This window comes from Brienomyrus brachyistius, unplaced genomic scaffold, assembly GCF_023856365.1.
Source record: "Brienomyrus brachyistius isolate T26 unplaced genomic scaffold, BBRACH_0.4 scaffold35, whole genome shotgun sequence".
NCBI lineage: Eukaryota > Metazoa > Chordata > Actinopteri > Osteoglossiformes > Mormyridae > Brienomyrus > Brienomyrus brachyistius.
The window spans coordinates 1187251-1306194 of NW_026042310.1; the positions used below are offsets into that span (position 1 = coordinate 1187251).

General features: G+C 48.0%; 7 protein-coding genes, 2 long non-coding RNA genes and 1 other non-coding gene across 13 annotated transcripts; 6 read left to right on the forward strand and 4 right to left on the reverse strand.

Moving 5' to 3' along the window:
* The first annotated feature begins 4767 nt into the window (after window positions 1–4767).
* Window positions 4768–9622, forward strand: LOC125721811 (solute carrier family 25 member 45). The gene is made up of 7 exons (XM_048997914.1): window positions 4768–5179; window positions 5945–6011; window positions 6444–6487; window positions 6834–6905; window positions 7256–7444; window positions 8081–8318; window positions 9153–9622. The coding sequence occupies exons 2-7, from the start codon at window positions 5975–5977 to the stop codon at window positions 9434–9436; spliced, it is 864 nt and encodes a 287-aa protein (XP_048853871.1). The 5' UTR covers window positions 4768–5179; window positions 5945–5974; the 3' UTR covers window positions 9437–9622.
* Window positions 9623–25579, reverse strand: ganaba (glucosidase II alpha subunit a). 2 transcript variants are annotated; one of them, XM_048997912.1, is made up of 25 exons: window positions 25422–25579; window positions 23750–23860; window positions 23423–23531; window positions 23115–23242; window positions 22416–22595; window positions 21282–21344; window positions 18797–18863; window positions 18364–18427; window positions 18151–18247; window positions 17445–17625; window positions 17051–17204; window positions 16437–16672; window positions 16211–16337; window positions 15553–15632; window positions 14990–15130; window positions 14510–14606; window positions 14123–14224; window positions 13419–13662; window positions 12904–12968; window positions 12646–12722; window positions 12421–12495; window positions 12104–12217; window positions 11713–11825; window positions 11527–11627; window positions 9623–11369 (listed from the first exon to the last, which is right to left on the reverse strand). In XM_048997912.1, the coding sequence occupies exons 1-25, from the start codon at window positions 25439–25441 to the stop codon at window positions 11263–11265; spliced, it is 2853 nt and encodes a 950-aa protein (XP_048853869.1). In that variant the 5' UTR covers window positions 25442–25579; the 3' UTR covers window positions 9623–11262. The 2 variants fall into 2 exon arrangements, with proteins under 2 accessions (XP_048853869.1, XP_048853870.1); XM_048997913.1 differs by lacking the exon at window positions 21282–21344.
* An 894-nt stretch (window positions 25580–26473) lies between these two features.
* Window positions 26474–27808, forward strand: LOC125721904 (uncharacterized). Its single transcript, XR_007385998.1, has 2 exons — window positions 26474–26593; window positions 27031–27808. It is a non-coding gene; the product is annotated as an uncharacterized LOC125721904 (long non-coding RNA).
* Window positions 26787–26922, forward strand: LOC125721917 (small nucleolar RNA SNORA57). The gene has a single exon (XR_007386001.1). It is a non-coding gene; the product is annotated as a small nucleolar RNA SNORA57 (small nucleolar RNA).
* Window positions 27809–29666: 1858 nt separating the features above from the next.
* On the reverse strand, window positions 29667–30574 carry cdkn2aipnl (CDKN2A interacting protein N-terminal like). The gene is made up of 3 exons (XM_048998084.1): window positions 30229–30574; window positions 29983–30088; window positions 29667–29859 (listed from the first exon to the last, which is right to left on the reverse strand). The coding sequence occupies exons 1-3, from the start codon at window positions 30438–30440 to the stop codon at window positions 29851–29853; spliced, it is 327 nt and encodes a 108-aa protein (XP_048854041.1). The 5' UTR covers window positions 30441–30574; the 3' UTR covers window positions 29667–29850.
* An 889-nt stretch (window positions 30575–31463) lies between these two features.
* Window positions 31464–34587, reverse strand: LOC125721885 (uncharacterized). Its single transcript, XR_007385994.1, has 3 exons — window positions 34113–34587; window positions 32697–32891; window positions 31464–31937 (listed from the first exon to the last, which is right to left on the reverse strand). It is a non-coding gene; the product is annotated as an uncharacterized LOC125721885 (long non-coding RNA).
* Window positions 34588–35184: 597 nt separating this feature from the next.
* On the forward strand, window positions 35185–73895 carry LOC125721813 (protein Jade-1-like). The gene is given in 14 exon segments (XM_048997915.1): window positions 35185–35628; window positions 36000–36074; window positions 40369–40432; window positions 41538–41623; window positions 45918–46075; window positions 53910–54058; window positions 55247–55339; window positions 55342–55457; window positions 55564–55731; window positions 56329–56445; window positions 59160–59603; window positions 65488–65605; window positions 66864–66977; window positions 69752–73895. Coding segments are annotated over 12 exon segments (2421 nt in total). The 5' UTR covers window positions 35185–35628; window positions 36000–36074; the 3' UTR covers window positions 70546–73895.
* Window positions 73896–80970: 7075 nt separating this feature from the next.
* sar1b (secretion associated, Ras related GTPase 1B) lies at window positions 80971–87754 on the reverse strand. Its single transcript, XM_048997827.1, has 7 exons — window positions 87585–87754; window positions 85078–85153; window positions 84500–84619; window positions 83653–83718; window positions 83370–83473; window positions 83146–83277; window positions 80971–82191 (listed from the first exon to the last, which is right to left on the reverse strand). Exons 2-7 carry the CDS (start codon window positions 85133–85135, stop codon window positions 82075–82077), a joined length of 597 nt encoding a protein of 198 aa, XP_048853784.1. The 5' UTR covers window positions 85136–85153; window positions 87585–87754; the 3' UTR covers window positions 80971–82074.
* A 374-nt stretch (window positions 87755–88128) lies between these two features.
* Window positions 88129–103916, forward strand: sec24a (SEC24 homolog A, COPII coat complex component). 3 transcript variants are annotated; one of them, XM_048997824.1, is made up of 23 exons: window positions 88129–88464; window positions 91578–92105; window positions 94084–94284; window positions 94964–95047; window positions 95161–95315; window positions 95432–95613; window positions 95896–95998; window positions 96123–96249; window positions 96364–96473; window positions 96739–96851; window positions 96963–97081; window positions 97449–97504; window positions 97948–98154; window positions 98469–98592; window positions 98705–98863; window positions 99055–99228; window positions 99318–99428; window positions 99519–99694; window positions 99781–99918; window positions 101111–101215; window positions 101315–101407; window positions 101515–101618; window positions 101790–103916. In XM_048997824.1, the coding sequence occupies exons 1-23, from the start codon at window positions 88407–88409 to the stop codon at window positions 101902–101904; spliced, it is 3342 nt and encodes a 1113-aa protein (XP_048853781.1). In that variant the 5' UTR covers window positions 88129–88406; the 3' UTR covers window positions 101905–103916. The 3 variants fall into 3 exon arrangements, with proteins under 3 accessions (XP_048853781.1, XP_048853782.1, XP_048853783.1); XM_048997825.1 differs by having other exon boundaries at window positions 96126–96249; XM_048997826.1 differs by lacking the exon at window positions 94084–94284 and having other exon boundaries at window positions 88130–88464.
* Window positions 103917–105496: 1580 nt separating this feature from the next.
* ddx46 (DEAD (Asp-Glu-Ala-Asp) box polypeptide 46) lies at window positions 105497–118651 on the forward strand. The gene is made up of 23 exons (XM_048997849.1): window positions 105497–105654; window positions 106303–106491; window positions 106652–106774; window positions 107184–107274; window positions 107897–108065; window positions 109075–109259; window positions 109342–109452; window positions 109564–109729; window positions 110120–110240; window positions 110554–110729; window positions 111320–111441; window positions 111689–111767; window positions 113512–113594; window positions 114650–114814; window positions 114950–115112; window positions 115442–115635; window positions 115961–116098; window positions 116393–116542; window positions 116675–116905; window positions 117013–117231; window positions 117532–117676; window positions 117805–117878; window positions 117995–118651. Exons 1-23 carry the CDS (start codon window positions 105638–105640, stop codon window positions 118040–118042), a joined length of 3159 nt encoding a protein of 1052 aa, XP_048853806.1. The 5' UTR covers window positions 105497–105637; the 3' UTR covers window positions 118043–118651.
* The last annotated feature ends 293 nt before the right edge of the window (window positions 118652–118944 follow it).

Genomic DNA, 118944 nt, shown 5'->3' on the forward strand with positions numbered 1-118944 from the left:
GTGTGAGTCTCATAGAGGGGGCGTGTCTGTAGCACCGGACTTTGCATCTCCCATCCCGCTGTTATATAATGGGCAGTCACAGTTACGTAGCTTTCGGTAGCCCTTGATGTCCACCCGTCTGTGGTGATCGAAATAGAGGATGCATCTGATAAGTCTGCGACGATTTTGCTTTTTTCCTGTTCGTAAAGTTCAGGCATGACCTTCATGCTGAAATGTGTGCGCGAGGGTATTTCGTACCGTGGCTCAAGCACTTTTAGGAGGTTTTTAAAACCCTTGTTTTCAACAACAGAGTATGGCCTCATGTCTACCGCGATAAACATCCCGATAGATTTGGTAATAGCTTTAGCCCGCTCTGATTCTGGTGCAAAGTGCTGCTTAAATGCAGCGGTGAGCAGCTGTTGCTGTGGTTGCTTCGGTTTGCATCCTGTCTGCACACCGGGGTGATGTCGCTTCAGATGCGTGGCCATACTCGATGTATTGCCACTTTCATACGGCTTTCTCGTGCCACAGTGTCTACACACTGTAACTGTTTTGTCCACCACCCTTCTTCCGTCATCATTATATATTTACAGGAAAGCCAAAATGCTCCCATACAAAAGATTTGAATGACGCGGGAGGCTTCTCGAGTTCCTCTGTTCCGCCGCTAGCCATCGTTGTTGACTGAGTCACATGTTCCGCTGACGTAAACACGACTTCTGTGTAATTAATTATTTATTATTTAAGCAATATCAGCAGAAAACACTGTTTTATCTGCGGTTATTTTTTTAAAATTTTTGCGACATTTTTAAAAGTTTAAAAAACGAGTTAATCCGCGGATCACGTGCGTTCCGAACCGTGGGTCGTAATCCGTACGGATCACGGATCAACCGCGATCCGTTGCACCCCTAATTACATGTGTGCGGAGTTTGCATGTTCTCCCCATGTCGTCGTGGGGGATACTCCGGTTTCCCCCCCCCCCCCCCCCCACAGTCCAAAAACATGCTGAGGCTAATTGGACTTGCTAAATTGCCAAAAGTGCATGTGTGAGTGATTGGTGTGTGAGTGTGCCCTGCGATGGGCTGGCCCCCCATCCTGGGTTGTCCCCTGCCTCGTGCCCATTGCTTCCGGGACAGGCTCCGAACCCCCCACGACCCAGTAGGATAAGCGGTTTGGAAAATGGATGGATAACTCGGCACACACACCTGCTAAAAAATGCAAACACCAAACTCTGCCTATGCACCTAATCACTGTGCTTAACCACTTCTACTCCAAGGATGAGTCAAATGCTTGAATAAAGTCTGACACTTCAATCCCAAGAGGCGGAGGGCAGGTCTCTAAGCAACGGGGGGGGGGGGGGGGGGGTGGGGGGGGGGTGAACGACAATCCCCCTCAGTAAATTTTGCTGACCTGCTGACATTTTGCTTGATGGTCTGTTATCCAATGGGGGGAACTTGGTAAAAGGGGAGAGGCTTCGTAAATTTTGCAGTAACCCCTCCCCCCTCCACGGTGTGATGGGTACAGGAGCAGATGCCCCTTCCCCACTAACCCCCCCCCCCCCCCCCCCACACACACACACACACACACACACACACACACTTTGTGTGTACATAAAGTTCACATTTCTGTTACTACAGCAAATTTGGGGATTAAAGCATACAGAATGAAGCATTTAACTGTCACATTTCAGAGGTCTTCACGGCATTTTTGCATTGAAATGGAAGTATCACATGCTACATAAACACCATATTTTTCATCAACAAATGTTGAAAAACTTTGTGAAATATAACATTCGACTCTACTGTCACCTTCTGGTGTTAAAAGGTACTGCAATGAATTAACAAATCGACAGAAAGGCACAGGAGCGCGGTGGTTAGTACCGCCATGGCTCCATGTTAGAGTTGTGACGTTCGCGAACGAACCGATTCTTTTGAACGGCTCATAAACATGAACGATGGGAGCCGAGTCGCGGCTGGGGGGAGCCGTTCTTTCTGTCGTTCTTTTTTTCCTATGCGTGTTTCACACAGATGCACACAAATTAGCTCCTCGGCGAGACAGAACAGTTATAGGGGGAGGGGCGCACCCAGCGCAGGGGTGCTCCTGCCTAACAGCATGATGATAGTTGTGCACGCATCCTTCACGTGAGTGCTCCAGTGGAAATACACCCTGCATGCCTCTGTCATTGGGTAGGAGCGGAGCCATTACTTGTGCACGCTGCCGTGATAACAATGTTCTTGTGTGGAAGTGTTTGTAGTAAAAGCTGTTTTACACAGAAATTCATTGCAGCCGGCTTTGTTTTTGATGTTTATTTGTGAGTAGGTATTGTATGAATAACATAAGTCAACTTAGCTTTACGCATACACACACTTAAGGTAAATCCAAAATAGTGATGTCACTGTCTAAGCAGAGGGATGTTGTGCAACCCTATGGAATATAGTCCACACGTGACAAATGAGGTAATAATCAATATTTCAGAATAATTCAAACTCAGATATTGGTGTGTGATATCTGAGTTTTAATTATTTGACTACAAATCTCACCTCATCATTCCTCCCAGTGATTATTTCCAGGATAAACTGAGATGCCCCCAAGCTGGCTTCTTAAAACTGACTAAATATTTTAAAAGAGCCAAAAGAGCCGTTCTATTGAACGGCTCTTTGAAAGGAACGGATCGCCAAGATCCGGATCCCCTCAAAGAGCCATAAATCCCATCACTACTCCATGTGTGTGGAGTTTGCATGATCTCCCCGTGATATCCCGGGGTTTCGTCACGGTACTACCCCCCCCCCACTTCAAAAACCCGCTGAGTTTCATTGGAGTTACTTTCAGTGCTGACTTCCCCTCCATCATCTTTCAATCTCTGTCTGAGGTGCTCTTTCCCTAATAGACAAGCATAAATAGACACGTGCATATTAGGTTCTCATCTTTGTATTACACTCTAATATTTAACTTGCAGGGTTATTTAATTTACATATATTTACTCTGATTTTCACCTTAACTGCCCAGTAAATGGTTGTTTGGAAGCTGAAACACCTATGGATAACTTCGCTTGGTTATGATTTAAAACAATGTCTGTTATATTAACTATTAATAAAATGCTTATTAGCTACATTGAACCAGATCCTGCTTATTTATCAGGTTGTGCTTGTTATGAATGACTGCAAACTAACTATTCTCTTGTTTGCAAGCTAATTAACGATATTGCGACGTATTTATTGTTCGGCACTTCTCGCCATAACACCCCTCTCCTTTAACTCTCTCTCTCTCTCTCTCTCTCTCTGATCTCATTTTAGTTTCATTTTGGATTCAGGATTACGAAAGACACTGGTTGTATATGTTACTCACACGCATTTTTTTTATTTGCTCACCGGAGGATCAAACCGGTCTTCCCTCTGAGGCGGGGGAAAAGGAGGGCGGAGGGCGTGGGGGCAGCGAGTAGGCAGGCAAGCAGAGAAAGAGGACAACAGGCAGATAAGCAGAACTTATCATTAATAATTGTTTATTTCTATAATTAATAACAGAAAGCATTAAATTTAGAAACAAATATAAAATTACTTCCAAGATTTTTGGAGGGCCCGCCATCCAGGCAGGACCCTGGTTAGTTATGTCCTTCATTACCCGTAGTCCCCCCGTGTGTGAGGTGAGTGTGCCCTGCGCTGCGTTGGCAACCCATCCTGGTTTATTCCCTACCTTGCGCCCGTAGCCTCCTAGATAAGCCCCGCACCCCCCAAGGTCTGCAAATATCAATTAATATCAATGAAAATCGTACCAAACTGAACCGTGATGTAACGATCAATTACAGCGTTACTACAGATCTCATCTAGACGGTATCTCTTTACCTTCCGCAGTAACTCCTTTCCCACCGGAGAGGTTACGATCCACCCAACCGAGGATCGCTCCACCAAGGCCCCTGCCTACACCTGCCCTCCGATCCGTATTGCACCGAACCCTTATGGCTCCTGCTGCAGGATATGTAATGACCCGACCACCAGGCACTGGTTGAAGAGGAAGGGTATCCCTGTTCCGGCCAAGGTATCTTGGTCCTTGATTTTGTCCATCATAAGGGTCGTTGGAGTCACTTGTGCTGTAATTCTTATGTCGGAAAAGTACATATTTTAGTTTGTTCTAAGATTTTCCAGTGTCTCACACAATTTGGGGTGAAAGTATCAATAAAGCACGTATTTCAGTCAATGGTATATCTTTCATAAGTACTTTAAATAATATAGTATTTAGGTAGTATGCATTATATTGTTAATCTACAGTGTTTCCATTCAGAATAAGCAATACATACACGTATTAATGACATGTTGCTACACTGATGCAGCTTTACTAGACTGTAAAGATTTTATTTGTGTATTTTTCAAATACAAATTCATATGATTTGGTGTGGCGAATTGGTTAAATTTAGCCAAAGTAGCATTCGAAATACGTATTTGTAAGATATATCGGCGCTGTAATCTGCTAGTGGCTCCATTTGCACAAAAACTGACAGGTTAAGCAAGTTGATCTTGAGCCAAGACGGATCGAGGATATACCACTTGGTGTGTGTGCCAATCTGATTATGCTGCTGCTCACGTGAGCATTTTCTGTCTTCCAGATGCTTTTACCCAAAGCGCCATACAAATAAGGCAAAATGTACATTGCAAAGATAAAATAAGCATAATTCTACAGAAGTTTACCAGAATACACATTTACGTGCGCAAAAGTATATATATACCTACACGGCCGTGCAGCCCATCGAAATGGAAACGGCGTATAATCCTGCAGGAGGGTCTCATTCGCGACGGAGAGCGTCCTTCTTCGCAGTAATTTATTTGCAAATTTAAATATTGGAGTTATTTGGGCATATAGACCTATATTAAAAGGTCAAACGTGGCATAATATTATTTTCTAAGCAGTTGCGGTCCTTACTACCTTTCTTCTAATAATTGGCTCCACCTATATGGGAAGGTTTTAACTATAAAACAAAAAAATGCGGCAGACGGATCGAATTATCGCCCAGTAGTAGCTTTTCGCGGCCGCACTTCTGTGCCTTCAAGGAACAACACAATTCTGATTATCGTTATGCTTTTAATAATATTGCCGCGCTTTGGATTTTTATGCAGAGCACCATGAGCCGCGGAAGACCTGATACTGTACTTCATGGAAAGTGAAATAGTGTGAAAGTCTTCTTGTTTAAGCAAATGCAGCGGGGGAAATAAAGGTAGGCCAGCTGTTGGTATTAACTTTTACTGATTTCTATTACGTCTCCAGCAAGATGAGGCATTTATTAATAAATGGACGTAGCTACTTAATATTGTAATATCTCCGCGTGTTTAAGAACATAAGAACATAAGAACTATACAAACGAGAGGAGGCCATTCGGCCCATCAAGCTCGCTTGGGGAGAACTAAACTAATAGCTCAGAGTCGTTAAAATCTTATCTAGCTCTGATTTAAAGGAACCCAAGGATTCAGCTTGCACTACATTATCAGGAAGGCTATTCCATACTCTGACTACACGCTGCGTAAAGAAGTGCTTCCTTAAATCCAGCTTGAAATGTTCTCCCGCTAATTTCCACATCGGAAAGTGGAAGTCGCTTTCACACCACCTGTTAAAAAAAAAAAAAAAAAACAGAAGAGAATACTGTGCACCTTTTTATTGTAATGCTTCATGTTGCATATGCATCTTTATTTTCACTCATTTTTCATTTATAGTATTAACGTCCGTTCTGTTGGGCTTCTGGGTATAATCACAGTCATCGTCATGAAATTCATGTCTTTGTTTACATAGATGTATTATAAATATTACAACTGTCTATGTAATCGCGGTATTAATACCTACTAATCCGTGTGACTATACCTTGTGGCACAGAAGTAAATAATGAGCCGAGTTTTGATTTAAAGTCACATTACCATCTGGTTTGAGTTACTTTCTATCAAAACTGTATGGGATTTTTGATATTTATTTTACGTTTTTTTTTTCATAGGGTTTCTTGGTTGGTTGTGTTCCAACGAAAATGCCTTTCGTCGAATTTATAGCAGGGTGGATTTCAGGTAAGACATTCCTGCCGCTTCAATAAAAAAATGCCCGGACAAGTACGAAACCACGGGGCTGTGCAATTCTCCAATCTGATTGGTCAGAAGGGTGTCTATTAATTTTATGTACTTGTACACGTAATGTCAGATAGGCGAATTACAATGGTAAATCAATGCGCTATAATAATCTTTAATTCTGACTAATGCCACTTAAAATTCTAGACGTAGAACGCAATGTTTTACTAATAAATGCGTTTTCGTCTCGTGTTGACTCCGCAGACCTGCATAATGCATAACATAATACATCGCTTGTCGTACATTAACGTGCATTATTCGCCACAGAGGGAAACCTGCTTAAAACTGTATCCGATTGCAAATTATGCAAAACACAAGTAGTAATAAAAACAGCAAACAAGTCACGCGCAGTGATGACGCAGAAATGAATTGCAGGTGCCGTAGGGCTGGTAGTGGGACACCCGATGGACACAATGAAGGTAAGATATGGACGCGCTTCAGTCAACACGCAGCGGCGTCCTTTTAAATTACAAACTGCAGTTATCTCTGCGATTGCTGTTGCGTTACACGCATCTTTATATTGACGTTCTTTTATTCACTGTGGTCGGTATGTACGATAGTCCTTCCCCTCATAAAAAACACTACATGCTTGAAAAGCTAGATCACAACTTTTTCAGTTAAAGTGAATAACAGAGTTAGAAATGTCCAGCTCACTTGGAAAAAAGTGGCTGAAATATAACTTACTATATGAAAGTGGATTTTTGTGAATCGGCACGAGACGAAAGAAGCGTTTGTGACGCCAGTGTGGATCTGATGTGTCGGCAGGTGCGTCTGCAGACCCAGTCCACATACAGGGGAATACTGGACTGCGTGTCCAAAACCTACAAACATGAAGGGGTACGTGAGCGCGCTGGAGGGCTATACCAAGGCAAACAGACACGCGGGAAGAAGCCTGTAAAATAGCCCCATTTGTGGCTTTTCCCCTTTAGAACCAAAGATGTCTCATTTACACTCTGGGTTCTTCCTTCTTTTCTTCCTAATGAATCCCATCCTTCAAACAACTGGCCATTTAAATCCAGAGTTTAAAAAAATAAAATTGCATCTTCAAGCCTTTTCACTGAGCTATTGTAATAATTTATTAAAATGGAACGGAAATGAAACCTTTAATATATATATATTAACGTTATGCTTAATAAGGCATACTTTCTTAATGTTTACAAACTTTGTTTTCTGTGTTACACGATCAGATCAATGGATTTTTCAAAGGAATGTCATTTCCTGTCCTAAGTATCGCCATTAGCAACTCTGTGGCCTTTGGTTCCTATAGCAACGCCTTGGACTACCTCACCCAATCGGAATACACGGATCGGAGCCAAGGCAACCCCATTTCTCTGACAGCAGTATATATGGCAGGGAGTTTTTCAGGTGCCACACAGGTAACGTCTGTGGATGGATGTCACACACATGTAACGATAATGTACAAAAAAACAAAGGAGTGCGGAAGGAACAGTGATTGTTTCAGAGAGGTGACCAATCAGATTGTAGAGGAGATGGGACCAAGACACCTGATTGCTTGGACCCACCTATTCTACAATCTGATTGGTTATCTCCCTCAACCAATCATTTTTCGTTCTGCCCTTAGAACATTTTTTTGTGTAAAACTCCCCTGAACTTACAATCTTTGTGCTCCCTGGGATTTGAACCAACAAACTTTGTTTGCACAATACTCCACTTATTGAGCTACAGCAGTTTGTGAAACATAGAGCAGCAGTTTGTTTTAGTGCCTCCGAGGACTTGGCACCCTGTTCATTCAGCAGGGTAACCCTAGTGCCTGGGAGGGAGCATGATCATAAACAGCTGATCCCATTTTGTAATGATGCCAATTGCTCCGTGATTGAAGAATTGAGGAGTTCACCCTTAATGCTTTTGTTTGATTTAATGTTTTCTTATCTAACCTTGAGAGTCTCAGGAATCCCTCCTATATTAGTTACTAGGTCAGCAAATAGGTTAACAATTAACACAAAAAAACCCGCTCGTGTTTCAGCTAATTGCAAGATCTCTGTTGTCCTCAGGTTGTGGTTTCTGCCCCTATTGACTTGGTCAAAGTACGGTTGCAGACCCAGATACGCACTGGGGAGAAGTACAGGGGCCCAATGCACTGCTTGGCAGTGATCCTGAAGGAGGAGGGGCCCCGAGGATTGTTTCGAGGCATGGGGGCCTTGGCCTTGAGGGACGTGCCCTGCTTTGGACTCTACTTCCTGCCTTACGAGTTTTTCTGCAGGCTTCTGACTGAAGCTGGGAAGCCGCCAGGCAAGTTGATGTCGCCCCATCAGACTTTCAAGCGTTGCGGTTTATTGAAGTCGGCAGTAAAAATGATTTTACGCCATTAGCACAGACCTTCCCTGGGAAGACGCCATTTTACGTACAACGGGGTGTTCTACATGGCAGGATTTGCTGGATTGAAGGTAGTCTGTACTAAAAGGGAATCATCTTTGCTCACTTACAATTAGCTGAGACCACCTTAAATCCGACAAGTTATCCAGCTGAGCAAGAAATCCTGCTTCGTGGAACACCCCCCCAGGTATCTGTCAACTCATGCCCGGGTTACATTCTAGAAGAGGACGCAAGTCATTCTGGACGCATTGTGATTATTATATGGGAGAGGCCAAATATACTGCGCAACATAAGATATTACATACATTTAACTCAGTGGTTCTCAAAGTCGGCCCTTGGGCCTCACTGCCCTGCTCGTCTTCCTGCTATCCCTGCCCCACACACAAGTCCCAGCTGTCTTGCAGCTTCTGATTGACTGAACGCACCTGATCCAGGTAAATCAGCAGTGTGTGGGGCAGGGAGAGCTGGAGAACAAGCAGGGCAGAGGGGCCTGAGAACCGCTGCATTTAACTAAACCTTTATAGTGGGAGTGCAGTGAGTTAGTTTTGGTTCCTGCTGCATGATACACAGATATTCAGCAATTACCACTACATCTGCTTTGACTTCTGTAGGACTTCAGAAGCAAGTAAGACAGGGTATTACTTCATAGGATCTAAGTTGATGGATCACTGTGCATTAGTAGTACTTAGAGGAAGGCAGTTCTTCTTTGGGGAGAACTGGAGCCTGATCACATCTCTGCATGCTCTTCAGGGACGTTTGCGGTGCTGGTGGCCGGTGGCATTGCAGGCGTGGTGACATGGGCTTGCGCCACACCTATGGATGTGGTGAAGGCCAGACTGCAGCTGTCAGGAACCGGGGGTCTGGCTTACAGGAGCGTCTTGGACTGCGTGAGGGTCAGCATGCGAGAAGAAGGCCTGCGTTTCTTCTTCAAGGGCCTCCTGCTCAACAGCATCAGGGCCTTCCCTGTCAACGCTGTGACCTTCTTGAGCTACGAGAGCCTCATGAGGACCATGACCAGCAGGGCCCTGGACTGAGCCTATTAGACCTCTGTCATCTATGATACAGTCCCAGACGTTTCTTGGGACCACATGCTGACCGGAGGCTGCCCACCTACCCAGTAGGCAGGAATTAGCCGAGATGCAAGAGATACACCCCCCCATTAAAAATGTTAGTACACCATACATGCGTATTCATTTTAATAAATGGAAGTCCACACGAAATACGGGAATGTAGTGTTATTTTAATAGGTCCATCATTATACCCCAGTTTCTGCAAGGAATTTTGCCTGTAAAAACATCTAACTTCTTGAAGAACCTTCTGGAGTCTTTTCATTGGACCTCGACAGTCTTCCTGGTCGCTAAAAGTAACTGTACGATGTTTCCAATATGACCCACTTTCTCTCTCCTCCCCTCCGCCAAACGGCATGATTTAACATCATTTAACCTGTGATACAAAGTTCGGAATATCCAGCTAACGGGTGAAGGTCCGCATGCGGCTGACGTGAGGTCGTGACGGCTTCTGCGTTCCCCCTGGGTTTCCTCATTAACCGAGGTCAAATCAGGAAGACGCGAGAGCTCTGGTGCTGTGACAAACTGGTCCAAAGCAGCAACCAGCAGGTACCCAATCCCCAAAGTACTGGTAGATACACTTCAGGACATTTACCATGTCTTAAGGTAATTAAAAATGCCTTGAGGTAATTAAAACACAAACCAATGACACCGACACCCAATACCCAATCCCTAATTACTTTTGTTCAAAAATCCCATAGGTAAAACAAAAAATGGCCTACTGTGTTAGGGACCTAATTTTAAGTGCACATGGAAAAACAGGGACGAAAATATCATTTAAGGGGACAGAAAACATGTAATTAACTTATTTTCTCCATCTGTATACCCTGTTCAGCTTGACCACCCCCCCCTTACTGGCAGAGTAAACATCAGTAACATGGAACAAACCCCAGGGTGCAAGATGAAGATACTACTGATGACAGTGATCCACAACCGAACACGGACGTTTAAACCGTCTTAAAGGTCAAAATATCACGTTTCAGAAACTGGAAGGTTTAGGGCATTTTACACTTTTCACAAACACGCTTGTAAACCGAGGAGTCGTGCGTGAGACCATCTCTTCCTGTCGTTTGCAAAATGTTCTCCGGGGGTCAACGTTATCGTGAGCGGATCGTTTTTTTTTTCGCTTTCTTGGAAAGACACGAGAGGGACTCGATGAAAATATTACCTCCTCCGGTTACTTTCTGGAATTTGCATCGTTCCCACAAGCGCACAAGTACCGACACGTTTGTTCATGCCCGTAAACCTCGCCGCAGTGAACCGATGACTGATAATATTCATACTGAAGATCTGTCCATTTAGTTATTCATTTGGTAGAACAGGCTGGCAGAGCATGAAAACGAATCAATGATTGTATGGAAAAAAAAAATCAAACTTCAGTCTCAGAGAAAATGTTGCAAAAAAAAACATCTCAGCTCACTGATTGGTGGACAGCAGTTTTCCCATATAACAGCAGTTTTTTTTTTTTTTTTTTCTTAAGTCCCTTGAATGCACACATTCCTCTGATTGACTCTCTGCAGTTCGTGTGAATGTGTGTGGGAAGATTTAGTGATTTATGTAAGTATGCCTAGTTGTGTGCAAGTTTGTTTATGTGTGTGTGTGTGTGTGTGTGTGTGTGTGTGTGTGTGTGTGTGTGTGAGGGAGACTGTTGCATTTCAGGCCAATCTTTCTTGTTTAGACCTACTGTTACCCAATAGCTGTGTGTGGACATGTACGTGTGCATATTTCCCGACTCTCTGACACTGTCACAAGCCGCACAGCTCAGCTCTTTGTGCACCTGGACCTGCAGGGAGTCACTGCAGCAGCACGTTCCAGTCAGACCCGGCATTCACTCCCGGCTTGTGAATGGTTAAAACCGACGCGGCAGCGTCAAACTCAAACTCCAGAGACCTGCTGCCATCTAGGGGTGGGGAGGAATAAGTACAGGAAATAATTTTGTTAATAGTGCACTGGGGTTAGCTGGAGTTATTTGATTGGAAACTGAGGAGCAGAACTTCTTTAATTGATATTCCAAAAAATAATTAAAATTATTAAAAAAGTTAAAATAAAAATATTACCTGCTATTCTCAGGGTCACTGCACTGGGCTCTTGTACGCCCAGAATCAGCACCCTCTCGATCCAGGACGCCGTGGTGAACTGGGAGTCAGTGGACAGGTTGCTATGGGGACAGACAGAAACGTTACGGCTCATGCATCTGGAATGAGCGGGGGTGCGGTACGAGTAGGGCATAGATACCAGCGCACCTGGAGGAGAGGCTGCTGTTGGCGAAAGTCAGTCGTCGATGGATGAACTGCTTCTGCCGATCGTAGTTGAAGGTGTGGCCGTCGTCAATGTATAGCTCGCCGTCGGCCAAGCCCTGTAACCATGGCGACGGGGTCACAGCTGTATGGAGCGGCTTTACGAAGTGTCCGTTTGCCAATTTCCCTGTTAGGACTTCAACGCCATACAGCCACATCCTTAACCACTGCTCCACCTGCTGTCCGACTAGTGTAAATATCAAATGTTTAAACGCATGACATCGTGAGGACACCCTGATAACCCACAGGATGGACCACTTGTGATGATCGCTACAGAATATGGTACTTTAGGTGCATTTGCCGACGTTCCTCTGATCTGTTGGGGGCCGGGACATACCTGGGGGCTCAGGGCCACATACAGCGTGTAGGGGTCGTTCTCCATGCAGGAGGAGGACCTCCGAATCCGGGCCTTTCTCGGGATGATGGAACCGCCTCTCTGGAACACTGGGATCTGGATGTAGCGATGGAGTTGGGGATCGGATGAGAATAAACGAGTGTTAAGCATGAACCAATGCAACACAAGAAGATTCCACAGATGAATTAAACAAGGCACAGTGACTGCATACATACGAGTTTGAAGTTCAACCGGGTTTCACACTGCTGTAAAAATGTCATACGAGAGCGGCATCATTTTAATAAACCACGAACACTCACTGAGCTCAAGGTGACCGGCACGAAGAGGTTCTGGTCCCCATCATGTCTTCGGAACGTGTGGGCATCGTACCAGACCTGAAAAGGAGCAGAGGGGCATTGTGGGAAATCAGCAGGCAGATCATTCGGCTGATTAAAACACACGAAAGAGAAAACTCTACCTAACATTGGAGGATGTAGAGTAAAAAACACACACACGAGGAGCAAATAAAAGATAGAGGTGCTCACCTCACCAACCCCGGGCAGGTAGACCGACACCCCTTGTGACCCTTGCTCCGTGACGGGGTGCACCAACAGATGCTTCCCTGGGAAAGAGTCATTTCACCAGTCACTTATATACATCTATGACTGGGGGGTGTTCACTATGTCACATCTTATGACACGCAAGCTGACAGATCTGGATGAGTCAATGCAGTTGTCCTCTATCACTCAGACCTCCCTGACACCCCCCCCCCCCCCCCCCGTGCCCCCTTGTTGCTTACATACCCAACAGGAACTGGTTGTCGATAGCGAAGGTTGCCACATCTTGCGGGTACTCTACCCACAGGGGTCTGAGGGGGACACAAATGGGAGGAGGGGTGAGACCAGCACGGGGCCATGTGACTACGCCCGTCCACAACACACACAACAAGCCAGTGGGCAGGGAGAGAAGCGACGAGTGTTTGCGTCCATCCATCCATCCATCCATCCATCCATCCATTCGCTAACTCATTCGCTCATTAATTTGTCGGCGACTAGCAAGACTAAAAGGGTTTACAAACCCAGACGAAGAACAAAATCAGGGCCCGTATCAGGAGGAGAAAATGCAGAACAGCCAACAACACCCCGATTAAAAAGGGCAAAAAAAATCCTCGGGCAGGATGGAGGTGAGGAAGAATAAAAAAAGAATGAGCCAACAGAGAGCAGGGCGCAGAGCGGAGGGAAATGACTAAACGGACAGAGCGGAAGACAGAAGCAGCATGCCAGGGTGTGCCAGGGTGTGCCAGGGCGCCGTGGCGAACCTCATGACGGGCTCCCCGGTGCGGTGGGCGTGGTAGAACAGCTGGTACCAGTAGGGCAGCAGGGCATATCGCTGACGGATAGCTTCGCGGATCAGCGCCGTGTTCTCGGGCCCGAAGAGCCAGGGCTCCCTGCGCGGCGTGTCCAGGTGGGCGTGTGCCCGGAAAAAGGGCTGGTACGCCCCCGTCTGGTACCAGCGCACCAGCAGCTCAGGACCGGGGTTCTTGAAGAAGCCGCCCACGTCAGCTGATGGCGGCGGGGGTGCCGGAGAGGAGGAAAGGATGGAGGAGAGAGAGAAAAGTGAAGGGGGTTGGCATTAAGATTAGTTTCTGCTCCAGTGCCTCTCAGTGTCAGCATAGATGGTCCAGCCTGACTGGTCCGGGTTCTCAGTACGCCATCATGTGGGTGGTAAGCGGGTGCCCCACCCACCAGCACAGTGTTTCCCAATTGGGTTCTCAGGGACCCACAGCCGGTCCATGTTTTTGCTCCCTCCGAGCTCCGGGAGCAAAAACATGGACCGTCTGTAGGTCCCCGAGGACCGGATTAGGAAACACAGCCCCGGAGTGCCGAGAGAGAGAGATTCTCCTTCAAAGCAGGCATGCTACTTAGTAATCTCCGCAGCGCATTGTTACAAACGGGCCGAGGAGGGACTGGATGGTGCGTGACTGATGATGGAGGACCTAGGGTTTAGGAGAGTGAGTCTCACCCCCGCAGAAGGAGATGCCCACCAGGCCCAGGCTGAGGCACATGGGGATGGAGATCTTCAGGTGGCCCCACTCGGCAGCATTGTCGCCGGTCCACACTGCGCCTGGGCCACAACGAACACGCACGCGCTATTCGGTCATTTGCAGGGAAAAATGCCCACGCAGCACTAGCTGCAGAGAGACCCTCATGACACAAACACAAGTACAAAGAAACCACAAAATCTAAAACTATATCAATCGCAATGGTTTCATACAGGGACTGATGAGAACGGGACCAGCCCCAGAAACGAAGTCCAAAAGGCCATTAAATACTGAGAACAGGATACGAGTTACCTGAACACTCTTCAACGTCGATAGGGTTCGTAATACGGTATAGATAACGAATTTACCGTAGCGCTGCGATCCGGCGAAAAAGGCCCTGGTCAGGACGAAGGGCCGCTCCACGCCCCCCGAGCGCTGGATCAGGCCCTCCGCTGTCGCCATTTGCTGAGAGGGCGGAGTCAGAGTGGGTTCTGCTTAGTGAATTTCACAACATCTAGTAACTGGTACAGCGAATCAGAAAAGGATCGTAGCGTTAAAGACAGACGCCATCTAGCCCTTAACACCAGTGGTGAAAGATGATTGTTGTGTCATTTAATTCCCAAGTTTAGTCCAATGTAAACGGGAAAACAAAGTGACAGGAAGTGGATTAAATGAGGTGTTAACTGACAGGAGATGGTAATTCCACCCGCTGGATGCCAGAGCCCCGATTCCCATTCCCTGCACAGCACATTCGCGGGACGCGTTTCCCGCGCCGTTCGCTACATAAGGGACGCCAGCACTGACACGTCCTCGGGGCAGAGAGCCGCGCCCCAGGTCCCTCCGCTCACCACGTATAAGCCGTAGAGGTTGTGCACGTCCCGGTGCTCCCAGCTACCATGGAGGGCGTCCTTGTGCATGGTGACTTCCGGCCCGTTGAACACGGAGGGCTCATTCATGTCGTTCCAGGTGTAGAGGTTCTCCATGGAGCCCTGGGGCGTAAGGATGGTGGCGGGAGGGATGCAACAGGCCCCCCGTTATAATTACATCTTTGCATTAGTCAGGGATGCGTGGCTCAGTGGTTTAGGTCCCCATGCTGCTATTGAGAAGGTTCAAACCCCAGGGCCGGCAGTGTGATTTCACCATTGGGTCCTTGAGCTAAGCCCTTAAACCCCCCCCTCCACCAATTGCTCTAGGGACTGGCTGACCCAGCTTTCCTCAAAATGTGTCGCTAATTAATTGAACATAAATATATTCTAGTCAGCAGATGCCTTTCATACAGGATCTGAATGCTTATATAACACAAATATACGCTAACTGGGATGGAAATCATCCACACTAAGACTAAAGCAGAAAATAAACACATGCCAAGGAACAGTAAGGAACGACGTGAAAAGCAGGGTTAGCTTCCCACCTCGTACTTGTCATAGGCAAACATGCTGGCCCACCAGGCTCTCATCTCCGGGTTGGTGAAGTCCGGGTAACCGGCTGTACCTGAGGAACAGCACGGAATTACTCTGCCTTCCCAGACGTTTTCCATGGATTTATTTCAATTCATTATCCACCCCAATGACATTAATACAATGTTTCCCAATCTGGTTGTTGGGGACCCACAGACAGTCCATGAGTTGGCAGGGAGCAAAAATGTGGACTGTGTGGCAGGTAGCAAAAACGTGGACTGTCTGGCAGGGAGCAAAAACGTGGACTGTCTGGCAGGTAGCAAAAACATGAACCGACTACGGGTCCCAGAGGACAGTTTTGGGAAACACTGTATTAATAGATTCACTGGGGCAAACATTTTTCATTAAGCAAGGGCAGTGTTACTCATCCCAGTCCTTGGGAACCCCCAGACAGTCCACATTTTTGCTCTCTCCCAGCTCTTAGCTAATCAGGGACACTGAATACCTTGGTACGGGTTTGCTGGAAGCTGGGTAGGAGCAAAAAATGTGGACTGTCTAGGGGTCTGCAAGGAATGGGATGGAATCACTGAGGTAAAGAACCGTCTAATATCATCACAGAAAGGCCAAATTATGAGAATGCAGGTCACTGCGCCCCGAGCTGCAGTCACCCACCTGGCCAGCACCAGCCCTCGTAATCTCCCCCATCTTTATTCTTCACGTAAAGGTTTCTGGAGAGGATCTCATTGTGGATCCGGTAGCCGCTGTCAACCTTGATGTGAGGGTCGACTATAGCGACCATCTGGTGGGACAGAGATGGGCCAGAAGAAGACGGCTCACTGTGAAGCTGCACATCGACTTGGATGCCAACATGGCACGATGCGTTCGGTCAAAGCGGCACCTTGCGCCTCTTGTCGTGGAGGCCCTGCAGCATGTCGCGGGGCTGGGGAAAGCTGGCGGCGTCCCACGTGAAGTAGCGCTTGCCGTCTGTGTGCTCGATGTCCAGCCAGATGAAGTCGTAGGGGATGTTGTGCTCGTCGAAGCCGGCGTCCACCGCCCGCACGTCCTCCTGGTCGTTGTAGTTCCAGCGGCACTGGTGGTAGCCCAAGGCGGAGAGCGGGGGGAAGGACTGTGTGCCTGGAGATGGAGGATGGTCAGTTCACTGGAGGAACGTCACACTCCCAATGAGGTTCTCCATAGACCAGCGTTTCTCAAACCGATCCTCGAGTATCCCTAAACAATTCGTGTTTTTGGAAAAATGTGGATCGGGTTGGGAAACCTCGTTACCACAGGCAAGTCAAAAGCGTAAAGTTCAGAGCTATCTGGTTAGCAACAGGATTAACTTACCGGTTAACGCAGAAAACTGAATCAAACCATCTATTAGCAATCAGTACTGCTCCCATCTACCAGCTAGTCAGAGTACAGTGGATAGTTACTAGTTCTAACCAAAGTGCAGTATTTTCGTACTGGTTAATAATGAATTATACGATGAGAAAAAGCACTGGTTCCAGTTACCTGTTAGAGAGGCATACTGGGTGAAAACGTCCGACGGTTTGGGTCCCAGCATGATGAACACGTCGATGATGCCACTTTCGGAGAACCAGCGGACGTCCGTCTGGGGGGCGTCGCTGGGAACTTCAGCGTGGTCCAGAACCTTCCCAGACAGAGTCTAATGGGGAGGGTTTGGAGAAGATCAGCTGACCGAACACCGTTAGCAGAGATCCTCAGGTACTGCTGAAGCTCTTCACGTACAGAACAGAGACCCGCAAACCAATAGTGGAGAACTCGGTTCTGAACTGATGTTACGGTCAGTCAGCGCCTGACTTCTCATGCTCCTCAGTGCAGAAGAAACCTGGTCATTAAGCAGCTCCAGCAGATGACTGCCGTCTTGCGGGAATTCGGCATTCACCTTTCCGGCAGTGTTGGCGCTGATGTCCACCCAGGTCTCAGCTGCGTTCAGCCAGAAAATACCCATGGTCCGCTGTGCATTGTGGGACAGGAGCACGGGCACGGCCCCATACAGGGCCATGGGATTGTACAGCTCGTACTGAAACACGTCCAGGTTATACAGCCTGTATGGGTCTCCTTTACTGTGGAGTAATAAGAACAATGTTAATATATAACAACATTTACCAGGGTTTCCCAATTTGATCCTCAGGGACCCACAGACAGTCCATGTTTTTGCTCCCTCCCGGCTCCCGGTGGGAGGAAGCAAAAAGTGGACTGTGGCAGGGAGCTCGGAAGGAGCAAAAACATGGACCGACCGTGGGTCCCCAAGGACCGGATTGAGAAGTACTGACAAATACTTCAGGAATCACTTACAATAACCTCCAACAACTCAATTCAACGACAAAAATTGGTTCCTAAGGACTGCGTTTGAATTAGGCGCGCTGGCACTATGATATATGTAATAGGGACGGTGTGTGCCTCAGCGAGTTACGATGCTGTGGCGGATATCGGAAGGTTGCTGGTTCAAATCCCAGGGTTGACGGAGCGACTGGCTTATCCTGCTTTCTCCAATACGTACGTCACTTCGGATAACAGAGTCCGGCTGAAAAAGTACATTTTATACGCGCTGGGAGAGCAGGTCTGCTGGGAGCAGAAGTGGGACTCACTCTGTGGGTCTCAGCCGGAGGTTTTCCGCATGTTCTGGAATTCCATAGACGTGCTCCACTCCGGGCAGGGAGAAGTCCAGACTGATGGAGGACGGTCCTGGGGACGAGGATTTCAAACAAGCTGAAGCCGAGACCATTCATCTGACATGGACATCGAACGACTGCAGGTAGCGGACCAGCAGATCAGGGGGCTCTTCTGCAGCACGTCCATACCGTTGGGTTTGCTGTCCACGTCAGACTTGAACGTCTCCTCCCACATTCCTGGCTCCTCCTCCTCCTTTCCGCCGGGAAAGAGACGGGAATGTCAACGAGGGATGACGAAACGAAAGGCAGTGACGGGAGGGAAAAGAAGATTGGGAAGATGCCCGTTTAATCCCGCTGCCTTAATTCGCCTCCACCTCAGCCAGCCTATCAGAGCCATTCCTTAAGAGAACTAAACACCTTCTGGTGCCTCAGCTCAAAAGCTCTCGAGCCCTTATTAAACTTCAAAAGCAAATCATGAAACTGCATCAGTCCTGCCGCTGCATAGGAACAGCGATGGGGAGGCTGGGGGGGCGTCAAGGAGAATATTAGGCCGTGGGGGGGGTAACAGGACACCATGTTCCCAGGGAAGGCCGCGTGTCCGGGAAGGAGAAGAGAAACACACCGGCTCCTCTCCTTGCTCCTGGGCTCCTTCTGTGGTCTCCTCTCCCTCCGAGTCCTTCTGAGTGTTACTGGAAAGCATGCACACACAGACAGACAGACAGAGACAGACAGACAGAGATTCAAAGCAAGACAGGGAAGACGAAAATGTCAGGGAAAGATCGCTTTCAGGAGCAAACATGACGAAAACAGAATGGTCGTGTAACGTTCGAACACTGGGCAACAGCACAGAGGTCACAAATGCTTTCCTTGCAACTGAAACATTTTATTAAAAATTGAAAATGCCAGTTTTACTTTGGCCGAGCTTCACCCCAGTGGTAGAAACAACCAAAGACCCCCCACAAAAAAACATCACTCCACAGCGTCTCTGATGCCATAAACACCAAGCTGGGGTGACTAAGCATGGACCGCCATCTACACAGAGAGCGAAAGGATCTCTCATGTTTTATTAAGCAGCCTTCACCCTGTGTTTAGTTTGGAACTATATTCAGACAGAATCAGTTACTGCACTATAATCTGTGGCATACAGGCCCTAAGTCGATATCTGCTTATGAGAACAGAAGCTGGTTGCGATCCAGGAAGTGATGCCAGTTAAAAACCTAAAACAAATCCCCCCCCCCCAGTGTGTACACAGGGTCTATTCCACAAACCTGTCAAATTACGGCATCTTAAAAGGAGAATTCCACCCAATACTAATCAGCTTATCTTGCTCAAAACAATATCCATGGTATTCTTGATTATTATATTACTGAACACTAAGCTGTCATTAAAAACAAGTAAAGAAAGTGCGTCGGCAATGTGTCAGTCAAACAGTTCACTGTCGGACGATCAACCTTTTACATCAATGAACTGTGAACTGACTCATGAGGCTCAAGGGACAGTAGGTTATGTCCTCTGCAAGTCCTTTCCTAACTAGTATGACTACTTAACGCATGCACTCTGCCAGTGACCCTAATTTTTTAACAAAACCAATGACTCAATAAGGGTCAATCTACCTAAAGCCTGCTTGCAAAACTTGGCTTCCCATGAGTCTTTGCTGCTGAAAAGTAGAACTATTATTATTATTATTATTATAATTAGGCACTAGCAAGCACCAATTCCCTGTGAAGGCAAGACAGGCAGTTACAAAATCATTAAATTCTGGTGGAATTCCCCCTGTATTTTCTACCGGAAAGAAACAAAATAAATCAACATGACTCCCCTGTAGCCAAAGGGTACAAGGAATCCCTCAAAACCTGGAAACCCTGGAGTCACAGATTTTAAGCATAATTTACACGTAAAAGTACAGAGGTGCGACTCCCTGCTATTTGATGACAGGGTTGACTGAGGTAATCTGAGGGTCACGTCAGACGAGTTTAGGACGAGGACAGAATCCAACACGTCTTCACCGACAATCTGCTCAACAGAGTGATGTCATGAACAGTATTAATTCGAATACTATCTCTGGCCAATCTGAATTATGCTCCAATTTGAGGTTTAGCTAAGAGCTCCGCCTCCCTTGGCTAAAACCACACCCACATACAGGGGCGGGCTGGGTCCAGGCTTAGAGGACGCGGGCGGTTGGATGTGGGGTTGGCAGTGAGGGAAGAAGAGTGCAGTGCATCTAAGAGAGTACTGCTTCAACGGCTAGCTGTGAGAACCCTTGGCAGTCGCTAAAGCAGGCAGTGAGGTTAGTTCTGCAGAAGAACAGCGCCAGAGAACCTCTCACTGCAGCAGAGGTAGGAGACTCGATCCCAGTGGTTTGGATTCCAGCCCCCGAATACGGTGCTTAAAGCCCGTTAGGAGGCTATTGTTAGTTAGGGCTGGGTATTCCATAACAAGCACAGCAAACAAAACAGCTCTGGGGAGCTGAGGAAGACCTCAAAACGACTGGGGGCTTGTGAAGAACATGCCTGAGCAGTTGAGAGTTGCGAGGAAAGCACTCTTGACGCCACGTCTGAAACATTGACCACTTGTGGCGGGGCATGGTATTGACACTAGGTGACCGGCTGAAGTATAATCATGACAAGCCTGCCCTGAGGGCTACTGCGTAATACCTGCCAGATTCGAGGCTAACTGTATGACATGAAACCAGAGAAACACTTCAAATCGTGTATTTTTAATGGTGTATCAGTCATTTTCTTCCAGCAACCATAAATAGACACTGTTACAGTCCCAATGAGACAGTAAAAATCCTTTTTATGGTTAAATATATAAAAAATCACTACATATATATTTGTTATGAGCTTTGTGGTTTTGCATATTTCACTTTATGGTAAAATATGCCCTCATGATTATACTTGCAGAACAAAATGAGCAGCTTTGTATCAGGAGAGAGGAAAACGTCTTCCTCTATGAGCAGCAAGCGCGTGAAGTCGTGCTGGCGGTCGGTTCGCCACCGGCGAACCTACCAGAAGACACGCCGACGCAAAATGGCGAAATGGAGGCGACACCGGACAGGGGGGGGGCCGGACGCACAGACACAGAGCCGGGGACAGAAGTGAAATTACCTAGAGAACATGTTCTTGATCGAATCCCACATGCTACCGACCGTGCTACTTATTTTAGAGAGACTGACGGTCGTGGAGGAGAAGCGAAGATGGGGGAAAATACAGAATGGAGAGAAGGACAAAAAATGAAGAAAACAATGAGATTTCCGTTATCGTTACACCACAAAGAACTCAAAAACAAAATCACTCAAAAGCAGACTATGTACAGGGAAGACATTTTTTTCCAATACAAAGCAAATTAGTTCATTACAAAAGTTATTTTATCCGAGTCAAAAATAACAATAATAAGCCACAATCTGTGATTTGAAATGTCCTTCGGTCACATTAGTCCCACCTAGCATGAGCAAGACTAGCTAAAGGCAGATCTCATTAAGTTGAAAGCAGACTTCAAATTCTGATCCCAAACCCATACAGGTTTACTAGAAATCTTACTCTTGCTTACGTCCAGATTTAAGCAAAAAAAAATATATCAGAGACGCGGAGTGTATATGGAAACGTACACCTGAAAATAAACGTACACTTTCACTTTTCATTTATTAAACGTGTTCTTTAGTATGCATTACTAGATTACTTTTGCCTTGCGTGCATTTCCTATAAGGTGCCCAGAAGGGTTCAAAAATTTGACTTACGCAAGGCTTTGCGTAACAGATTATTTACTTCAGTCGACAACTAGTCTAGCGGAACGTATGAGGCAAACCGACCTAAGAAAAGCACCAGCAGAAATTACAAGAGATTGTTTTATGTTTTTTTAGTTAATTTATGAAATAGCTTTTAACTAAAAATTAATTAAATGTATCGTTGCTATGTTGGATTCACGCCTGAAAGCTTTTATCGTGATTATTCGACTGTTAGCAGAAGCTGGAAGGTTTACGATTGGGTCACGGGACAGAGTCAGCCTGCTAGTAATCAGGCGGACAGCTAATCCATGAAGATTAACGAGGCTGGCCCTGTAAATTAGCTAAGGTGCCGTGGGACCTGGTCTCCTCTGGGTGTGTAATTAACTTCATAATCGGAAAACGGACTTAATGGTGCAATGAACAGGGCTAATGGCCCAGTCTCTAAAGGTGGGGAAGTCAGCGGCAGGCAGGCTTAAGGCACCGGGTGCGTGTGGGGGCGCGCTTGTGCCAGACTCACGTGTCCTTGCGCGGCCGCAGGTGCTCGAACGCCAACAGGCCGCGCCCGTTCACCGACAGCAGCACCCGCGCACCCTCCACGATGTCCAGGCGGAAGGGCCGGGCGCTGAGCACCAGCTGGCGGGCGTCTGTGCCCAGGGAGAGAACCACACCGGCCTCATCCCGTGACACCATCGACAGCCTGTGGATGGGATGGTAAACGGTACATTTGTGTAGCAGATGCTTTCATCCAAAGCGATATATATTGTTCAAGGGCCCGATAGTACAATCGCTCTGCCGACAATGAGATTCAAACCAACAACCTACCGATCAAAGCCACAGTGTCCAAATCCACCGAGCCACATGCCACACTACCTGACCCCCCCTGTAACCTTCACATCTGTGTCATCTGATCAAGCTCGATCCGGTTCGCAAATCCCTGACTACTGTTTCCTATCAGCTTACTCAGCATTTGTCCTTCCCCCTTAAACCACAAGGTCGCCCCCTGGAGACTCACAGGGGAAACACGTAACGCTGATTTAAATAGCATTTCCAATCCCTCTGCCAAAAGAAAACTTCTGCGACCGTTCAAATGCATTTAAAATCACAACGATTACATAACAAAACTGAAAAACATTTATATGTGGTATAGCTGGGTGAGCAGCCAGAGGAGGGCCTCTGAAATGCACCTCTCCCCTCCCCCCTCGGCCCCGACACTCACGGCTCGGTGGGCGGCTCGCCGATGAGGACGTCGGGCACCTCGAAGCGAGGCCTGAGGGGCTTCAGCTCGTTGATCTTCAGCCGGGTCATGTTGCCCTGCAGCCGGTACAACTCCAGAAGCAGCCTCACCTTGGGATGGGGAAGGGGGGGGGGGGGGGGGACCGTGACCACGAGGGCTGGCTGTTACGCCGCAGGCAGAGAGCACAGCCTGAAGCCTGCTGGGATCGGAACCTGCCGATCACCTTGCAACTTGTCATTATAACAAACTTCGCCGCATGCAGGTTCGAGGACACAGACACACACACACACCTTGTTGTTGTCATTGATGAGCTGCAGAGTGAGTCGGGAGTCACTGAGCTCCAGCGTTTCCAGAAGGGCCCTGTACGGGGACGGGCCGAGCCCCATTGTCCTCATCCGCCTATGGGACAAAGGATATGGGAGAGGAATGGAAGAAAATGACAAAACAAAGGCCTTCACCCACTACACAGATGCCATAGCAACCATGCAACAACTAAATGCATGCAGTGTCCATCCAAGTTGGCTGGTCATGTGGGCTTCGTGGGTCCTTCTAGAGCTAAATATCTATGCTGGGTCTGTCTCAGTCACATACGTGTGGTGGAGCGGACGGTCACTCACTTGCAAAAGGAGCTATGTCCGCACGTTTTGAAGTTGCTGCGGTCCACAGCACGGACGCCGTTGAGCACCAGAAGGACCCCGGCCACGAGGAACCAGACCATCTCCAGTCGGCTGGGAAAGGGAAGGAGTCAATGAGAAGGTCCTGCTTTTTCATAGCAGACTGGGAAGCTCCCAGGGCCCGGGGTTCAACGCTGCATTTTCACACAGGCAGTGCCATGGACAACCGTAGCTGGCAATAGTGCATCTTTAATCAGTTAAATCTTGAATGTGGTTCCCCTGAATGCTCGTCATGATCTCACACTATCTGACGACATACACACACACACATGTATGAGCCAACTGCCTTATTTTCAGATACAAGCACATATTTCATAAAGTTAAATGACGAGAATATTTCCAGACACTAAAACGTTCAGATTAATCCCGGTTCCAACGAACAGTTTACAGTTTAAACATCCATAATCACAGGAACAAACTCTGACGCGATGGTGCAGACCTGAACCCCCCCACCCCTGTAAACATACACACAGTACTCTCAGTGTTAATAAGGACATGTCTCTATCGTCCACCCCCAAATAACACCCTTTCTCTGATACCACATTTATTTAATAAGTGTGTGAACAGGGCCATTCGCTGCTGTCCACATAAATCTGCGGCACTTCACTCGCTATCCTGCAGTACAACCTACTGCTTAAGCAGATTATCACTGCTTTCCAAAGCATTCGTACTCTCTAAATATACACACATAGTGACCTACATAGTAAATAACCAACGCAACGTTTTTCTTTTGTAAAACGTAATTGCCATTTATTTGGCTCACGTTTGTCATGAATTACGTAAGAAACGCCTCAGCGATTCACATTACTTCGCCCTTGATTACGACACCGAGGACTATTTTCTCTTCAGCTTTTTACAAGGCTTTAAAGCAGATATAAATACTTTTAACAGTCTATAAACGTTAAGATTGGTGTGCATGAACAAAACACCGCCATCCGGCTGGTGCAAAACATTTTAAAGGTAGCTCGAGTCTAGTTATTTGCGTCCATAATTATTAGCAGTATGCAATATTTGCATCTTAAAAACACCAAATAGCGACATTACAAATTTTTAAGGATGCAGTTTTTAAATTTAAGTCGCACAAACGATACACCCGAGTCAGCTAGTAATTTCTCCAAGTCATTCAAGAGTTGATCCTTCAGCGCAAACTATTCATTAAACCACACGGACCTCAGCGTACCAACCTCAGGATTAATAATGTAACGTTTATCTACCTATATGAATAATTAACCTTGCGATGAGAAGGACTGGTTTCAGGAGCACGTAAACCTAGAATGACATGCACTTGCTAGCCTCTAAATCGCTGTTAAGATACTGCCTAAAATTATAGATCTATCAGTACAACATTCATTTAATTTAGCTTTACGAGTAAAATGTTTATTTTATTTTCCATATAACGCTGTCAAAGTACAAATCCCCAACGATGTTCGTGCCAAGGGGAACCCACGATAGCTATCTGACTACGCTAACCGCTAGCTAACTCCCTCTTAACCCAACCGAAAAAATGTTACCCCTTCATAATTACAGGAAAACATTACAAACTTGCTGCGAAGTAAAATCAGACGCATGGGTAGGGAAACCTTTTCGTTAGTGATAATCGCCGACAGAACGTTACCTTAGAATGAACGCCGCCATGTTGGATGAAACTTGACTTTTGACCCGATCCCAGAGCCCCTGAGGGCGCGTGTAAAACTGACATACAGAAGAACGTCAGCTGGATCATTATGCATTATAACAGGGTGTAAGGTGACAACCTCGACGGAACCAGTCTGCATCATACTGGCACATAAGGGACCATCTCTGAAGTCATAATGCGCATCCTTTAAAAATATTATGCCGGCATTGTGCGTGATGCAGGGTTGCCAATTCTCACGCATCTGGCGTGACACTCACGCTTTCGGACTCTCAGGCAAGAAATCTTACGGCAAATTTATATTATTCCATTATAAACCTAAAATTAGCAGCATCAAAAGCATTGGGGTAGTTTGCAAACCCTAAAGATTATTCATAATGTAATACAAGCCTTACATACATGTAAATGCGTATGCATGAGTGTGCAGACTGGTCTCGAATTGAAAATCTCATTCCAGATAGCTGACCAGAGTTGGTGACAGTGTAGAATTTTGGTGTATGTGTCCTGGAAATTGTACCATCACACCTAATCGGTTTTTTTACGGGATAATCGGAAAGCTTAATAGGTTTATTGCACTGAACAACAGCATTACGTGTACAGTTACTGGGTCACTGCAGGTAATATATAGAACCATTTGATTATCAGCTTTTCTGTTCTAAATACAAGAATTTCTTGCTGAAAAAATAGCAGAGACCTGCATGATTTCCGTGCTGGTTTGGTGCTGGTGTAGCCGGTGAACCAGCATAGCTGTGCCGGTCTATCCTGCACATGAAGCTGGTCCACCCTCAATGTTTTATTAATAATGATGATGGTCCACCAGCATCAAAACACATCATATAGTGGTACAACCAGTATGCATTATGTTAGGCATGCTGGTAACCAGCTATGCTGGTCTATGCTTTTTTTCAGCAAGGTTGTATATAAACATTGATTTTCTTTCATATTTTTGTGAATTATTTTGTTTGAGACATATGTGGTAACGCAAGATGATTTCTAACACAAGGTGTCGCTGTCGTAAAATGTAAATCCTTTTTGTGTAATATCTATGGTTACTTGACCCCAACTCTGTATAAAACCGTCCGCCACTAAGCGTGAGGCCTCTTTCTCCTCACAGCTCCATTACCTGCTTAGTCGAAAGGAAGCCTTAATTTAGGGTAAGTCTAGTTGATTTTGTTGGATGGATTCCAAAACCTTTTCAGATCTGCATTTACTGTTTCTATTTCCTATCCCTTAATCAGATCTGTGTTAGACTAAGATATGTGAAGTTTCATATTTTTGCACAGAAGTGTATTATTTCTGTAGAGTGCTTACGCCAAGTTACGGGCTGTAATATGATTTTTAAATACCCCTCCATTCTTGGCATGCACGGTGTTTTTCCGTACTCGTGTGTGTATGTTCGGAGGAACATAAGATCCAGTGAAATGTCTTCGGTACTAGTATGTTTCCCCATCATCTAGTCCTATCCTCAGTCACTGGAACAAGGCGTTTAACATGCTTTCTAACTCTTGAGAAAGCGCGGAGTCTTTGCATTGTTGCACCACAATTGAATTTGACCAATAGTAATTATTAATTTCGCTAATAATCGTTCCAGGTCACTGACGCAATAAAACGTCGATGTTACACCAGCGGCCGGACTATTGGAGGTACGTCTCGTGCGGCTGCCCCTCTCTGCGTGCACGTGGCCGCGGCCCTCCTCATATTGGCACATGCGGCAATACCTGCCTACGTGTGTAATCTAAGGAGGGACATTACGCTGTCGGTGGTGGGCAGGCATTGGCAAGATTAGTAGTCTTGCCCAGCGCTCACCCTGACACAGACTGGAAATGTTTGCTTTATATTCATGATGTAAAACCTAAACTTGTGGCATGAAACTGTACAATTGTATGATGTGTACCATATATTAGTCAATTGTTCTTATCCATTGTGTGGGTTAACCCAGTGATTAAGGGCTTTAATACTTGCTGCCTGAAAATAAAGGCTTTTTAAATGGGACCTGACCTTTTATGTTGCTCCGAAGTGGGATTCCCAGTCTGACTGGAGATCTTATGTTTGCAGCAGAACCTGTTTAGTGTGAGATCAACAAACCAAATGACCGGCTTTTTAAGGTGAAAGGTAAGTTTACAGAACGACATCTAGTTAAAATTGTGCTTGACAGTAGTCGTATGGTTTTCTTTTAATAACCAAAGTTAAAATACAAAATGTCAGCATAGCCATGCAGTTCTGCTGAATATTTTGTGCAGTCTACACGTTTTACTCGAGTGATGTGTGGAATATTACACTGTTAGCAATGATGGAGTTAAACTGAAATTGTCACGTCTGTACTATGCAATTTGATTTTTTTAAATCCTATAATAAAGAGTTTAAAAGATTGAGTGTGTGTTCCTTTTCACCAGTATTGCATAAACGACCGCATTCAAGGATGACATTGTGATATCCCATCCACTGCACCTGTAACCAGTGTAACTAGAAGTTTTTACATTGTTACAGAAATCATTATAGAACTTTCCTGGTCCAGAGATTCTATAACACAAGTCAAACCTCACAGGTTATCCATGAACAAAGTCTGTGACAGAAGCTTCTCAGGAGAAGACAAATTGCTTAAGCTTTCGAAGTATTTTTATGGTAGTTCAGGTGCCATTGGTGTTCATAAGTTCTGAAATAAATGCTTTAAAGCAGGGGTCACTAGCATAGTTCCCATGGGCACCCGGACGCCCCCAAGGCCCACGTGAGTCGCCCATGCACCTGTTCTAAAAATAGCACAACTCGCCAGTGACCAGCGTCTAAAATGCAATTTTTATCCTGTCATTCTTCAATCACGTTTGCATTATTATAGATTTGAAAATGACTCATTTAAAAAAAAAAAAAGCATTTAAAACATGTTTTGTTATAAATGAGGTTTAGATAAGTTTAGGAGGGTGTTTCGAACTGGTAGCCCTTCGTATGGCTCGGTAGGCGTGAAGTAGCTCTCGGATTCAAAAAGGTTGGTGACCCCTGATTTAAAGACAGACTGACTGCTGATATTAATGTTGATTCCATAGTGCACGCATGCAGTGTAGTTGGTGTAAGAGGCTGTTATGTCAGCCAGGGCTGGGCTGTGTTGTATGGCTGGGCTTGCTGCGGTGGTCACGCTGTCCCACTAAGGACCTGGATTTCGCCAGCAGGAACCAGTATGCACTGGTATTTCCCTCACATTCACTTTGAGGGCTACGGTCTACAAATTTAATGGATTATCCACACTTCTAGAAGGTCCTCCTGAACTGTATCCGAATCATTGTTTTTTACAATAAGCATCTTTCCATCCATGGTCATATTAAATCCAGTTTAGCATGGATACAATATCCCGAATGAAATGACAAACTTAAAATATTCAACCTGCTACTTTTACTTGTTTGCTTGTCTGCATTGATGTGGCTGAACCCAGCTGGATACAAATTTAATAGAAAAGACCCTTACAGCAAATATGAAATGAGTGTTATGATTTGCTAGTTTGACAGTAACATCAAATCTTTCTTCTCACACTCCCTACCTTTGAACTGTCTACTGATTTCTCCATGCTAGCGTGAGTTTCCGATCATCAGCTACAGAAGGCATGAATTCTGGGAAGTCGCAGACCAAAGGAACAGGAGCCAAACATTTTCTTTTAATAAAAGGTGACATAAATCCCTTTATGATCATAAGGTTTTACAGGATCATGACACGATGTTTTACAAATTCAGCATTTATGACAAAAGAAATTGAAACCAAATTAAAAGGAAAAACACACTCGAACCTAGAATGGCAACAGCAAGGAAGTATCTTTCACCTTAATTTCACTTATTTTAAACTCCCACAGCTGCAATGGTCTTTATATCTCTATATTGGTGTTGTTAACCAGGAGGTTGAATTCTGACAGCACCAATTCCAGCACAATCTCTTTGGCTTGCTGCAGCCCCTGGGTTAAGCTCTTTATACAGTATGGTCTCAGTTAACATTTCACTCGGCAAAAAGACAAGTGACCAATGAAAGGATGAAAGATTTACTTTGCCCATTGTTCTGGTCATATTAGTATAAAATAAACAGTGAACTGTTGGTTTCCAGTGGGTTTTAATCATTAAATACCCAGCTATACAGAGTTACTTGCATTTCATCTTAAATAGAGTCCCCTGTTAAATTTAGGTTCTCAAGATGAAAAAAAAACACTAGCAGATAAGCACATACAATAATGTAATGGGGAAATATACTCTGAGATTGAACACTTCAAATGTGTTTATTAAAATATTTAGCGGACCTAACAGATATTAAAAAAATACTGTAGCCACGTGATTATTACGTCTTACGGCCAGTATCGTTAAAATAGAAACAAAGGCATTTAAAAGGTTTCGATATCAAAAGGTCTTCATGTCCAAATCGGGGGCGGTTTCCTCTGTCCTGGTCATCGGCGCTATAATCGATAAGATAGGCAGAAAAAAAATTCAGTTTTGACCTGCCGCACTAAAACATTCAACATTAAGTGATAAGTCTAAGCAATAAATGGAACCAACACACAGTCAGAATAGCACCTCACCTGTTGCTGCTTTATGATTTCGTCTCTAGTTTTAAATACAGGAGCATCTTCTACAACAATGCCGTCAGCCATATCCTTGACTTTATCCAGCAGTTCTTGACTATACCTGTTAAATGAAAAAATAAATAAATACAAACAGAACAGGCAGAGATGGTGTATTGTTTTAACATGCAAGTGACGGGCACACCCGGACAGCTACAAGTTAAGTATCCTGGCAGGAGGACAAGATAAACTCCGCATACACACCGGCAACCGAGGAAGACGTTGTTTGCCCAAACCATGGACAAAGCCAGCAGGGAGTCTAGCTGGGGATCCTGGTAATCGCTGAGGTTTCGCAAGATAAACTCTCTCCTACACTTCCAATGTTTTTCAGTCTCCGAAAGTGACCTATATGCGTCTATCCGCTCCGCCAGCTGCCGGTTCTGCTGGATAAACTCCTCAATATCCCCAGCCGCCATGCTGAAAACGAAAGCACGAAATCAATGGCAGAATAACACACGCTATCCCCGTAAATCATACAGCGCATGCGCAAGTGGTTTTTATGTAGCTTAATGCCTTTTATTACAGCGCCGCCTGGCGGTGGCGACCTAAAAGTGCGTCTTAAATATATTCAATAAAGTTTTGCGTTAGATAAGCACCTTGTTGCACAATCGAAGTGCGCGCATTGTGGTAGAGTTTAAATGTGAACTAATAAAAAGTTTAAGTTATAAATGTGTATAAATAACTGAGATTAATAAAGAAATCAATTGGAAAACAACCGTCCATTATCATGACTAACTGGAAAATGCGTACAAATACATTTATCTATAAATATTTTAAACCATGCCGGCATTAAGCTCACACTTACTTTTTTTAAAAAAAGGAATATGGGATTGTTTCCTGGACATGTTTTGACACGAGGCTGAGCACAAACTAAGATTCCTGCGGCTTCAAGACAATGAATTCATAACAGGCAACCATTATTTCAAGCGGGAGCTTGAGGGAAAGAATGACAAAATTACTAAATATAGCGACGCAATGTTCTGCGCCCGGAAAGGAATAACGACATAGTTAGAGCAATCACAATGACTTGCATTTATTCAGTGCCCTTTACAGCAAAGTGGGCGACGGATTCCCTAAAATTTTGCGCGGCATCTCACTCACCTCAAGTTTTGTATTGTTTAATTTCACAACAAAAAAACTGTCAGCATGGTAGTTGTGTGTGTGTGTGTGTGTGTGTGTGTGTGCGTGTGTGTGTGCGTATCAACATTGATACTGCAGCAAAAAGTGTGAAATAAACGGGAACAGCAACAATTTCAAGTACTGAATCTGGGAATATTAAATGTACAGCATGGAGTTCGGACAGGTACGTACATGTTTGCGTGAGCGTAATCGTGAGGTACTTGGATTTTGTGCCTCGTCTTGTATGTTAATTAATGAAGTTTATCTAAGGTAATCCTTATTTCTGTCCCACACAGTGAAACATGTCAATTTGGTAACATTCACTATACGTTTTTAATACGAAAATATTATAAACGATAAAAAATTATTTATTTATTTATTTATTTATTTATTTTGTTGGCATACTCCGTTATCGAAATTTATTCGGTATGTTTTTGAAGATCCCACGACATCACAGCAAATTGTCCAATAGATCACAACACTACATTAAACACATTTCATATACCCAAATAGGCGGGAGGCAAAGGCGTGGAATAATTTTGATCAAACCATCACAGCCCAGGAAATACTCGCAATGCAACCTCGGACTTGCGGGACTGGGGGGGGGGGAGTAGAGGAGGGGGCAAACTGAGCTGTTTAATTTTCACGTCCGCCCAGTGAAGACCTGGAGAGAGTCCAAGGAAGACATGGAGATCACTCAATGGAACTGGGGAGGGAAGAAAAGAAGAAGCCACACTCTGGATCTCAGCAGGCTTCACAAAGGAGACACCCGGGGCGATTGCCGGTGCCAGGGGCTGTTTGGGAAGAGTAGAAAAATGGCACTGAAATAATGTAACAGTCAAGTAACAAAGGCCCGAGCTAATTCAAAGCGACACTGAATCCCAAGCTAATGTAACTGAAGATGTAGCAGTAATCTGTGAACACGGTGCCAAAATGTAACATCAATCAGAATCAAAAAATAAAACAAAAACACCATAAGCACTATGGGACACACTGTATGCATGCAGTGAAAGCGTCTGGCATTTCAGCGTCTTATTTACACTGCGGTGACAGTGACAATGCTGTCCCGGTACGGTGGCTCTTGTCTGGTGGTCTGCTAGACATGCCCCCTCTTTTTCACCGAGCCAACAATGTGCCGTCTCCCCGAGACAATTCCGCCCCCGCGACGGCCAGGAACCTTTGGTTTTAGCCCAAGATTCCTGGGTACATTTTGAACCAGAGATTATTCAGTTTGGCAGACGCTGTGTACAAACCTGTCAAAAAGCCACAGAACATTTGGCTCGGGGAGGAAGATTCCAGAATCCGAGAGTAAATTATGCTAAATTAATTCCCGATTTCTTTTTTGCACATATTCATGGAGGGCATGCATATTACATGGTGCAAAAGACGCATATGGAAAAAAAACAGGAATGTTCCGGGGTGTTTTCATTTTAAGGTGTCATGATCTGTAATATGGCGGTCATTATAAGAGAACTGCTTAAACAAAACATGTCTGCATTTAATGTATTTTGCCAAAAAGGTTGGCGGCATAGGGTTATAAGTTCTAATCCCACCTCTGCACTGCGTGTGTGAGAAATTCCTCCCAGCGTCGTGCAGGTCACCCCCTGCAGTCCAGACACATGCACGTCTCAAAATTGGCTGTCGTGTGTGAGCGCATGTGTGCCCTGCAACGGACTGGCATCCCATCTTTGGAGTACCCCAGGCTTGTGCCCTCTGTTGTCTGGGACGGACTCCAGACCCCCTGTGACCTTGCACAGAATCAGCAGTTAAAAGATGGTCGGATATTCTGCCAAAGAAGTCTAGTGTTCCATTACCGCAAAAAGAAACAAAATGTAACAGAATAAATAAATCAATCTAATAATTAATAGCTACTAATTAACCAATGCGGTTGGTATTGTGCTGATTTATTGGTGGATTATGATTTATTTTCCCTTTCTTGTAGTTACTTGTTAGCGACTTCAAAATATTATGAATGCATACTTCAGTCCAATATAGAAGAGACAGCTCAAGTACTTATATCAAGGGAAGAGCTGGACAGGCAATTCGGTAGTTATGTACTCTATACTCATAATTCAAGACCCGCTTTGATTAACAGCTCAGCCCAATAACTCAAAGGGTTCATTTATTCCTTTGGGTTATTTTTAGTCTTAAGTTCACAGCATTCTAAGTCTTGTACAATTAGCTGTATGTCCAAAGTAACTTACTTTTTTTTTCCTTTCATTTTAACAGATCTTTTATTGGAACCTTTAGGTGCAGCGGGTCACCTTGTCTTGGGATTTGAAGCACCAGCCATCCTGTATTCTCATCCATAGCAATTAAATTACTTAACAAGAGTAATGCTGATGATTACATAGTGTGATTTGTGTTTGAGCTATAATATCATAATGTAGCTGGATGCTTGTACTGTCATGCAGATAGGGCTTGTCACCACATGGCCAGTTCGCTCTTTCCCAAATAGAAATTTCCTTGTTTACAGAAAATTCTTGTAAACATGTTGACAAAGACCAGGGGTCTTCATATCAGCTTTAAAACAAGGGTTACAATGTAAGAACGCCCTCTCAAATCTGTCCACGGGACTTCTATATCTGTGTCAATAATTGCCTCGTCTCCCTACTCGCCCTGTGAAACAAATGATGAGTAAAGAGCATTATAATGGTGGGTTGTGACTGGAAGATGGTTGGATCGAATGTGCAAGCACTTGTGTCAGTTCTCCTGTTGTCCACCAGGAGGCAGTATGGTAGTAGCCTAAGCATAGCACATCTGTATAGCAACTGTCGATTAGCCAGAGTTTGCCAAACCATCAACTCTCGGTTAGGTATCTGTTCGTCTCGCTTACAGCCTAACACGGGTTGTTAATCTAAAATTGTACAAACCCCGTAAACCGCACAATAGATTTATAGTACAAAACATTTTGGTGCTTGGAAAAATACCCCTCATTAAAATCAAATCAATGAATACTGAACACTTACATGCTTAGCCGACATATATCCAGATCAATTCACTATTTTCCCATCTATAAAGCAGTATATTTTACTGAGGACATTCAGGTTAAGTACCTTTCTTAACTATACTGCTTCGTTGCCCTTCCGGTGAGTCGAGTCGGTAAATCTATGTCCTAAATCAATATACTTCCGCTCTCACATCATTACTGGATTCTGTGCAAATTATAATTAATCACGTACCTGAACTGAGCTGAACTTTCCGTGCAAATATTGGCACAATCTTATTTTATAAAAAAAAAAACAATCTGACGAAGCATTTTACGTCACTAGTTTCCTAATCTAATCTGCCTGTCTGCCAAACCCGCAAGCCATCATATATGTCACAATAAACGAAGAGTCGCATGCATTTAGTAAGCTAATTTAAGGCCTTGATGGACAACTTTATGTTGTTAAACTCGAAAAAAAACTGGCGTTTTGTTAAATTCTTTATTATCGATTTAACGGCTGCAGTCACATCATTATTAACGATTAACAGCTTTAGACGTTTACATGGGTTCGCGTTATACATCAAACTGTCACTTCCCGAGATATACAATCTCACACGTCGATAGCATATAGAGACACTGGTTTGTGAAATCGGTGGGGTTTAAAAGTAAAGTGCAAATGAAACTAAATAGATCCGCTTCCATTAGTTTGGAGCAGGCAACACGTATGTTAATGTATGAACAAGCCTACAGCCACGCAAGAATACGATGAACAAATAAGTGAAAATATTTTCTTGACCAATAGTTTGTACAGCTTCGAAGTGTTTTTATTATTTGATATTTCTTTCTGTGTAATTTTTACGGGGTCTGACAACATTTTTTTGCAACATGTAAAAGTTTAATTTCCAGAAACACTGTAATTAAGCATAATATTTGCTGTATTAAGTAATGTTTTATGTATATGCTCTAAATAAGATGGACGGTAATACAATGAACCGCCCCATTTACTGATTCGACAAGCCGCTGACGTTATCTTAACGTTAATGGTCGCTATCACTTTCTCAAGAAACTTGACAGGTGAGGAAAACACATCTCGTCATTTTCTGATCTCGTTGCATGCGTGTCGTGCGCTTTTTGCAAAAAAAAAAAGGTAAATGATAATTCGGATGCCTTTCGGGGAGGGGGGGGATGGCTATTTTAAAGTACGCCATTAACATGGCGCCAAAAGATTTTTTTTTTTTAAGTGTGAGATTATTTTTGCTCTAAGGTTGCACATAGGGGATCGCAACGCGATTTGGCCGGGGAGCGGTGCAAATGGGGGGGAAGAAATGTGCGCGGCGGAGCCTCAAGCAAACTATCTCCCGGCGACTAGCTAAACCCCGAGTGCGCTGAAATTTAAAATACCATTTCTGCGTAAAAAAATTGGGGGAATCCCAGACAGGGGACGAGAGAGGGGGTAAAATAATAATGATCTTAAAAAATCCCCGTGTTAAAGTGGGACCGTCGGATACCACGCTGGAGCTGGACCGCAGCCGAAAATGCGACACGACTGAGCAGATGTAACTATTGGGCTAGCGGCGGCTAAGCGCTAGCTGGGCCAGCCTGCAGTTTTAATCCGGCTCTCGGATGACATCACTTCAAAGTCTTGAAAAGACTTAAATACAAATAAGATCGGCGTACGCATCCGGCGCTATTTTGTTGCATAATGTTGCGCCGCGGACTGGCTTTTAACCTGGAGTAGCGCTGCTGCTTAGCTTGCTGAATACTTTTTTTTTTATAAAAAAAAAAAATCCGGACTCTTTAGGCAGCATATACCGCTGTCACTTTTCTGCCAGCCTTTAACGCAGCCCGCCGATGCTACAGCTAACCAGCCGCCTACTAGAATAATCGCGGCGCTTGTCAGCCGCTTACCAGTTATCTAATTTCACAGCATCGTCCATCCGTCTGAACTGAGGACGCTTTTTTTCTTTCATCCAAAAAGCAGCCTGCAACCAAGGCGAAAAAGGTACTTTTACTGCCTTTTAATCTTATTTTGTTTCCTTTTTTTGCTCCAGTTAGAATTGGGCAAATACTTAAGGAATGAGTCGTGAGGTATCCAGCCAGTGCATGTAGGTCATATCCTTATGTTAGATAACGTAGAAAGTCGCTGCACCTCTAAATAACTTTTTTTAAATAAATGGTTGTGTATATATATTTTTTTTAAAGTGTTGCAGCTGTAGCTTGGTGAAAAATATTGACGCCACTATTGACGGGTGTTTTTTTTGCGGAAATTGTCGGAGGCAAAGGCTGCGATCGTGCAAAGCAGATGTCGGAGGGGGGGGTTTGGACCGATCGCGGCATGTGGACCGACCTCGGAGCCACATCCCGGATTGCCGAAGTTACCCCGGAGGGGGGGGGAACGTGTGTCCGACTCGCAGTGAACGCAGCGACCCCCCCCCCCCCCCGATCGGCTACTTCCTCCTTTAAAAATAATCGGCATTGCGCAGCGGCGGCGGCGGCCGAGCTCATAACGTGCGTTTATTTTTGCCATGTGAGCGAAAGTGAAATCCAGCCTAACCGCTCGCAGCCCTGGGGGTGGGTGGATGGCAAGGCAGGGTGTGGGATGGAGGATGATGCGGCGGGTAGCTGAAGGGCAGGCGGCCGGGCTGCCGGCGTTTGGCGAGCCTCCGCTGGGACGGACGCACGCAGGTCACGCCGGGAGCGAAAGGGGATCGCGGCGCCGAGACCTGCGGCGTAATACCAGGCTGGCGCACATGAGCTGCTGGAGGCCGCCGCCTGCCTTCAGCTCGTGTGCTTTGCGGGACTGACTGTAGGGGGAGTGGCTCCTGTTTACCTTCCGAAAGTCTGCGCCCACAGCGCTGGAGGGGGGCGGAGGAGGAACACCCAGGCTCTGCTGCGCAGGAGGACATGAACGCGGCTGCCTGGGGAGCTTCGGCCGGGGCTCGTCTTTTTAAACAGCGACACGCTTCTCCGTCCTCCTTTCGCTTATTTACAGCGATCGAAAGAATCAAGTTCGTTTTAAATGCCTTTCATCCCAGTTCTGTACTTTACCATTTTTATAGGCTCATTCTGAGGTCTAAATCTAAAAGATCTTATACATATAATAAAAAAATACATATCATTAAAGAACCATGCAAGTTAGTTACACATAGCAGCAACACCGTGGACGATTCTAATAAAGAACGCATTTGTTCAAATTATTATGCTGAAATAAGTCGCTAAGAAATAACGTTGTTAGAAGTTAGAGGCATGAAAGTAAACTGTAAAATCGTCGATCTACGGGGTCCTTTCGAAATCAGACACCCGAGCTGTCTGACAAAAGCTATCCTGCAGGCTGTTTTGTACAAAGAGCAGATCTAATTGAACAGCCTTTGCCTTGAATCAATTAAAATAAGGTCTGAATCATCCTGGGACTCGTTAGATGTTCTCAGTGGTGACTGATGGCCCCCATATCTCTGAGGGCACTGAACGGGAGATGACTCAGAAGATGGGGGGGCAAAAGCATGCTGCTAAACCCCTCTATGGAGGATAGGGCTCCTCCGTTTGATTAAGGGATAAGTTTGTCCAGGGCTGATCTTAAGAGTGGGGCAGGCGCACTATTGAGTGTTTATACCTTCGCCCGGGATCCGTGTTCCTGCGGGAAGTTGTCTGCAAGCTGTCAGTGGTTCGGATGCCTTTAGCGCCGATTGGCTGCGGAGCGGGGGGGCGTATGGCTTGTAAGTGCTTTCATTGGGCTGTTTGCAGGGGGTTCGGTCACCTTACGTCAGAAGTCCTGGATTTTTTTTCCCATTCTTTTTTTTTCATTCTTTTAGCTCCCAAAGGAGCACAGCGTGTAGATATATTCTTCCAGCCCTGGCGCTTAAACGATTTGCCGCCCTGGGCTGACTGCGATGACGCTGGTGGTCCGGCTTGTTGGTTGTGAGAAGTGTTTCGGCAGGGGGAGGTGGGACCTCGCGTGTGGCCGCGTGGGCCGTCATCCAGGATGATGATTTTATTTTTTTCTCACCTCCGCGGGCAAATTACGAACCCCTGCAGAAATATAATATTCTAATGAGGGTATGCGTGCGTCCTCCCCCCGCAGCACCAAGGAGAAAATTCCCCTCCGCAGGTGAAATGTTATTACCGTCGTGAATTGGATGCTTTCTTATAATGTCTCTGGTTGCCTTCACTCTGTTTTGATGTGATTGTTTATTTTGGCACGTTTTATTGTCCCTGCAATATGGACGCTTCTTCTGTCTTGGCATGCGTTTGTTCTATTAAATATAGCCATCGCGATAATCGGCCGTTGTTAAGCGTATCAGACTTTGAAGCTTGTTAGTGCTGTTCGGAGCCAACGTTCCCGTGCTCCCCGTCCCTCTCAGCCCCACCACAAGGGGGCGCCCTACCTTTTCCTCATGCTCGCCCTCTCTACCTCCCTGCTCATCTAACTCTGCTCGCTGTCTCTCTGACACCCCCCCCCCCCCCCTCCAATCGGTTCAGTTCACTCCAGCTTTCTCTGTTCGTCAATAGGCTAATGGACTCCTGATGGCAGGGGAGGTGAGAGGGGGGGGGGCATTAATCCTCTGTGGCCGGCCCGCCTCTCCGCTTGGTGGTTTGGCAGGCTTTCAGGCCCCCTCCGGATGCCTCCCGGGCCTGTCTTGTCAGCACTTTTCTGACAAGTTGCCTGAATAGGTTTTGATTATTATTATATATATGAAGAACAAACGATGGCTCTTGGGAGAGGGACCATAATGCTTCCTCAATAAATAACAGAAACTGGTTGTTAGTGGAATGCGGCGATATCGCAGTTTTTTTTTTTTTTTTTTTTTCTTTTCCAATTTATTTTTTTTTTCGACTCTGCGGTGCCAGAATGACATGCTCAGTCGTGAGGTCATCCGCTGAGGTTCTGGCTTCCCTGTTTGTACTCCCTGCCCCCTGACCCCCACCCGCCGCGGCCCGAGCAGATGCCGTGTCACGCGCGCAGGTGTGCCATGCTGATGTCCGGCGATGCTAACCCTTCACGGGGCCCCGCGGGGGGAGGCAGTGCAGGCCGCGGGCTGGGACTCGCGCTTGCGTCGGAGCGCCGTGTTACCCCCCCCCCCCCGCCTGCCGCTGACGTCACGTGGATTTGCTTACCCCGTCCCGCAGCCGGCGGATTGACAGAAATCACACAGCAGATCTGTTAAAGGGACCGATGGGAGTTTGTTCCTGACATCAGCTGACCGCTGATTTCGGCCGGATCACTCCAGTTATCTGGATGAGGTATATCAGGCATTAATTGTGGACTTTTCCTGGTTTAAAACATGTCTTGGGGACGATAAGTAGCATCGGTTTTCATTTTTATTAGAGTGATATATTATTTCATGTAGTTATACGATACTTAAGCGCTTTCAATTTTAATCCTCGCTACGTTGGCCCAGAGTCAGTGATGATGATGATGATTGTTTTGCCTGCACTTTCTCTCGCACCCTGGTGTGTTTCACACGGGGCTGATCCTTACTGTTAATTAGTGATCCGATCTGTCTCTCCCTACTCAAACGGGAGTAGGGGAAATCGACTTCCCTACGGGGATTCCCTCTGAGGACTGGCGTTCGTACAGCGGTGACGGTTTGGGGGCTGTATGTGGGTCACTGGGTTAAGACACTGTACCTATGATCAGGTTCATTCCTGTGGTTGAAAGTGTGATGTCATTAGTGGGGGCCTTGAGCAAAGGCCCTTAAGTTAACACGCTCGGGATTCTCTGATGCTGTTTTCTCAATTGTACATCACTTTGGGGGGGGGGGGGAAGTTCTGCTAAATAAAGAAATGTAAATGGTGGACGTGCACGTCTGCCAGGTGTGTGGCCGTGGAGGTCAACGACCGGGCCGCGGAACCGGAACTGCATTTGCATGTTTTTGTGTGCCTGGAGGCCCTGTGTTGACCTGTCGACTGCTGGTGCACGGTCTGAGGTTTTCTGAAGTGGATGTTAGGCGGAGGGGGCTGTGTGTTGGCGGGAGAGCCCCGAATCCACCCAGGGGGAGTCCCCTGCTGGGCTGCATGCATCTGCACTGAGACACCGGAGAGATGTAGGCCGCTTCTCCCTCGTGGTTGTTTTTCCCGGGGGGGGACTTGGGTTTTGGTTATTAGTTTGCAGAAATGGAATCCCCCTACTGGGCTCTTCACCGCTAAACTACGGTGAAATAGGACGACTGCGGATCGCTGAGGTTTCCGCCGGCAGCTGGCCTCACGGATAAAGTCAAGAGTAAGAAGCGCGTTACCTGCGTTCATTTTGTCACCTGCCCTCCCCCACCCCCCCTCCCCCCCCCCCCCCCCCGACACAGATGGAGAGTGAAAAGAAGAGGAGGAAATACTCCACCAGCAGCAACGAGTCTGAAGCCAATGACGGTAAGTCTGGAATTGGCTGACTCTAATTACGGTGGGAGGGATGGCGCCCCCCTCTGACAGCTGGCGGTAGCGCAGTCGGCCGGGACGCCAGGATTGGTGCGGGTGATGTCGGCGTCACCGATCTGACCCCTTATTCCTCCCGTAACCGTGGTGCTCGGTGACGTCCTGCTACTCTGGGATGTTCACAGTGCCCCTGGGGTTGTGATTAGGGTGTGAAATATCCTGGTGTTGAGTTTCAAATCCGTCATCTTTTTTTTTTTTGTCCTTGTGCCCAGTGCTGCTGGATTGAGGCAGGTTACAGTGGCCGTGTTCGGCAGATTCGGTGCAGTTGGCAGGAAGATAAACTGCTTTGGTTAGCTGTTTCCTCATCCTCGGGGTGATGGATGTCTCGCTCACAGCCAGCTGTTGTCCTTCTTAATATTGCTGGGCTCTCGATCTTTTGCCATGTAAATATGGAAGCAGACAGTGACATGACAGGGGAGTGTCCCTGTCATTTTCCATGTGACCTCTTGCTTCTCTAGCCCAGATTGCTGTTAATCCAGCCAGCGCCCCCTGCTGTTTGAAGGAGTAATTGTCCTTGGTGATAGACTGTGATCCCACCAGCTCCTGCATCTGACTCGCACCCGATTCGCCGAATGGGGTGTCAATCATGCGACAGGTGGATTTGACTAATGGGGATTGTCACGCTGCCCACCACACAGGGGTGGGGGGGCTGACCCACATCTCATAAGGACTGTGGCTTGAGGTGTCACCATGGAGCTGGGGAGGGCGGGCGAAGCAGGAGGAGCGAGAAATGGCTACCAGAGTCAGGCTTTATTATACAAATATCACACCACATTAATATAAAAATGGAGGAGTAGGACCAGGATGTTGGGGGGAAAAAACAAGAATGCACTTAGTTGTGTTGAGGATGTTATAAAACAGTAGATTAGAATCTGCTATTATTCTGTCTTGTATTGTATTTTAAGTTATTTATTATTAAAGTCAGTGGCTGCTACCGCATGCTAACTGTAAACAAAATACATCACATGCTGCCATGAAATAGATCCCCGTGGTTCGCATTGCCGCTAATGGCCACGCCCTTTGTCGATTGGTCGTTGCGCAGGTCATGTGACCTCTTGGTCGAAGTGCCCCAAAAGCATGGGAAGCAGCAGCGGCTGGTGCCGACCGGAGCAGAAGAAGCCGTCGGAGGTGAGTCCCGTGTTCCGCGTGACCACTGGTCTCGGTCAGCTGTGGGGTGCGGTGACCAGGAAGCCCTCGGATGCCGCGGGCCCCGGCGAGCCGTCGTTCTGCATGCCACACGGGCCCCGGTGCTGTCTCCCGCGAACAAGACACCTTTTGTACTGGGTCACGTGGCTCGTGTGTCAGATTTCTGCCACGATCCACCTGGCTTGCAGGTGTGGATTCCTCCTGGAGTCCTGTGTGTGTGTGTGTGTATATGTGTGTGTGTGTGTGTGTGTGTGTGCGTGCGTGTGTACACGTGCATGCACGCTGGTTTGAGCAGGTAGTGTCACCCCGAGGTAGCCCGCAAATCCCCCCCCCACAAGAATCCCACAATGTTTATTGCGTGACCTGGATGTCAAGAACCATTCTTTCGTCACCATCGGCTTCACTGGGATGCTTTGCCCCGTTCGGAATTCGATTAACAATGTAAAAGCGCGTGCGTGTGCAGTTTACACGCCGCGCTCACTAATGCCAACGAGAGAGGCAGCAGCGCAGAAACGCGCAGCACAGCTGTTCCATGCAATGCAGCCAGCCTGGAAGCGCATTACATCCCCTACATTATTAATGCTGGGGTTAAAAATGAACTATTAACATTTTTTTGCGTGGTAGCTACTTATCACCAAAGCTGCCTTGGATTAGATTTTTTTTAAGGGTTATATATTGCATTTTTTTGTGCACTCAGCTAGATATATTGGGCATAATTTCTCATATTGGATTCAGAACTCATCTTAGGCAGTCACCTGAAAGGACGCCACCTGTCTGCCAGGAGGACAAATTACAGGCGTGAAATGCGGCAGGGATGTGGACAGGGAGCAGCATCCTGGTCCAGCTGTGATCTTGAGGATGAAAACGGGAGCTACAGGAAGCCAGAACACCCGGAGGCCACGGTCCCAGGGGGACAGTGGAGGAAAACAGAAGCCGACAGTTGCGAGGACTGCAGCAGCTGTGCAGGTCCACGGCAACTGGATGCAAAAAACGGCTGTGGGGGGTGCGGTGGACACGGGAGGGGGGGGGTCGGCATTGTGCCAAATGCAGCCAAGATGGTTTTGTATGTCCCCAGGTTGGAAGTGATTCAGTTGGGCGTCTTAAAGCTGGCTTTAGCATTTCGGTCTAGATTTCTGTTTTGGGGAGGGGGGGGCGGGGGGGGGGCAGAAAATGAGGCACCTACCCAAGGAATGAATTGACCTGCTGTGTGGCAAGTTAGGCAGTGCCCCCCGATGGTCAGTTTGAGAACAGCTGTGGTCTTATGGGGTGAGGAAGGACATTACAGCAGAGCCTATTAATAGATTATCTGCGCCCCCCCCCCCCATTATAAACAAAAGTTTGGTCCCCCACCACATACCTGAACAAGAACAGCTCCAACCCACGGCTCCATGCTCGCCCTCTCTCTATCGCCGCCCTACAGGCAGAGAGCAGCTGTAAGAGATGGCGATCTCAGTTTTGAGAGATGGGGTATTTGTACGCCATCACCCCTCCAAGGCGAAGCAGGTGGGAGCTGGGGGATTATGGGAAAAAAAAACTACGTGAAGATGGCAGCCTTTTAATATTGCGCGGCAGAGACGTTTGCACCGCTTTGCATCATATGATCCGTGACCTTCCCATCCTGTGGTAGTTAATTAGTTGTTCCCTTTTGCTGATGCCCTTGTTGGCCCTAGGCCTGTGATAATGGAAATCGCTGCCATGCAGGAGATTCACTTCATCCCAAGGTTACCTGGAGCCCTGCCCCCCCTCTTTTCTCCATGAGCGTTTCGGCACCATCTCTCCCGTACGCTGTGGTAGCACCTCAGCCAGCGCGCTTTTCTCTGAGCTCATTTTGGAGGCCTCTGGGGGGGTTTGTGTGCGGTTTTATTTATTAATTTATTATTGCTGTCGGAGAGTCTGCCTGCTTGCGGTGACCTCCTTTTTTAAGAAGCGGCACATGGGTGTGATTCTCGGAGGACCGGATGGAGGAGGGAGGCTGGGTATCAGGGAAGACTGGAATTGAGGGGGACGGAACCGCTGACAGAGGGAGGAGCCAGCTGTCGGAGGGAGGAGCTTAGTGCTGGAGGGAGGAGCTGGGTGTCGGGGAAGACTGCTGTCAGTGGGAGGAGCCGGCTGTCAGAAGGAGGGGCTTAGTGTTGGAGGGAGGAGATTAGTGTTGGAGGGAGGAGCTGGGTGTCAGGTTAGACATGTTAGTGGGAGGAGCTGGCTGTCAGAAGGAGGGGCTTAGTGTTGGAGGGAGGAGCTGGGTGGCAGGTTAGACTGTCAGTGGGAGGAGCCAGCTGTTAGTGGGAGGAGCCATGGGAGGGGCTAAATGTCAAAGGTAGAAGCTGTGTTCTAGGGGAGTTGGCTCAGTATACTGTGATGGTAAAGGCGCCCTCCAACCAGACAGGTTAACATGACACTCAAGTGACACTTAATCCGTCGCGACTAAGAGGCACTCCCTGTACAAACAGTCAGAGCAGGCGGGTCCCGCCTCGCGCCATCTCCTGTCACAGGAGCCTCTTGGGCCCCGGCTATGAGTCACAGGCTTTGACGTTAAAGTCTGTCAGTGTGAAGCCCGGCTCGCCTCGACTTTGTGTCAAGAGGCCGTTTTATGGTGAATACAGCAGCATTTTCACACGGAATAGTGGTTTTGGGGGTAGGCTGAGCATCAAGGGATTGAATCCAGCATTACGGAGGAAGGTTTAACGGCGAGGAGTGCATCTCCACGTCGCTCGGCGTGGTAAAGAAAATCTCGGCGTGTTCCCGGGGAGCTCGTGTTCAAATAGCTGTCTGACTAACCGGCCGTTCCTGTTCTTCTGTCTTCATCCTTGAGGCTGAGTTGAAATCCTCTCGGATCAGGCAGCGGGAACAGCAACGGTGGGGGGGGGGGGGGGGTCTCGCTCGCTCTGAATCTCCGGCTTTCTCAGGATCTGAAGCGATGGGTCCTGTTCTGAGCTTAGCGGACCCACCTGGCTGAAAACCTCAGTCTTGGTGGAATCGAGTTGGGATGTGATGGTTTGTTTTTCCTGGACCAGGCTGGCAGCTGATACAGTGCACCACACCACGGTGCCCCTTATAAGCACGGGCAAAAAACAGGTAATTTGGGGTTAAGGGCCTTCCTCAGGGGCCCAATGGTGACATCACTCTACTGACTCTGGGACTTGAACCGACGACCTTCTGGTCAAAGGCAAAACGTCCTAACCCACTGAGCCACACATCAGTCAGGTCTGTTGGACCAAGGCCCCAGCTGAGCAGCCAGATGTAAAACATAGCTGCAGGGTTAGTGTGGAGCAGCGCTGCTGTTTCACAAGCGCCGGTGTCGGGATGCTTCGGCTTGAGATAGTCCTCTCAGGAAGCGGCTGGGCCGGCATTCAGCTGCCCTCGAGTGCAGGGTCAAAGGTCACGTGCATCTTCTTGGGTGAAAGCACAAGTGAGGTGGAATCTGACCTCTCTCCTGTCAGCAGGCTTGTTGACAGAAATAAATTTCTTAGGGAAGGTATTGCGGCCCTACCTTTTGGTCCCTCTTGGTAGATTTTGCCCCGGGGTAGGGGGGGGGGATTCGAACCTGTAGTTTTACTACTTGGCTATGTGCTGGCCACCACAGAGATGGTTTTGCATGTTGCATCTTTCTCCCAGAACGGAGGCTACTCAGATTTTAGACGTGTCCTGGTTTTGGTTTTGGCCACAGCAGTGTTTAGTTCCGGCCATGACGGTATATGGGAGCGAGGCCCTGCCCCCCCCCCAGGACGGTCCAGGCGCTCAACGGGCGGCTGGGCCGTCTGGAATCGGCACCTGTAGACCCGGTAGTGTCACTTTCCCCGGCATGTAAAGACAAGGATGTACCTGTAGGGGGGGCTGTCCCCCTGAAGAGACACTTAGAGAGAGAGAGAGAGAGAAAAAAAAAGCATGGGGGGTGTTTTTGGCTCCGTCGGCACGGGGGGCTGGGGGGGGGTTGCAGCTATTCCCGTGGAGTCCATCTGTGGAGCAGAGGGCAGCTAATTAAGCCTAGATAAAGGGGGCTTTCAAGCCGATAACGTCTAATGCGGCTCCATGGCTTGACCCTGGAGTCCCCGCGTGGAGATGGGTGTGTCGTGACTCTGGCCCTTGATAGATCAGCCCCACCTGGGGGCTGGTGTTTATCCTGGCCACCGCTCAGGGTGTCCCCGCCCACAGAAAAGAAATTGAACTGAAGATGAAATCGGCCCGCGAGTGTAATTTTCCTAAATGTGTGTGACAATCAGAGCCACCTGTGTCATGTGACCTGCCAGCCACACCCACTACATGTCCCCGTTCGCAGGTGTTCCGGACTGACTTCATCACCGCCATGAAGCTGCCCGATTCGGCCCAGCTGAGCCCCGATGAGTTCTACGTGCTGTCGGACCACTGGAGGCAGGAATGGGAGAAAGGGGTACAGGTGCCAGCCAATGTGGAGGCCATTCCCTGTGCTGTGGTCAGGTATCGCCCCCCTCCGCCTCCTTACCCATTTGGCCCGATAATGTATCGTTAGGTCTGGGTGTAGTAGCGCTTAATCCACTCTGAATAACTGCTTAATGCCAGACTCGCGCCCGGCCTGTCCGCTGAGCCGCCCCGTCAGGAATCTGAGCCTCGGGGGGGTTAACGGTTTCCCGGCGACCGTGGCGTCACTTTGGGAAGCGCCCTGGGGATCGCTCGCCGCAGAGAGGATGTCTCACATAAATACCCTGCCGGACTGGTAGCAGCTGGGCGGGGTCGGGCCCTTGGGGCCGTGACTCAGACTGACGTGGTGGAACGGTGCCGCCTTCGCACTTGTGGCTTCTGTCCACAGCGAGGAGCCCAGCAAGCCGGCATTTTGCCTCCGACCGGGCCTTTTATATCAGCTGAACCGTGATTGGCTCAGTCTTTCAATTGGCCCGGTTCAGCCGCGGTTAGGTCCGGCGTGATTGGCTAATTCTTTTCCACTCCTACCCGGCTTGCTTATGAAGGTTGGGGAAGGGGGCGTGGCTAAACAGATGACTTGCATGCTTCTTGATCACAGGCGGGGACTAGTTTTAATGAAGCGGGATCGTAAACTTACGGACGTTTTTATGTTCCGTAAGAACTTTGACATATTTATAGAGTTGGCCGTCTTCTTCGTTAGTGGTGGTTTTGCGGATTTTTGATTTTTAATTTTTTTTTTTAATATGTCACAATGACATATCGATTCCACACCCCCCCCCCACCCCCAGATAACCGCGCAGGCTTCCAGAAGAACGCAAGCCGCTCTGCTCTCCAGGCCAAGTGGAAGCAATTAGGGATTGCGTAACAGCCCCATTCAGCAGACGGAGAATGAGGAATTGGCAGGGCGCCCCCATCCCGAGTCCGCTCAACATCTCTGGGAAGAAAAAAAATAATTACATGTATGAGACCATTTGGGGGGGGGGAGAGAGAGGGGGGAGATGAAAGAAGCCCAGCGTCGCTTAATTTTCCACAGCTGAAAATTAGAAAGGCCACATTTGGACCTCCTTGCCAGACTAACACGGATGATTCCTGGAGCATGAGAAGAGCTTTTATCTGTGGGGGGGGGGCGGGGGTAGCTCTGTGTTCACAGGCTGGCTGGGGTTCAAAGATGGGCGGAGCCAGCAGAGGGTGGGGCCTGTAGGATGGTGGAGGTTACTGGCAGGAGTCACCGGGGACTGGAGGTGCTACACTGGGGGTCCTGTACTTGTAGGCTTATGGTTTGGCCAGCAAATGTCCCGGAAGGTTCCTGACAGGAAGTGGGAGGTGGTTTGGCTGGCTGTGCGGGATGCAAATTTTTGCGTGCGGGGTGATTTGGGAAAACTCATTAATATTCATGATAGAACCGGTCCCTGATTGGCTGGTGAGTGCGCTCCCATCGACATGCGCTACCTTTTTCCACGGCCAGCACACCTTTCATAAGCTTAGTCTGCATTAAACTTGGTGCATTTCTTATGCAAACCTTATCCATGAACTGAAGTGCTGAGGCATCATTATCCAGAAAGAAATCCATCTGCTGTAAGATGCTCATCCAAAGAATGACTGTAAATTTTATTGCCCAGCCGTAGTACCATCTGTTTTTCTGATCATAGGGTAATAGTACTCTGACTTATGGGTTCTGGTGGTTAGCGGTTAGCATGGTGTCCTAGGTGGTTAGCGATTAGCATGGTGTCCTAGGTGGTTAGCGATTAGCATGGTTTCCCAGGTAGTTAGCGAGTAGCATGGTTTCCCAGGTAGTTAGCGAGTAGCATGGCTTCCCAGGTAGTTAGCGATTAGCGTGGTTTCTCAGACATTCTGTCTAAGGCATTCACCAGCCAATCAGGTAGTGCTTCTCTCGTGAATATCAATGCGTTTTCCCGACCCACCCTGTAAAACGAAAATTTGCGTGCAGGATGGGTGTTTGGGAACCTCCTGCTGAACACGGCTGCTTCCTGCCTTTAAAAGGTGCCGGCCCGCATGTGGTCTCATGGGGGGCTGTGGGATAATAATATGAATGTGGGAAGGAGGGGAGGGGGTGTTTCCCTCTGTTGTGCGACTGTGAAATTGCATACATATGGTGTTGGGGGGGGGGGGGGGGGGTCTCACTTAGATTTTTTTTGCAGCTGAACTGACGTGGGGTTTAAGCATCTTTGTAGGCCTCCCTGCTTCGGGAACGTGCTGGGCGATAGGGGGCCTCTTGTGACGTCACCGTCGGGCCCCTGACCGAGGCGCTCGGCCCCCCAGTTCCTCCAGGGACCGTCTGACCCTGCTTTCGCAAAAAATGTACTTCGGATGAAAGCATCTGCTAAATAAATCGGCTGTAACGTGCGGCTTCTGGGCCTCCGCCGCCGTCCTTCCCCTTGTTTGCTTAACTTCGCGGTTCTCTGCAGCTGTGATTCGGCCGGGCGCCGCGGCCGCTTCCATCTGCCCGCTCGCTGCCCGTGGCCGGTTGCCCGGAACACGCCAAATATTGTCAGGATGCCCCGCGCTCTGTTTGGCCACTACTTTTTTTTTTTTTTTTTTTTTTCTTTTCTCTCGCTCCTCCATTTGGCACGGCAGCCTTTCCTGGCCGCTGCGGACATAACTCCCCCTTCACGCTCCTTTCCTCTTTATACTGTTTGTTTGCGTGCTTGTTTGTTTGATTTTGGCCTCTCTGGACGGTCGCTTCCCTCTTACTCACGGTGACACTGCGTGGCTGGGGGTTATGGGTCCAGGGAACGGCCCAGTCTGCCAGTAGAACCGGGGTGTTTGGACTCCACCCCCACCCCCCTCCCGACTAGGGCTGGAAAGAGTAGTTTCTCCTTCGCTCAGGGGAGCTGATCTGTGACTCAGTAAAAGCACCCTGCAGTCCCAGCGTCTGGACACTGACAGTGACCCTCCTTCCCATAATGCTTTGGGGCCATCCCTTCCTTCCTTTGCCGGATGCTTGTCTTTTAGGGTGAGGTCACACTCTGCAGGCTTCAGCCATTTTTTTTTTTTTTTTTTGCCTTCCCGGTCGTCCCTTTGTTTGTTTACTTAGCCATTGGTTTTGTCTTTCATTCGGACTCTATTGAACTCTTAACCTCCTAGTCAGCTGCTTATGGAAACTATCACTAGTTAAGTGGTACTTCTGGTTACCATGGTAACCCCCCCCACGGCTGGGTGTGTTGCCGGGAAACCCCACTGATTATAGGAACACAGGAGGCGGAATTGAGCTGGGCCCATGGGGGCGAGCTGCTGTGTGCAGGTGTCAGGTGGATGGGGGGGGGGAATGCAGCCTCACCTCTGGGGGACGCTTCGAACAAACACGTGTTTTTCAGCTGATATCTGGGGTATTTGTTTCCATGCTCTGGTTTTGACACGATGGATTGTTGTCTAGAAAACCGCAATGTTCCACTTGCCAGGAGTAATCATTGTTCCATAAAAGTCTTTTTTTTTTTTTAAGTGAGAGATCTTAAACAGAGACAGACAGTGACAGGGAGACTCCAGCTGGAAGCCAGAATAAGCACACGGGGATGAGGAAATGAGCCGTGCACCTGATAGTCTGATTGGCTGCCACACAACCTGAGAATATGATTGGCTGCCGTGTACCTGTGAGAGTCATTGGCTGCCACACACCTGAAAATATGACTGGCTACCATGCACCTGAGAATAGAATTGGCTGCCATGCACCCGAGAACATGATTTGCTGCCACACACCTGAGAATGTGGCTTGGCTGCCACGCAACCTGTGAATGTGATTGGCTGCCTACACCAGACCCAGTGCTACCTGCTCCTGTAAGTTTACACTCGTCTTATGAGGCCCAGAACGCAGACTGTTTTTTTTTTTTTTTTTTTTGTTACCCCTCAACTAGTTCAGGCCCCCTCACTGGGCCCCCTCTTTTTCATATTGCACTGAGAGAAGCCCCCCCTGGGTTTTTCTGTCAATCTTTCCCCCCTGAGTGTCTTGCCTGAGAGTGAGTGGCGCTCCAGTCATCCCGCTTCCCGTAAACGATCCGCCAGCGGACACCTGACACGCCATCGGAGCAGCTCCAGGCCGCGTAAATCAGCAGCGCAGAATGAATCGATCGCCGGCGACTGAGTGACAAGTGCATTAGCTGCCCGTTAGATTAGATGCCCTCACCTGGAAATGAGTTACGACTGGTGCTATGTGAATGGACTCTTCCGGAATGTCGCGCAGCCCCCCCGGGATCAGGCACGGGAAGTCACGGCGCGAGTGAATTTGAGGCCGTTCGCCAGCTCAGACAGGGATGGGGAGGGGTTCTCAGGGGAACGCCGGCCCCGAGCGCTTGACTCATGCTTAATGATGTCATTTCCTCCCAGCGCAAGTTCGCAACACTAACGCAGATCATTATAGGCCTGGGGGCTAGGTGTTGGTACGAGGGCTCTGCAAGAGGACCCCCAGTGGAAAGCGGATGAAACTGACACCACAGGCCCCACATCTTGGCCCCCCCCGGGTGTGTTCAGCAACATGTGGGCCAACGAAACATGGCGTGACCGTTCCTTGCGTGCCGTCAATCCCCGGACGGCTCAGAAAACGGTTTCTCTGGTAACCAGAAGCATCTCCGGCATGAACCGGTGAAAAGGATGCTGGGGAACAGTGGCTAGTACCTTCTTGGGGAGGAGGGGGGGGGAAGCTCGTTGGCGTGTGCCAGGAGAGATTTCTGTTTATTCACACCGCCTTGTTTTAACAACACTGTATGGGGTGGGTTGGGTGGAGGCGAAGAGGACCCCCTGGCATCCAGCCAATGCATGTTTGGGGCCGTTTAGTGGGGGGACATGAACTAAAACAGCCCCCCCCCACCCCTCGGGTTTATGGCATGTTTTTATACATGTTTCACTGGTGCTAGAATTACGGGAAGTGTGGAAGTGGAGAGGGGGGGTTCTGGATGCAGCTGCAGTGCGTGTGTGTGTGTGTGTGCGTGCGTGTGTGTGTGTGTGTGTGTGTGTGTGTGTGTGTGTGCCGTAGCTCCATGCCCCTCTGCTGGACGTTTGTCCTGATCTGAAGATATCTGTGACCTCACAGCATGGACCATGTCGTTCATTTAAGCTCATTTTCCCCGACGTGTGAAGATGTAAAATCAATCCACGTAGGTACACAGTGGCTGGCACACTTACCTCACAGCACAGGTTTGGGGTTCAAATCCCGTCTTCTGTGTGTGTGTGTGTGTGTGTGTTGTGTGTGTGTGTGTGTGTAGGCTGTACCTGTCTTGTCCTTGATACTGAGACCAACTTCAGCCCCCCTCCCCCCCAGGAAACCTTAAATGTTTGGATGATAAAGATAAACAGATGAGCTTCATTTCTTGCTTCACGTTTTCTCTGATGCGGTCAGTCTTTATATTCATGTCCCACTCTTTCCCTCCCCAGCCGACACCCCCCAGCCTGTCCGAACCTTCCGGGTTTGTGTATCGGAGCGGCTGATTTATTTTCCTGGAAGGTGTGAAGTTTTGCTCCTCAGGCATGAGATTGTGGCTTCACACCCTGATTGGACCAGATCCCCCCCCCCCCCCCCGCACCCCCGCCCTCTTCACATGTGATGAATACCGGGTGTTTCTTAGGTGGGGGGTTGTTTTGAATTTCACAACACGCACATCCTGTCAGGCTGTTTTACATGCCCTATCGGTTTAGGTGGAGTCTTTGCACACCAGTGGTTTTTATTCACATTTTCATTTTATTTAGCATCCAGAAGCGACGTAAGTTTTTTTTTTTTTTTTTTTTTTTTTTTTTTAAAAGGCAGGGTCATACCCTAACCCTAACCCTGTACCAGTTAGGGGTCTTGCTCAAGGGCCCAACGGCAAAATCATTCTTCCAACTGTGGGATTCGTACCAGCAACCTTCCACTCAGACCAGCCTCCTAACCGACACATCGCCCCACCCCCCCCATTTAAAATGGGTGCTTGCTTTCATGGTTTAGCTGGGGGATGTGAGTTGTCCGGGTCGTGGAACCCAGGCCTCCGCCCTTGGCAGGACGTGGCACTTTTGCGCCCGGCTTCCTATCTGCCGGGAGCTTGGAAGAGCCGGAATGGGTCGCAGCAGGCCAGCGGACGGGAAAATTCTCCGGTGGAATTCCCCTGGCCTTCCATGTTTGCTGTTTGTCGGCTGACGGAATGGGTGGAATCTGCTGACTTGGATAATTTCGGAGGAGACTTGTGAGGTCACGTCGCCATGGAGACGCTTAAGGCGGTCTCTGCCACATTGGCGGGTGAGTTGAAAGGTTGCGGTTGGAAAGGTTGTCATAAATGCCAAAAAGCATGGACTCAACATGCTGTGCATTTCAGTTGCAGTAAGGGATGTTTTATTTTTCAAAATACATATGTACCCCCCCCCCCCCCACGACGACAGCATGCGAGTCAAACTTCAGGTGACCTGTTTTCTCTCCTGCTTACTGCAGGGGGTGGTATGAGAGTCTGGTGTGACTGAAAATTGCTGGACAGGAATGGGTGTGGCTGTGTGTTAGTGGGTGTGGCCAGAGGTGAATGGGTGTGGCTGTGTGTTAGTGGGTGTGGCCAGAGGCGAATGGGTGTGGCTGTGTGTTAGTGGGTGTGGCCAGAGGCGAATGGGTGTGGCTGTGTTAGTAGGTGTGGCCAGATGTGAATGGGTGTGGCTGTGTGTTAGTGGGTGTGGCCAGAGGCGAATGGGTGTGGCTGTGTGTTAGTGGGTGTGGCCAGAGGCGAATGGGTGTGGCTGTGTGTTAGTGGGTGTGGTCAGGTGTGATTGGGGTATGACTGTTAGTGGGCGTGGCCAGCGGTGAGGGGGCGTGGTCCGTGTGAGTGGATGTATTTGGGGAGTTTTCACTGAGTGGCCTAAAGACTCGCATATATCCTCGATGGCCCAGTGTGTCAGAATGCTCTGGCTGAATGAACTGTATGTGACGCCAGACACACACACACACACACACACACACACACCCACTCTAGGCATAAAAAGCAGCCCCGTCGCTCCCATTAGGCCTAGACAGTGCCGATTAAGCACCGCTGCCCTAATTTCAGCCCCCCCCCCCGCCACCCCCTCACACCGTCTTGAGCACTATTTGTCCATAATTTGCTATTCTGAGATTCAGTATCTAGCCAGAATTCGCTTTTCCCGGCTATAAATGTGTAGGATCCTGACCTAACGAACGGCGGGGCGACTCTGTGGGGGGGGAGCGGAACCAAACGCTCATTTAGCACCGTGTCGCCTAAACGCCGCCGGATCTTTCCGCCGTGTCCCAACAGGCTGCATTATCCTGGTTTTCTCTTGTAAGCCCCTCGTGGTTCTGCTTTGTGCTGGCGGTCCGCTTGTAACACCCAGGGGATCCCGAGTCATCGGCCTCCCCGGAGAACTGGAGCATCCTGTGGCGTGAAGAGCCCCTGTTAGCTGCCCAGCAGACGCCCGTCGCGGTTCGGTTACCGTCTCCCAGGATTCCCTGCATGCAGGTGCTGGCCGATTATGTCGGCTGGATGCCAATTTTGTACGGCTATTTTGCATCGGACGCCGGCGCAAACGGAGGACGTGCGGAAAATTCAAAGGGGTGGGAGGGGCGGAGTTAGCCTTCGCTTCCCAAAGGTCGTGTCTGAGCACCGAGCGACAGGCTTCCCTCGGCTTCAGTCGAACTCGCGGAGAACTGGGCCACTGCTGTTCAGTGAAATCGGGCCTGGGTGCCATGATTTCTGATGATCTCCTGTCTGGCCAAGAGTGACGACACGCGGCGTGTGGTTTAACATGTCGCCATGGTTACAGCCTCCCCCACCTTGGCCTGTCGGACGGGGAGGAGTGTGCATGAGGGGTGGAGGGGGTCGCTGTGACCACGGGGCATAGACGCCTCGTTTACCCGCGTGATGCTGACTGCCGCCTTCTCGCCTGTGTCCCATAAATGCAGGCTGGTGCCAGAGCTCAATCGGGGCACAGTGCCCACTGAGGGGGAGCAGGGGTGCGCTGGGACCCCGGCCAAGCCCCTGAGTCCGTACGACCTGGACGACCTGGATGTGTTCTGGTTGGAAATGGTCAACTCTGAGTTCAGGGAAATGGGTAAGATATTTTTCATTTTCGTGTGACATGATGGATGGCCCAGTTTAAAAGCCTAGCCCTTTCCTACAATCCCTCACCACTATTGAGCACCCCTCCAGTTATATACTTTTGTTACCTTCCGTTTTGTTGAACTGGGCTCTTTCAAACACTTGTATCAGTATACACTGGAACATACCATTGACTTGGGGGCGGGGAGGGGGAATATTTCCTCCATATTGACTCTAGATCCCCCTCAACTCCATATGCTAATAGGAAATATTCTCCTTTCCGCCTTTTGATTCAATAGTTAAAAATTCATTAATCTGTGTTCCCTAGACAACTGTTGATTTCCCTGCCATTAAAAGATCAGTGAGTACTGCCTCAAATATTGACTTAGGAATTTTGCCATTGAATTGGAAAATAATCTCTTTTGTGTTAATAGTCGTAATCTACTGAATAAATACTGACGGGGGGGACTTACGCCTTGCCTACTGATCATTGGTGTTTTCCCCTACAAACACACACTTATACAAACACAGCGGATCACAGTTAGCAGGTTACGTGGACCTGTCTGACCCAGTAAATCGCATGGGTGTCAGGGCTCCAGGTTCTGCTTGATGGGTAGGTCAGTCTTCAGCTTCGTTTGCAGTTTAGCTGACGCCTGTGTTGTCTGTGCGGCTTGGTGGGTTCCTACGGGTCATGTGGCAGACGTTAAGCGATACTAAAATAAGGAAATAAAATGAGGAAAAGTCAGCTAATTGGACGAAACTGGAAGCAATTCAAGGTTTTTTTTTTTAAGGTGGGGGTGCATAAGAGGGGCAATAAGACCTACAGAGGGGCCAACCTTATCATTAGTCAATAATGTGTTTTGAATCCCTGAGTGACAGCTCTGGGGGCCAATCAGCTTTCAGCTGGTGCCACTGTAGCTCCGCCCCTGTATACGCTCCTAAGTAAAACTTGGTCATATGACAATTTCCAGAAGAACACTGACACTTTGTAGGCCCCACCATTGCTAGAAAAATATCTAAATGAACCTTTATGACCTTATGGTTTAAAAATGTTGGGTGATTGGTAACTGACTTTAGCTCCATGGCTTTTGAGCGAATGAATCCCTCCATGAATGAGGAGCATTTTAGGTGCAATGGAATGTAGTGGGCGGGGCCTGTCACACAAGTGAGCCGGCCTAATTGGCCCCGCCTCCTTTGGCAGCCCTGCCGGAGCTGGATGAGCCGACGATGGAGCGAGTGATAGTGGAGCTGGAGCGGAGGTGTGAAGAGAACATGCGTTTAGCCATCGCGGCGGAGGAGGCCTAGGCATCGAGTATGACGAGGACGTGGTGTGTGACGTGTGCCGCTCACCCGAGGGCGAGGACGGCAACGAGATGGTCTTCTGTGACAAGTGTAACGTCTGCGTGCACCAGGCAAGTTGGTCACGGGGGTGACTGGGGGGGGGGGGGATTTAGGGGTTGGCGTTTTCTCAGTGCTGGGCTCAGGGGATTCGAACCTGGCTCTTCTTCCCTCCCCCAGGCCTGTTACGGCATCCTGAAGGTTCCCCGAGGGAGCTGGCTGTGCCGAACCTGCGCCCTGGGGGTCCAGCCCAAATGCCTGTTGTGCCCCAAGAGGGGGGGGGCACTGAAGCCCACCCGCAGCGGTACCAAGTGGGTGCACGTCAGCTGTGCCTTATGGATCCCAGAGGTGAGGCTCCCCCTGGTGGCGCCTTGCTGGGAACACGCCAGGCTGCCCCATTAGCACAAACAAGCATCATGGCACAGCAGAGCAGGCTAGCAAGAGTTAATCAATAACCTTATGATGTCACAGGCATTTTGATTGGCCGTGTACGGCTGCTGGCTCATGTGTCATGGCTAGTAGTAGGACATGAGTTCCGTTTCGGGTTTTGGATCAGGTCCAGTGTAGGGCGACCGCAGATGTTCTCATCAAGTGCCTGGGTTGGTTTTCTTTTGAAGGACGATGTGAAGGTTTGCTCTAGCAAACATGCCTGTCTGTACGAAACGGTAAATCTGTCTCCTGGGTCGAGGTGTCAGCGGCATTGCCCGTGACCTTAAACCCAAAGCTCTGTTCCTGTGAGAACAAACTGGATCTGAAAGAGTAATGAGTGAGATGCGGGCATGGGTTTTGGGGGTGGGTGTTGCTTACTCGCGTCACTGTGGGGGTGAACAGAAAAAGCGGAAGTGGAATGTCCTTCGGTGTTTTTGAGTTCTGAGTCTTCCTACGAGGGTTAGGTCTGGCCCCGTGGCACGAACGCCTCAGTCACGTGTCCTGTGCTCCGTGCAGGTAAGCATCGGCTGCCCCGAAAAGATGGAGCCCATCACCAAGGTGTCCCACATCCCCCAGAGCCGCTGGGCGCTGTCCTGCAGCCTGTGTCGAGAGCACACCGGCACCTGCATACAGGTAGGCCCGCCCCCTCAATTCTCCCAGCTGGTCTGGTTTGACTTAAAATTGCCAGTTGGGAGTCATTATATGTTGGTCACATGACTGCACTCACACCCTCATCACAGTTACTGGACAGCAGTAACCAATAAACACATTGATTTGGCAATCCAAACGTTAACCACATTAAACCCCGTACATATTCGACAAAACCAAAAAGCCACTGGGTGTTTGTCACCAGTGCTTGTTCATCCCAGCCATTGGGAGAGTCGGCCTCCGCTGTCTGTAGCCAAGGCTGAGGCTGAGTCAGAGCGGTGTGCTGAAATATCCATGGCGACATTTCCTCCTACCGCGGTGTGGCAGGATTTGGTGGGCGTCGCTTCTCCCCTGTGTGGCTGCTGGCGTCGGCCAATCCGGAGCCTGCCACTTATCCAGCCGTCTCCCTTGCTGTCTTTCTATCCTCTGTTTCTCTGTTCGGTCCCGAAACGCTCCCGTAGCAGACAGGCCAGCAGCCTAGAAACCTTGTGCAGGCAGAAGCGCGGGGGTTTTAACGAGCGGTCGGGACTGTCTCCGACGCTCGCCGGAGTTCAAGCCTCCGTCCAGCGTGGTGATTCGTAGATCCACGGGGTAATGAGGGAAACCGCCGCTGTAGTTAAACCGGCGATATCCGATCTGCCCCGAAGCCCCAGTGACATCCTCGACACGGAAGGAAGAGGCTTCTGATTGGCTGAGAGAGAGCGTCAACAGCAGAACAGATCTTGTTTGTTTCAGAGGGTCTTTAAGACACCCTGTGGATGGATATATTAGTCACTGGGGAAATCAGGGCAATGTGTCACTCTGAGTGGGGGTGTGAATCCTTCAGGGCAGGGAGCCGGGGGGGGAGGGGTCATGGATTTCATGGAAGGGCAAAGATTGGGCCCCCTGTAAACGCGATAGGTCCCTGACAGCTAACCCTGCGGTTAGCGATGACACTTCCTATAAATATTTGTTTTTTCACTTACTCACCTCGTTTTGTTTCCTTCCCCATGCCCGCCACTTCTGTTAATCTGCCCCCCACTCCCTCTTCTCACCCCCATCCATCCTCACGGATCCGTTTGCCATCCCACCCGGAGCAAAGCCGACAGTCACCAATTACAGCTTAAGGGAGTTTAAATTAACAAAAAAAAAAAAAAAACAACATAGCCATGAATCACCCTATGGGAGGAGGAGGATGTGCGTGGGCCGTGAGCCGTTTGCCGTACCGCCTCTCGGAACGGTCAGATGGCCAGCGGGGAGGACGTGTCTGACAGATAAATTTAGCCCGATCGTTAAATGGTCAGTCCCAGCTGCCGATAAAAGCGTCTCTTTCTGTCTCGGTGTCTAATCAGATGTGATCCTCTGAATGCTCACACTTAAGAGTCATTTTATCCCTGTTCTTCTGGTCTTGCAGGCCTGCTTCTGGCTGTCAGTGTAGTACATCCACCGGTGGAGCGATAGGGAATGCAGAATTGGGGGTGAGGGGGCCACAGAGGGGTCAACGGGCCCCTTCGCAAATTTTATTTTTCTTTATTCGTGGCATGCCTGTTACTGAATCGAATACGGCACTGTTAAAAAAAAAAAGTCTTAGGCAGCCACAAGACATGTTTAAAGTCGTTTGTCTGGGTAGTAAGTGCATTTTGCTCAGAATAAAAACACAATTAGTGCATATGTAGATTGAGTGACACAATAAAAACTAGTAAAAATTTCTTCTGTTTTCGAAAAAGTTACTGGTGTCTTGTTGGATGGCTAGATAATCAGGGGCACCCCAGCCATTCTATGTATGTATTTTAAATTTCAGCACCAGCTCACTTAAATTAATTAGTTATCCCCCGCTATATCGCAGTTCAGCTATCGTGCCTCTGTGATTTTGTTCTGTGTATCACGTACCTTGCTTATGATCCATTTCGTTTTCGTTTCGTTTTCGTTTCGTTTTAAGCCCTACGGTGGCTCCCAAGCGTCCTGCATCTTCTGCTAGTAGTGAGCACTTTGAGACACTTTGACAGACACGATGTACTGCTTTTACACTTGACCATGAAGATCATTTAAACATCATCCTTTGGCTGCCCAGGTCTTCTGCACAGCGCTGCATGTGGGAGAATCGCAGTTCGGAAGGGAATCTCAAATATGGAGTGGGGTCCGCGCACTTGCGGAGCGGAATGGTGGGAAGATGCCGGCGGTTGAGGAGTCGCGGCGTTTTATCCGCGTAACGGAGCACCTTGTCAGCTGCGTGCTCATTCTGTTTTGTCTTGTTTCGTTTTATGTCGCTTTGGACAGAAGCGTCTGCCAGATAGATAAATATATGCCAGTGTAATATGCTGACACGTACACTGTGCGTATGTTTTTTTTATATATATATATAGATGCACACACACTTTTATACATACGTTTTTTGACTGGGTATGTATCCAGGATTGTTTCTGGGGACAAGAAGTCACATCAAGGCCCCCTAAACCCATTAGTGTAATGAATGTTTTTGGTCTCAATGGGGGGGGGGTGCCAAACTGCTGGGGTTTTTGTGGTTTGAGTGGCGGTAAACACTGCCACTGTCTGAATTGTGACATGTGATTCATTGGCATCTCGTCCAGGGTGTACGTAGGATAGGCTACAGCGCCCCCTACTGACCCTGGGAAGGATAAGCAGTTTGCCATTGGATTGATGGTTATCGATCACTGACTGCATTGCAACCAATTAATGAATTACCGCTATGTCTGCCGCAGTGCTCCATGCCCACTTGCGTTGTGGCCTTCCACGTGACGTGCGCCTTCGACTGCGGGCTGGAGATGCGCACCATCCTGGCGGAGAACGACGAGGTGCGCTTCAAGTCGTACTGTGCCGAGCACAGTGCCCTCCAGGGCGGCCGGCCGGACCGGGCGGAGCAGGCAGAGCCCGAGACAGCTGGCCAGCGCAAGCGCAAGTTGCAGGAGCTGGAGGACGAGTTCTACCGACTGGTGGAGCCGGCCGACGTGGCTGAAGGCCTGCGGCTGCCGCACACCCACGTCGACTTCCTCTACCAGTACTGGAAGCTGCGGCGCCGGGCCGGATTCAACCGGCCTCTGCTGGCCCTCAAGAAGGACGAGGTGGACGACCTGGCCCAGCAGGAGCAGGACGTGCTCTACCGCCGCCTCAAGCTCTTCACACACCTGCGGCAAGACCTGGAGAGGGTGAGTCAGGCAAACGCCGTCCCACCAGGTGCTTCTGGGAATTGCCGTTCCACCATTTGCTTCTGGGAAATGCAGTCCGACTAGGTGACTCTGGGAAACACCATCCCCCCCCCTGCTGCTTCTGGGAAATGCGGTTCCCCAGGCTGCCTCTGGGAAATGCGGTCCCACAGGCTGCCTCTGGGAAATGCGGTCCCACAGGCTGCCTCTGGGAAATGCGGTCCCACAGGCTGCCTCTGGGAAATGCGGTCCCTCAGGCTGCCTCTGGGAAATGCGGTACTCCTGGGTGCTGACCTCCAACCCTCTATGAGCGGTCACTGGAGATGGACGGATGAATTAGTAGGTTGTTACCAGAAATCTCACAGTCTCAAATCCTAAGGTGGGCTAAGGGAACATCACCGACGGGCCCCCAGAACAAGGCCTTTAAGCCCCAGCTTTCTCCAAGAAAAAATACACTTCACTTCAGATAAAAGTGTCGGCTAAATAAATAAAAATGCAAAAATATGCAGGGAGAGATGTTTGTTAATGAGAGCGAGTACTCCCATGAATGCGTGAGAGGCCTTGGTGATTTTACACACACACACACACGCGCGCGCACGTCATCCGGAGTTTGTATTACCCAAAAGCGAGGCTGTGTTTTGGTTTTCCTCCAGGGCAATTCCGGCTCAGCGTGTCCCATAAAATGATTATGCACCCCCCCCCCCCCCCCCCCCCCCCAAGCTGCCCGGTCAACCTCCAAACAGGCTATTAATTACTGAAGCAGAGTAATGCTGGAACTTGCCTGCTCCCCTGGGCTGCTTTGGGGCGGCGATACCGCTGAATTACGCCTGACCTGTAGGGGGCAGATCGATGCCTACAAGGCACCTCTTATTCTGGGCTCTGAGGGAGGTCAGAGACTCGATGCGGACGGACACCCTCCTGTTTCGAAGTGCGCTTTTCACTGTGGCTATGGGCCCCCTTGGCTGCCACTTAGCTCCCGTTTACAATTTGATTAAGTCCTGCAATTAAAATTAAGTGGCGGAACTTTCTAGGTGTGCCGCGGGGGCTTAAACGGCGTCTTAAAGTTAATTTCCATCCTCTCTCGGAAAGAGGACCAAATGCCGCACTCGTCTGCTGGCCTCAGATGTCTTTCGCTTCTCTCTCTCTCTCTTTTTTTTTATCCAAATCCCACATTTGCATTTTCTCCCAGTTGGGAAGCGTTTCCCGTGGATTACGCCAATGCCTGCAATGTTGTGTCTGTGCCCCATTCTACCCACCACCTCTGCATCCCCAAGCGGTGGGGGGGGGGGACCAGGCTTGGCGATCAGGAGGACAGAGGAACCCCTGGCAGAGAGTTTGAGGCCATGATTGGCTGGTGGTCTTAGCGCTGGGCAATGGTTTGCCTTTAATTTTTTTTTTTTTTGCCTTTGGCTCAGTGGAAGGACGTTGGGATACATGGCGGAGGATTAGCGCGGCTTAGGACGGCGGCCCGCTACACTTCTGCTCGTTCTCGATAATCTCCAGGATGCCTGTTCATTTGACGTCCGGCTACACTTTCTACGCATCTTATCGTAGTTAGCACCTACCCCAGAAGGGCGGTGGTCTGCATCCAGTGGTGTTGTCTACACACCACTCAAACCACACATTTCGTGACGTGGGTCCTTGTTGGAAAGAAAGTGTCACTACACTAGAGGGGCACAGAAGTGTTTTTTTTTTTTTTTTTTTTTTTTTTTTACTTTTTGGGGGCCTGACAAACGGCAAACCCACCCCTCTATGCATCACGGCTGTTTTTGTGCCTTGTGCAGTGGTACTGCATGTCCTTTTTTGCAGTGGAAATGACGTCATGGAAATGGGTCATTCCTGGGATTTGGGACTGGGAACTGTGGGGGGGGCCCAAATCCGAAAGTCCACCCTCCAGCCCACACTTCGGAGGACTTTCCATCAGGGTGGTCGTAAAAGCAACCCCCCTCCCCATGACCCTGTGGAGCCCACGTCCGACATGCAGGAGTGAGTGTGTCAGCAAGTTTGTTTTGGCTCCGGGTGTGTCCCCACCCCACCTGAAAGCCCTAAACTCCTAACCCCCCCCCCCCCAGGGTCTGAGAGGAAACCTCGCCTGCGGGTGAAAGGGCGGTGGGTGGATTAAATGCCATACAACTGGATTTCAATTCATGTGTCCCCCATATGGGTGCCCCCCCCCCCCCCCCCCCGGCCCCCGCCCGATTGTTTTCAGTGGTTCCCGCTCGCAGACGACATTCCTGGCAGTGCCGAGGGTTCACGGAAAGGACAGAATTACAGAAAAACGTCTCGCTTTTCTGCCCGGGAGAGCAGATTCTGACTCATCACATTACAGATGGATGGTTCCGGATTTAAATCCCCCCCCCCCCCCCCCGGCCGTCGAGAGTCGCCCGGCCCCTTGGATCCCAGCAGCAGAAACGTGCCTGTCTGCTTCGTTCGTCTGCTGGAAACGTATCAACCGTGATGTGCGTCTTTATTTTATGCTCAGTGACCTGGAATGTAATTACGACGCGCAATATTTACGGAGCAATTAAGGCTCCGAGAACTTCATATCGCGCCGGTGTATGTGGATCTGCCGCAGCTCGGGTTCCGGCGAGCGGCGTTTACGGCGCGTATAAATCTCTCCCCCTCCAGCTTTCCGGGATATGCGGTGATCCAAAGGCCCTCTGCTTTCTGATGGCGAATTTTCCTTATACAAAATCTCCCCCTTAAAAACAAACGCCAGTTAGTACAAGTCCCCCTCCACCCCCATCCCCCACAGGGCAAGGGCATGAAAAAATGATCCGCGGGATGTAAATATTGATGCCGCTCCCACTGTGACATGGCTGTGGTTGCGGTGTTCGCTTTCGGCAGGTGAGCTCAGATACTCACGCTATGCTCGGATCAATTATTGAAGTGCAAAACTCTGGATTCCTAGCAGGCCCCCTGGTGAGGCCCTACGCTTAGGCTCCAGTAGGTATCCAGGGCCGTGATTCGTGTCGGAAGGTTCTGGAAGGCTGCCGGCCTCACCCCACTATGACGGAATGTCCATTAAATACCCGATCCACAGCTGGCCCGGTGCTGACCCAGTGTCCCGATGTTTTACGGTGGCCTTCTCCGCGGTAAACCCTCGGCCGTCAGTCACCACTTTGAGAGGCGCAGCCATATTTCGGCATCTCGGCCTGAGTTGCGCAGCGTTAGCCGTCACGCCGTCTTGATTTCTCATATCTCAAGCGTCTCCTCTCCAAATTCGAGCCGTTCACATCCCCCTCACCTGGGTACGGGTGAGCAACATGGCAGGAAGGGGATCATCCCGAATTGGTGTGATCTCGGGGAACGTTCTGGAACCATCCGCGAGCCTCGCTTTAGCCAATATGCGGCAGCGGTTGGGTCCCGTGTGTAATGGATAGCGGGGGGTTGCGTACGGGGGGGGAGCTGTTAGGGCCAGGTACGAGGCCGTCCATCGGGGCTAAAATGGGCGCTCCACTTTCAGCACGTTGTCAAGGGAACCCTGTTCCTGGCAAGCCACTATGTGATTGGTTAAAAATGCCTAGGGTGGGGTACCGTTAGCTGTTTATATCGACATGCTGCTTGTTATGTCAGTACAAGCTTTTATTTCATCTATAGATCGAAGCAGACAAGGTGTCTTTCTGCAGACCCTCACTGGGTTATTTTGTCATCGTTTCCGGCCACTGTGGGGGGTCTCTTACATCCAGTGGACCCTTGAGACCGACATACATCAGCCACCCTTTTTTCATTGTCTGAAGGCACCCAGAATAAGAATCGTGTTTCACATTCCCAGTTCGCCGTAAATCTTTTATGGACCGAGTTCAAACGGCGATCTGTTCTGGCACAACGGCCCAGTGACGGCAGACACGCTCCGGCCCCGGGAAGATCGGGAAAACTGCCAAAACGGGAAAGGGCAATGCTCCCGGATGAACTCGGGGCCGGTGCCCTCATGCCAGGAGGGTGGTGTAGTTTGAGGTTGCCCATTTCTGGGTTAGGGGGCGCCATACTGATTTTAGGGGGGGTTCTAGACAGGCGTTCCAGGCTAAAGCGACCAAACCGTATTAATTTAGTCAATGGAAGTTGCCGTTCTACCAAATGTTTATAGCTCCTTCCTGTAATTGTACATGTTTGTCAGAATTCTAGAAGGTTTTGGTCGCTAGGTGTCGATCTGCTGAATTCTGATTGGTCGAGGACATCCGTGCGAAGCCAAGGGGGGAGGGACCCATCTGTGGGAGCCACCGTTGTTCACACAGCGTCCTGGCGTGCCTGGCCCCCGGGTACTAATTACCCCGACAGGTGCTTGGCACTGCAAGAAAAGGTTCCGCTCCCCCGAATTAGTGACCTCCCCCCCCCGCCACCTCGGTGCGTGGGGACAGGCGTGCTGAGTGGAGATGGTTTTGCAGGTGACATCGTGCTTGACAAAGGACCCGCGACCCCGGGACAGCTGGCGCCGCTCCCGGGACGAGGCTGGAGCAGAGAGACTCGGGTGGTGTGGGCAACGTGAAAATGTCAGCCGTGTGCTGCTCCGGATGAAGGCGCCCGGCCTTTGGGGCTGCTTCCTGGGCGCAGGGTTCCGCGGGATGGGAGACGCCCTGAATGGGAGACGCCCTGAATGGGAGACGCCCTGAATGGGAGACGCCCTGAATGGGAGACGCCCTGAATGGGAGTCGCCCTGGATGGGAGACGCCCTGGATGGGAGACGCCCTGGATGGGAGACGCCCTGAATGGGAGACGCCCTGGATGGGAGTCGCCCTGGATGGGAGACGCCCTGAATGGGAGACGCCCTGAATGGGAGTCGCCCTGGATGGGAGTCGCCCTGGATGGGAGACGCCCTGAATGGGATGCCAGTACAAATATACCAATCGGAATGATTAATGTAAAGAAATTCCGTAAACTTCCATAAATGGTTGCTAGGGACTTCTGTACTTCTTATATTTTCCTATTTTGACCCCTCCCTCCCCTCCTCTTTTATGTCTCTAATCCTCCTCCCCCCCCCCCCCTCGCCTGTCTCACGGGGAACAAGCTAGCCATTGTCCTCCAGGTTTCCAGGATGTCGCGTCGGGGAGACAGTCTCCTCGTTTAATCCCCAACTCCCCGCACCGCCTATCCCGCCATCGGTGTCCGGCACAGCGATAGACATACGTGGTGTGTGCTGGACAGACGTGCATAAATGACAAACGCGTAACCCGGACCCCTCTTACTCTTCTGCCATCCCATGTTGACATATATAAATGTGACCGGAGGGACGCACACAGGAGGGATGTGGAAGCTGCTGGAGAAGGCAGATTTGAGGCAGAAATTGACACTGGCGAATCGCCCAACCCCAACCCTCAAAAGGTGTCTTATTGACACTGTCTCATGCTCGTGTAACTGCCTGTGCTTTCGGCCCAGGGATGATGATCTAACTGTGGTTCAGAGGGCAATTGAAGGGCACAAAGGGGTGCCACAGACCACGCCCCCAGGTCACTTGCCGCTGCTCACGTGCCACGCCCCCAGGTCACATGGCACTGCTCACGTGCCACGCCCCCAGGTCACATGGCGCTGCTCACGTGCCACACCCCCAGGTCACATGCCGCTGCTCACGCGCCACGCCCCCAGGTCACTTGGCGCTGCTCACGCACCACGCCCCCAGGTCACTTGGCGCTGCTCACGCGCCACGCCCCCAGGTCACTTGGCGCTGCTCACGCGCCACGCCCCCAGGTCACTTGGCGCTGCTCACGCGCCACGCCCCCAGGTCACATGGCGCTGCTCACATGCCACGCCCCCCAGGACACTTTGTAGGCCACAATCATTTTCTTCACATTGGAAGTGTGGCAGGTGTCTTCGGCAGAATTGGTCTCTTTTTCACTGATCTGTTTGCGCCCCCGCCTGGCCGCTCATGAACTCGCTCTGCCTCTCCCCACAGGTCCGCAACCTGTGTTACATGGTGACTCGCCGGGAGAAGATGAAGCTCTCACTGTGTGACCTGCAGGAGAAGATCCTGCAGCTCCAGCTGCGGCTCCTGGAGGAGGCCCCGGCAGCGGGTGAGGGCCCCAGGGCCATCGGGGGGGGGGGGGGTGATGGATATACGAGTATTAGCAGAGAGCCTGTGGGGTCTGTGACCCTCCCCCACTCTGTAATGACGGGCTGGGGCCCTGACACGTGTTCAACCGGACCTTTTTATTTATGGGGCTCGACCCCACAGCGGAGCGTGCCAAAAATGGCCCTGGAGATTTATTCTCTAGGAGGGGGGTGTGCGGTGCAGTGCGATTACGCCATTCATCAACGCCACAGCGAGCCTGCTGGCTCAACACTCGCCTGGGAGATGGGGGTCTGACCAGAGTGCCAGGCTGGCACCTTTAAACTTGTGTGTATGTGACTATATATGTGTGTGTCTGTGTGTATGTGTCTGTGAGTGACTGTGACTATATGTATGTGTGTGTCTGTCAGTGACTGTGTGTGTCTGACTGACTGTGACTGTATGTATGTGTGTGTCTGTGACTGACTGTGACTGTATGTATGTGTGTGCCTGTCTGTGACTGTATGTGTGTGTCTGTGAGTGACTGAGACTGTATGTATGTGTGTGTCTGTGAGTGACTGAGACTGTATGTATGTGTGTGTCTGTCAGTGACTGAGACTGTATGTATGTGTGTGCCTGTGACTGACTGTGACTGTATGTATGTGTGTGTCTGTCTGTGACTGTGACTGTATGTATGTGTGAGCCATGCTAAATCCGGCGTGCGGGGGAACCGAAAACCCACTTGCCATCTCCTATGTTCAGGGAGGCGGCTCCAGCGTACGACACGTTCCTGAGCCTTTGCTCCCCCCGGATGGCCGTGCAGGAGAGCAAGGGGGGGGCCGTCCCCACCTGCCCTGTGGCTTTCCGCTCCTCTCCGTACCCCTTTACGGTTCGGATTTCCATTAATCTCCCTCCCAGTCTGCCTCCTCACACAGCTGTGTTTTGGTATGGTATGCTGTTGTATGCTGCCCCCACCACACAGCTGGAGGACCCAACTCCGGAATGCCAGCCAGATGCCCTTGCTGTTTAACCCCTGTTATTCTCCCAGGAGTCGCCCCCCCCCCCCCCCCCCCCCCCAAGAGCCCCTGTTGTCAGCAGAATCGGTCGCATTTTGTGCCCCTTTTTTTTCAGCATCTTATCGCCATTTAAAAAACTCGAACGGCCCCACAGTGGGACGCGCAAGGCCTGGTTTGTGAGCACGTCGTAAGGCTGACCACGTCTGCGGTGAAATATGCTGCTCCTTGATTGGCCGAATGACTGACTTCCCTGGGGTTCCCCCGCAGGAGAGAGAGGGAGACAGAACGGAGTGAAAGACCGAGGGAAGGAGCGCAGGAGAGGCAGCCCGGAGAAGAAGGAGAGGTGGAAGGCGGAGAGTGGCTCCTTACTCAAACACCTAGGTGAGTTACCCGCCGGCGATCCCGCCCCCTGACGTCCCGAGTCAACCTTCCAGAAGGTTCTGCTAAAGTGTGATGAGTCAGAATGAGACCACAGAAGTGTGAGGGGAACCTGGGCTGTTAACCAGTGTTTGGGTCGGGGCTCTTGCCTGAACGGCCGTAGGTCCAATCGAACTGATGCAGCAATCCGGCTCTCAGACGGTAGGGGAAGGATTACAGAGCATGGAAGCAGAGAATAGCTGAAATAAAATGAAGAAGCTTTTCTCATGATAAAAGCGAGCGCCTGCCCCCCCCTCCACCCTGCCAAACAGCACCACCTCCCACCTCCGCGTCATGGAAAGATCTCACAGCAGAACGGCGGGGGTGGGGGGCGCCTGACGTTTCTTGTAGCACGGAGGGCACTGGGCCAGACAGTTTGGTGTTCCTCATTTGGTCCTGCTAAGATGCGGGGGGCGGCTGTTACACAATGTGACATCACATAGAGGAGCGGCTCCCGAAACATGTGACTGGATCTCACTTCTGCTCGGAGTCCAAAGAAGTAGTAACCAAGCGAACAGGAGATTTCAGCCCGAAACTTAGGGGTGTCCAACGTGCAGTCGTGCCCTCTAACCAGACTTGCGTAGATGCCGATATTTGTGTCCCCCAGTAATTATTATGATTACATCCTCTGTAATCCCACCCCCTGGCCAGCGGCGGGCCCTGCGGTGATGTCTACTGCCTTGACGGCACCTCCCACCCCGTCACGCGGTAATTTCAGCTTGCGTCCGATTCTGGATCAACTCCAGAATCAGCCAGGGCAGCTTTTAACATCCCGGGTGTTCCGTGCGTAAAGAATAATGTCGGCGAACTGACCTCACTTGAACTCCGGGGTCTGTGGCAGCCAAGTTGGGCATGGAGGGTGGACAGCGAACGTCAACAGGGTACCTTGTACGTCAATTACCCCAAACCACTCTCCTCCCCCGCCACCCGGTATCCAAGCAGCCCTCACCGCAAAGCCAGATGCTGTAACCTGCTCCTGGCACAAGTGATGAATCGTCCCCTCTTTGTAATTTACTTGAAAGATGGAGGAACTTGGGCCCAGTAAACAGTCCACCATGCCAAGCCAACCTTTAAGTACAGCTGTAGCGTTAGTGTTAGCCTTTATCTTACTGAGTTAACCTTTCAGTATAACTGCACCTTTAGCATTAGCCTTTATCTAACAAAGGTAACCTTTCAGTACAATGCTATCCTTAGCATTAGCCTTTATCTTAACGAGCTAAACTTTCAGTACAACTCCGTCTTTAGCATTAACCTTTATCTTTCCAAAGTAACCTTTCAGTGCAGTGCTATCCTTAGCGTTAGCCTATATCGTAACGAGCTAACCTTCCAGTACAACTCCATCATTAGCATTAACCGTTATCTTTCCAAAGTAACCTTTCAGTGCAGTGCTATCCTTAGCGTTAGCCTATATCGTAACGAGCTAACCTTCCAGTACAACTCCGTCGTTAGCATTAACCGTTATCTTTCCAAAGTAACCTTTCGGTGCAGTGCTATCCTTAGCGTTAGCCTATATCGTAACGACCTAACCTTCCAGTACAGCTCTAGCATTAGCGTTAGCCTTTATTTTATCAAGGTAATCTTACAATACAACTCCATGCTTAGCATTAGCCGTTATTTGACCTTAAACGTCACTCACGAGTCAAATCGTCAGGCCTCTAACAGCACGGTCCTACCTCCAGTTGCATTACCCATCCATCCGTCTTCAGCTGTTTATCCTGCTTAGGGTCATGGAGGTTTGGAGCCTCTTCATGCGGAGTAATACCACGGACAGGCTGCCAGTCCATCATAGGGCACAAAGAAACACACGCACACACACACACACACACACACACACACAGACAGTGACACCAGCCCCCACTTCCTAATAAAAAATAATCTTGTTCTATAACTGGGTAAAAGGCCGAATTTGTTTTTGGAGAGATGTTTGTAAGTATCAGGGAAGCATTAATTGCCAGAGTGATATTTTTGTTTGTATCAGTGGCTGCTTTGCTTTGTTTTAGTTCATTTCAGTGATTTTAGCGCAGTGAAGGATCAGGCTGGCTCGTGTGTGTGTGTGTGTGTGTGTGTGTGTGTGTGTGTGTGTGTCGGAGCGGGGGCAAGGGGGATTCCTTTGGGTGTCGAGGCATAACTGAGTGGTGAAAATGATGTCAGAAGGTGTCATAAGGGATGACTTGCATGAAAATATTACTTAAAATTCAACGTCATGGAAACGCAGAACTTGAAAGTATCTCTTTTTCATTGTTGGTTTGTTTGTGTATATTTGTCAGCGTTGAAACACACCTTTCGTCTGTAGCGTAGACATTTTTTTTGTTTGTTTCTGTAAGTTTCTGTGGATAGAGTGAAACCCAGATGTTTTTAATTATGCGCTGTTCCCGTGGATCACTTCATGCACGGGGAACCACGAGTAAATGTTGAATGGAAAAAAATAATAGATTCCAAACTGTCCCGGTGTCAGATTCTCGCAGTACTTTTGCTGTGTCCTACCTACCCCACCCTCTTCTGTGGTTAATACATCTGTTTATCCTTCTTCCCTAAGCGTGTATAAGATTTCAGGAAACACCTGAGCACCTTCCTCCCCCGCGACACTGCCAGTGATGTCACCGGCGTGCAATTGGAGCTGATCTTTTCCACACAGCGAGGGGGGGGGGAATTAACCGTCAGTGCCTCTTGCCACACTGCCGTCATTCGAGCCCACGGTTCGAGTCTCACTGACTGCGATCCCTCTCGCCCCTCCCCAGGTCTGGCGGATGGCTTCCCCCTGGATGAGGCTCTCTCTGGGGGCTGGCTGACACGCTCGGTGGAGATCACAGCCGATGACGTGCTGAGTCGATGGGCGCTGGCGGGGGGCCCGCGGGACAGCCCAGCAGGGCTGCTGTCTGACCAGCTGCTGCAGGGCGAGGAGAGCCTACTCAGCCTCATGATGGACCCCTCCCTCAAGTCCGCCTGGAAGACACCCCGGCTGGGCCGAGGCACTAAGGGGAAGCCCCGATCCAGGGCTCACAGGCCGCGAGTCCCTGACGGCGACGGGGTCCGACCTGACGGGAGGGGGACTAACGGATTCGCCCGCCCCCGAGCCTCAAAGGGCCTGCATCGGCGACACCGTCAGCTGTATGCACGACCGAAGGGTGGCCGCCCCCTGCGCACCGGCCCCCAGCCCCCCGTCTCCAAGATGAGCTCCTGTCACATCTCAGAGGACTGCGGCACGTGGGATGGCACCCACCTTAGGGAAGCCTGCACGGCCGCTGCGAGCCCCGGGAAGCCCAGAGCCACGGACAGGCCCCGCCCCACTCTGAGGCTCCGCCTCCCCCGGCCCAGCAAGCCACCATCCAGGGGTGGGCCGCAGGATCAGCCCTGGGGCCAGCGGGAGCTCGCGGGCAGGGACGGCTCGCTTTCGGACGGGCGGCCAGACGAGTCGATGTCGGATGCAGAGCCGAGCGACTCCGAGACCCCCGCAGGGGCGGGCAAGCTCCGCCTTGCCCAGCTGCATGCTGGGAGCGAGGACGTGCTGAGGAGGAGCGTGCTGGCCACCTAAGTCTGACCATTGGGAGTGAGAGAGCACGGAGGTGGGGGTCCTGACCCAGGCGCCGGTGACCGCTGCACGCCCTCCGTGACTGTTTGTGATGTGTGTGCCCCCCTGCCCCTCCACCAGAACCAGGCCAAGGCAGCGCCGATACGGACGTGTCCGCGCCCGTTACATTCTGTGTTCCGGAATTCTCCACAAGACCATATGCTTGTTCCTTTTTTTTTTTTTGTAATTTGTGGTTGATGTTGCCGATAGTAACTGAAACTGCAGCTGTGTTTAGGGCATTATGGGTGGTGAGTTCGGTGGCGTTACCTTGGCCTTTGACTCCGGAATGTGTCCATCTCATGTCTGAGGGGGGGGGGGGGGGGGGAAACATCACTTATCTGATGTTTACTGTGGAGGAAAAAATGCGAATATACGATGTAGAACAGTTTATAAAAAGCACAACCAGCGAATAGGTACCCACTCTCAAAACACGCGAAGCAGTTACCTTCTGAGAAATTAAATTTGCCATCTTTCCCTTCCTAGTCACACATCTGGCTCCGTTTGGTGGCCTGAGAGCATCTAAAACATGCTGAAAAGACATCGAGGACTTTTCCTAAATATGTGCCTTTTCGTCATTTTTCCCCCATAAAACGAGATCGATCATTGGCCGATTTAAACGTCGTGTCGTTCGGACCGGTACACGGAAAGCCTGATTGGCCAGTGACAAAATTGGAGGCAAGACTCCAACGTTGTCGGACAGAGTCGTGTTCATTATTCCCATTTTAGTGCCTAAGTTCCGTAGATCTGATTTCCCGGCTGCCTGGGGAAGGCCGGGAACGTAACACAGCATTATCACTGGAGCCGACGTCAGCTGGACGGGCTTCCTGTCATGTGACAGTCGTCACTGGAGCCCTGGTGTTTACGCAGAGGGTGTCCGTAAACGGGCGATTATCTCAGGGTCTAAGATTTAAAAGAACTGAAAAAAAAACTCATTTAAAGAAGACGATATATATTTATGTATCTATATATAAACCGAAAGAGGGATGCGTATTGGCCTAAATCTGTATATAATCACGGAGAGCGTGCGATTTCTGTATATGTATGTAGATACATAGATATGTGTTTATACTTTGTGACTTTTTGGCGAGATGAACCTCCGATTTACTACTGAGCGTTTTTATTTTGACTCTCGGAGCCGCGAACGGCCGCTTTGTCTCGACGGCCGACCGGACTCCGCCAAAGAAGAGAGTGCAGATGGCATTTAACCGTGACATCTTACCGTTACCGTCGTCGCTGCTGTTGTTTATTGCTGTTTTTTATTTTTTGTGTACGATGCATTAAAGGACATGGGGATATCGTGGTAGGGGGGCTTCTCTTGGACCAGTCCACGTGCTGCTGGGGGGTGGTCATGCCTGGATAACGGGACTGGACGTCCCTCATTAGGTGTGGAGGATCTTTTTCGGGTTTCTACTCATGGACGTGCCACCCCCCCCCCCCTTTTCAATTCACCACATCCCTCGAAACAAAGCGCTGAATGGGGACTCATGACCTTTCCGACGCCTCCTGCTCGTGTCAGAGGTCATAGGTCGCAGGCCTTGGTTCTTTGCCTGATGGGCAGCGGGACCCTGCTGACAGCAGCCGTCTGAGCGTCTTTAGCCTTCAGCTCGCGGAGCCGGCTGCGCAGTGACACACTCGGCTGCGCAGTGACACACTCGGCTGCGCAGTGACACACTCGACCGCGCTTACAAGCAAGAGCGTCCTGTTTGTAGCTCGAATGTTGCTCGGACGAAAGTGGGCCTTCTGTTCTCCGTTGGCTGGTCTTTCATGCGGAGGTTCGCTCGAGCCTTTCGTCCGCCACCAACACTCGGTTTCGTTCGCTGTATGACACAGTGCTAGTAGCCCGTTTACCCAGCTTGCACGGTTTCATACGCTGCTCTGTATCTTACCGCCAGCATAGTGCTCATCTTGCTTCCTGCCTGCATTCAAGTGTGAAATCTCATGGGAAGAAGGTTTCACCTCCAAACGAAAACCTGCGTGGAAGGAGTGAGGAAGGACAGTGAGGAGGAGGAGGAGGCATGTGGTCACTCGAGAGGGCCTTTGCAGAGGATCTGTGGGGGGGGGGTAACAGAATTGGGAGTCACTCCCCAGCTGCACACGGCAGATCGTTACGGAGGGGCCGTCTCTCTCCGCTGGTGGCGAGATGAGAGCAGAGCCGGGATGAAAATTCTTCCATGTCTCGGCCTGCTCAAGGAACCCAGCTGAAGACAATCAAGGATCTCGCCTGAGAGACATTAAACTTTGGCGAGGCAGCAGGTGGCGCTGCGGTTAACGGCGCCGATCCGTAATCGGAAGGCCGCAAGTTGAGTTTTATTCTGCAGTGAGACGTTCAGCTACGTCGAAGGCCGAGAAGCAATGCGTCGCTACGCCAAACGGGTGTAAGCAAGCAGCGATGACCAAACGCCGGCTGGACTTGCCCCCCCTCCTTCACAGAAGAAGGTATTCTGTATTTGGGGGAGGCCTGGAGTAATTAAAATTCATGCCCAGGCGACCTAGGATATAGGAATTCTGTGTTGTAGGGAAAAGGACGGAATTCCCCTCACCGAGGACCAGACTCCAATCACGGGACCAGCACATGGGAGGGACTTTCCTTGTTTTCTGTTTCCGGTTCCTTCCCTCTCTTACCGTTGAGGTCCGTCCCTGGAATTTTGCAAGTGCATGTGGACGCCGCGGCGTGTGGAAGTGAGGCTGCTTCTCGTGATGATTTCTTACCCCGCCACCCCGTAAAGAAGACGACGACACTTCACGTAAAGTCTAGACCCTGCTGGCTGCACTGTTCCTGTTTCCTGGCACTGACATGCCTGCTGACATCACAGCTGACGTCACAGCTGACATCACTGCTGACATCATCGCTGACATCACCGCTGACCTGTACAATTCCTGAATCATTTCTCCATACTATAATATGAATGTGGCAGGAGTTTATCCTTCTGTGTTCCTTGTTTCAAAGAATGTCGTGCCATTTGTTAATAGCAAAGAGGAATATTAAAGATATATTAAATGAGAGCTATTTTAAATTATTTTTTGGCCTTTTCAGTACGTATTTATTTTCTTGTATTAGAATCTTTGTAGGAGATGAAAAAAAAAGGAACGACTGTATTTTTCATTAGTGCAAAAACCTATTTTTCCCTTTTTTGTACATTTTTTCATGTCCAGCTATCGACAGCAATATGATGTTTTCTGTGACTGTAACTGCATGCTGTTTGTGTTGCCTTAACTACGGCTGCATTCCCCTCCCCACCTTCCCATCCCCCCCCCCTCGTCCCGACACCCTCCGGCGTGGTCAACTGGTGCAGTCAATAAAAGCTTTCCGTGTCTCAGGCAGTCCTTGTCCTCTCTGTTCGGCTGGGATGCGTTTTCTGTTACCAATGCTTTGTTGCCCCCCCCGTTCATAATTATGACGTTCTCACCCAGGCTTTTCATCTCAACTAGAGTTTCTTCAGTGGGGGTGGGGGGGGGGCTAATAAGAGGGGCCATAATTCATACAGAGGAGCCAACCTAATGATTAGCCAATGATATGCTTTGAATCGGTGACTGACAAGGAGAAGGCACTGTGTGGGCCAACCATCGTTCAGCTGAGGTTGGTACCCCTGTGGCCCCGCCCTTGTATATACCCAAATCAGGGTCTGACTCCCAGAGACCACCCACAGGGGCCACAGAATTTGATGCGTCGCCTATTGCAAAGCAGCAGGTAACCTGAACCATTGAATGAAGTGGTTGGAATTTGGGAATGTCGATGGTAATCCCAAACAGCTTCGCTGCAAATTTAAACAGCACTTTTATTTTGTCACCATAAGAAACATGTGGATTAAGAATAAACTTTCACTTTCGCCATTTTCAGTGATATGGAAATCTCTTCCCGACGCTGATCCAGATCACCTCCGATCCGATCATTGCTCCTTGCCAGAACTTCCCTTTAGCCAAACTACGTAGAATCATTTTTGCAGTTTTGCCTTGAAACACAGACCATGGGTAATACCTTTCAAAATCGCCTGGCTGCGCTTACATTATCAATATTTTAAGCCAATTATCTTGATACTGTTTAATAATTTATGAAAAGAAAATCTTCGGTAAATACAAAAAAAAAAAAATTGCTCTCATGACAGCGTTGCTGGGAAGTATTTTTCCAGCTGGCAGAGGCTTGTGCTTCTGTGTGCTATGAATTAAGGGCTTCTGGGTCCTAGTGAAACACTGATGAGATCTTGAAGATGTTGATAAAAGTGTTTCTGAATGTTATAAAGTCTTGGGCTCCCACTCCAGGTATGAAAGTTGGTTTGTTATCGTTTTGTTTGGCCCAGGTTCAGCTTTCCTCTATTTTTTTAAAACCCTACCGAGGTGAAACTTCTCCACAGACCCACATGCATCTAGTGAGTATGTATGAGTGAGTATGTATAGCTGATCGAGTATGTATGAGTGAGTATGTATAGCTGATCGAGTATGTATGAGTGAGTATGTATAGCTGATCGAGTATGTATGAGTGAGTATGTATAGCTGATCGAGTATGTATGAGTGAGTATGTATAGGTGAGTATGTATAGCTGATCGAGTATGTATGAGTGAGTATGTATAGCTGATCGAGTATGTATGAGTGAGTATGTATAAGTGAGTATGTATAGCTGATCCAGTATGTATGAGTGAGTATGTATAGCTGATCCAGTATGTATGAGTGAGTATCTATAGCTGATCGAGTATGTATAGGTGAGTATGTATAATCCCAAATACACTGTCATGCTCTCTGCCTCTATATGTGTTTCTGGATCCTTCTGTCAATCTTACCCAGAACTGCCTACTTCTAGCGAGTGGACCTTCTTTTCACAAATGCAACAAGTGACATATGTGGTTTATTTGTTTAATTCCATCGTTTTTGGATTTTTCTTATCGGAGAGTTTTATCGGCTGCAGTTGGGTCATCCCACCTCAGGGGGGCACAATGGTGTGCTCTATCTCTTGAAACTCTGCCGAGCAGTAGAAAAAGCTCTTTTCAGGGGAATTTGGAGAGAGCACTGCTATGTAAACAGGAAGTTCCTGCAATTTTTTTTTCCCACGGTGGGCGTGTTTCATTGGAACAGTCGTGGTCACTTGCATCGGAAACAGGTGGCCAGTAGCACATCTGTGTCAGTGGACAGTTTTTTAGACATTTATGTAAATGTTTTAGAGAAACAGGATAATTTCCCTAAGAGCTGTATAGAGAGAGGAGGGAGTGTTTGGGCTCATAGAAGATTTTCACTTCTTTCTCTCTACTGACCTCTTGTGGTCATTAAGTGACAGTTTTGAGACTCATCCAAAACACTTTTGAGGTGGACCCTGACCCCCAAATTAAACATGTTTCTGTTCTGTACAACTGCAAAAAAAACGATTTACCAAAAGGAGATATATGTACCACGATTTCCTCCGAGTTTCCAAAGGGAGTTAAAGTGTTAGTGTCAGTGTTGAAGGGGCTATATAATTCCACACACATTTTGCTTTGACACTAATTTATTAACACCTGAAATGCTTGGGGTGAAACGCCGTGGCTCACGGGAACCAGAGCTGAAGCATCCCTTCCCCAAAGAGCTCCGCGATGCATCAAAAATCAGCTAGAAGAATGTGTCATGTGCCAGGTCCTCATTAGATTTGCCAGTAACATCGATGGCTGACGGTAATGGGTGAAATAAATCTGTTTAACGGACTGAGACAGACTGACTGACAGCAGACTGACAGACAGCAGACTGACAGACAGCAGGGGCCCAAAAGAATAGTGACTGCGGCAGAAATTCAGACTATTCCAGATTTTTCACCTTGTCACCTGAATTGGAGACCTCTTGACAGAATTGTTATATTTCAGCGTTCAGATCTTGGTCTCTGACAGTGTGTAACAGCCTTTGACAGCTAACTTTTCTCTGAGGGCTTGTGTTGGGTTCTCACAGAGCATTGCCACATACTTGTCACCAGAAACAGAGAACTTCCCTTTCTGCCCTGCGCCCTGTCAGTGCCTCCACAGCATGGATGTTTACTGATGCTCGAGTGATGGATGCGTAGCGTTCGTCCAAGGAAAATTGGCTGAAGCATCCACCATTGCTCCATTTGAGAACATTCCGGTGATTGCTAACAGGCACCGCGGCGCGTCCAAATTTAGAAACCGGCATTCGAACATCATTTACCATGAAAGGTAATGTGTTTTCATAAGCTCCAAAGGGTCAAATTCCTTTATATACCAAATGACTGGATATTTCATTGTTAATTAAAAAATTTTTTTATTTTTTTTGGCCAGAGGCCCCTTTAGGGTATGTGCGTAGTAATACTGGCATCAAAGTCAGGCTTTCAAAACAGCCTCAGATACAACATGCTCCAGAATGTTCAAATCTCAGGAGAGAGTGGGATTACAATGAAAACGGACGCATTGTTATTCTCGTGCTGCTTGTAGAAAATATCTACGATCAGATAGTCTGGTTCTCTGTAGAAACGTTTTACACGCGTGTCGAAGCTGTATAATGGCCATTATTCTTGGCGTGGAGGGTGTTAGTCTGCGTGAACGTTGCTGTATGTGAGATTTTTATTGTGTAAAATTTGCGGTGGATGTTTCAATGGGTAAAATATCGCTGCGGGCATTGATATTATTGACTGCGTTTCAGTGACACAAAGACCAGAAGTGAAGTGCCTTACGGACCTGGACCTTACCCAGATTAATGTGCTTGTAAACGCTTTAATCTTTTCTCCCTGCGGACAGGAAGACGGCCTATCACGTGACTATTTCCAGGACAGTGAAACCACCCATTGAGAATGTTTTACATGCAATTTGGCCCAGGAGCAAAGCCGCTCTTTGTGTGACGATTCCAAAGACCGCAAGTGAATAAGTCTAACTGTAGACAGGAATGAGGCATTTAAAAGCTACGATACTGAACAGCCGAGAGAAGAGAGAGCAATCATGACCTTTGTTGGTCTGTATGACTGACTTAAAGAGCTGCCTTTGTGTGATGATAATCCTTGGCAGAATTTCATTGAACACTCGCAGGTCCTGATCGTAGCCATGCCGCTTTGTACATGTCTGATGGCTCTCACAAGCCGCGAACATCTCCGGTGCGGCGGGCGGGGGACACTGGACTGGATCAATTAGCAAAATCGTTTGAGTACTTAAGTGGTAATTTGGCCTGAAAAGGGTGGGGAGCCACAAGTATTTACCAGGAGAGCTTCTGTCCAGTGTGATAAATAGGGGTCGAAATGCACGTCTATTTAAAGGCATCTAAATTGACGTGTATTTCAGCCTGTGTCGGTCAGGCTGCCGGATCGATGCATTATGGGTAATAGTTTGACCATTTCTACTTGTGAGGCCGGATGATAAATTCATTAGCATGTCAGCCTCCTGTTTGAGGCAGAGTTTTCAAGCATCAAGCGGTTGGGTTATGTATATAGCTCAACAACTGAGCAAAGTTTAAAATTAATACCATCCATCCGGTTACGATACTCACTTGTCCTATTCAAGGTCGTTGGGGTATGGGAGCAAAGCAGGGAACCACGTAGGCAATGGGGTGCCGAACCTGACGTAGTAGAATAAATACTTTTTATCCTAAATACTTTTAAAACTAAAATCTTTATTATCATTGTGTGTGTGAGGAGTGTCGTAACAGCCAAAATTCTGGGACCCTCCTAATCAGGGTGAAAGCCCAGTGTGTAGGGGGAGCGACAAATATCACCCTGATGGAAGACTCTGACCCGGGCCACTGAGCCTCCATGAGGACATCCACCAGCTACCGCCCATAATAGAAGCGGCTCGAAGGAACGTGAACCCACCTGCTGGTCTCGTAGTGCTACTGCAGGCTGTTTGGGTAATAGATGACATGTATCTAAAGCGAGAGTCTGAGAAGAGGCGTAATGAAAGTGAAGAGAAGAACTGCAGAGGACAGATTGAACCCGACAGCATCCTCTATAGTCCCGCTTTTTAAAAGGCTGTCTAGCTGATTTTAAAAATATTCTTGGTTTTCCAGAACTGACAGAATAAATATTAGTGGTGTCGGCAAGAAGAATGTGGCAGCCGCACATACGCAATCTCAAATATAATGCACAACTCGCTCTTCGGATCCCACCCCCTCCATGCTACGCTTCAGGATACACTGATCCACACTGCCCTCTAGCGGCCCAAAGCGAAACAGCACACCAAACCAAGGCCCGTTAAAGGAATTACCGGTTAGCCTTGGTGCGTAAGAATATGTTATTTATTAGCCTCAAGTGGCAAATCTAGGGCCCCATTCCACTAACGTCAAAGAGATAATATGCTACAAATTTAACAGAATGCCGTGTTTCAACACTCTCATTAAAGCGTACAGAATGATAAAACATTTCACTGAAAATGACTTACTCTAGCCTGACATAAGGGGAGACCGTAATGAGATTTCTGCTGCTTATGGTGATGGAACAGCACAGGTCCAAAACACAATTTGAAATCAATTAGTAGCATAATTACTAATTTTACTCTGGAGACAAACGGGTCCTAACACTTGCCCTACCACTGCATCCACTGGAAAATACTGCACCACTAAATAGTTACTCTGTAGTGAGTAGTATAGTATTCTCAGTACCTCAGTCCATTGCCATTATTATTATTCCAAGAACAGCTTGGCAAACAGACTAGGCATACATACAGACACACTCACACACAGGTTTGTAATTATATCTTTGTGGGGACTCTTCATTCATTTCTATGGGGGAAACTCTAAGACGATGTAATGTCGTGAAACTGCGCTATACAAAAATAAATTTGTTGTTGTTGTAGTAGTAATCCCAACACGATGGCGTTAACCTCCACCCACCCACCCAGCCTTTTTTGTTTTTTGATTCACAGATCTTTGTGGGAACCTGAAAAACGCTCCCTGCAAACTTAAAATAACACGTCTTTTTCTATCATATTGTGGGGCACATTTGGTGCCCACAATGCAATGCAAACATAATCCATACACATACATATATATGCGTGTGTGCCGTCCATCCATCCATCTATCTGTTTCGGATATTTGCAATCCCTGATATAGTTTGAATGTTTCACAGGGCATACAAACAGGTACATGTGCCTGATTCCATGGCCACAGGCTTCATTATTTTATGTCAGCTGCTACAGTTTGGACCGGAGTCCCAACTGAGGCGTCCCTGTGTTGCCTGGGACAGGCTCCAGACTCGGAGCGACCTTGCGGCGCATAAACCATTACCGAAAATGGAACGTTTCAATACAGACTATTCGTTATTAAGTTTAGGCATTAAGCAACCAAGATAGTAGAACAAAATCTAAAACTTCGGTTAAGCTGCCAAAAATTCCTTGTGTTATTGAAAACCGAACTGAATTTTATGCCCTAGTTGACTTTTCGGTAAAGCAGGAATAAGGTGCGTTTATAACAGCATTACTGCCGTTTGCTTTGTGCGGAACATACCTGCCATTGAGCGTCTGACCAGCAGAGACTAAAATTACATATATTTCGGTGAGATCACACCCAGGATTTCTGTTAAGGTTTCCCTAGACGTTAGCTGTGTATTTCCTTATCAAGTAGTCTAAATCCTCAGGAAATGTAGGTCTTGGTCAGAAAGACTGTGGCGATTACTAATGTGGGCCCCCTAGTGGAGTCGGGCGGTAAGTGTTTCTGGCTCACACTGCTGGTTTGGGTTATGAATGGAAACTCTCATATTATTGCTTAGTAAGTGTAGATGCTTCCTCTTAGCGGCACGTCAGCAGCGATGAAGAGCAGCTCCACGACTGTTCTGAGGATTCAGTAATAGGATAGTCGGTTTCTAAGCATTGACATATAGCATACAAGTATAAATAACGCATATACTGTGTAAATCAATCATGTGCTTAAAAATCGTGCTTTTCAAAAATAGTGTCACTTTGTCACACCCCCAGAAACTCACTGCAGGAACACCCCCTGTATGCAGTCGCTTACTCTCCTTTTAAACCTTGCATGCAGCCTCCGTTGGCAGTAAATTTCTGAAGACACTTTGAAATCGCTGTCATGCAACGCAGCCGTCTGCCTCCCCGAGGATCATCTGGTGACATTTGGTCACGAAAAGGCCAACGCGTGGATATGCCACAACTTGTTGTCATGGTAACCGCCACCTGTCACCGCACGTGCCGCTGTAGCAATTCCAGGTGAATCACCTGGTCCGGAACGGGCTTTTTGGACCAGTGGCCGGGCTTTGAGACGGCAGCTCCTCACCTCCGGCGGACGCTAGAGGCATCTGCGGAAGTAGGTGGGCGACACGGACCAATTCGAACTAGCCCGAGACCGAGAGATGAAGGTTTAGCGGCCAAACTGGAATTCTCAAAGCCAGTCAGGACGATTATGAAGGCTGTCAAAGTACAGCCAGTCCGTCACCACCTTGTTTATCCTGTAAGCGTGGAGAGTAAAGCAATCAGGGCAGTCCACATGTCAGTATAGTGTTATTCGTAAACATTTATTACATTATGTTCTGAAAAACAAACAACCAGAAAGCACCAGGTGCCACTCTCCCCTTCAATATAAGACAGATTTTTCTCTTAAATCCCCTAACATGGTAATTAGTCACACCCAAATCTTGCAGGTGCTTACGGACGGAAGCAGAGAGAACAGAGGGCTGTTCAGGGCTCGATTCCAGTGCTGCCTAAAGGTTGGTTTGGCTCAAGAAAACGTCTCAGGATTAGCACATTCATTCTTGGACTATAACTGTTCCTGGTCTGTACCAACGTCATGACCCACCCTATTAATTCCCACCCTAATCCCCCCCCCCCCCCCACCTCCCGACGCAGAGCCCTGCGTTAATCTGGGATATCTGCCTCATTCTGCTTCGCTTCATTGAACCTTCTAGCTGGAAAAGCCATGGAGGACATTAACCGTCTCCCCTCAGAAGTTCAGACTCCGTGTAGATTCCTTCAAGCAGAAATGAGGGGGGGGGGGGGCAAAATGATGTCTGTTTTAAGGCACCGTGCAGTGGTGGGGGGGGTATACATTTGAAAATCACACGTGTTGGCAATGTGTTGTAAGTTTATTGAAACCAAGTTAAAAAAAAAAAATAATAAAAATCAAAAAAAAAAAAAAAAAACAACATGATAATGTAATTAGTCACGTGTCGGCATGTCTTGGCTGTTAAAATTGTGCATCAAGATGCATACAGCTGTCGTGTGTTTTTCTCTACCTCTTGCAGTTCATGATACTCGGGGGAAACGGAGGCCAGGAGTGAAAATCTTCCACAGAAGGGGAGGGGTGGGAGGGCCCCCCCCCCCAGTACCACTGAGCTATTGGGGGACAGAAAGGCAAATAAAAGATGCCACAGCTGCTTATTTTTACCATTTCTGTGGCGTCGATGTCACTATTCGCCCCCAACTAGTATTTAAAGTCACTTAACCAAAGATGATGATAATAATAATAATAATAATAATAAGTTCAACGGATACAGTCCTTTGGATTCCAGTTCTACGCATTCTGACAGCGGAGGCAAGATGTTATAACCAGACATGGGACGAGAGGGGGGGGGGGGGGGCGAGGGGGGGGGAGGGGCAGGGGCTAGTCGATGTACTGGGACAGCCAGCGGAAGCCCTCCCCGTATCCCTGCCGCTTCAGCACACTGCACATGAACACCTCCAGGGGCCTGGTGTTCAGCTCCTTCATGGGAATGCTGCCCTGTATGAAAGTACAGCAGACGGTCAGCAGGGGGCGTGGCGGTAAAAAAAAAAAAAAAAGTATGGCACTATTAGAAAAAAAAAAAATATATATCATTAAAGATTTCATGTTTATCCTGTGGACTCGTAGCGGTAAAAGGTAAGCCGCTTCTCTAGTTTAATTAGGTTTCAAGGCAAGACGGGACCAGCAATCGAAGTGAATTCCCCGGCTTATGTAAACACAGCCTCCGTTTTACTTCCAGTAAACGAGTTTATAATCAACGCGCTGCAATCGGTCGAGAGGATGGCGGACGTCCGCGCAGAGAGCACAGCAAGCATCCCGCGGCTTTGATAACGAAGATAGGAGCGACCGAGTCTGACGTCACGGCTGTGTGGCGAAGGAAATGAGCGAGTGATTTCCATCGCTCTGACTACGTTGGAAATAAAATCAATAACTATTATATGATGAATACTCAAGTAACTTACAATATTGCGCAAAAGCGTGAGATAGTCAAAGAAAATGTCTAAAGCTATTTATCTGGGTGGTGTTTATCTGCGCGGGGGCAGCGGGATCTGCTCTGAAAAGAAAACACAATTTGCCACAGCAAGATGAACAGCGTTTCCGTTCCCAAACATCATAGGAGGTGTACTGGTGGTTGAAATGCTTGTGTGTAATTGAATGGTCGCTGCAAATTCTGGCCTGATTTCAGGAGAGGTTTCGAAACGACTCAGTGGAAACACATAGACATCATATCATAATTTTACGCCCAGATGAAGATCATTTAAACAATCGTCTTTGACTACCTAAGACTTCTGCACAGAACTTTATATATACATATAAGTATTCCATATCTATAAAAGTATAATTTGCATTTCAAGGGTCAAAACACACAGAAGACACCTTATTAAGGATAGAGTGGAGCGTTCACACCCGACAGGTAGGGGGCACTGTGGGGACAGAGCCAAGGCATCTCACCTTGCCGGTGGTCTGGCCGTAAAGCCCAAAGTGCTCCCGCAGCTTCTCCTCGCCAAGGGCTTCTGGCCTGTCGATCTTGTTCCCGAGGATCAGGATGGGAACGTGTCCGATGGTCTCGTCTGTCATCAGAGCCTGTGCGGAAACGAGGAGGAAAGTCTGTGTTACGGAAACCTCACACGGACCAGTCCGGAATGAGCCTGAGACCCGCCGCCGACGAGACTCACGTCCAGTTCTGCCTTAGACTCTAGCAGCCTGGTGAGGTCAGCGCAGTCGACCAGGAAGACAATGCCGTTGATGGCCGGGAGGTAGTTTTTCCACACCCTGCGGGCTGGAGACAGACATGAGACTGGTGAGACTGGGGGGGGGGGGGGGGGGGGGTTGCTTTTATCTAAAGGGACTTACAGTAGAAGGAAGTGTTACATTTCGTTCCCTGGGATTTGAACTCACGCCCTCTGCACTGTTAGCGCAATAATCGACTACTTGTTGAGCTACAGCAATAACACCCACCTTGTGCGTGGCCACCGAGGTCAAAAGTGGTGAAGGTCATACCAGCGATCGTCAGCTCCTCGGAAGCTGCGTGGAGCGACAGGGTTCAGGATTTTATTCAGAAACATCTAACTGCTATCTGGTCCTTAAAAACAGACTTGCAATCCTGACAGGTGCTCATCAATTTTTATATTATATATATATAAATTCTCCTCAGACACCAGAACTGGAGTGCAATAAAACAAAATGAAGGCAACATCTCCCCGTGCAGGAATATAAAGATATCATCACTAAGAGAAAATAGTATCGACAAACAGAATCGACAAATGTTTCTTCTTCACCGGAGGAGGAATGCCTGTAGAGCGACAATCATCCGGCTGGACTCTGACAGGGGGTTGTGGCGGGAAGGTGACAGACTATCTAGGGGTATCTATAGCGCAGCTGTTGAATTCATTCAAAGAAATCCTCACTAAAAAATGTATAGCATTTAGCTCACGGGAGTTTTACGTACACAAAAATGTTCTGAGGAAGGGAAAACGATTGGTTAAGAGGCAGGACCAAACAATCAGACTTCTTGGTCCCACATCCTCCAGTTACTTGGACCCGCCACCTCTACAATCTGATTGGTTCAGAGAGACAACCAATCACATTTCCTATTATACCCTCAGAACATTTTTGCGTAAAGTATAAAGTGTAAGTAAGAACTCCCCGGAGCTAACATTTATTGGTAATATATACTCAGATACAAACACTAGAGGTCTCCCTACACTCCTCAGTTCTCCTCCTAAAGAGTGAGTACCTGAAAAATAATGGCTCTTCAATGCATGAGGGGTGAAAGGTCAAGACCTCAACAGGAAGATGGACTTACTTGGGTGCAAAGTGGGCACATGCTGTCCAAGCCTGTCATCCTTTAACATGTGCAGCAGAGTCGTCTTTCCCGCATTGTCCAGGCCTAGAAACACTAACTTTCCTGATTTCTTGTACAGTCCTTGAGAAAGAGCAAAAGGGGCGATGTCACAATTAGCCAATCAGGCGGCGCGTTACAAGCCCCCGTTCCCCGACTCCTACTCTGCCCCAGCACCGTAGATGCGATCACATGACCACGGAGCTGAGAGAAACGGAAAGCTACAGGAACCATGGCAGAGATTAATTACATGGCTGTCAGGACACGTCTGGGCAGGAGGCGGTGAACATTTAACACGTCGAGTCTGAGTAGAATCTTTCACCATGACGGCTTTAGTGAAAACTACATTCAAAAGCACTTTTAAAGAGACTCAAAATGGTACATAACACAAATCTACACAGAGTTGTGACTTAGCCTCTCAGGAATCCTGAGGTTTACCCGTAAACGGACAGATGCTGACGCAAGGGGTGCTGAGGCGTGAAAGATCGATCTGCCGAATCTTGTCGCCGACAAGAGAAAAAATATTCCGGACGGGTGCTTACCTAGAAACTGCAATACACTACTGAAACCACTGTAAATCCAATCAAATATGAAGGACATATCCGATTATTGTGAATCCTAGAGGGAGGCAAACAGAAAGAAATACAAGCCAAATCAGCCAGCTAAAGAGCACTGTCGAGTTGCATCATGAAACTGAAATACAGCAGACAGTCTAGGAAAAAGCAAAGCAATAGAAATGCAAGCAAAAATAATAATAATAATAAAAAAAAAACGACAGCAAAAATTGTGAAACAATCGTAGAGAGAGACGCTTGTCGGTCGAGGAACGGTTATTAAAATGCTGTCAGAGCTCGGGAGATTTTATCGACTGAAACCTGGCGGCCTGCTACTGAGTTTCAGGTGATTATTTTAACTGCTCCGTTTAAACTGATTTTCACAGAAGCGCGTTGAAAATGGCTGTCGGCAGGTTGGCCGTGGGATAGGCATGCAGGGGCTGTGGTTATGTGTGAAAACAGTGAGTCAGCAGCTAAAAATCCCATTGGGCCACCTTGCTCAAGGGCCCAACCGTGAACTAACTACTTTGTCAACCACGGGATTTGAACCCATGACCTTCCAGACAAAGCTACAGATTGCTAACCTGATAGACTACTAAGCTAAATGCCATTCATACAGTTCAGACCAAAGTCCGTCGAGGAAATTTTCTGTGTGAATCAGAATGGTGACCAAAATCGTCCTTCAAAAATGTTTAGATCACACTTACGCATTTATATAAAAAATACAACAAAATAACAACAAAAGCCAAACATCCTGCAAATCGTACTAAATCTGTGCTGGTGAAAATCTTTAGCCTGACAAAACAACCTAAAACAACGGTTCACAAACAATACAAAAGTTTCTCTCCAATATAAAGTAAGTATCGACATTTGCTGAAGAATACAACCCAACTACATTCCAGAGCAGTTTCACAGTGACTGAGACAAGTGGACCCCCCTCAAGAAGTCAGAATTTTCAAACAAATTCATTAGGTATAGTTAATCAGCATCCGTCCTGAAACCCCCCCCCCCCGGAGCCCCCAACTGGGCGTGTGTCAAACCGGCGCAGCTTGTTGCACAACGCGCACGCTGGAACACCCAGAAGCCAAAGGTGAGGCGCGTTCAAATACAGCGCGTACACGTCAGCAGCCTGCACGGGTCCGTCACGCCTCGCGCTGGGAGATCCTCGCCTGACGTGTCGCAGGGGGTCAAGTCACGCGGACTTAAAAAAAAAAAAAAAAAAAAAAAAGTACGCGACAATCCACCGTACATTCTGACAAGGGGAGGAGGGGGTCTAGAAAAGTTCTCACAGTAACCAGAATCTTAAAATGATAAGATATCCCCCCAAGATATCCGCTTTTTAAAACAAATGACGTCAAATATTGAGGTAGAGAGGAAAGGGGGCACAAACTCGTAATAAGTGACGAAGGACTGACGGTTCGGACTGATTCTGTCTGAAGAGGAAGTAAATGGCATAGAACTGGTCCCAGTCCAAGACTGCTGGCCAAGTTCTCAGCGTTACCTTGACCCCGGAGCGACAGAAACGCTGCTCGATAAAGCGAAGTGAAACCATCCGGAGCTTTAAAACGCATCGGATCTGAGTGTATACGGAGACCTATCCACTACGACTGCAGGGTACCCGCCCGAATTACTCTCCCTAATCCCACCAAAAATCTTAATCACAGTCATTAAGTTACACCCAGGAGAAGTGCGCATTATTTGTTAGGAAACATACGAATAGCTGTCAAAACAAAGCCGTATCAGCGTAACTGATCAATATTAAAAACAAAAACGTTACCAAAAAACATCTGAATCAAATGTGGTGTACGGTGACTTAAAATTAAATGAAGCCCAATCCGATAAATGAGAATGAATAAAGAAAAATCCGGCATATTATAAAATGCTGTAGCACTTGTCTCTGGTTAATGCGCAAGGAAAATTTAAAGAAGCCCTCTTACAATTCTTATGTTATCACAGCTGTATACAAAATAAACGACACAGACAAGGTCGCCTGACGTGATGAACCGACAGGTTTCGGCTGAAATGTGGCGAAGCGGTATGTGGCCGGACAGCCAGCCGGCAAGGCAAGCAGATCGGAAATATCTTATTGGATCGAGGGATACTGCTGCATCCATATTTAAAAGACAGTCTAATTTCTATGCTTAGCGTATGCTCGTTATAGACAGACAAGTGTCGCCGTACATCTGGCGATTTAACCGCAACCGGGTGACTGATTTCATCGATACGTGTCGGTGTTAAAGTCCGCCAACAGCAAGCTAACGTCAAGCGTGTCACTCTCAGAAGACCAGTCTAAAAAGCTATTTGTTTTCTCTTGTCTTCGCCAGCAGTGTCAAATTTATTCCTAATCCCAAATATTAAATGTAAGAAGAAAGTCTAATATTACGCAAGACCAATGAGAATACAAGCTTCCTGTCTTTACTAGCTAGCTTGGTAAGATAGTTAAAACAAGAGGATGCTAACAGAGCAAATAATATTAGATCGTGGCTGAATACTGACCTGTAATCGGCACGCTGAACAAATAAATAGTTGTGCTCTTAATAATAACACAATCGCTCTGAATTTTCCGCCGAAAGTAAACGCTTCACCTCTCCCTTTCTATCTCCGTGTTTTGTTTCAGAGCCACGACACACAGCAATGGCCGACCCACCGCTTCCGCTGTGTGTCTCAGAATAATCGTTCCGGAGGGAAAACACGTTAGCCATAATCGTAGGGAAAAAATGGAAATAATTATAGTTGATATATTTCAAATGTAATTAAATTATAAATATTGGATTCTATTAAATATTGAACGATATATTTTATAAAATATTGCCAACAATAAAACACAATTGGCCGCAGATTCAGCTCAACTTGATTTTGTTTTATTAGCCATTTGGTTTACATAAAGGTGAGGTTACTTTTATGTTAAATCCAATGAATCCATTTTCAATATGACCCGAGCTCACGCCGTATGTATCCGGTACACATGTAGCAACACACCAGCCCTGGTTCTCCTACATCCCCAAAGCCGTATTACACAGGAAATGCCACGTGTAATAACTGCGCATGCGTGCGGAGGACCCTTCGTTCGTGCAGGGGGGGATTTCAACTTCCTGTATGAGGACGGAGGAGGATTACACGATTACTTTCGGCGAGGCCTGCGCCCAAGAAAGACTGGGAAGGGCCCTAGTCATGGTTCTGTCTTAACGAACTAGCCGAGCATCGCAGACCACCGAGTTAAAAGCAGTCAGTCGGCCCATAAGATCTTTAGCCTCGGTTTTAAGGACTTTGTCGGTCGTTTCCTCCCGCATTTTATTCTGCCTTGGTGTCAGTTTCAAGATGTCAACTACTGGGTACAACTCTCAGAATGGAGCTGGAGGACAGCCTTACGCGAACGGTAAAACCGCTTTATATCGTCATTAATCCGTATCATGGCTCCTGTTGTTTACTTTTAAATGTAAAGGTCTTGTCAGCCGGTGAAATCTGATTGCTGTAAACCCGGAGTCTGCGGCTGGATTGACACCGAAATGTGTTACGACCAAGTGACGTTAAAAACGAAATAGCCCGACGGCCCCGATGTGTAAAAGTAGCTGTTCGCGGGCCACGAAAGTGCGCGGCTGCCGCTCTCATGGCTACTTTCACACGCCGAGGCCGTCGGGATGTTACTGGGCTCCGGCGTGGGCTCGCAGCTCCAGTCTCGGTCGTGTTTTCCTTCGACGATTAGCGACGTCGCGGTTGGTAAAAGTTTTCATGTGGTCCGGGGACGATGGTCGGTGAGGAGGGGGGGGGGGACGGCGCGGAGCCCTGCGGGAGGCTCGGTCGGCAACAAGTCGGAAAGGTCGCGTCCGATCAGTCATCGGAATTTGACTTTTTTCCCCCCTTATCAAGAGTTAAGACAACGGGTGGGTAGCGGAATTTCACCCAAACTTCTGTTCGGTATTACAGTCTGAACTTTTCTTGGCCGGAGTGACATCACGGGCACATCGTTTCATCGTGACGGTTTATGTTGGAATTATAGGCACTCTTATGCCTTTCATGCGTAACGATGGGCATTTCAGAATGCATGCCTGTCTTATTTGCTGTCCTTTGCCTACGTTTTGTTTTATAGTAGCTGTCACGTGTCTGATAAGAGGGTAGTTAACCCTGCCCCCTTTTCGGAGGGGTGTTTATTATGGACTGAGGGTTGATGTCTTTGCTGAGAGCTGCAGAGATCCCTGGCTGTCACCCAGCTTCTCGGACGGGCTGTATATGTGGCGTCCTTGGGTGGTTCCAGAGACTGAAGGCGGTTACGTGTCCGACTTCTTGGCTTCTTATTGAATTTTATTGCAAAATAGCTACCTGGCAGGAGTTGATGGCCGTTATTCCTTCCCATGTTCATCCTGCTGTTTGACCGAAGAGACTCCACACTCACAGCACAACTCCACAGTTTAGCCATAGACAAATTTTGGTTATTGTCACCGGTATTTACAGCAATTTTATCCAGATTTAAAAAATACTGCATTTGATTTATCCTATTCTCATTACCCTGAGATGGACAGCACAGATGAATCCAGTGGGTGCATGAACGATCTGAATTTTCTGGTGAAAGGCAAGTTTCATTAAGTTTTCCTTAATTAATGGCATCAGATTTCATGCACCAGCAAAACTGACTTTTATCTCTCAATATGGAAGAAATCGGAACCTTTGTACTCAGGTTAATCTCTGAACCTGATTCTTCTACCACACAGGTAATCAGGCAGTATTGAAAGGTTGTGTGACGTTCAGCGTTTCTTTCCGCTTCAGGGCTAAATGTTTGTTGATTCGTACTGGACATTTTGTTTAGTTGGACTTGGAAAGAGGCTTTGGAGGGGGGGTCTCGTGTCCTTGATCATTGTTTCTGAGAAATCCCTGGGTGTTTCTTGTGGTGTGCCACAGAGTGTCATATAGATGTGGGAGGGAAAGTTTGAGTAGTTGAACTTAAGTTCTGTGCACCTGACATAGGTCTGTGTGCTTGCTGATTGGATAAGGAGACCCAGGCCTGCTCTGATTGGAGGATTTGTTGTTCTGGTAATGGCTGACAGTCTGGCATCCAGAACTTGGCTGAGTACCTCATCTTCCATCCCATTTTCCAAACCGCTTATCCTACTGGGTCGCGGGGGGTCCGGAGCCTATCCCGGACGCAATGGGCACGAGGCAGGGAACAACCCAGGATCGGGGGCCAGCCCATCGCAGGGCACACTCACACCCCATTCACTCACACATGCACACCGATGGGCAATTTAGCAACTCCAATTAGCCTCAGCATGTCTTTGGACTGTGGGGGGAAACCGGAGTACCCGGAGGAAACCCCACGATGACATGGAGAGAACGTGCAAACTCCACACACATGTAACCCAGGCGGAGACACGAACCCGGGACCCAGAGGTGTGAGGCAACAGTGCTAACCACTGCACCACCATGCCGAGTACCTCATCTTATTCTTCATAATTGTCAATAATGTTTACGACCGGAAAATCCTCCTTTGCCAAGTGTAGTTTCTACAGGAAACGTCTGTGTTCATCTGTCATTTCGAAGCAAGATGGTGTTGCTTTGCCTATGAACGATGGTCCACATGAACTGGACTTGTGACCAGAAGTTAGCTAGGTTCAAGTCCCATCCGGGACCTTACTGGCTGAACGCCGGTCAAGGTATCTAACCAGAATGCCGAAATGGGTCAGACATGTATTGTATTGAGCCCGTTTGTATTGAGGTGTATTTCAAAAAGATGTGATTATTATGTCTTTTTTTCTTGTTTCTGATTCCTGGCAGTGCTGCTTCTGTGGAGCTTGTGGTTTTCTCTCCTGTATCGGATGGACTGTGCCTGAAATCCCCATAAAGGGATTATACATGTCTGATCCAACTGGTGGCCACTATTGGGATTCACTCTGGGAGCCTCTCTGGTCATTTTCAGGCCACTGTATAGCTCCACTTTTACTGCAGCGTCAGTAACTCGGAGGGACTCCCGGGTCGTCATTTCAACATGGCGGCTTACACAGTCAATAGTGTAATGGTTGGAAATGTAATTGCGCGCGATGTATTTAGAGAATCCTGTATCATGAGCATAAACAGTATCCTAGCATGCAGTGTCCGTATTTTTATCAGACTACTTAGTGTCTTCTGTTTCTTTGATTTGTTTGCCTGTCAACTAGACTATCGCTATAAATCTACTGAAATATTATTAAGCTTTTAATGTGGTTTGACTGGTTAGTGTTTCTGGTTTGTTTGCCTCTAAAAAAAAAAACCAGAACATCGCTTCGAAAATAATTAGTAAACCCGACGTTGTTTTTTTTTTTTTTGCTGTCCGAGCACATGTCCGTGGAGGCGGCCATGTTTGTTCCGAGACGTGTAGCTCGAGCGGGAGGCCGGTTGGATGCGACGTCGCGCACCTCAGAATTTTCGACTTCGCCGAGATAATCGCATGCATCATGAGGAACAAATTATTAAATCTCTATCTATATTACTAATTCTTAAAATTTTGTTTCACCCTGCCAGGTCCATCACAGAACCCTCTGCTGGTGCCACCTTCAGGCCTTGGATTCAACACTGGGACTCAGTCTCTGTATTCAAACCAGATGCCAGCCAAGGCGCCTCTCTCTACTGGCCCTGGACCATACAACCCTGGCCCCTATCAGATGACCCCTCCAGTCAGCTCCTATCAAGACCCAGGGCAGGCTGCGTTGGCCAGGCCACCAATGGGACCTGTTCAGCCTGCCCCCTTCAGGCCTGCAGGACCAGTGGCTCCTCAGTCGCAGAACTCCACCCCACCCCCAATGTCTAGCACTGCTTCGTATGCCCCACAGCCGACTTGGCCTTACGGGGTACCCCCGGTGTCAGTTAGCAGCCCTCCAGTTGCCACCATGGGGAACCACGTGACCCCGGCCCCCGGCTCTGTGCCGAACCGGCACTCTCCTTCTCCGTATGGTGCGGGTCACACACCCCCCCTCCACCATGGTGCCTCACTTCCTCCGGGACCCGTTTCTCTGCCTGCCTCCAGCACTAGCTCCAGCTACACCTACCAAGGTGAGTTGCCGGATCTCCTCCACTGCCCCGGGGTCCTTAGCGTAGGTGGTGATGCTCCTGCTGAATAAATATTAGGAATCCAGGTGTGTCCTGTCTTCACTCCTGCTAGCCTCACTGTCTAGGTCAGCGGTAGGCAATCTTTTCCAGAAGGGGCCATTGTGTTGTGGGTATTCGGCGCAACTCCCTAATTAGGTTACTAATTAGAGGGCTGATTGGCTGAAGAGTCCTCACACCTGGGATTTGACCAGCTGACATATAGGTTATCCCAAAAACCTGCATACACACCGGCTGTTTGCAAATAAGATCGCCCAACTTTGGTTTAGGTTCAGGTCTTACCCTCTTCCAAGATTGAGCGACAGAATCGCACAGCACTATGGGTTTCTTAAAACACCTGTGGGTACGGTTTACTGGGTACTGGGGATGTTCTCTACAGCGTCATAACAAATGCGCTTGCACTGCAAATAAGACAGTGTGATATACAGTGTAAAAAAAAAATATTGAAAGGTGGATTATCTCCACTTGTTGGACTTTATTTTTGGTTCCCCAGTAAAATAGGGAAGATATACGGTCTTGGTCGTGGGTTATGAAACAGGAAGATCCCCTTTGCTAAGGAGCGCTATCAGCAGGCTTTTTGTTGGAGGCAGACTTTGCCCCTGTCATCACACATTGGAGACCTGCTGGGCGGTGCTCCCCCCTCCCCCCGGTGTGGGGCGTCAGTGACGTTTAAGGCTTATCAGGGTGACAGTGATAGTTGAGGGCGGTTGGCTCACCTCGTCTGTTACCCGCGGCAGCGACGCAATCACAGCAGCTCAGACTGGCGCGCTGTGGATTCCAAATGGCAGGAGCCAATGTCCTTTTTTTTTTTCTGCCTTCGATGAAGGGTGCTGGGATAAATGACGAATGTGACCTAATATGCTGTCTGAAACCTGGAGTTATTTGTGGAGAACTGAATTGCATTGTGTTCTGGTGTCTCCGTGTGTGTGGGGTAGAGATGCACCGATTCGATAATCGGGATTGGCATCGACACCAATCCATACCTATTACATGGATCGGATGTCTCCGAATGTGCCCCATCCACGTCTGACACGTTTTGACACTCCTTGAAAAGAGAGCTGCTATTTCTGTTTGCAGTTCATACAAAATCTATCATATCATACAGCAGCTCTTTCCCATTTTGGATGTTGTTTTTTTTGGCGGCATTCAAGCCGAAGGCTAACGCTGCCCCTCCGCCTTTGTGTGAGCGCAGTGACTTCCGCCTGCTGTGACGTCACATGCTTACACTTCGGGGTACTAGGGGCATAAGAACATCAGATAAGAGGGTGATGATCTGGGAGTATTTTACGTGAAGCCTGTGTTGTGTGTGTTTCTAGTTGCCTAATTAAAGAATACATAAAGTATTAATATTTATATAATGTTATTTAAAAGTATTAAAGTAAAAAGCTCTTGTCGGATTCTGTATTTGAATTGGCAGTTGTGTATTGGAACTGAAGAATGTGGATCAGCCCATAGCTAATGTGGGGACTGCAGTCCTTTTGGTACACAGCTTCAGCGCTGTCTAAATGTCATGCCCTGATCCAGCAGAACTAAAAAATGACCCATCAGAGAGCGGTATTTAACCCTCGGTGTAACAGACACCCGAAGGTCATGTATATGTAATTAAATATTTAAAACATCTAGGCATGCATTGAAGGATCCCTTGGGATTGACTCGCATTTATGCCTCCTGTCATTGCCTGGGACTCTCACATCCCTTTCATGAGGTTCCTTCCCATTCACAGTATAGGTCAGTGTCGCCTGTTACGTAGAAGCTTTTTTAGTGTGTCACCTGCAGGTGCTGGGCGGATGGCTCGTGAGAATGAGTCGCTGTGTGTCATTCAGATTTACCGCATATGTTCTTACGCAGTCAACATGTTGGCTGTGATGAAACAGTTGTTTTTATGAATGAACTAAAACTGAGCGAACCGTGTCCCGGGTAACAGGTTCTGGCCCAGCTCCACCCCTGATGAATCCTGTATCATTTCACCCATTCCCACCTGGGAGATCACCTTACGGCCCCCCACCAGCAGCTACTGGGCCCCCTCAAGGCATGGCCCCCCCCCCAGGCATGAGGCCCACTCCGCCCCCTACGAATCCTGGGATAAATGCTACCCCTCTGGCGCCACCTTCTGGTAAACATGAAGGTGAGAGCTATGGTTCATAAACAAATCTTGTATTGGTCGCATGCTTATAAAGGGGTCTGTATTGCAGTAACTTGAAATAACGGTTTTCCAGTAAAATGATAAATAGATGATTTGAGCTTGAGTAAATGTATTTTAATATTTGAACTGCTCAGTCATGTAATTGTGAAGTATTTCGCTGATACACAAATGGAAAATGGTGTCATTTAATCCCCCGCAAGTGAAATCCCTGTTATCTCTCACCCCCTTTTCACGCTAGCCTCTAGTTTTGGAAGCGTTGCTAATAGTGTGGTTGGGGACGAGCCGTTGTTATCCCATTCTGATGACGAGGGCAAGGAGTTTGGTATTGATCACCCAGGTGTGGAGTCACCCTCTCCTGTCGTGCCTGCCGTCCCGTGTCGTATCTGTGTTTCACTCCAGTCCGGCCCCCATGTTTTCGCCATTTCCGGTCTCCCACCCCCATATACCCATGTAATTTAAGCCTGATAGACGTGTTTCAGTGCTCTTTCGTGGCAGCTAAACTAACGTGGCCTTTATTTCCTCACCATCCTCCATTTCCCGTCATGTTCTGGGATACATATTGTATTTGTGCCCGTTGGTCTATGTGTGTGTCTGGATAACTGAGGATTATGCATGAGTGCTGATTTTTTAAAATTTTGCTTTGTATGTTTTTTTTTCAAAGGAGTGGGACAGGTGCCCATGCCTGGTGATGCTTCTCAAGTCCCCAACAGCTTTGATCATTTGGAGATGGGCACGAAAGGCATGGGTAAGGACCCGGGGAGGGGGGAAATCCCCAGTGTGATCTATTGGCGTGGGGGGTTACCCCTAAGGAAGTGCTGCTCGCAAGGCTTAAATGTGTGCACATCCTGTCTCTTCTAGTGGGGCCGCCTCCTCCTCAGACTGGGTTGGCTGGCAGGCCGACTGGCCAGTCGTACCCCTCGCTTCCACCTGGTTATGCAAACATGGTTCCCAGCGCTTCACCCTTGCAGTCCCCGAAGCCACCGTATAGCCCAGCACACCAGCCATACCAACAGGTACGGTGTGTGTCCCCCAGCCCACTCCGGGGTTTAGTCTCTGCCGCCCGGGTTTAGTTGCGATCCTGTGCTCGTTTTACGACTGCCGTTGAACAGTGTCGTCGTGTTGTGCCCAGCCTCAGGCCAACCCAGCCCAGCTCAGCCCATCCTTGGCTGCGCTGAGCCTGCAGTCCCAGTCCCCCGAGGTCTTGAGGGCCGTGAACCTCCTGCAGGAGCGGAACATTCTCCCCCCTGGGCCCGTCACCCCGCCAACGCCCTGCCTGCCCCAGGACTTGCAGAAGCTCAACTGCAACCCAGAGTGAGTCCAACCCTCAAGATCGAGATGAGGCCCACTTGTGCCTCCGTCGTCCTTTCATCCGTCCGCCTGTCAAGGTTTTTAAGTTTGCCCCCATACCATCCTGAGAGATTCTGGTGGTATTGTAAGACCAGGTGACATCTATGATGACATTCTACATGGCGGGGGTCACTCCTGTCGTGATTTACTGGTGACCCATGATGCTTTGAGGTCTAGGCTGCCACGCCTGCTTTCCTGTCCGTTCCATCCCATTCACACTTCTCCCGTACCCCCCCATTCCTGTAGGGTGTTCCGCAGCACGCTGGCCAACATCCCGCAGACACAGTCGCTGTTGAACAAGGCCAAGCTCCCTCTGGGGCTACTGCTTCACCCTTTCAAAGACCTCTCGGTAAGATCCAGACCCGGCTGGTATCACCTGCTACCTCTTGGTGGACCCTTGGTGTTTTAACCAGGTTTATCTTGTGGGACTTGTGTTGGCCTCTGCGTTTCATCTCCGCCGTTTTCCATTTCAGCAGCTGCCCGTCGTGACGTCAAGCACCATCGTCAGGTGTCGCTCCTGCCGAACCTACATCAACCCCTTTGTCTCCTTCCTGGACCAGAGACGATGGAAGTGCAACCTCTGTTATAGGGTCAATGATGGTGAGGGACCAAGCGGTCTTGCCCTAACAATGTGGGATTGCTAGTCGTCGGGGCTGTGAATCTAGGTCTTTGACCAAGGCACATCTGCTTCCCCTTTGGTACCTTTCTGGGCAGTTCCTGAAGAGTTCATGTACAACCCAGTGAGTAGATCTTATGGAGAACCACACAAAAGGCCTGAGGTCCAGAATCCCACCATTGAGTTCATCGCACCCTCAGAATATATGGTAAACTGACGTCTCCTTCCTTTATGATCTGTTTCCTTGAAGACAAAAGTGTAGCTGCTGTAATAATTGACTTTGTTAAATGTATTCTGTGATAAGACAAATATATAAAAGACCTCTATAACCAAAGAAAGCATACAAGTATCTCTGATCTCTCACAGATGTTGTACAGATTTATGTGAAAGTTTGGCAATACATACTGTAGTCATTGGTTTTCAGGAACCCACGGAATGCTGCATGACTAATGTCTCGTATCTCTCCCCCTCAGTTGAGGCCACCTCAGCCTGCCGTCTACCTTTTCGTGCTCGACGTATCCCATAATGCCGTGGAGACGGGCTACTTGGACGTGGTCTGCCAGTCGCTCCTGGATAACTTGAGCTCGTACGTGTGCTGATCGGCTAGCCTCAGAGCAGGGAGGCAGCTCGTAATCCTGACCAAATGTCAGGCCGAGGGGGCGTGGGGATGCTGACTGAGTGGGTGGTCTCGCCGCAGGCTTCCGGGAGACACAAGGACGAAGATCGGCTTCATCACGTTCGACAGCACCATCCACTTCTACAACCTGCAGGAGGGCCTGTCCCAGCCGCAGATGCTCATCGTCTCGGACATTGATGGTGAGCTGACGCCGGAACTGAGCCAGCTAGCAGTCCCTGCCGCGCTTTAGCTTCGCTTGTAATCACTGAGCCTCATGTATTCCTACACAGACAAGCTGCGTTTCATTTCTACACGGTTTTATACAGTACGGCTTCGGTTTCCTCCAAAGATGGCCGACCTCACTTTTAACCCTCCTCAAATACCCCCTTTTCTCTGTACTCGTTTAACGGCAGTTCGTGAGAGGCTGCATTATTCTGTTCATTAGTGTGGGGGCGAGGGAGGGGGAGGTGGTGAACTGAAACTGGTCTAAGGGGGTGACAGTGTCCCCAAAGTGCTGGTTTGAAAGCGCCATCAGCACCTGATCCACTCGTCTCTCGTTTCCTGCAGATATTTTCATACCGACACCAGACAGCCTTTTAGTCAACCTCAATGACTGCAAGGAGGTGAGTGTGTGTGTGTGTGTGTCTCTCTCTCTCTCTCTCTCTCTATATATACATATATATATATATATACACACACACACATACATACATACACGTACACACACATACATATGGGAGAGAGAAATGGTGTTCTGCCTTTAACACCAGTGAAAATATTGTATGAACCTGTTAATTGAGGTACCTTGTGTTCTTTGGAGAACTGTCTGTAGTCTGATTCGTTGTTTTGACTTAAGGTTGCACAATTAAGTGCTTGGTCTTGGAATGCAGGGCAGCTGACTCTTGGCCAGAGAACAACATGCGTGTTTTTTTTTTTTTTGTGTTAACGTTGTTTCTGTGGTTCCAGTGAAACTCTGGGTAACGGGTTAGCGGTTGTGCGCGTCTGCGTGTGTCCCCGAGGAGGCAGCCTTCCTGATCAAAGCCGTCTCCCCCCCCCCTCCCTGCAGCTGGTGCAGGACCTGCTGAAGGGTTTGCCGCAGATGTTCAAGAAGACCATGGAGACCCAGTCGGCGCTGGGCCCGGCGCTGCAGGCCGCGTTCAAGCTGCTGTCCCCCACTGGCGGCCGGGCTTCTGTCTTCCAGACCCAGCTGCCCACGCTCGGCGTGGGGGCCCTTAAATCGAGGGAAGACCCCAATCAAAGGGCATCTCTGAAGGTCTGGTCCAGGCTTGTGTGTGTGTGTGTGTGTGTCTAGGGGCATTGCAGAGAAGATTTATGAAATGGTAATGTTGATTAAAAGCTTAAAAATAGCTCGGTTACCATAGCACTCTGCATCCATTTTGGAATTGACATTTTTATTAATGGAATTTAATTAGATTCCTAAAATGCTGTCAGTTGTTTATCTGTGTGATTAGCGTGCTGGGTTGATACAGAAGTCATTAGCGGGTCCCTCATCGCCAAGGCTGCCTGCGAACCGTGTGTGTGGAAGGCTAACACTGGTGGGCCTGTTTTCCCTGTTCCTCTCACCAGGACATCCAGCATCTGTCTCCTGCCACCGATTTCTATAAGAAGCTGGCGCTCGACTGTTCGGGACAGCAAGTGGCTGTGGATCTGTTCCTTCTGAGCGGGCAGTACTGTGATTTGGCGTCTCTGGGTGAGCATCGTCTCCTCCACCCATCTCGGCAGGCTGGTCGGGGTTCCACCCTCACATGGTCGTGGAGAATCTCCGCTTGACTCGTGGTCTTTTTTACTCTGGTTCGTTGCAGGTTGCATATCTAGGTACTCCGCAGGAAGCGTCCACTACTACCCCTCCTACCACCATCAGCACAACCTAGCTGAGGTGGAGCGTTTCCAGAAGGACCTGAAAAGATATCTCACCAGGAAGATCGGCTTCGAGGCAGTCATGAGGATACGCTGCACCAAAGGTGACCTCCAGGACCTTACTCCTACTCATTTTCAGCAGAGGTCTTTGAGTAGTTTTCTCCTTGTTGTTGAGATTCCTGTTCTGTTTGAGGTTCTGCAAATGATGTGGCAGTTTGGGTTTGTAGAACTCAACAGGCATGAGTTTAGAGTATTGAGAACACTGGCCCTGAATCTGTCCAAATCTTCCTCCCAGGCCTGTCCATACACACCTTCCACGGGAACTTCTTCGTACGGTCCACCGACCTACTTTCGCTGCCCAACGTGAACCCGGATGCGGGCTTTGCCGTGCAGATGTCTATCGAGGAGAACCTGATGGACCTGCAGGCGGTGTCCTTCCAGGCTGCTCTTCTGTACACGTCCAGCAAAGGTAGAGAGAGGAGCGGGGCGGCAGAGGGGGACGTATGTCACTCGCATGTGACTTTCATGCGACTCTTACACGCGTTTGCTTGTTTCCAGGAGAGCGGCGGATTCGAGTCCATACCATGTGTCTTCCCGTCGTCAACTCCATGGCGGATATCTTTGCGGGAGCGGACGTCCAGGCTATCACCGGATTGCTGGCTAGCATGGGTGAGAGCCGGTTCACTACTGGTTACTGGTAGAAATGGGAACGGATGTTTGGCTGTGCAGTTTTGCTGAACTTGACTCTCGAACCCCCAGCCGTGGACCGCTCTGTGTCGGCGAGCCTGAGCGATGCCCGCGACGCCCTGACCAACGCGGCCGTGGACTCGCTGTCGGCGTACCGCTCTTCGGTGCTTACTGTCCAGCAGCCTGGCCTCCTGGCTCCCAGCTGCCTGCGCCTCTTCCCCCTCTACATCCTGGCCCTGCTCAAGCAGGTAACTGCCTCCCATAAACTAGGCTGCGACTATGTCTGTTTCGACTCTCCCCTTGCAGCCCTCAAGCCCTGTTTTCTCGGTTGCAGAAAGCCTTCCGGACGGGCACCAGCACCCGGCTGGACGACCGTGTGTTCGCCATGTTCCAGCTGAAGTACCAGCCGCTGTCATACCTCATGCTTATGATCCACCCGGCTCTCTACAGAGTGGACGATCTGACCGATGAGGTGAGGTGATGGGGACAGGGTACCTTTCCACCAGCAGTGGTGTTCAGTTCAAGTCCAGAAAGTACAAATCCAGACCATGGTTTTGCTTCGACCAACCAGTTGAGTATAAAGAGTCACAGTGACAGACAGGGATGGGAACAAGTCATTCCTTGGCGAGTCTGAGTCGAGTCTTGAGTTGTTTGCCCTCAAGTCCAAGTCGACTCCAAGTTTTTCTATCATTTTTGCTGTTAAGTCACAAGTTATCAAATTTGTAACTCATCAACTTGAGTTGTGAGTCATGTACCTTGAATCTCTATCTTATTTTTTACCTTTAGTGATAACTTTTGCTACAGTACGTTCGTTGGATACGTTCTTTATAGGTAGAAAGGAGTTGAAGAGTATCCACTCATGGTTGTCCTCATACAGTTTTTACATCCATGTATATGTCGATTTGTATGTAAACAACCTCAAGTCTTTTCGAGTCATAGGGTCCAAGTCGGCTCCAAGACGTCTTGAGTCGTTTTCCCTCAAGTCCAAGTCGAGTCCAAGGCTTCCATCAGTTTAGCTGAGTTGAGCCACAAGTAGGCATGTAACGAATCGCGAATCGGTTAAAAATTGATGTAAATGTATGACGATTTCAACTGGCTAATGTGGAAAACGAATTACTATGTAGGAGTACTTCACGATACTTTACTTAACAGAAAAATTGGTATAATATTACATTTGATTTCACGATGTCAGTTCAACGTCAGTTGCCACTGCGTATTCACGTCGACGTCGTACGTTAGCTTTTGGTTTTGACCGAACGTGAGATGGTGAGCAAACTTGAAATTGAGGACACACCCTCCCCCGATCTTAAATCGGCGGTGTGGCAGCATTTTAGCTTTCCGGTAATCAAACACGAAAACGGCGAGAAAAGCAGAGACAAGACAAAAACTGGATGCAAACATTGTAAAAGAATGTATCGTTGCATCCCTAGTCGCTAGTCATCAAATTTATGACTTGAATCTAAGTCAAGTCATGAATCAGTTACTCGAGTCCCCACCTCTGGTGACAGAGTACTCAACTGGTCGTTTGAAACAAAACCTTGGCCTGGATTTGTACTTTCTGGACTTGAACTTTCCGCCTCCATCCACCAGGCATGCTGAATTTGTCATGAGGCCGCCCTCCCACTGACGGGTCCCTCTTCTGTCTCTCTTTGCCGTCCCATCAGGGCGCCTTGAACCTCACCGAGCGCACCATCCCCCAGCCCAAGGTGCTGCAGCTGTCTGTGGAGAAGCTGAATCGGGAGGGAGCCTTCCTCATGGACGCCGGCTCAGTGGGTGTGATCGGCCAGGGGCTGAGTGGGGCGTCCCGCGCGTGATGGGTGGCGGTCCCTGTTTGTTTACTCGCTGGTTTGTTCTTCCCCGACTTCCAGGCGATGTTCCTCTGGATCGGCAGGAACTGCAGTCTCAGCTTCCTCTCTCAGGTGCTGGGAGTCCCGAGCTACGCTGCTGTGCCTCAGAGCATGGTAAAGCCGCGCCGTCTGCCATTTTCGTTATTCACGTCGTCGTCGTCGTCGACTCTGCCCTTGTGATGCTAAGCAATGTCGTCTCCTCCGACTCCCATCGTTCCCAGAACCAGCTCCCCGAGTTGGACACTGCCGAGTCGGTCCGCACCCGGGCCTTCGTGGGCTGGCTCAGGGAGCAGAGACCCTTCTTTCCTGTCCTGCACATTGTCAGGTGGGTCGCGCAGGCCGTTCGGCCGCTATCCGCCGCCCCAAAACCGCGTCACGGGAGGGATCCAAGCGCCGCTCGCTCTCCCGCAGAGAGGCGAGGTGACTAGAGTACGCGGAGGGCATCTCTGTACACGCGGGGTGACGGAGGAGAACGTGACCCTGTTTTCTCTCGCAGGGAGGAGAGTCAACTGAAAGTCGCCTTTATGCAAAACATGGTCGAGGACCGGACTGAGTCTGCGCTGTCTTACTACGAGTACCTGCTCCACCTGCAGCAGCAGACCAGCAAGTAGAGTCCTGGGTTCAAGGCTCTGCTGCAGCCGGAGATGAACGGATGATAGCGAGACTATGGCAAACAACCACCACCCCCCCCCCCCTCCGTCCACCCCTCCAGGAGACTGGTTTCTTCCGAGTATCTTCAATAAACGGCTCAGTCAGTGGGCCTATCTTGCCTTTCCTGACGCGTGACCTTTTTTTTGTGGATTTAATTAAATTCAGCGTTTTTTTTTTTTTTTTGTTAATTAAATGTCGAGGAGAAACTAACAGGGATGGCAGCCCCAAACAGATCTGACTCGCACGGGGACTGTGGAGATGGGAGTCGTGCTCGTCCATCTCGTCAGAAAGAGCCCATCTGTTTTTCGTAATGTGATGGATACCGTAGTTGACACTTTGAGAATGCAGGGAGCGATCCTGGGCTTCTGTGGGGTGAAAAATGACCTCCTGGCCCTTAAAACATGAACCCCCCTCAATGATGACATCACCTTTTAATTCTAGATTGCGAGAATGCCGATTTGGATGCTTTTGATTGCCGAACAAATATTTACAAATGCAGGGCGAGCAAGGACTCCGCTGATCTCAGCCGGCCACCTTGGCTGAGTAACATGGAATAGTGTGGAAATAACAGCATTCTGTCATTTCAGGTGTTTGTGCTGTTTTTCAGACTAAAATTCTCCGCTTTTGGGACTTCAGCCTCTGAAGACGTCTTCAAATTTTTGTTTACTTTTTAATTTATGTGTTTTTTTTTTCTGGACTTAATTGTGTAATTACCATTTAAAGGAATTCAGTTTTTACAGTAAACCATTGTGTTTAAACAGACACTATATAAAATATTTTAATATAATAGGATATGGGTAAATTCTTTTAACACAGACTCATTACGACGTGACCTTTTAATCATGCTTTGTTAAGTTGTATATCGGGGGAGAAGAGAACCTATATTATATCGGTAAGGTGTTGATTTTAGCGTAAACGTATTACTGTGAAATGGCGCTAAATCAGAAATGGGTTGGGGTTTCTGAGCCTGTTCTTACCTAACGGGTGACAGTTCTGAATGGGTGCAGCTTTATTAAACATTAAGGAGGGCGTGAAGTGTAGTCTGCTACAGGTCTGACTGTGTCTGTCGGCCCGCCTGTTCGCCGCAGAGATGTTTAAGTTCTGTCTGCACACTAAGATCAGCTTTAAAATATTATTTTTTATCTTAAAGTGCTTGATATCTTTAGGAAATTGGCCTAGTTAAGGCCGTCGTCTTGCAGTGTAATCTCAAAGCCGATTTGGGTCAGTCTTTCTGGCCGATATCTGAAAACGCATCGATGGTTATTGAGTGTCTGCGATTTGAATGAAGGAGCTAGCTGTGAATGTACTAATTTTGGGTGGTTGTCATTCAGAGTATCTGACACTGAGTGGGGGGGGGGAGGGGGAGGGGTGTGGATTTATTAAAACATTGTTGCAGTTTATTTTTCAATAAAGCCAGACGAGGAGAAATGGAAATGCAGGGAAGATGCTGTCATTATTTTCACGGAAAAAAAACCCCATATTACCAACAAAATATGGAGTGATCGGGGACCGTTATCTCGATCGCGTCTTTTACGACACTGTTTTCAAGTTCAGAGAAAGACTTTGGTTCTTGGTCTCCTTCAGGTCCTGCTTAATCCACCTTGTTCGTGTAACAGTTAATTGTGTTTGTAATCATTAAGGATGAATCTAATTGCTGTGTTTGAATGGTGGTGTGTGTCCCCCGCTACCCCCCCCCCCCCCCCCAAATTTCTGTCAATGTCATATTTCTACAAGAACAAGAACAAATCACCTGAAAATTGAACTTTTGTTTCCTCTTCAGTCATGGTTTGTACACTGTAAGTGAAACAAAGACCATTTTGTAAAGTTAGTGTATCGTAACAAATTAAATACTAGCTCTCAGAATAAGCCCTCTGTGTGTTTGTAACAAATTGATTTGTACAGTCGAATGCCTGGAGGTTTTAACTAATGGAAATGGACATCACTGCCTAAAATTAAATTTTATTGTACACAACTGGCAATCTGAGTACATTTTTCAACAAATACTCTGGTCAATTGTGTGTGTGTGTGTGTGTGTGTGTTTCTGTTTGTCCATCTCTTACATTTACTGAGTAGTCAGCAGTGGTATTTATGGGTTTGCCACACATCAGAGAGAGCAGTGCTTGCTAATGATGCTGTATCAAGTTCATCTGTCAAACTGTGGCCCAGCTGAGTCAACAAGCAGCACCGGGGCACCATAACTTCATTATAACTGATCCATCTGTTTTTAATTACAGTTTATTCAGTCAGGTCTCCTGGTGACCTATGGGAGGCTTAGCACACACAGCTGATCCACCATGAGGCAATCGCTTGGCAGGCCTGCTGTTGGATCACGTGGGCTGTATGTGGGCTGTGGGAAGAAACCAACTCTGGAAGTGAAAACATATGAGGGGGGGGGGAAATATATGCTCAAACCTGATGGACCTTTAATACATATGGATGTTAAACCCCCCCCCCCAACTCTGTAATTGAGGTGGCATGAGCTGTTCACTGACCCCTGTTAAAGTGCATTGACAACCCTATCATTAATTCATTAATATGCCCCACAGTTAAAAACACACACAAGTCTTCCTACTCCATTTCCATTAACACCAAGTTACTATTGAGTTACATGATAATTCTAGCATACAACTTTTTTCTTTTTGAGAAAGCAGGATCAGACGATCACTGGAGCATTTGGGTAAGACGAACCTTGTTCAAAGACTTGATGAAATCATTTTGCTGACCTCCAGATTTGAACCAACAACCGTCTGATACTTACCGGCATTATATCTATGAGATACCGGCTGATTGGTGGACACTGGGCCTGTAAGAAGCAACGTGTCTGACGAAGGGATTCACAGTAGCTGAGATTCCAGTTCATCTCCTGGTCACAGACTTGCACAATCACACCCTAATGGCAGTGAAATAAATGACAGAATAACATGACAAAGATTGAATTCCTAACACCTTGTCGGCCATATTGGGCCCAGTGATAAAGCGTCTGTCTATAGAAAATTACCCACGGTGACATAGAAAATGAATTACCTTCCAAATGAAAACAACGCACATTTGTTCTGCCTCAGAAAACACTGGGGTGTGTAATTCTATAAATCACTCATACAAACAATAATAACATTCTCACATTCGTGTAGAAGTATCTTTTTCAGCTAAAGGGCAATCGTGGTCAACTCGCAGCAGCATCTAACTGTGATCTAAGAGGCATAGATGTGCTTAGATGGACTTTAAACCAGATGTGGCACATGATCTTGTGAAGCTGTTATTATGACTTGACTAATAGTTAAACATTAGTAGAATGGGTTGATTGGTAGGCAGGGAATATTTCTTTGTTCATTTTATTCCACATTACATGTGAGTGTATATATGTTTGCCCTGTAATGAACTGGCCTCTTATCAATGGTGTTTCCCTGCCATTTGCCCTAAGAGATAGCCTCACCCTGGATGATGGAGGGGTACATTTAATTTTGTCGACAATATAGCCAGACTAAGTATGACAATACGAAAGAGTACAAAAAAAGTTTCGTGCTTTCGGCCTCCCACCACCAGAGGCGCTGTGATAATCGACAACGAAGGTCGGAAGGTCGCCTCCTTATTACGTCGTACGCATCCCACATTGCATCTAAAATACATAATAATCGCTACAAGTAAGCACAATAAAAACAAAACACGGAATCTCTTTGAGAATACAGAACAAACATGGGACGGGAATCGAGGTGAGTTGGGTGGATTATAACCTAGTGGGGGAAATTAGCCGCAGTATTTTTGCTGTTTTTTGAGAAGCTAATTGGTTAGCTTTTAGAAAAGACTTTATTTAGGCCACGCATGGAGGAAAGACTCATTAGTATCTCTCTAAATTACCTCTGTGTGAATGAACAAAGTTGTCAGTAATTTCGCCATATATGTTTGTTGAGTTGTGAACATGCTAATCACGTTATAAAACTAGCGGGCTTGCTAACTAATAGCGTGTTTCCACACATTGGACGTGTGCGCTCCCTTTGCTATGGGTTTGAGTTACGTTAACCTGGTACTTCTATACACGTCTGATTTTAATTCTTCAGGGGTTGTGTCCTTGTTCTGTTTGGGGAGGAAAAACCCTGATGGTATAAATACCGCCCATATATGTTATCGCGCTTTGGGCTGCATCATACGTCTTATAATGCAATGGGAACATAACACAATGCAGATACGATGTGCCACATGTAAACACTGACGTATCCAAACAGATAAATTTCATAAACATTGTCCATTGACTTGATTCACATGGAGTATTTGACTCTAATCTTTTTACATAGTCTGTTTTTAATGATCAAAAATGCAATGTTTTTGCGTAACCGGCGTAAAAGTGCAGTCCCTTTTTTCAGGCATTACCGGAAACGGTCGGCCTCGCGGGGCCGCTCAGGAAGCCGATCGAAAAGCCGCTCTCCGGACAAGCGATCCAAGCGTGATGACCGCGGCAGCTCTCGCAACCGCGATCGGGACCGAAGTCGCCGGGATCGGTCCCGGAGTAGGGACCGGCGCCGCTCACGCTCCAGGGACAGGAAGCGTCCTAGGTAAGCCATCAAAAAAAAAAGGGAATGGGGGATGCTTTGTATTGTAGAAGTAATCCTTGTTGAACAAGTTTGGAGAAGCATCAGGATTTCGCTTAACCCCAATTTTTAATCATTAAACTTAGTGCAGATGTCCAGGAATGCAGTTTTTTTTCTGTTCCAGGCGCTCCAGGAGCCGAGAGAGGCGGCGGTCTCGAAGTCGTGATCGCAGGCGATCTACCAGCAGGGGCCGGGGTCGTAGGTCACGGTCTGCGACCCCCAGTCGGAGCAGGAAGAGTGATAACAGGTACGATGTTTGACTTCCCCGTAATCTGATGGGTTTTATAAAGAGTGTATGTGTGTCTCTCTCGGCAATTTAATATAGCAGCGGATCTCCCGAGACATAATGTTTCTGACTTGTCTTTTGCATGTATTTGGAAAGTAAATCATAATAAGCATCAGGATTTTACTGTCTTATTCGAGTTACCCTGTCGCCCCCCCCAGTCTGGTTCCTCCCAAAGTTTCTTCCTTCTAGGAATCTAGGGAATTTTTCCTCTGGGGGGGGCAAACATTCTCTGAAGTGGTTTGAGACAATGTAATGTTTTACATTGAATTAAATAAGCTTTACAAATCATTTTTATTTATTTTTAAAAAATAATTTTATATGTATATGTCATTTTTATGAATGCATATTGTTTTTTTTTTTCCTGGAACAGATCAAAAAGTAAGGAGAAGCCAGACAACGCAGAGCAATCGATAGAAAAGAAGAAAATAAAAGAGGAGAAGGAGGAAGAAAAAGTCGAGGATGTGAGTCGTCTCTCCCCCCCCCCCCCACCCTTTAAATAATCTGATACCCCACTGTGTTGGGCATGTCATTTATAAAGGACCCCTGCTGAACACATGGGTGTTTTTCAATATGCGTATTTGTACCTGTTTTACGTCATCTCCCATTGCCAAAGACCAGTTCCAGTGCAGAAGTACAGAGGACTGCCACAAATATCAGGGATACATCAGTTGCATCCTCACTGAACGAAACCAATCCCATAATTCATTGAGCCCCAAGCTTGTTCTTGAAAAGTTAGCAAGACCGTTCTTGCAAAGACCACAAGTACGCACAAGTGCGTTTTTAGCATTGAGAAACACCCAGGGTCTCAGCTCAGATCACAGCAGAAATGGGACCGTTTGCCTTTCCTTTAGTGGGGAAAAATGTGATAACTAGCTACATATGTCTGAAACCCACTGTCCTGCTGTTCCATGCCTTTGTGTGTCGGGTCACTAGCAGTGACTTGTTACGCAGTATGCAATATGCGGGGTCCTTTATCGACCTGCACTCTTCAGAGGAAGTAGAAGCTTAATGACAGATGGACACATTGATACCGCCAGGAAAAGGTGGCAGAAGAAAGTGGTTTGTGTTCTTCGTTTCCTGTAGCAAGACTTTGATCAGAACAAGCTGGAGGAGGAGATGAGGAAGAGGAAAGAGCGGGTGGAGAAGTGGAGGGAGGAGCAGCGGAAGAAGGCGATGGAGAACATCGGGGAGCTGAAGAAGGAACTGGAGGAGATGAAGCAGGGAAAGAAGTGGAGTCTGGAAGATGACGACGGTGAGGGCGACATCCTGCGGTTAAACCTTGTATATTTTAGAAAGTCCATTCACATTTCTCTCGGTCATTGCCATCTGTAACAGAAATTTAGACCAGCCTAATTGATGGAGGATTACTGTAGAGGAAAAGAAATGTAAAGTTATTTTCTGCAATCCCGCAATTTCGGGGAACAGTTCCCTTCTCCGTTTTGAGAGGTTGTGGGAGATGGGCACCACAAATCCACAGTTTGTTCTTGTACATTTTCAGGAGTCGCCCACTCGGTCAGGGCTGCTGGTCCAGATTTTGTCCCAGAGTAGGGTGTAAACTGGATGCCAGCCCCTTTACACATCCACGTTATGTACACCTGGTTCTCCAGTTCTGTACTGGATCAACTCCAGTTCACTTTGCTCTGCTTCGTAACTTTATCATTGCTTATTGTTGCTATCCAGGACAAAAAAAAGAATCTATTTCGATTATTCCATAATGGCAGGGACATGAAAACCATGGAAAAAAAACACATCTTCTCAGAAACTACTTCACAAAACATAAAACGATGTAATGAGACACCATTAGGTCCACAAATAGAAACCCGTATTTACACAGCAGTCAGTGAACAGTTTTAAAGGGACTTGCGTGAATGGTCAGTGAGGTAAATTTGTCCGTGTCAACAAGATGCAAACTAATCTTTTTATCTGCAATTAACGATGATGCTAGTTTGCTAGCTGTCTATCTGGCCGTCAACGTTACTACAGTTAGTGATATAAAGTAATGCATACAAATGACCATCATGAGTGAAAATGTTAACTAGTGCATACATAAATACTAATTTACAACTTTGGAAAAACTATTTATTGGTCAGTTAGATGTCAAATACTTTCAGTAAACAGACACGAATGGGAATGTTCCATCTATAGTGACAAGTCACAATCGTCAAAAAGCGGATGTGTTCAGTTTCCGTCTGACAGTGATGCACATTTTGCCGAAAGATCTCATTAAACCCAAGGACCTAACTGTACCGGAATTTTCCTAGATGACGATGAGGAAGCTTCAGCTCCTGTGGAGCAAGAAGAGGAGCAAGAGAAGAGCGTGGAAGTAGCCGTGCCCATGGAGGTGCCGGAAGAAGAGGAGCTTGACCCCCTGGATGCCTATATGGAGGAGGTGAAGGAGGAGGTGAAGAAGTTCAACATGGGAACCATGAAGGGAGCCAATGACAAGGTGAATGGCCATCCATGATCCTGGCTGTTTTATGTACTATGATGTGATCCTCGAGTAGTAAAACTCTTTTTCCCTTAAACAGAAGGGAGGCATGATGGTGACTAAGGTGTTGACGGTGGTCACCACCAAGAAAGCGCCAAACACCACCAAGAAGAAGGGCGAGCTGATGGAGAATGACCAAGATGCCATGGAGGTATTTCAATTTTGATTATTTGACGTGATCAACTCATTTGTTTTATGTCGTCGTTATGTGCTAATGCCGTGCGTCTTAATCAGTTCTTTGGTTGTCTTCACCCGTGTCCAGTACTCCTCCGAAGAAGAGGAGGTTGATCTGCAGACAGCTCTGACAGGCTATCAGACTAAGCAGAGGAAGGTTCTGGAGCCAGTAGACCATCAGAAGATTGAGTATGATCCCTACCGCAAGAACTTCTACGTCGAGGTGCCAGACCTGGCCAAGATGACGCAAGAAGGTACGATAATGAACAGATGGCTGTCTCTTCACCTCCTCCTTTCTGTTGTTGCTTGCTTGAGTTGTGCATGTAGTTTTACGTGTTCTTGTTTGTTCTGCTTGAACTTGGTCACGAAGGAGCTGAACGCATTTGCTTGAAGGATGCACTCCTGGGACGTGTCACCCGATTGTTATCACTCAACCAATCCACATCCTATATATTGAGTAGTCACTGCCTACTTTGCTGAGTGATGCAACTGTTGGAGTGCATCTGAGATTGTCACTCGTTTAGAATTAATATGGAACGGACACAGGGTTCGGGGCCTGTTTCAGGTTCACATTTTTTTGTTCCTTTTGAGGAAAACACCTGGAGTTCAAATACATTGTCTTAATCTGTTTTGTTTTTTTACAGAGGTAAATGTGTACAGGTTGGAGCTGGAGGGGATCACCGTTAAGGGCAAAGGGTGTCCCAAACCTATCAAGACATGGGTGCAGTGTGGCATCTCGATGAAGATTTTATCTGCACTTAAAAAGTGAGTTGCCTCAGCCTAACGGGCAGACTTCCTGTTGACCATGATTAGCATGTGACATTTGCCATTTGCCTGCCATAGCAGAAGTGTGCTTGCGTGATATGAGCATTTCCAGAGCAAATGCAGGTCACCTGCACGCCTAACTGCTATTTCACTGTTGTCTGATGATGCTTTTAACCAACAGAACCTGTTTTGCGCGCATGGTTTGCTCTTCGGTTTGATAAAATCTAGAACTCGTGGTACTTGAACAGGTGATTTTTATTTCTGGTGTCCCTCCTGCCTACCCAGTTTGTAATGGCTGCCACTTCCCTGACAGGCACAACTACGAAAAACCAACGCCCATCCAGGCCCAAGCCATCCCGGCCATCATGTCCGGTCGGGACCTGATCGGCATTGCCAAAACAGGCAGCGGGAAGACCATCGCCTTCCTCCTGCCAATGTTTCGTCACATCCTGGACCAGAGGCCCCTGGAGGAGTCCGAAGGTCCCATAGGTGAGGCTCTTTGTGGGGGGTCCCACCCCTGAGGAATCCCATCATACCAAAAAAGTGGAAGAACCGTCAGCACAATCAGCTGGATGCTCACATCAGGGTTTCATTGTTGGGCTGTTATGCAGTTGGGTTGGCTTTTGCAGACATGCATTGAAGGAAAAAAGGTGCCCGGGGCTTTAAGAATGGCTTTACACATAAGACAACCATAAGACAGCATTAAACAGGAGTGGGCTGAGTGAGTGGGCTGAGTGAGTGGGCTGAGTGAGTGGGCTGAGTGAGTGGGCTGAGTGAGTGGGTAATGACCCCTATTTGGATCTTTTGGTCATATTTATTTCTTTGTCCTGGTTCCTATAGCAATCTACAATTGGAACGTGTCCTTCACCAATGTGGTACTTTGTGCCTGATCTGATTACAGCCTTATTTCGTATTTGATTTTGTCACGCGCCGCTTCTGGTTACCTGAGGCACCCCTCAACAAAGCTCTGCATCGGGGTGTTGTGTTTACATGTCTCTAAAAAGTTGAGATGCTTCCTGCTAAAGGTGGCGATTATCCAGGGGGGGCCTTTTAAAGTAATGTTTCACCTCTTGCCACAGCTGTGATCATGACCCCTACCAGAGAGCTGGCTCTGCAGATCACCAAGGAGTGCAAGAAATTCTCCAAAGCTCTGGGGCTGAGAGTGGTCTGCGTCTATGGAGGCACCGGGATTAGTGAGCAGGTACCAGAGACCTCGTCAGCCAACCCTTTGAAATTCACAGGGTTTCTCTACTGACCCAGCTTAAGGGGACACTTATGTTACGACCCCCGTCTAAGGTCCCCAACATACAAAGAAAAATGGGAGCCACCTTCCACGCAAAATCATAGCCCATATTAGTCCGAGGTCAAAATGAAACCAAGCGACAAACCAAACCCCCCCCCCCCCCCCTCGATCTCATGTTTCTCTTTCTCCCGTTTTGGGGGTTTAGATCGCCGAGCTGAAGCGAGGAGCCGAGATCATTGTGTGCACACCAGGGCGGATGATTGACATGTTAGGCGCAAACAGCGGTAAGTGTAAAACGTAGACGACTGCGCAGTAACATTTTCAGACTTCGTAATAAGGAAATTAAGGACGGGTGTTAAAGCTGTAGTATCTATTCAGACAGCCACAGTGGCTCTCAGAATATCTGTCCATCGGTCACATTTTCATGTGAGTGATTCAAAACCTGAGACCAGAAGTACACCTGGAAGTCAGTCGAGTGTGGCGATGTATACGGCTGTTTACCTGGACTCCCGCTGTTGTGATCGGGTCCGCCTAAAGTGTGACGATTGGTTGGGCGCCGGGAGAGCTTGCGTTTCCATATCTGCATGGGTGTCCTTTCAGGTTTTACTTGAAATTCAGAACAGAGTGTTGGCGGTGATGTGCGTTGAGTGTCCCAAAGTCTCAAATGGCACGAGCGATGACTTAAAGGGCCGTTCTTCCCATTTCAGCAAAAGGAAGGGTACTGGGAATCTATTTTTATTTAATTCTAATAAGAAGAATCTAATAAGTAGATCTAAAAATCATGCAATTGCATTTCTTTAGCAAGAAACTAAAAAAAGAATTTTCACCAAGGCTGCACTCATCTAAATATTTTTTTCAGCCTTTTATAGATGCTCGCATTGCGTCTTAACTTTTGAGTGGCTTACTTGAGATTGTAAAATCGAGGTTTTTGTATTTATTTGTTTATTTGCGTGTATTTGAACAGCAATAGTTATGCAAAGCCAGAAGCTTTGGGAAATGGAAAAAGCTTAATTCCACAACTTGATGCATAAGATGGCCTCTCGTACTGTATGTTCGTTCATCCATTCTAAACGTTTTTAGTCAGTACATGTATGGATTTCAAGGACACCGTGTAGATGCTGGAAAACAAAAGGTCACCCTCGGACTAAGATTGAGCGACTTGGGCGGCCAGTAGGAAGTTATTTGACGAGTCTTTTACGCCTTTTTTTTCTTAATCTATTCAGAGTTTGAGGCTCTTTAACTAAATGGCTACTACAGCTTAAATGAGAATTTTAATTATCATCCACTGCATGGAACGTTATCTGTGAGTCAAGTGACTACTGCTTACTAAACTGTTGACGTTATTTGACCACTTTGGGGAACACCCTCAAGACTATTGAAGTGTTCCTGGAGATTTAATCCATCAAAGGTAGGTGGAGAATGAACATTGCTTCCCCCTAGTGTCCATCTTTAGAGGCGTAAGTCACCTGTATCTCTCAGCACTGCACAGGAAAGGAAGCACCACCAGTATGTTTGCACTCAAACACAAGATGCAAGTTTGTAGAGAAGTATGCGTAAGGTCTGGACATGTAATTTGATCAGAGAACTTCCGCAGTGGTTCTTAGATTTCGTGGTTTAAGTCCTTTAGTCATGCAGTAGTTTTGAACTTCACGTAACTCTCGGTTAATTTCCTTCCACACATGCGTGGTAATCTTTATCTTTTTCTTGTAGGTGAAAAGGCAGTCAGAAAATGAATGATGTGGCCTCGTCTCACTCTTTTTTTTTTTTTTTAACGTGATATGGCTGTTTTCTGATTTACAGGTTCTCCGTGCCTCTGAGATGGTACGCAAGATGAGAAAAGCAATAAGGCCGCAATACATAAACCTTAAAGGATACTGAGGGAAAATGTTATAGGCTTTGTGTGTGGAAGATGGATGAGCTTATAGAAATAGCTGTATAATGCCTGTTGAGTGACTGTGACTGTATGTGAACTTTCTACTCCTCTTCCAGAAGATTAATGGCTGTCTGATTCTGTATCTGGATGTCTAGGTCGAGTGACAAACCTTCGCAGAGTCACGTACGTGGTTCTGGATGAAGCAGACAGAATGTTTGACATGGGGTTCGAACCACAGGTGGGTACTGTCCTCCTCCCTCACAATTCCCCATTGGGATACTTTTCCACTGCTACAGGTACCATTCTTTTGGTACTTCAAAAAAAAAAGTACCATAAGTATGGTACTTCTTGTGTTGATTTTCCATTGGCGTAAAAACTGATACCAGCGCTGAATGACAATCACAACACGAGGTGCGAAGTTTTGTGCCGAATTCGAAAAATGGCTGTAGTACATTATAGGGCTGGGCAGTATTATGTGTTGTGCACGTGCAGTTCTTGCATCGCAAGGACTGAGATAGTCAGCTGAGTTTTCATAGTGGCCAGACTTTATAGAGTGGTGGTTTCTAATTTTTTTTTATTTTGTCATGGGAAACAGTTTCACTCTTGCCGTTTAAGTAATTTCTAAATGGATTTGCGAGAAATTTATGTATTCTGAACTCCTCCTTTGCTTTATAAATATCCAGGGTAGTTATTGCAATAAAATCACATTGCTGTATTTGAAATTTTTCCAGTATCCTACAGCCCATAATTTCTTCTTTCTTATTGTGCCATCCACATCTTCTTGAATCTGTTATGCTGACCAAACCACAATAAAAGCTTGGGACTCTTCATTTGTCTGTAAATCCATTGTTAGTACTTTTGTTGTTTCTACTTACTTTATTGTTTTATTTTCTGAGTTTGTAGCTGTGCTTTTTCAGGATATCGGATGTATTTTGTTTTTGCAAGGCAGCATATTTGCATAGCCAGTCAACAGTAAACATTTTTTTTCCAAGTCCCACTCCAAAGTACTGAAGTACCAAAAAAGTATCCCAGCTAATTTTGGTACTTTTGGTACTGGTACCTAACCGGGAATCAATGGAAAGAGAACCAAGTTCTTACTACCAAATGTATGTTAGCTAGCGCAATGGATGAGCGCCCTTAGAAGCAGTCCTGACATTCATGAGAGCCTTCATGTGCACCAGGAATTTAGGTACTGTAACTCTAAATAGCTGAATGTTTTCATCAAAGGTACTTCTGCCGTGTGAATGACCTTCCCAGAGCACACGTTTGACAGGGTGTCTCTATCGTTTCCAGGTGATGCGCATCGTTGACAACATCCGGCCCGACAGGCAAACTGTCATGTTCTCCGCCACGTTTCCCCGAGCTATGGAGGCCCTTGCTCGTAGGATCCTGTCCAAACCCATCGAGGTGCAAGTCGGGGGCCGCAGTGTCGTGTGCTCCGACGTTGAACAGCATGTGGTAAGGTTTCCAGGGGAACACTGTTGTAGGAATGTGCAATATTTGTTGGGCTGTGGTGATTCCTTGATGGCAGTGATTTTTGAAAGTGAATCTTGAATGTTGAAGTTTCCTAAGTGTATGTCCTGTCTTACCTAGATTGTGATTGAGGAGGAGAACAAATTTCTGAAGCTGCTGGAGATCCTTGGCCACTACCAAGAGAAGGGCTCAGTCATCATCTTCGTGGACAAGCAGGAGCATGCAGATGCTCTGCTCAAAGACCTGATGAAGGCCTCATACCCCTGCATGTCTCTCCATGGAGGTCAGGTCACTCCGTTACTTCATCCCAGTGGTGTGATCCACAGGGTTTAGCAACTGTATTTTAATTAGGGGGCCCTTTTAATCCAAAGCCGCTAATAATCCACTAGTATAATGTGGGAATACAGCTCTGTCATTGTTATTAATTCCGCGCGAATTGCTTAACAGAAATCCAGTTCGTAATCCACTACGCTGCTGACTGCTAAGCAGTAGCTTGGCAATTTATTTTTATTCCGCTCGGTAGATTCTATTATTTTGCCGAAGGCCAACGTGGAAATTGCGGTAAGAGAGAAAATGCCGTGTAATGAAGCTGACTCTTGCTTTATTTTTCAGGAATCGACCAGTATGACAGGGACAGCATCATCAATGACTTCAAAAATGGGGCGTGCCGGCTGATGGTGGCAACATCTGTGGCGGCCCGAGGCCTGGATGTCAAGCAGCTTATCTTGGTGATCAACTACAACTGCCCTAACCACTACGAGGACTATGTACACCGAGCTGGGCGCACTGGTAGAGCAGGGAACAAAGTGAGTGCGGTGCTTGGTATTCTAGATCAGGGTCAGATTACGATGGCCACAGGTTTTGGTCATTTACACTCCTTTTGATGTCTTAGTATTCAGTGACCTGATCAGGGTCCGGTAACCAGTCATGGCTCTTCATAGACAAAAGATAGAGTATGTACTTCTTATTTTCAACTACAAGTTGTACAGGACTATAGCCTGGGAGGACTGGCCTGCTATCCATGCAGCATGATGTACCTTGCATTCCCATGTTCCTTTGTATCTCGGATCAGAGCACTGACCTTTCAGTGAAAATGAGGGCGAGTGATGAAGATTATTGTATTTTGTTCAGGGGTACGCATACACGTTCATCACAGAGGAGCAGGTACGGTACGCTGGGGACATCATTAAAGCTCTGGAGCTCTCTGGATCCACTGTGCCGCCTGATCTGGAACAGCTGTGGTTGAACTTCAGAGATCAGCAGAAAGCCGTAAGAGGACGACAATTGAAACACTTAAATGGATGGATTTGTTCTTCATTTGGGTCTTGATTTCAGCATGAATTAGACTATTTATTCAGCTCTTTGTTCCATTTAACCTCTTTGTCTTTTATGGGTTACATTCTAATTTCACCGAACGCCCCAACCACCCTTTTCCTTTGCAATGTGAATGAACAAAGACAGTTACCGTTATTCCAGGTTGTATGAGATCAGTCATCAGCCATGCTTTCGATTTGCAGTCTTCCATAAAGCACTCTGACACCCTTCCTCCGTGATTTTCATTAGGAGGGCAAGAGCATCAAAAGCAGCAGCGGATTCTCCGGGAAGGGGTTCAAATTCGACGAGACGGAGCACGCCCTAGCCAATGAGAGAAAGAAGTTGCAGAAAGCTGCTCTGGGTCTGCAAGACTCTGATGATGAAGACACTGCACTGGATGTAAGGCTTTTGACATCTTGACTTGTGGTTCTGGTAAAGCTTCTAAAGACTCAAATTCGTTGAGGGTTCATAGCTACATGCACTTAACCATCTCTTGTGTATTACCGTGAGTTTATTTTTTTTTTGTCACAGATTGACGAGCAGATTGAAAGCATGTTCAACTCCAAGAAGCGCGTGAAGGACCTGTCCGCTCCAGGAGGGGGTGGCGGAGGAGGCGGCGGGGGTACAGCTGGTGCAACGGCCGCGGCAGGCCTTCTGGCTGGAATTGCCATGCCTTCTGCAGGAAACATCCAGAAGCTGGAGCTTGCTAAGAAGCTGGCGATCAAGATCAATGCTCAGAAGAACTTGGGTGCTGAAGCTCAGGTGACTCGATATTGTGGGACGAAGGCTATCATATATGTCTAGTTCCTGTGTAGATGCAGTGGCTGGATGATCATACTGATGTGTGTGTGTGTGTCTGTTCCTGGCAGGATGTGATGCAGCAGGCTACCAATGCCATTCTTCGAGGAGGGACCATCATGGCTCCCTCCGTTTCGGCCAAAACTATCGCCGAGCAGCTGGCGGAGAAGATCAATGCTAAGCTCAACTACATTCCCGTGGAGAAGATGGAGGAGGAAAGGCAGATTGCCGAACAGACAGAAACCATCAAACGATATGAAGAAGAACTGGAGATCAATGACTTTCCTCAGGTGAGGCTCTCCGCTTAAAAGTTGATCAAGAGCGAGGGTGTCGGCCAGCTGGTGCTCGGCCTCTGTAGAACATCAGATCAAGTTCTTCCTTGATCACTTTCTTCCAAAATTTGCTTGGCCTCCTGCTCTTCCTCTTATCTAAATTGCATGCTTTTATCCTTTTGGAGCAGTTCTCAAGCTACGTGTGTGAATGGCATGCATCGCCTACTGCAGGAAAGAAGTCCCTCATAACATTTCTTTGTTCACTGGTCCTTTGTGAATAAAGGGTTGAGCCCATGTGGTCTCTGGTTTCTTGTGCAGACGGCCAGGTGGAAGGTCACCTCCAAAGAGGCCCTGCAGAGGATTGGCGAGTATTCAGAGGCAGCCATTACCATCAGAGGGACCTACTTCCCACCTGGCAAAGAACCTAAGGAGGGAGAACGCAAGATCTACCTGGCCATTGAGAGTGAGTCCCTGAAAGATCTTTACTGCTAATCACAGATTTTTGAATATTCTGGTCAGTGTTGGAACACATTTATGTCCATATCTTCAGCATATCTAACTTTTTGTGCCTAAAATGATCTACCTCCTTAGGTGCCAATGAACTGGCTGTACAGAAGGCAAAGGCCGAAATCACCAGACTTATTAAAGAGGAGCTCATCCGATTGGTAAGTCTTACTACATCAGAATAATATCTAAACAAAATACATTCTAATCCTACTTAAAGAAAGTGTTTGACTGCCTCAGTTTCCCCATTAATACTTTTATTTTTTGTTAATTTCAGCAAAACTCCTACCAGCCAACCAGCAAAGGAAGATACAAGGTCTTGTAGCAAGGGTATCAGAGTAGAAGATATGGGCAATTGCAGCTGCTTTTTGTCTTGCATCGGCTCCAAAGTTATTTCTGAGTATGTTTTAGATTATTTTTTAATATTACAGTGCTTCTACACAGTTGTGTTTTGGTTGAGCAACCTCTTTTTACATTCACATCAAGTGTATTGATTGTTCTCACTTGACTCTCTACCAAATCCCCCCTTTTCTCCACTCATCTTTGTTAATAGATGATAAAAATCTTGACAGAGGTATCAGTTATGTACAGAATATCAGCAGTTGTATTCCTATAACCAAGTACAGAAAACACAAGCATAGTTTGCCATTTAGACTTACTGGTGGGTTTTTCAGTTTTTTTTTTTTTTTAAAGGGGCCTTTTGCATAGATCCGTTTCTGATCTGTTTGTAAGATTTGTTAGATTTTATTTTTATTGATTTCTAAAGAATACCAAGACTGATTTAGATATAGTGGTCCCAGTGTAATTTACAAAAAAAAACTGTAAAACTCTTTCCTGTTTTCTCTTAAAACGAAACAGAGAATCATCCTTCAAATGGTGTACTGTTTTTATGCTGTTTCCAGTAATAAAAAATGTCCACCCTAGTGAAATAAAATATTTGTTTACATTTTTATTTGCAAAATTTTATACTATTCTGCTACGTGTGTTTTTGGTTTGTCTGATGGCCGTAATATTTTTTGTTTTTTTTAAGGTGAGGATAGTCACAACAGCAACAGACTAACAACACAGTCGTTAGAAACGGCAATTTCTGCAAATAATTAAAAACGTTTTAACAACTCCGTGGTTCACAAAGTGCACAAGGGACCATCGGCGAAGGTTGAAAACATCTGATTTCTTGTGCCAGTAAATATTTTAACGCGTATGACAGACGACAGCGGGTTAATCGAT

Excerpts from the sequence above, each read along its gene's own strand:
- LOC125721811 (XM_048997914.1), top strand. The coding sequence starts at position 5,975 with ATGCCTTTCGTCGAATTTATAGCAGGGTGGATTTCAG. Across the intron at positions 6,906-7,255 it reads AAACCTACAAACATGAAGGG|ATCAATGGATTTTTCAAAGG; the intron begins GTACGTGAGCGC and ends TTACACGATCAG. Across the intron at positions 8,319-9,152 it reads TGAAGCTGGGAAGCCGCCAG|GGACGTTTGCGGTGCTGGTG; the intron begins GCAAGTTGATGT and ends CATGCTCTTCAG.
- ganaba (XM_048997912.1), bottom strand. The coding sequence starts at position 25,441 with ATGGCGGCGTTCATTCTAAG. Across the intron at positions 18,428-18,796 it reads AGGAGCAAGGAGAGGAGCCG|GAGGAGGAGGAGCCAGGAAT; the intron begins GTGTGTTTCTCT and ends CCCGGCGGAAAG. Across the intron at positions 11,370-11,526 it reads AGTGACCCTGAGAATAGCAG|ATGGCAGCAGGTCTCTGGAG; the intron begins GTAATATTTTTA and ends CCCCACCCCTAG.
- cdkn2aipnl (XM_048998084.1), bottom strand. The coding sequence starts at position 30,440 with ATGGCGGCTGGGGATATTGAGGAGTTTATCCAGCAGAACCGGCAGCTG. Across the intron at positions 30,089-30,228 it reads AACGTCTTCCTCGGTTGCCG|GTATAGTCAAGAACTGCTGG; the intron begins GTGTGTATGCGG and ends TTCATTTAACAG.
- sar1b (XM_048997827.1), bottom strand. The coding sequence starts at position 85,135 with ATGTCCTTCATATTTGATTGGATTTACAGTGGTTTCAGTAGTGTATTG. Across the intron at positions 84,620-85,077 it reads TAGTGTATTGCAGTTTCTAG|GACTGTACAAGAAATCAGGA; the intron begins GTAAGCACCCGT and ends CTCTTTCTCAAG. Across the intron at positions 83,278-83,369 it reads AGTCTAAGGCAGAACTGGAC|GCTCTGATGACAGACGAGAC; the intron begins GTGAGTCTCGTC and ends GTTTCCGCACAG.
- sec24a (XM_048997824.1), top strand. The coding sequence starts at position 88,407 with ATGTCAACTACTGGGTACAACTCTCAGAATGGAGCTGGAGGACAGCCT. Across the intron at positions 96,474-96,738 it reads TCGCACCCTCAGAATATATG|TTGAGGCCACCTCAGCCTGC; the intron begins GTAAACTGACGT and ends TCTCCCCCTCAG. Across the intron at positions 96,852-96,962 it reads CTCCTGGATAACTTGAGCTC|GCTTCCGGGAGACACAAGGA; the intron begins GTACGTGTGCTG and ends GTCTCGCCGCAG.
- ddx46 (XM_048997849.1), top strand. Across the intron at positions 106,492-106,651 it reads AGGGACAGGAAGCGTCCTAG|GCGCTCCAGGAGCCGAGAGA; the intron begins GTAAGCCATCAA and ends TTTCTGTTCCAG. Across the intron at positions 116,099-116,392 it reads TCAGAGATCAGCAGAAAGCC|GAGGGCAAGAGCATCAAAAG; the intron begins GTAAGAGGACGA and ends GATTTTCATTAG.